The following is a 121,449-nucleotide window of genomic DNA, read 5'->3' on the forward strand; positions in this document are numbered from 1 at the left end:
TGTCCGAGTAGAACATAAACAGGGAGCAGCAGGTGAAGAAAATGAACAGAAAAGTGACGTGATGCATCACAGGGTGCAGTTCCACATGTGACCAATAGAGGAAGGTTTCAAAGTTGACACACTGTCACAAAAAGATTAATTTTTTCTACATTTAAAAATATACCAGTGAAGACAAGAGTCTAGTAACTCCATTATGACTTTTTTAAATATGAACTTTATAAGCAGCATATTTTAACAAAACAAAATTATTACATAAAATCCTACAGCTGCGACTTTATTTTTATTTGTTCAATCGTTTTTCTCTGACATTTAAACATCTGTTGCACCTTGGTATTGAATAAACAAAGGGTGTTTAAATGTTAATATCTTGTTTTTCAGACAATGACTGTTCAGTTTAGACGCTTAATAAAACAATTTTATCCTCATTTTGTTTGCAACTTTTCAAATTAAAATTTAGCAATTAAACACACTTAAATAGATGATTTAACTCTGCATTTTAACTTTGAAAAATCCAGCGGAAGAACTTTGATCAAAGTTTTATGTTAGAATATATTCACAATATTTTTTTAAATAAATAAATGGAAAAAATCAGTCGTCTAAACTGAATTTTTGGGGTTTGAAAATAATGCAGAATGTGAAATGATTGAAGTCAGATTCAGATTATTGAAAACAAATCTGTATTAAATAACGTTTATGACTGTTTGTTCATTTAGACAACAAGCTGAAATGACTGAGCTGCTGTCGTAATTTGCTGATGTTTCATAAAAGTCAAACAAATGATCAAACTGGGATTAAAGTTTTAGATGTGAGGAGAACAAATCTACTAAACACTTTTGTCTAAACATCAGTTTAACACAACCGGGTCCTGAGACACCGAAATCATGTGCTGCAAACATCAAAGTCGGTGCAAAAAAACAAAGATGGGTGCCAAACAAAGGATGAGTGCAAAGAAGGATGCAGAGAAAAAAGTGGAGGATGCTGATAGAAGTTCACAGCAAGAAGAATCAGGCTTGTCCCTAAAGTTGAAGAGCAGAAGGCCTCTGTCTCCCCAAGACTTGACAACGGTGAAGATCTGAAAAAATCTTTGAGTGAGTCAGTTGTAACCCTTGTGCTATCCTAGGCGTTGGGAGTGGGGTCATCTAGACCCACTAGACAGTGCTCTGAACCTTTTTTCTTCAATGATTTGTGATCTTCACTGGTGTCCATGGATTACATGAAATCTTTCCACCTTTATCCACCTTTGTCATGGTAGGAAGAACACGTCAATGGAAGGGTGGGGTCATCTAAGATAGCACGAGGGTTAAAGACGATCTCACTTTTAGTTTCAAAATCTGGATCAAGCCTTCATGACAAAGACATGTATCCTGTAGCAGAGCTGGTTGAAACAATTGTGGAGTTTCTCAAAGATGACAAAGTTCAGATGGATAGTAGAAGGATTGCCACACAGCTTCTCTTGCTTCTTTACAAGGACCTGAAAAAACTGTGGGAAAGCCTGAATTGATAGCTGCGTTCATAGAAATTAATTCTCAAGCAGCCAAAAATGCAGTGGCTTTAACCTCTAAAGAGCAATGAAATCACAGCCTGGTGTGTTTAGGAGGCTTTCTCCATCAGAAATAAATTCAACAGGGTTTTGGTAGGAAAACCGTTAAAGCCAATATCTTTGTTGTAAAAAGTTTTAGTGTTTTTTGTTTATAGGAAAAAAACAAATCTAGTAGGAATTCAAAAAAGGAATACAGGGGCTGGGGGGGGGGGGGGGGGGGGGTATGTTAGATAAAAAAAAAAAAGTAGTAATAAAAGTACAAATGTGGTTATGTTAAATAAAAATAATCTGTTAGGACGTAAAAGTAGGAATAAGTAGCGGGGGGGGGGGGGGGTGTTAATTAAAAAAAAGGATGCAGCATGGCTGCACGGTAGAGGTTAGTGCTCTTGCCTCACAGCAAGAAGGCCCCCGGGTCAGGTCCCAGCTGGGGGACCTGTGTGGAGTTAGTTCCTGCTACTGTCCAAAAACATGCTTCACAGGTTCAGTGGTTACTCTTAACTGTCCATGGGTGTGAATGTGGGAGTGAATGGGTGTGTGATTGTTGTCCTGCAACAGACTAGCGACCTGTCCAGGATGTCCCCTGCCTTCACCCACAGGTGACTGGGATAGGCTCCAGCAGCCTCGTGACCCCGAAAGGGATAAAATGGATTAGATGATGAATGAGTTTTTAAAAAAGGAATAAAAGTGTAAATGGGGTTATGATAACTAAAAAAAATCTGTTAGGACTTAAAAGTAGGACTAAATAGCAGGGGGTTATATTCAATTAGAAAAAACAAGGTAAAAAAATTTAGGAAAAACGTTGGTGGGAATAACAAGGGACTTAGCTTTAATCAAAGTAGGTTTTAAAATGAGATGTTTAGTTTGTTTAGTCTGTGCATCTGTGGGTTTGCGCCGGGTGCTCCGGTTTCCACCCATTCCCAAAAAAAATGTTTATAGAGATGTAGTGACTGTAGGCAAATATAAAAAACAAATAACAGAGATATGATGTAACATCACAAAAATAAATCAGCTAAGCTTTAATCAATGCAATCAGTGGGTTTTTAAAATGAGGACATGTTCAGTTTGTTTAGACCTCCAGGGCAAAATGTGATATAGTACAAGATAGGACAATGTGCCCCAAAACCACTCGCCACAAAGACAGCGTCTTCCCCTGAGCCGTCACTCTGATGAACTCCTGACCACTCCAGAACACGGAACAACCATACAAACTGCCACACCAGAACTACTGCTGCATTCTTAGTCATTTTTATTTAGTTATGTTTATTTGTTCCTATATCTTCCTTATATTACTTTCTTTATTGTTTATCCTTTTTGGTCTTACCCCTTTACACCTTTTTATACCTTGCTAGTTTGCATGAGAGCACAAGACTCCAAAGTCAAATTCCTGGTACGTGCACTGTACTTGGCCAATGAAGCTGATTCTGATTCTGATATGTGACAACAAGCTACAAGCACCCCCATTAATATTTAATAGTTTTGACTCTTTCACAGTGCTTCTCTAGAGGTTATGGTACAAATCTAAATTGAAAGGAAGATATTTAGTAAACATATCAAAAAAGTAATGCAACCACAAGGAAGCACAACAGTGGTTTCATGTGCCGGTCCCAAGTCCGGATAAATGCAGAGGGTAAATTCAGGAAAGGGAGATTGACAGGCGGATTGGTGCGGCATCTGCCGTTATGCAGTTGCTGTACCAGTCTGTTGTTGTGAAGAGAGAGCGGAGAGAGCTCCCGTAGAGATAGTGGGACGGGTTTGGTCACCAGCAGAGAGCTCAGAGCAGTGCCGCTGTTCCTCTACATCCAGGGGAACCAGTTGAGGTGGCTCTGGCATCTGGTTCGGATACCTCCAGGACGCGTCCCGGCATGTCCCACTAAGCGGAAGCCCTGGGGAAGACCCAAGTCATGCTGAGTTGGAGCTTGGTCAGAGGCAGTGCCTTGGGCAACCTACGGGCTAAATTTGTTTATAGATAGGCGCTGGAATGAGCAGGAAAAGCAAGGGATTTAGGTTTTAAGTTTGACAGTCAGCTTATACCACATTTCTCCAGTAGGTCGAGTCCTTTCCTCACTAATGCAGATGTGGAGTGCATGGCCTTTGCTCATCATCAGCCTCCTGTTGGTCTCACCGGGTGGCTCGGACGACGTGACATTTGGGTTGCAGTTTGTAGGGCAAAGCGGACGACAGAAAAACCAGGGGGAAGACTCCAGTGCCTGTCAGACGTCTTGATCTGTGACTAGACATGGAACAGGAAATGTCAATGAAAAAATGAGAAGCGACAGAGGGTAGCGAGCCAAAAAGAAACCACAGGGCAAAGGCTACACCTCTCACAGGAAGTGCAGTCTGGTGAAGTCATCCGTCACTGAAACCCTCTAAAACAGTTTAGAGACAATTGTTTGGGAAAGTTTAAGTTTTGACTAACTTTTCAGCTGTTTCACTTTTGTTGGGACCAACTTTACTTTGAGAAAAAAGCTGGTTCTCCTTGGCTGTCCTCTGTCGTCTCTGTGTCTGCGACCGTTTGTCCAGATATTCTGTTTACTTTTAAGATTGGCCTTATTTCAAATGTCATTGCACATGTTTTTCACTTCTGCAGACATTTTCTGATTGTTCTTTTTTATTGTGCAACCCATTAGAACTGAAAGCCACATTTCATAGAAAAGTTGCGAAACAAGCTGTAAGACAAGAAGAAAAGAGGAGACATGGCATGCTCATAGTCATAATTGTAACTATTGTTTGATGCTCTGGCACTGATTATTTCAAACATCACAAACTGAGCACTACTCTGTCTCTGCTGTGAACAAATTTCTTTTATCTAACAAAGAGCTTTTTTTCATATAGAACTTTACTGCATTATCTGTATCACTGACTCATCTTTGCTCTAAACATTAAAGTAAATTCTTTATACTGCTAAGTTTTTTTAACACCCCAGTAAAATATAGAAAATTTAAAGCACACAGTGATCAGAGAAATGACATGAGTCTCCAGCACTGTCTCTACTTTGGTTGCCATGGTAGCAGCAATGTGTGACAGTCATGTGAAAACGAAGCTGATTGGATTAAAATACTTGGTGTGATCAGAGCTCAGGGCCATTACACACGAACAAGGCGAACCGCTGGCCTCTGAGAGACACTCTCAGGTTTGAAACATGTAGATTGGACCCAAAAGTTGCCAAATCTTTTTTTTTTTTTTCATTTTTAAGGACTTGCTGCATGTAAGTCACGTTAACTTATCTAGAATTTCTTGTGAGAGTTTCTCGCTCCTCCCATGTGATCTTTATTACGGAGGCCGAGAGGAGCAAGACACGCTTACATTTAAGATACAACAAATCCCAGTACAAATGAACTAATACCGAAACACAACAGTGAATCATTGAACATTCATTCATCTTCTTCCATTTTGTCCCTTTCGGGGTCACGGGGCTGCTGGAGCCTATCCCAGCCACTTGTGGGCGAAGGCAGGGGGCACTGTTGACAGGCCGCCAGTCTGTCGCAGGGTAAATCATGGAACAAATGACCAAAAACTGAACCACAAAAAGAAACCACGTTACTTTGCTTTTGGAATGTTTCATGTATTTATAATGTCCACAAAAAGACAACAGTAATAAATAACTTTGAAAAATCACGATTGGTTTTATATTACGTCCCTTTCTGCTAGAAGCCGTGTCTCTGCTTTCGTTGTTATGTTTCTGGACTCAGTGATTTGTTCCGTGATTTGCTTATGTGTTTCAGTTTTTGTTCATTTGTTGGCATTTGTTGTTGTTGTATCTTAAATATAAACGTGTTTTGCACCTCTCGCCCACCGTATTTTATGTGAGATGTATCATCCAAAACGTTGTCTGTGGTTTACGAGAACACGTTCTGTCATATTTACTTTGATGAGGCCCCCACATCCACAGGGGGTAACCAGTGGGGTTGGTGGGTCATTCAGAGCTGAGCGACTTGCATGTCTTTACCAGGGGGGTATTCCAGAAAGCAGGTTATGCTAGTTACCACGGTAAGTTTGAGGCTAAGGAAGTGGATAACCTCAGCTTTCGGTTCCAAAAACAGAGGTACGTTTCAGGATATGCTTAGTTCCCATAGCAACTCATACTCTGAACATAACCTGGTCTGGAGTAGGTTTAGTTGAAGGTTAGTTTGTTTTCAGAGAGGTGAAGCAGCATGACGTGTCCATTTGAAGATGATTTAGTGGATGAATAAGCTCAGATAATACTTTTTCCACCATGAGAGGGTGATAAGACCACGAATGGATGTTGGAAATATAAACTTTTTTATTTTGATCTAACTTGATTATTTGCTTCAGTTAAGATAAATCATTTTTTGACATCAGTCAACCTAAAAATAAAACGTAGTTATAAGACATTTATTTTACTTTCATTTCAAATCAATTCAATTAAGTGGGTGTAACTTCGGTGCTGCTGTTAGATCGGCACCGCAAGGAATTGTGGGATACCATTCCCTTTGCCTGTCTGGACGGATTTGGGTTTAAGTGTTTAGTTGTTTAGCTGTTTTACTGTGTTTTACCCAGTTATTTGTACTGTTATATTGAATTCTGATGATGATGAGTTTATATAGCACCCCTAGTGAAGCTTTGATTAGCAAGAACTGAAGTTGAAGTTAGAGTCATGATAGACAAATTTATCATATTGCAAATCCACATTGAATCATTCATTTTAATGTTATAGAAAAGAGAATATCTGTGCCCTCAAACTCAGGCATATGAAAGTTCAAGAAGTACAATAAATTAATATGGAAAAACATTTAATTGAATTGAATTAATACGAAATTTAGTTAGATAAATATATAAATTTGAGAAATAACAATTATTGAGTTGGATAGACATAAGAAATTAGGTTGACTCAATTACTTGTTACCAACTGAAGTCATTCATTTAAGTTGTATAAGTTATATAAATAAATGCGCGTCACAGGCTGCACGGTGGCGCAGTGGTTAGCGCTCTTGCCTCACAGCAAGAAGGCCTCCAGTTCAAGTCCCGGCTGGGGGACATGTAAAACACAACATTTGGGGACCTTTCTGTGTGGAGTTTGCATGTTCTCCCCGTGCATGCGTGGGTTTTCTCCGGGATCTCCGGCTTCCTCCCACTGTCCAAAAACATGCTTCATAGGTTGATTGGCAACTCTAAATTGTCCATAGGTGTGAGTGTGAGAGTGAATGGATGTGTGATTGAGGATATTCCACCCTGCGGCAGACTGGCGACCTGTCCAGGGCATCCCTTGCCTACGCCCAAGTGGCCGGGATAGGCTCCGGCAACCTCGTGACCCCAAAAGGGAATAAAACGGTTAAGAAGATGAAAAATGAATGAATGCGCGTCACAATGAAAATGGAAATAAGATCAGAAACTCGTGCGTTTACTTCATCCGTTCTTTTTTTCCAAGCAGAAACTATATCTTTTGCTGATGCCGCCGTATTACTTTATTGATGGACGTATAATCTTCATACACTGTCATCAAAATCTCATAGCGCTCTCCTTTTTTCTCCACGTGTTTCCATGGTGACTCCAGAAATTGGCGATCCATGAGAATGTCTTTATGTTCCTGCTGTGCACGTGCGTTAACCCAGGGTTACCAAGTCGAGCGTAATCACGACAACTCATATCCGGTCTTTTGGAACCGACATACCCAGAGTAAGCAAGTTCAGGCGGATTTCAGCCAGAGTTCATGATTAAAGTCAGGGTAGTTTAAACATGCTTTCTGGAATACCCCCCAACTATTCCCACAGTGATGGTACCTGAAAAGATGGAGCGGCACAGTTACACAGAGCCGCTCCCAGCTCTTTGAAGACCATATTTTGCCTCAGCTCTGCTGAAATGTGGCGGGGAGGTGTTTTCTTATGAACAGTTCATCATTTCTGTGACCTCATTAAAATCCTGTTCCATCACGGCAGCTTCTCTCTCATCCCAGCCTCTTCCTCTTTATCCTCTTCTCTCAAACTCCCGTTTCGTCCAATCAGAGGAGCGTGAAGCTGCGGAGACAGCAGCTGTATGGCAGAGAAGAGGGCCATAAATGACAGAAGGCCAAAAGAGGAAGTCCAGAGACCTGGTGAGTTATTGCCCACAAACATACACACCAGGTCCTGGGAACCTAGAGCTTCTCAGAGGGGGGTGGGGGGTAAGGGTCATTCCACAGCTGTGGGTAAAAGAACCTCACCAAAAGTTGAAGACCCGTCAAATCTTTTCATCACAAGAGGAGCCACATTTTGGCCACCGCTTCAGTTTATGCTTAACCTTTGTTGTTTGTCAGTAAGGGTTATTTTGGTGTATAAAGTGTACAAAACACAAATGCACTGTGAAGAAGGAAAACTGACGTGTATACTCTGGGCGGGGCCAGGAGCTCCCTGCTCTGCTCCATTCTGATGCATCTACTGTCAGACAAACAGATCCATGAACGTCTTTGTTTTCTTTGTCAGAGCTGGAATCTGGATCCAAACTGTACGGCTGGAAAGCTACGATACTGCTGCCATTTTTGATGCACCGCTGGGGTGTGAGGGGCTGTAAGCTACATATAAAGAGAAAATACTCCGTTCTGGGTGTTGGGAATGCGGTGTGCGCTTGCTCTGTGCCAGAGGTGTGTTTCTAATAAACTCCATCCGCTCTCCAGAAACTATGTCCTAGAAGACGACACCGGTTTTTGGCTAAAAACGGCATCATCATAATGAAAAGACCACTGGGAAGGCGTTAAAGCAGGGGTGTCAAACTCAAATTCCCAGTGGGGCAAAATAAGTGAAGTGAAGTGAAGTCATGGGCCAAACTCAATATTAATTGAAAAGTTTACTGCAACTGATATGTAATGTTTAACCTTTTCATTCAGTGTCTTCTTATGTTATTCTTTCATTACAGCCACGTTAGCTCCGCACACAAGACAAACATGTCTGTCATTTGTGATATTCATGATCAGATAATATGCCTCCCACCTGTCTTGAAAGCTCCTATAGTCCATCTTTCGTTTGGCCATTTTTGTGGAGGAGGAAATGGATTTGTCCGATGTGACTGGAGTATTTTTGTCAATGACTGCTAACAGAAAAAAGGAGCGCTTGCCGGTATTAGCAGTATATACCATGGGCCAGCTCTAATGCACATTTGATATGATCTTGCGGGCCAATTATAATTACACCCGCGGGCCTGTGTTTGACACGTGTGCTTTAAATAGATCAAAAGATGATTGAAGACTGAAAAAAAGAGAACATTGAAGATTTAGAGCAAAATGAAGAGGAATTCAACAATGAATGCAGGTCGACGGGGTGTCAGACCAAACAAAAGGGTGTTCATCTGAGTCTCCGTCCTTCATGAAAGCCTGCTGGCTGTTTGCAGCATCACATCAAACACACACAGACCGTGCAGCAGCAGCGACTGTGAGAAAGTGAGCACTCCACTGTGAATTCCAGCCATGCCTGTCTTTCAGCAGCTAGTGAATTTACGATACAATTAACCCTGAAGGACGTGTCGAGCACGCTCACATTACACTTTCAGCATCCTTTAGTCCGTGAGTAAATGCGCAAAAATGCAGACGATCGAGGTTCCAACTCATGCAACACGCTCAGAACACAGGAAAACGAGGCTCTCTCCAAGTTCTCACGCAGGTGAAGTTTTCAAATGAGACCTTTGAGAATTTGCTCGAGTTGGAAAAGCTGGAGGCTTTTTCTGGGTTGTGCAATGCTACAATTTTGCATTTTGTTTTTGCATATCTGTCCGCTTTGTTAGCTGTTCTGTCTTCCGAGGTGCACGCATCACAGTCTCATTATTTATGGATCTCCATTTGTATTTTACACAGAAACTTTCTGAAAGCATTTCACAGCCAGCCAGTCCCATGACAGCGGCTGATGTATTTAGACGTGTGGCCATGCTCCAGACTGACTGAAGTTCAAACTGAGCACCAGGTGGGAGAAAATGTGGTTGAAGTGCCTTTATGACAGAAAATGGTACCTTAAATAAAGCATCACTTCTCACAATGAAATGTTTTTGTTGCAGCCTGAGATCAGCGGGGCTTGTGTGAGATAAAACACACCCTCGCCGTAGCTATAAGCTACAGAGGAACACTGCTAAACAAAAAAACACGCAGGTTATGGCAGCAAGACTCACAGCAGAACCCTGACGCCTCCATCCCTCCGTCCTTTCATCAAGAATTGACCCCCTTTTTTAACCAGCTGTTAAAAAAGTATACACAATCTTTACTGTCCTCTGTGAACACGGTGAAGACCCCTCTGATGCCCACCCCCATCAGGATGACAGTTTAGTCAAAATGTTACTCAAAAATCCTCCAAGGTCACCAGATCTCGTCTCCATGAAGCACATTTGGGGGGAAAAGTTTTATTGTGGATCTAGTAACATTAGATCTGACTCACCTGCATCATTTTTGTGTGCAGCAGGATTATTGAAGAACCCTTCCAGAGGTTTCAAAAGATTAAAGTTTGGTCATCATTTGATCTATTTTCAAAGCGTTCCCAGTGGTCTTTTCATTATGATTATGCTGTTTTTAGCCAAAATCCAAAAACCTGGGTCGTTTTCTGGGACATAGTTTGTGCAGAGCACCAGGAGTTCCTAATAGCTCCCTCTTTACACCCTCTCCCACTAGCTTAAAGCACCTCACACCCCAAACATAACATTAGCGGTGCAAAAAACATGGTGAGCAATATCAGAGCTGTCCCTCTTAGTTCCAGATTCCAGCTCAGACGAGGAAAACAAAGACGTTCATGGATCTATTTGTCTGCAGGTGGATGCATCATAATGGGGCGGAGCAGGAAGACTGTGGCTTCACAGTCTATTTTCTACGTCACAAAGACAATCTTTTCAAACGGCTTTTTTTTCATCTGCTCCTGATTCACAAAGATTAGAATAAAATGGATAAGGTGGAGGACCTGGTCAACCAAAACTCAGAGCAGGTTTCTTCTCGAGGGGGGCGTGGCTCCGAAGGTTCTGGATAAACCTGCGAAATCTTTCATTGCTTCACCGAGAAACCATAGTTCTTCATAGATCATTAAACAAATGCTTGTTCTAGAACTATTTTTAACATGGATTGTTAATAAATCGTTCATAACCAGATATTATGAATAAATTGAGTGTTGGTGTGAAGAAAGGTTAGTGTGTTTACTATCAAGTTGGTGATGACAAATTATATTTGTCTGGATCTAACCACACAAATGATTACACCACAAATCTCTACTTTCTTCTGAAAAAGGTCAGATAAGCTCCAGAAGAAATGAGTGACTGTGCATTTACTGCATGCACAACAAAAAAAAGCATTTAAATCACGACCTGCCCCCTCAGTGTAAAGCCTTTTGTAAGGGAAAGGATGTGAGATGACAGCCGCTTCACGCTGAAATAATATTTACAAACCCCAGCAGGAATACTTTTTCAGTCTGGATCAGTTTATGAGTATGCAGTAAAGGAGCTGTAACACACACTGACATGTCAGAGGGGAATAGGAACCTGGCAGGACCCAGATGACACGGCCGGGACCGTTTCTTCCCACAGTGCAATAAAAATAGCCCACTAGCGTGGGGTGATGGTGGGCATGCCGGGGCGCTCAAGGGGAGGATCCCGTCACCACACGCAACGGCACATTGCTGTCAACCTGCTCACTTTACAGGCCTTCCCACCGCACTCACGCCGTGGCTCCGGGTCCTCTCTGTGAGCGTCTGAGGCCTCTGCACATGCGAAAATCATGCCTCTCCAACCTCTGACCTCACAGGAACGCCGTGGCATTCACCAGTCCACACGTCTGCCTGCTTGACATGATCTGCTTTTATTTAACAAAAGGACAAACGTTTTGCTAAAATGTGAAAAATACCTCTCCTCATTTATGGGTACGCAGACAACCTTCCATGTTTAAACTCTGCAATAAAACTTGGCTAATAAAAAAAACTCTCACAGGTTTGTTTACTTTTTTCAGATATCATCTTATGTCCAACAAGGTAAATGATTACATTTACGTATTACTGATCTGTGAACTTTTTGGCTCATGAGTGCATTATTGTACCAGATGTTGACATAGGGGTCATATAACTTGAAGTTCACACAGGAAAGTGATTTAATGTGATCAAATACTTGGTACCCGTTGTGGGAGAGCTCTAGTTTTTTTCACACACCCTGGCTTCTCATCTTGTTGACCCGACCAGCGGCTGCCAAAGATTCAGAGAAGCAATCTGACACAAATCAATCCCTGCCTCCCTCTCCGACTCAGGTCCATCTATTCAAACCTGTTCTCGCTCTTTTCTCATGCTGGGACTGGGGTCTGCAACCTTCAATACCCAAAGAGCCCTTTGGGACAAAATCTGTCTGACCCAGAAAGAGCCGCAAAATCTTGCTTCACCCTTTAACAAATTCTACACTACATGCAGTCATGTTACTTTTATGCCACACATCAATGATTTACTTTTGTCATGAATATTAACAATCATTTTAAGATAAATGGGTTATTTTTCTAAATTTGAAATGTATTTTCACTTTTGACAAAGAGTTACATTGATTCCTTTTAAAGTTAGTCAGCCTGTTCAAACTAGGATCATCCTCCTGCAGCAAAAGGTTTTCTACCATCCTTGAAGGCCCAAAGCGCCTTACAGTCCTACTCACGCACACACACATTCACAGATTGATGGCGGCTCCGCTGCCGAACCTATGACCACCAGTAGCAATGTGGGGTTCCGTGTCTTGGCCAAGAACACTTCAACACATGGGCGGGCAAGGTGGGAACCAAACCTGCAATTTTCTGATCAGAGGTCGACCACTCTACCTCTGCTGGACGAAATGGATTTTTCCATTGTTATTTGTATTGACTGTGAAGGAAAACTGGACTGAAACTGAACAATTGTTACATGAATTTAAACATACAGTATATATATATATATATATTTTTTTTTTTAACTTGTCCTGTCTGTCCTGTCTAACAGCTGAGCAGACAGGTGAGAGCTGAAAGCCTCTTGTGTTGAACATATTTTACTGTTACAATAGGGGTTAAGAATCGTTTGACACACTAGGTGTATATTTAGATAAACCCCTTTTGTAATTTAGGCTAAACTTTATTCATCTTACTCACATTTGTAACATTTTTGTGTTGAACCGGTAAAAAAGAAAAGGATGGAAGAAGAGAGGGATCCTAAATGGGGGGGGGGGGGGGGTGTAGGACGGTGATTATAGAAAGGGGGTAAAACCATGAAGCAGCATAGAGCAACAAGTTGCTAGATGTCTATAATCATTATGGTTAGGTTCAGATGTAATACAAATCTAGAAGGGGTGGAGCCTGTACACACACACACCCAAATGTTACAAACATACCTGTTGGCTCAAAAAATTTTCACCTACAGACAAGTCAACACACAATACAACTCATGTTCCCACACGCATACTTACCTAACACATAATACATAATACATAACATTTCATTCAGTCACGCAAACTTTTCGTGCAAATGTGAGATAGCACCTGTGAGAGTGAGTGTTTATTTTCCTCTGAGGTGGACGATGGAATGTAAAAGGAAAGAAGGAGACCCCTCTGAAAGTTTGTGCATTTAGACCAAAACAATGGATGAACTTCCACAAGGGAGACCCGCTCCATACTCCAGGCAGCCACCCCCCCAGCCCACGGTTGGTCCAGCAGAGAGCGAGACTGGGGCTAGCCACCCCTGCCCAGAAGGCGGACGCCCAAGACTGCTGGGGGTCCACAAGGAGTGTTGTAAACATGGTCCGACCAGGCTCACGCACAGTTGGAATTTTGGAGAAGGCCGTAGCTCGAGGGCAAGGACCAGAACCCACACCAGAGGGACACGGACACCCCCAGGCTCAGATGTGATGTGATCCCCGGCTCCTGGTCTTGTCAGAGAACTCGGGGATCCCTCTCCTTGCATGGAGAGAGGGCCGCCGGGCCCAGGGAGCCATATAAACATAAATTTTTTGGCATATACAAATAAACATTTTTATCAACCTCTAAACCTAGTTTAGCACCACAGAATAGGATAATATGTGCTTCAAACTTTATAAATTAAACTTACAGAAGATCAAACATTTACAAAACTTTTGATTGGTATTAGAAATTTGCTCATTCAGTGGTTGATCATACAGAATCTTTTAATTTAATGTAAGGACAGCAGTGGTTTAAAAAGACATGTCAGTTTAAGCCTTAATCACTCGCACCCATATGGGAGGGTTGAGTCTAACGGGTTCTGGTTTTTTTTGGGTAGTCCCGGTCCATGGAGGGTCGTAGAGAGGACCGGCTGCATCTTAAGGGAAGCGCAGGTGTGTCTTTCAGCTCCAATGAGGCTCGCACGGCCTCCTTAAGGGACGCCAATAAAATGGAACATACCAGTGTGCTGCAAATGTATAGTGAAGTATTTGTATGGCTAATGGAAGTTACACGTACTTAACATACTCATGACGTACGTGTGATGCTGTCGTACGGCGTCCTTACGCCACGCTCTAGTCGTTAGTGAGGTGTGAGTTCTGGCTCCTTGACCACACAAATGCTGCACGCACGGCGTGTGCACGTGATCCATAAGTGCCTTTAGGACGCCATAGGATGTCCACACAATCTACACTCTGATTGGCTGATTTCCTCATTTCTAACAGTCAGGCTGCAGCAAGGACCGCGCACGTATCAGGTAAACAGCACTAACGGGCTCCTTAAACAGTCCGCAGGATTTGAGGGGTTGAAAATATTTAAAATCTTCACAACACGCCTGCGTCTCACCTACCTCTCCCTTACGTGTTGTATGAGTGTTCACTACCTGTCGCCTGCAGTATGAACGTAGAAAAAACATTTTCTGTCTATGGGTTCACTGAGCGGTCTACCACCTTGATATTTTGGGCGGGGCATGCAGGTGCCCTGCACAGGTTTGACCATTTTTCACCCGCAGACAGCCCCTATCCCTCCACAAGTACACCTGGGACTAAGGCTTTAGTTGACTGTCATGGGAGCACCTCAGTCATAAATTTATAAACATGACTAAAATGTAATTATTACTATATGAGTAACCCTTTCTTCTTCGAATGATTGTCTACTTATTTATCCTAACCAGGGAGCCACAGGGGAGGGTAAACTGCAGGTTGGAGACCCGTGGTCTAGGTAAAAGAGGAGGGAACACATTGACTGTATGATGTAAATGAGTGGACACTAGGAGACCCCCCCCCCCTTTTTTTGCTTCTTGTCTGTCGGTTGACTCAAACAGAAGAGGCACAAAGAAATCCAGCAGCGTTCTAACAGTGATAACTGCTCCAGAATTGAAAGTGTGGGAAAATACTTTAATGTAATCAGGGAATAATTGGAACAGAGTGTCTGAAAATAACATAAAAGCAGCTCCACACAACTGCTGATGATAGTAAATAAGAAGCCCCAGCAAAGAAATGCATCTTTTGCTCCTGCTTCAAATTGTAGCAAAGCATCAACACAGATAAATCCAAAGTCAGAGGTTGTGCCTGAATAACAGGGGAGGGCTTGCTTTCCCATGGGTTTCACACTGTGGGAAGATGGCATGTTTATGGTTAAGGAGAGTGCACAAGAACACACACCCTCCCTGGTCTGATGGGTCATTGCTATCTGGCCTGTGAACAGCGTGGTCTGCTGTGTAAATCTACGGCTGACAGCTGGAGTCTGACGGATGAGCTCCATGTCAGAGCGAGGGGCTCCATCGTCCATGAAGGCTGCTCTCTGACTGGCATGGCAGCGGATCGTGGCTCTGATCCAGGACGGCTTTTATTACAACTCTGCGGCATACCTGCAGGAGAAAAAAACAAAACCAAACTCAGAGGGGCTGCAATAAAGCTCACTTTATTTTCTCTTTAGGTGCATTCATTTTTAGGTTTTATTTCCAGCACGTCTTTCCCAGATTATTAAATTGCGTTTATTTATTAACTGCATTTCACTTAGTTTTAATCTTTGGTCGCCTGAAAAGTTTGAAACAAAACAAATGTTTCTTGTAGTCAGTGTTGAAGCTGCACAGCAGCAGAAAAGAGGAACTCATCAGAAGTTTCTATAGTTGTGCTGCAGCACCACACCCTCCCTCAGCCCATAGTTTAGAAACCCACATCTGGAGTGAGTTCATTAAGAAAACAGCACCGCAGACAACGTGCTCCCCTGAACACATGCAACTCTCATTACTCCTGACTTTTAGGACTCTGTCCCGCCCTCACCTCAATAAAAGATTCATGTTTGCATGAAGACAAAAGCATTTGACATGTGAGGAAATGCATCAAACGCCTGAGCAGCATATAGCTGTCATGCCAGCACCCTGAAAGCCAAGGAAAAAAAAAAAGAGTTGAGCATGTGCCACAGCAACAAAAGCTTTGTGTGACCGGACCCCTGAGGAGATCAATTTGCTGTCCCCTGGTTCCAGACCTTTCAGAGGGGTTGAATAGAGGACAAAGGGCCGCTCGCAGCAGCAAGAGGCTCGGCAATGTTTTTCTAATGGGGTGTAAAGACAAACAAATCACTGGCTGAGACGTGGGTTTGTTGTTGGGATGAGCCTGTGATTTACACCTGGATTATTCACCCTGATTAGGTTTAAGGAGTCTGTGTTTTACTGTGATCCTAGGATGCATGGGCCTGTTTGAACCTTTAGACAAAAACAATGGAGGAACTTCCAGAAATAAGCAAGTTTAACTTAAACGGGAAAACAAAAGCAGTTTAGATCATTTACATGAGGAGACGCTTTAGCTTGGGTTTAAAATGAGCTTTTTCTGTTGCAATTTTCTTTGCAATTTCTGTTGCAAAGTCTGTATGTAAAAAAGCTAAGAAATAAAAGGTATTCCTGGTAAAGGATGAGGCCTCTTTTTCATTGAAACAGTAAGAACACACGCAGACACAAGATACCACATATGTATACCTTTCAGAATAACTTACATGTCTGAAGAAAATATATTAATATTGTGTTTTTGTTTGCCTGAACATGCAGGTAAAAATAAAAGTCAACTTCACCAGATCGTGATTTAAGCATCGGTGCAGAGGGACTATTTTTATGCAACCACAGCCCGTTTTCTCAACCCCAAATTTACCTGATAACCGCTGCAGCATCACGGTTAACCTGAAAAACGGCAACACACACGGGCAGAGGTTGTTTTTGGAAAAACAGCTTACAACTTTCACCCCATTTTTAAAATACTAATCGTGAAAACTGGAGAAAATGTGAGAGGAAACTGGAATCGTTGAACGGGTTAATTTGACTCATATCACGCTTTGCGAGAAGTAAAAATGAAGAAAAAATTCCTCCGCCACGACGACACACGTAAACACACACACATACACATCCACAAGAAAAGAAAACTTTGAAAATTGATTTGTAAACAACTAAAACTCCTTTTTGTGTTACTTAGTTAAGATTGTCGTTTTAAATATCTCATATTCAAGTTTTCTTTTTTGGTTACGTTTGTAGAGCGTCTTTTTGGTCATCGACTGACTCCAGTCTGGGCGGAAGGATATGTGTTTGGCTTCTCGCTGTGACTTCAGTGACTGGGGCGCGTGAAGAAGTGCGAGTCGCTTTTTTTGGCCCCGTGCGTGATCAGAGCTAACTTTACTTTTATTTTTTCGTCGTTTCTAATCTACTTCGACATAACAGCTCGCGGGACGGATGTAGAAAAGAGTCGAGATGTTTTAATCCAGCACCGGGGGCGTTTTTTTCTCTCTCCAAATATTTCACTTTTGAGTGAAGAAACTCCGACCAACTTTTTGAGAAGTTCCCGTTCGAGGAGACGGCTGGACGGAGGGCGCGCGGCCGTATGTGGATTTTTACTGAAACATCATGGAGCAGAAACCCGGTTTCTCCGTGGGAACATCTCTTCTCTGTGCTCTCTGCTTCGTCCCGCTGTGCCTAGGTAAGTCCACAGCTCTCTCTCTGTGGGGAAAAAAAACCCCGACTTGTCACGATCACGCCGTGTTGTTGAGGGCAGACCTAGCATCTTCTCTGATTTTTTTTGGGGGGGGGAAATGGCTCGTGAGGAGAACCAGCGCTTAGGGAGAGGCGGCACATTCATCGGAACAAAATTCTAATTTCCCAGTAAAGTTTGAGCGCGCGCCAGGTGAGATGTGCACGTTGATCTGATTTAGGTCTAAGTTTGAGGGGTTGGACGCATTTGGCCCCCCCGAGGGAACTCGAGGCTCGTGCCCTGAAGATGCCTCGGCCCGCGGCTCAGCTGAGCAACAGCTGCCCAGATGCTGAACCCGAGCGGGAGAAGCCGGTTTGGCCGCGAGGACGCGTGACTGCTGCGTGATGGCGGCTCTCCTCCGCCTTGTGGTAGCACGTCAAATGATTTCTGCGCGACGTGAAGGATGAGGAGTTTGAACAGATACAGCTGTGCGGGCAGAGGTTAGCTATTGCCCGCATGGATGCGTGCCGTGCGTGTGCAAACTAACACTGAAGCCTAAATATGAAGTTATTCAGAATTTTTTCTGGTAGAAATGAACTCGTTGGAGTCTGGATCTTCATAGATGTGAAGGCACGCGCGCACTCAACAACACACTTTCCACACTTTATTAATGTATAATGTCAACACCTGTGAATGAATCTGATAGAAAAATGGGTTTCAGTCCACGTGACACCAGATGGGAAGTGGCTCTTAGCTCAAACCAACATGGATGCATTTGCACAGTGTTGTGTTGTTGTTCAACAAAACAACAAATGCTGCTCTTTTGTGTTTTTAACTCAAACTATACATCAACCATTTGATAGTTAGCAGGTACAACTTCACGTTTAACCTACGATTTCTTGTTTCTCTTAAACAATGTTAGGCTTGGGACATGACATCACAGATGAGGAGCCCCCTCCTTAAAGCCGAACTAAAAAATGCTGCAGGATGTGAATTGGATCCCACTAATCAGAAAGCTCTCATTTTCGTTAGTAGTGGTGAGATTCATCAAGGTTTTGATCTCAGCATCCTTTAAGGTTGGGCGTTTGGGACTGCTGTTCTGATTTTAATCCGTTGGACACTAAAAATGGTTTGTGACTTATGTGACAAAAACATGTTGTATCGTTCTACTCCGGTCATCTTTTGATCTATTTTCAAAGAGTTCCCAGTGGTCTTTTCATCATGATGATGCCGTTTTTAGCCAAAATTTAAAAGCCTGAGTCGTTTTCTAAGACATAGATTCCGCAGAGCTGCAGAATATCATTAAAAATTCATATCTGAGTTGTGGGCGGGACCGCTGGCACAGAGCAACCCCTTTGCTCTTCCCCTTTCTATTGCTGAAAACCTTGTATTTACACGCTCCCCCTCTACCTTACAGCCCCCCAAAAATGGCAGCAATATCGTAGCTATCCAGACGTACAGTTTAGATCCAGATTCCAGCTCAGACGAGGAAAACAAAGACGTTCATGGACCTATTTGTCTGCAGGTGGATGCATCAGAATGGGGCGGAGCAGGGAGCTTGTGGCCCCGCCCATTCAATTTTTACATCACAAATATGATCTTTATAAACCGCATTTATTCGTCTGCTTCTGATTTGAATACATTTTAAACTTAATTTGTCCTCCATCATCAGAAAAATTCCTCAAAAAAAACACATTAAAAGCACCATAAACGCCATTTTCAGCAGTGTGGATCTTTAAAGACGACATTTTCTTAGGACATCCACTCTCTCTGTGGTTAGATTTGATTCTGTCAGGGAACCAACAACATTAAATGTATTTCCTGTTGTCTTACCTCAAACACTGCCCACCTCTCCATTCCTGCATTTTCTTTAGGGGGCAGTTGGTAACATACGCTAACCGCAGTTACACAAAAGACCAAAAAACAATGCAACGCACCACAGGCGCTGCAAGGTGAAACACAGGAATGCTGCTGGTGTTTGACATTCCTCACTCCCTCTCTGTTGTCGCGCTGTGTCTCATGCACACACATGCACACAAACACACACACTTTTACATATGCAGACCTCTTGATAAAACACAAGGTTGTTGGTTTTTCTAGCTTAGCTTTTTTTTGTCATAACCTTTGACCCACAATGATGGATCAACACATAGTCTGGTGTCTCACTTCCATGGATGCCTTTATCAGCAGGCCGTGTCTGACCCAGAACCCCCAGCAAAACTTAAATGTTTGTTTGGTGTCAAAAAATGTTCCTTCATTTGATTTTTTTGTCATGTTTAAAGTTCTTGATGTAATTTTTTAGTTTTTTTCTTCATCTCTGCTTTTTACCCATTTTTACAGTGTAATGCATAGATATTAGGGGGAACATCATATGCTACACTCACAGACCACAACATTAAAGACCCACTCCAATGAAAATCCTCTTTTTAACTTGTTTTTGTTGTATTTTTTCTCATGATGGAGAACATATATAAAGAAAATTAAGTTCAAGACTGCGTTTCTTTAATCGAATCGTTGGGAATCAAGAACATATGCCATTTGAAAAAGATTGCAGTTGTTACAAACAAACTACAAGGCCACAAGCCCAGCTCCGCCCCATTCTGATGTGTCCACTTGTAGACAAATAGATCCATGAACGTCTTCGTTTTCCTCGTCTGAGCTGGAGTCTGGATCCAAACTGTACGGCTGGATAGCTCTGATTGTGTTTGCACCCCTAATGTTAAGTTGGGATTGTGAGGGGCTGTAAGCGAGTGGGAGAGCATGTACACAAAGGGATGATGGGAAATGAAGGCAGGCTCACTCAGTGCCATTGGTCCTGCCCACAACTCAGAGGAGAATTTCTAATGATACAGAAATGATATCCTAGAAAACCACACAGGTTTTTGGTTTCTGAATTATATAACCCAAAAAGAATATTTCGTGCTGAACTACCCAGTAACCTGGATTTTAACATAGTTCGGACACATGCTCAGTACTTTTATTTTTTAATGGCAAATATGACGCCATCTATTTTACGAAGTAAAAACCTGATAAATATGAATGTGTTGCACAGCCTGTTTATGAATCCACCGTGTTCTGATGATGAAATTGTGGATAATTTCTAAAAATTACCGGTAAATGTAAATACATTTTTTTTTCACATGATTCATGATTTATGGTCAATTGTGGTCATTATTTGACAATTTAGTGAGCAACAATGCTCACTGCTTTTTGCTGAGACTTCTGGGAAATGAATGTATATTGCATTGAGCAGTGATGGAATTCAGACACAACCTCAGACAGAGTCTTCTGGCAGAGATTTCTGGAAGGACAGGGATGAAGCAACATCAGTCCAAATGTTGGCAGCAGCATAAGTTCTTCTAAACCCCCCATTTCTACTGAGCAATCTTGAAGTTTTCAGCCTGAAGGTCGGTCTTCTAAGGTGTCAAAAATGTTGGAGCAGTGTGACAGGAGACCCACATTAGCACAAGTCGTCCCTGCTAAAGTTTTTGTGTGTGGGGCGGTGAAGTTGGGCCCACAGTGCTCTCATTCTTGGTGAAGCAGAGGTCCTTTTGTTTGCGGCACACGACGTGGGGCGGTCCTCCTGCTCGGGCATGTGGAGGGCTGCAGACTGCCAGCATGCGTTTGCGTATCTATTTGTGTTTGTGGGTAGAAATGCTGCTACACAAACTTCAGCAATTGTGCCACCCTTGTTTATATACTTATGCTGGGGTCTAGTGGGCAGTAATCTGCTTTGGACAGAGATTTTGTTTTTTTACCTACAAACATTGCAGCATCATTCCCTAACCTCCACCTCTCTCTCTCCCTTGGTCCACGGAGTTAACGTGACCTTTCTGACCTTTCTGATGGTAGATGATGCTCTGCAGTTAAATGGGAAACATCCACACCATCAGTTGGTTTTGTTCATATTTTTCACAGAAACACTAAATGTTTTCTGTTTATACAACAGAAAACATTTTTGAAGAGCTTTAATTTTTTCCTTTCGTCTTTGTGCAGCTTCAGTGAAGCAGACACATTCATGCTTTAGCACATTTACACAATCCTGTGTAATCTGAATCTTCAGCTTTGATGTTATGACTGGCTTTGAAAAACTTCACATGCAAATAGAACAAATAGAACTTTTTATTTAAGGAAAAGGATAAATTTTTCCTTCATGAACTAAGATAAACCTGTTTATGTCCTAAAGTTGCTGCAAACAAACTGGATTGGATGAAAGTTTGTTGGATTCAGTCCTGGTTTTAATCCAAGAATCCTTCACAGTAGAGCCAAAGAAATCAAATCTTCAATTTTTTTTTCTTTCTGCTTTTACTTTCTGTAATGAAAATTATAAATGATGGAATATAGTTAACAAAAACTATTTTATTTTAACATCTCCTTTGGAAATTGTCTCTAACACAATTAATGCAGCCGATGTTTTGTGAGCTACTGCTAGCTTGAGCATCTTATAAAGACAAATACTAGAACGGACTCGACAGAGCATTTTTGGTAACAACAGGCTTGAAAAGGATTTTTCTGCGTTTGGTTTGATGCTCCAAGTTTGAAGTTACAACCCCAGAGACCAAAGTCTGATTTCTGACTCACCAAACAAGTTGGTAGAAAAAAAAATCTACCAAGCAAATTATTCCATTATTTTACAAAGATAAACTATAAGTGTTATTTAAAAAAATGATATTATGTTAAATGCAGAGAGGAAGTCACAACATAATGAAAACATCAGATAAAAACAAATGATCTTTGATCTTCCTGTGATGATGTCTAATCAATCTTTGCTCTCTGCTTTGGCGTTTTCCCGCCGTCTATGAAATGTTTGATTTTCAATCACAAATGAGTTGTTTGTGTTTTTTTGCTGAAAAATGGCGACATGAGAAGAGGGGTTTCAGTCAATCGCCTGAAATCTGAACCAATTTAAGTTAAGGAAAATTCTTTCCTTAACTTTTTCAAGAAAATGACATTGCACAAAAGTAATTTATTAATGTATGAAGACGTCTTTAATGTCATCGAACTATAAAATCAAATGAAAACCTGCTGAGAAAACAAGCAGGGGGGATTGTTGACAAAAAATGCACTTTATTCCTATTTCTGCCTCGAGTTGATTCATTTTTACATGAAATCCTAACTAAAACAACTTAAAAACATAACCATGTTTTGGATTCTGGTTATTGACAGTAAAGATGCAGCCCTCTGTCGTGTTACAAAGCCACTATTAATAAAGTTGCACACAAAGTGGGTTCTCTATTGAATTTTGGCTTCTTGGAGCCTGCGGCGGGTACTTCCTGTTAGGAACACTAGGGGGGCGGAGTCACCCAATCCAGTCCTCTATATACAGTCAATGAACGAAACCCAAACTCTTCAACTCTCAAGTGGTCCATCAGTGTCTGTGCTCAGGGATTTTTACTTACTGTTTGACGTAGTAAAAAGACAGAGGTGTCCGAATTCCTTCACTACTCACTACATAGTGCACTATGTAGTGCGTTCGCCATTTCGTAGTGCTGTCCGAATCTACAATTCCAAAAATCGAGTGCCCAAGAAATTTCCCAGAATTCTCTGCGAAAAACCATTGCGCATCGATGCTCACTAGCTCGGCGAATGTAGACCACAATGCATTGCGTTGGATCAATTTTTGCCAAGATAAAGTCTTTCTATGTATTTCTATAATACAACATCAACGTTTTCATCTTCAAAAGACAGTGGATTCATAAATAATTGTCGCAAAATGCTCATATCAATGAGATTTTAACTTTGTGAAATCGATGATGTCATATCCGCCGTTAAAAAAAAAAAGTAGTGAGCATGGTGTCCGAATTGCTTTTAGAATTCGGGGCATTATAGTCCCTCACTGTATAGTTTTATAAGGAATTCGGACAGAGCCAGAGATCCGTCACTTCAGCTGCTTCAGCCGCTGCTATGCAGAGGTCCGTCGATTATGCACACATTAGATTATGCAGGAATTCTTTTAGTTACCATTTTAATAATTAAAACCAGCCATTTTAAAATATACTTTTATGTCATTTTAATTCAATTCTATGTCTTTTTTTATACAGTATTTAAAAATAATATTACATTTGTTTTGTTTCTGTACTTACTTTTTACAGCTTAAAACTTGTGTGTTTATATATGTTAGGGTCACTTTAGCATCAGAAATCACAAACTCTCTGGAGTTTGTGTCTAAAATAGATAAGACCAGACAATACAATAAAGAAAACAGCTGAATTTAACACAACAGACTTGAAGTTCCTACACTCACAGACACCAAGGATTAATAATATAACAATTGTTCTCTTCTGCAAAATCCTTAAAAGAGAATACAGACAATCAATTCCACCTTTTAAAAGTCATTTAAGCCTAATATCTTAAGTAATTTATCTGTAAACAAAAGTAAGCAATGTCTAAAGGATAAAAGGCAAGAATTTAAAAGGATCTTTTGTGAAAAATGCTTATGGAAATAGTATAACTCACAAAAAGTGAATTTATTTGAAACTGTTATTTCAAATTGTTATAAGTCTATCCTGGGGTAGGGTTAGGTTTATAACCTAAAGTTCTAAAGAATAAATAGAGTCAGCTAAACAGTTTAAACCAAAGACAAAAACCATTTGTCACCATTTTTACCAAAATCAAACAATTTTCCAACGACAACACTTTTCTTTTTGTCTAAAGATCAGAAAGAAGGAAACATTTATTGATGTAGAAGAGACGGGGAATTCCCTGAATTTATCAAGTCTGGAGAACTTTTCATGTTTTGGTCTCCTTCTTCCCCCATTGCACTCACCTGCCCCCCCATCACACACACACATACCCAACATGTACACAAACACACAAATACACTTACCTGCCTCCCCATCAAACACACACATTCCCGGACACACACACGAACACACAAATACACTTACCTGCCCCCCCATCAAACACACACATACCCCGACACACACACAGGAACACACAAATACACTTACCTGCCCCCCCATCAAACACACACATACCCCGACACACACAGGAACACACAAATACACTTACCTGCCCCCCCCCCATCACACACACACATACCCCGACACACACAGGAACACACAAATACACTTACCTGCCCCCCATCACACACACACATACCCCTGCACACACAAATACAGTTACCTCCCCCCCGTCACACACACACACATACCCCGACACACACACACGAACACACACAAATACACTCACTTGCCCCCCATCACACACACACATACCCCGACACGCACACGAACACACAAACATACACTGACCTACCCCCCCAACCCCATCACACACACACAAACACACACACACACACACACACAAAAATACACCACTCACCTGCCCCCACCCACATCACACAAACACATACCCCAACACACACACAGACACACAAAAATACACTCAACTGCCCCCCCCCCATCACACACACATACCCTGACACACACGAACACACAAAAATACATACACCTGCCTCTCCCACTCCCCGTTACACACACACACACTCTGACATACACCTGAACACACAAAAATACACTCACCCGCGCCCCCATCACACACACATCCGGAAACACACACATGAACACACAGAAATACATACACTTTCCCCTCCACCATCTCATCACACACACCCCGACACACTCATGAACACACAAAAATACACACCTGCCTCTCCCACCCCCCATCATTAACACACATACCCCGACACACACAAGAACACACACTTGACCCCTCCCAGCCCGACAGACCCAGACACACACATGGACACACACATGTAGACACACAAAAAAAAACACACACACACGTGACACATACAGATGTAGACACACACAGGGACACACCCACACAATCACCCGTGCAGACACACACATGGACACAAACACACAGCCTCAGTTGTTGGCAGCAGAGCAGTTGTATATTGTGAATCTTGTTGGACCTAAATGTTCTCTGTTGAAATTCCTCCGTAAGAATCACACAACGCATTTGAGCGGTAAAAAGGGGAAATTCCAGAATGTTTCCCTGACTGTGTCTAGTCTTTTCAGACTAGTGTCAGAGTTTGGGTTTAGGATTTCTTTAGGTAAAAGACACTCAGAAATCAATTTCAGGAATTGGACAGTCTACTGGATATTTACGACAAACGCTGAGACACATTTTAAGGTAAATTTTTCAAACTAAAAGACCATGTTTGTACTTTTAATCCACAGGTTTTTGTATTTTTTTATTTCTTTGTGCTCTAATCAGACACTAAAGGGGTCTTGAAAGACTTAATCCTTGAACTGCTTGGTGCTTCGTGTCTCCTCTGCCTGTGTGGGCCAGTGAAGCTCCCTTCAGGGTAACGTGTTTAGAGGGAGTTTCATTTCTCCCTCCATGCTGAGCTCAGGGTATTTTATTGCATGTTGCCATGACCACTGTTCAGCCCACTGCTTATAGAGGCTTGTAGAGCAGCTCCAGGAAATGGGGTGGCTTCCTCACTCAGTGCGAACAACTTCCTGGCCTCTTTTTAGTGGAAGTGTGCCAGGAGTCAGAAACTCCAGTTCACGTGCCGTCTTTGTTCTCCATCTTCGCGGCTGTGTTCCTGCCGGATCTTGATGTTGGTTTACATCTTATCACCTCGTCAGTGACGGTGAAGCTGATTGATAAAGTTGTGAAGGAGGTGACAAATCTTCTTTTTGTCTGTGTGTCGGGTGTGATGTCTGTTTTCTTACTGCCATTTCAAAGCGAAGAGATTTTTTAATCTGAACAGCAACTGATTTACTGGCAAAATCTTTTGATGAACTTTTACCCTCCTTCACAAAGACCCATAGCCTACAGCTGCGAGCACGCATTATTGTTTCCGTCCCTCCCATTCTGTTGGAAGGTCTTCTGTTGGGCCATTATATACTGAAGACTTAACTGACCGCATTTATTTAAGATTCTCTGCAAGAAGAAGCTAATTGAGTGGACAGAATTGGATACAACTGACAAAGGATTTGATTTTGATTTATGACTTTGCAGTTTGATTTATCAATGCGCTCTTGTTTTTTCTTTTTAGATCTACAATTAAAGCCAATGTTATTAGTTATGAAAAACCATTTTCACATAACGAGTGGTCTAAGTTAAAGGAATGTGGAAACTTTATTGATAAAATTATAATTTAAATAATGAAAACAGTCGTTTGCCAGAAACATTCTAAAAATGAGTTTTAAGGAAAATGGATTCTTAGATTTGATGGAATAGTTTAGTCAAATTCAAAGTCAGCTTTATTGTCAAATATGCTGCATCCATAAGACATACAGCACAGATGAAATTGCTTTTCTCTCACCCCACAGTGCAAGCAGCATATAAAATAATAAATAAATTACTTAAAAAAATAGATAAAAAGACAGTAATAGTAAGAGGAATAAGTGCTAAAGAACAGTGGCATGGTCAAAGTGGCAGTTTAAAGTGACATCAGTGCTGAGAACACTAAGTGGATGAGTCAGTGATGGCAGTCTTTGGTGATGATGGTGTTCTGAAATGGTGTGAAGTTTTCAATGTGAGCTTGTAGGATGGAGTGGAGGGGCCAGAGGGGATAAAGAAAAGATTTAGATTTCTTTTACCCAGTCTTTTTCTTTATACTAATTATGGTTCATATTGCTCATCAACCAGACATTTTACATGAATAAAAATCCTAATTCCAGACGAATCAAATCTGTTTATGAAAAACAGACCAGCAGACTGACTTCTCAGTTGTGTTGATCCTCTCTACACAGCCAGCAAATTGAACCCTTTAGTACCAAAGCTTTAGCTCTAGTGTCGGCGTGCTTTGAAATTGCTGTAACTCTACAACCGTTTGTACAATTAACATAATTCCAGCAGATTCTAAAGCGGAGGAAAGCAGTATTAAAGTGTTTATGCAATTAATCTGAATCAGCTGAATCTGAAGTGGAGAAAACTTCATAATCGGTTGGAATGACATTCATTGCGTAAAAGGGCTACAGTAGTTCAAAAAGGGTTTTATCTGCTGTTGCCTGACACAGCTACAGTGGTAAGTCCCACTCCGATGAAAATGGTGTCGTCAACCCGTTCTTGTGGCATTTTTCTGATGATGCAGGACACTTATAAAGAAAATAAAGCTCAAAATTGCATTTATGAGTATTTCTTTATTCAAGTCACTGTAAATCAGGAGCAGACAAAAACATGCTGTTTAGAAAAGATCGTATTTGTGGCATTGAAAATACGCCAGGCGGGCCACAAGCTCCCTGTTCAGAGCTCTTAGATATGTTGAGGGGAATTGGGGGCGGGGTTGTTTCTGGTCCCACTCACATTAGAGGGAAAAGTTTTTTTTTAACTTGTCCTGTCCAACAGATGAACAAACAGATCAGAGCCAAAGGCTTCCCGTGTTGAACAGATTTTACAACAGGGGCTTATGAATCTTCTGACACACAAGGTGTACATTTGAATAAACCCCTTTTGGATTTGAGGCTAAACTTATACATTTCTTGTTGGACCGGACAGAAAAGAGGAAAGAGACGAAAAGAGGTGGATGTTAAAGATAGGGAATAAAACACAAGAGAAAGGAGAGAAAAAAGGGTCGAAGAAGTTGGAGGATGAATAAAAAGTAGGACGGGGTAGAATTACAAAAAGAGGTGATTTCTGATAAATTCCTGCGGCTCTGTCCTAAAAAACGACATAGCTTTTATTTTTAGATTTTGTCTAAAAATGGCATCATCCTTATGAAAAACCACCAGGAACACTTTGAAAATAGATTAAAAAGATGATTAAAGTGGAACTTTAAGTTCAGAAAAATGTAGTTTACTATGACATAAATGCTGTATTTGATTTTTTTTTACAGGAAATAAATCATTCATAACTGTTTGTTTTAATGTGACTTTCAAGGCTGTGAGGCAGATGATCGAACCAAATAATCTACATTGTCACTGATGATTTACTAATATGTAAATATAGAATCTTTGGGGGGCTGGGGGGTGTAATCCTTAAATGTCCTCTGGTGGTGTCCAATAGTGTTGGTTAACCTGTTTCCCTGCTCGTTAAAGCCAATAATGTAATGCAGTAGGCAGGCGATGGCTGACAAAAATGCATTTATGACCAGTTTTGATATATTTTGGTTGAACTGTCGAAAGAGCTTAATGCATTTCTACAACACATTTTATACCAGTTGTGCAAAAGGTTAGTCTCGACTTCTTACATCCAACCTTTCTGTTAGGTTCTGGTGACTTTGTGGCTTTTTTAGTCGTGTGTAGCTGTGAAACCATGTAGGTGACAGAGATAAGTTGTAGACAGAAGAACCACATTTAACCTTTTACTTCCTTAAGACACAGTCCAGATAATCCTCCTGTTTCCCCAACACAGCGCCCCCTGTCTGTTCTGACAGTTTGGTTTTATTGAAACATTACATGTTTTTGTCACTGAGTCTGAAGGACGTGCTGGTGAAAAACAAAGCAAAAACAGACGAAAGAAACATGTTACAGATGTCATATGAATATTGAAATAAAGCAGCACTGATGACCATTTTAAAATGTAATTTATAAATGTAGTTAGTGGAGTATTTAGGTGTGTTTTCAGGTCATTGAGAGGTTTAAAAAAATCTCAGCTTTCTGCTCAAAAACAGACGCCTCCAGCATCGATTCCTAGGTGGGAATCAACCTCAGATGTTGGTGGCGTTTGTGTTAGTTCCATGTCTGTGGAAAAGGATGCTCCATCTGACTGCAGTCAGTGTTGACTTTGTGGAGCAGTCTTATCAAGGCTTTTGCTGGTGGGAAACGTTCCTGTGTATGCTTCATTGATAGGAAACTGTGAGAACTTCCAGAGACAAAGAATGCAGTATTGACCGTTACAGTCTGAATTACAATACACCCGTCTGTCCAGTCCGTTTAAAGCAGATGCCTTTTTCTGTCCTTCTGTAATGATCGGAGTCAAAAGACTCAACCTGAAACAACAGCTTTGCAGCAGAAAGGCTTCAGAAAATCCCAACAGACTGAAGTTCCTTTTACCTTTTGTGCTTCAGGAGGGTTTAAAAAAAACGTTAGTACAACACTTCTATGACTAAAAATAGAAGTGTGTATAAATTTCACAGTGGTTATGTTTAGCATCTCCATTTATAAAAGACCACAGTCTTTCACTCTTAACGCATCATTTGCTGTTTGCTGTTTCTAATCAGGCTGAAAGACTTCATGACAAATGCATAAAATGAAAATCTTCAGCAGCACATCTGTCTGAAAAAGATGTGTTTTAAACACTGAGTAGGAGTCTCTAACTTGGGTGACACTGTGATTAATGCTGGTGCAGGAAGTAACGCTACTGCTGAGCACACTTCCTGTAATGCACTGTTTCAAGAAGACTTTGTTGGCGTTTCTTCGAAGTCAGCTGACCTGACTGGAGCTAAGCAGAGACATTTACCACTCACCTCCTTAGATCAAAAGCATCAAATTCAAAACCTACAGCCTGGCATAGAAGGATGTCTGACCCGCTGGAGCATTTCATTTTTTTTTATAAATGTGTTATTCTTGTTATGAATGGTCTGATATTATGAAGCAACAATAAAAAACTGACTGCATATCCCATAATCCAGTACTTTAGCTCCTTTGCCAAACACTTATACCTGGAAACATCAATGATCATTAATGAAGTCAGACTTCAGATTGTAGTAGTTTTGTAGCTGGACGTCAACAATGGCAAGAAGGAAAGGAAATTGATCCTTTTGTAACCAACGGTAGTGCTGAGTTACTGACATCGGCCGGAAAACCGCTCTTATGTGCAGGACTAATGTTGATGAAACCAAGGAGATGGTTTAAGATGGCGCCACAAAGCATCGTCAGTGCTGAAGACCAACCAGGCAAACTTTACTTAAAAGCCCTATTTTTATTTTTATTTTTTTGTTTATTGTTCTTTCATGTATTTATTTTTCAAGGTTTTCTGCAGCATAATTACATTTCTTTTAAACTCAAGGTTCACCTACAGCCTGGCATAGAAGGATATCTGACCCGCGTGAGCATTTCATTTTTTATATGGTTACAATGACAATTATACGATTAATATTTAACGATAATGTATTATGGTATCATATTCCTGTTTTTTTTTATTTATATTTATGTTTAAAAATACATTTAGTTTTGTGTTTCAGTGGTGGTGAAATCATTCATGTGACTTACTTTGGCTTATTAAAATATTTTTAGTTGTTAGACATTTATAATTCAATTTAAGTGAAAACCAGATAAATACATTGACACGTGTGTCTGGCGGGTTGGGCTGATGTGGAACGCGTGAAGACCTCCTGAGTCTTGACGGAACAATGACTAATGTGTCTTCATCTGTGTGGATCACTGAGGAGGAGATAGTTGGGCTTTGTTATATTTGTCAGGGGCTCATTTTTGTGCCCCCCCCCCCCCCCCCCCCCATTGCTGGCTTGGGGCCTCTGGCTTACCATCTGGATTACTAATTATATAGGCGGCTTGCTGGAAAAAAGTTAAAGTTCTGGTTCTTTTGGTGCATTTCCTTCGGTTGTGGAAGAAGACCATGCTTGCTAGCTTGCTAGATCTTCCAGGTCTGTAGGTTTACATTGAAGCGCAAGTTCAAGGTGACCGCGGCTGCAAGAACAGCATCATTTACTGTTAAAAAGGCGTAAATGCATCTTTAAACACAAAACATAAGTTTGCAATGTGTCACATTTAAAATGGCAACTATTGAAAATGCTTTTTTAAAATTTTTAGTGTTTGTAAACACAAACAAATGAGCTCTTCTGTTTAGTAACTTTGAAAGGTAAGAGCATTAGCGGTTTGATATTGCCTAAACATGACAAAGAGATGCAAACGTTGCATAAAAGTGAATTTTCAGGATAGTTCATGAAGACATGATCACATGTCTGTTGGTTGGTTGATAGTTTGACTCCTCTTGATTGTTGCCATTAAAACCCCACCCTTTGCTTTCTTGCAGGGCTGCAATGTGTGGACAATAAGGCGCCCTGCATTAACAACGCCACATGTGTGACCTTTGATAATGGCACCGAATATTGCAGGTAAGTTCTTCGGCACCACGCATGTTCCCGGCAACAGCACTGTGATGCAGATGTGGTTGTAAACCAAACATACCACACACAGACTCAATTTTGAGCCACAAACCTGGAAATAAGGCTGTTTTCTGGGAACAACACCAACACACACACTTTACCATCTAACGTTTTATAGTCTTTCTATGCTTCTGTAGATTATTAGCTGAAGTACAGCGGTATCCAGGGGTTTCTTAAGTCAAGTTTATATCATCCAAACGCCTGGAAAAATGTTAAAAAAGTGTTTCCATTTTTACTGGCGTAATGAGACGGTGGCATAACTTAAACGAACGAAATAGCTTCCAGCTTCTGACAGCTTAGCCAGGCTTGTAATTAGGTCTAAGCTGTCTTTTTAATTGTCTTGCCCCTCCCAAGCCAACCTCCCAACAAAAACACACCATGACTTGTTCCTGAACCTGATCGTGTTTCATCAAAAGTGATGAGAATTCTGTGATGCGTCTGTTCCCAGAGTTTTTGGAATTGTAGCACTTGGCTGTGCAGATAAAGATAAACCAGCATCTTTTATCTGGTTTACAGTTTAATAAACTTCTCTGCAGGTGCTGAAACCCTCTGCCTTTTTACATCTCTGTTTTCTGCATTCTTGCTGGAGTTTTAGGGAAAGTAACATGTTTTAATTAATTGAGAAAATATTTAAGAGTAGTAAATTGAATTGTTGTCGTTTAGGATCAACGTGGAAAAAGACCAAAGACTTGACTAAATTGTCATAGTAAGAACAATAAAATGTCAGAATTATATTAAATTGTGAAATTAAATCTGCAGACAGAGATTATTCTTTGAGGAACTGGAGCTTCACTTTTTACTGAGAAGCTTTTATGAAACATCTCCGCTGATGCGTTTTCTGTGACTTGAATGGGATTCATCGTGTTATTTGCCTCTGCGCTGCAGCATAAACTCAGACTGTTGTTTGAAGAGTCAGGAAATGCCTGGTAGCTTTCTTGCATAGCAGGTTTATAGGAATTACCTTCAGAGTGTAAAGAAAGTGGGAGGGGTTGCTCAGGCGCATTGCATGGCGAGGTGTGAAGAGGCTGCTTAACCAGTGAGTCCGCAGGTCTTTGGTTGTGAGGGTGTTGGACTAGAGTAAGTCTGTGGAGATTTGTGAATGACACTTTGCAACATGTTTGTGTGGCTGACATGGTAGCCAACCGAATCTGTAATCCTGGCCAATTTTCACGTTGATTTATACCGTAGTCTGGATAATAGGGTGTCCATTAAAAAGTATTATACCATGGTCCGGGTGAATACTCGATTCTGACTGGCTGCTGGGTGTGCATTAAAAAGTGATAACGCACAGTGATAACTGCACGGCCCAAAAAGAAGTTCCGGTCACCTATCTAAAATCTTCTGTATCACGGCTTCTTTAAAACAACCTTTAGCTTCATCATCATCAAAAACAACCAGGAAAAGGTGAACTTTCTCTCTGAACTGATGCTTTATTCAACCCATCGGGACCATCAGCATGTATATATATACCGCTTTATATCGCAGAATCTTGGCCGCAGCGGTGGTGCGGCCCCATGTCACGTTACCATGACAAGGCGCTGCACCACGTAACAAATAGTCCGCTTTTTGTAAAACAAAAGCGATCCAATTTGGGGAACAAACAATAATTAAGGACTAAAAACGGGTTAATATGTATTTCTTTTGTAAGTGACCATGGTATAGGCGGGTTAATAGCCTTCAAAGTGTGCATTATCACTTTTTAACGCACTTTGCGGAAGCTTCCGTCCCCCGCCTGAAGTCAGACGGTTCAGGGTTCCACGGCGTGCGTTAAAAAGATAACGCACACTTCGTCGGCCATTAGCCCTTACATAATGGACACCTCGACACATAGCCTGAATGTTCTATTGTATTGCTCTAAACAACAGCTGGTAACCGGAACAACAGAAACTCAGAACATCGGTGGACAGACGTTATTCCACTATACAGTTCTACTTTATGGTGGATATCTCTTCAATCAAAAATGATCTATGGAAACTACTGATGGACTTTGTTTCTTTGAAATGAACTTTTTTTTCATCATCTGGACAAAAGTAAGTGACCATGGTATTGGTACAATAATGCCCCCACAATGCCCAATAATTCCTGATAAATAACAGAAAAGTTAGTTATCCCACCTTCTAAAAGATACCACCCACCCTTTTAGAAAAACTACAATTCACAAAATCAGACAGGTTGGCTAAATATCCTGAATGATCAGCGACTTCCATCAGAGTGCGCTCTTGAAATTTACAGTACTCTGGGATCCTCATCAGTCGTAGATTCAAAGAGCTTGTGCAAAAAGAAATGCAGCTATGTTTAATACGGTATATCATCAGGCCTTTTATTGCATTTATGGAGAGGTTAAAAAAAACCATGAGATGTTCTGTGTGTCTCTGCATCTTTCATCAGTTCTCCACTGTGCTGCTGGAGAGCAAAGTGTTGGAAAAGGTTCACTGGACAGAACGATGACTGTAGCAGATGCCTAATGAAATATAAACTAAGTTTTATTTAGCAAATTTGAGGAAAAGTTGGGATATGTTTTGGCTCATGTTTTCCAGTGAATATAGCAGTTTCTCAATGATTACAGAATGTCTGTACCGTGTTGACATTGTGACGTTGTTTTATGTGGTAATGGATCCTAAGACTCCTACACCAACCTGATTCCAGGGCAAATCTACAGTCAAAAGAAGCCAACAAATGCTGAGAACGTGACCTTTAGGAGTCACATCTCCTGTTTTTGGGTCAGAGGATTCCTGATACTCGCTTCATTCCTGGGCGGTAAAGCAAGAGTGCGACTGCACACTTTATATTGTCCAAACCTCCAGAACAGCATGTCTTTGTCTTCTGCTCTGCTGCGGTGCACAGTGATGAACTCCTCTCCACTCTTAAGGCCCTCCTTTCTCCTCTGCTTTCCCCACATTTACCTGAAAGTTCTTTTTCTAGATGTAAAAAACAACTAGAAGGAGTTTTTGTGTTTTTGTGAACTTGTTTGATCTGACAGGTAGAATTAAGCTGGGGGGCAGAGGAGAGGAAAGAGACCCAAAACAAAAGAGGATGTCTCCTTTCAGGTAATTTGAGGCGGAATACCTTGGAGCAGAACTTCTTCCTAACGTTGAGAGAGCAGTAATAGGGGGGAGGGAGACTGGAGAAGTGTGGAGAGGAATGCAATTTCCCTCTTACTACGCCTCCTTCATCAAGCTGTCACTTATCCATCCGTGGCTCCTCCTCCTCCTGCTGCTTCAGGGATTCAGATCTTTGGGTTTTTATTTAAAAGCTTCATTTCCTGAGTCATTAAAGAGATAAAAACTAGGTCATCGCTCAGTTTTCCGCCCATGTTACTGGTCTGTTGGAGCTTTTTGTCTGTTGTTACTAGATACCCAGTTCCACGTCACATATGTTGGTGAATGTAAAAAATCATGGAATATATGAGCAGACATTGATGCAAAGATCTGATCTGTCTGTAAAACGAACAGTTGAGTTGAAGTTTGTGGGATTTACTAAGATATTGATCCCAAATTTAAACATGACACATTTACATCTAGGGCTGAAACAAGTATCTGAATACTCGGATATTTGGGATCTGTTCCTGAGGTTTTTCTTAAAACAGAGGAGCTTTGCTCTCAGCTGGCAGGACAGGAGGCATCAGGGACGTCCACATGAGTTCGTACATCTGTGTCAGCGCATCAGCGTGGGTTCATGAGGGACAGAGACTGAAGTGTGCTTTACCTCTGTCCTTTGTGGAAGTGAACACACCTGGAAGAGCTTTGCCCATAGGTTTCACCCACAGCTGGTGTGGGACCATGGCTTGCTTGTCAAGGTGTGATTGGTGTTTCAGGCTCAGAACTGGTGGACTTCTCTGTACTCCGTTAGTGTCTGATATAAAAAACACAGTTTATCTTCATGAACGCACAGAAAAAGTGGATCTTCTGGTCATCCATGTTGTATGTAGGTTCTCCTTCTTTAGGAGCTTCCATTGCAGAGCCTCCTGATGTCGAGATGTTTAGGTTTACCCTTTGTTGCATGTAGTTTGGCGTTCTGGCGTGCTTGCATTTGGACGTTGTTTCATTGCATTTCTGCAGAAGATGACAGACTGGATGATCATCATCATATGTAGCTGAGCAGACATGAATTCTGTTGTTCTAAAAATGTGAAGATTTGAACAAGCTTGCCCTGCGACAAACTGGTGACCGGTCCAGGATGTACCACGCCTTTGCCCAACAGTAGCTTGGACGGGCTCTGGTTGCCCGGCGACTAGGGTTGGGCGATGTCCCCTAATTTGGCCGTTGACGATGTTTGCTGTCAACCATCGGGATGGACGATGACATCGTCGGGGGGGGGGGGGGGGGGGGGGTATTTTTACATTTTTCGTTCTTATATAACTGCTATTCGTTATTTTGCTTTTTTCATTTTATTTCCCAACTAATGACTAATCCGCGATGATCCAGTATAAACTGAGGGAAGTGACTTTAACAGAAAAAGTAACAAGCAAGATAGAAAAGAAGTGTAGTCGCTCCCGCACTTAATAAGTGAAGTGGACCGGCGGAGCGCGGACTTAAAGCTTTGTGTTTGATGGGAGGGGGGTACATGAGCGGTATGTGTGGGAGATTTAAGACTGCGATCCGTCCCGCAGCTCTACGGGTACAAGCAACCGAACTCAGAACCGGGTCTAAACATGTGTCTGAGCACAGCTCGGATCGTCAGCAGACACACAGCGGTTTGAGCATCAAAGCAGAAATGTCGCTCAGTCCTTAAAAAACATTCAAACAATCACGTGGATTTGTGTTTCCAGTCGTGTCCCGACTAAATAAAGGCTGATGTTATTCTTACACGTTTACGTGCAGCGCCACCCAAAGCTAATGTTGTTAGCCCGTGTTAGCATACTGCTAATCCTGGCTCCGTACAGAAAAAGCACTGACCACACGGATTAAAATTCAAATGATGAGCGAACAGGTGTTTGATAATAACCGTAACATTATTAAAAGCACGTTTAGAAGATCATCTCGTATTTTACCGAGCTGACATGTCAATATATATAGCCGCTCGGTGCTGTTATCGTTTTGTATTGAATTGTTACATCCAATAAAGTTTGGAAAAAAAGCCGCTCGGCGGAAGTTGTATCCCCTTCCGGTTTTCAAACTGCGCATGTGCGAATACTGCGCATGTGCGAATGATTTATTCCGACCGAAATTGTGACCTTAGTGAACGTTTTTATATTCTGAAAACATTTTTCTGGGCCCATGTACACGGTTGGATTCCAATCCGACCATTGATCCCATCAAGATATTTTGTACATGTAACCGCGGCTTATGGTGTCGACGCGCAACGTGGCGGGGGCGTGGCATCACGATGGTGGTCTCTCCATCGGGATGTCAGTCACCCATCACGATGGACGATGATATCGTCCATCGGCACAACCCTACCGGCGACCCCGTGAGGGATATAGCAGGTTAAGAAAATGGATGGATGGATGGATAAAACAACCTTCTTATCTGGTGGATTTGGCTGAGCGACAGCGTCCTGCATGGGGACTCAAACTGCAGGTAGTTTTCCTGACCAGTGCTAAACATACCCCCCCCCCCCCCACCTCCAGCACCACCACTTTGGTTCCCCAATCCTTTTTTGATGAAGAGGGGTGGGTGAGGGGGTTACATGGAGAAAGGCTTTGCATCCTGAGGAGTAATGCCCCCCCCCCCTCCTTTTCCTCTGCAGTACTGATCTAGAAATGGGTTTATATCTGGTTCTGTGTGCTCACATAAAAGTTTTCCTCTTTTTTACATCAGTGGAGCTGAAACCAGAAACCAGAAGATCCTCCTGGGATTCTCTCCAAGTGACAGCAGTTTGTCTTCAGATTGATCATTTTTCTTCGCGGTGCTGCTACTTAGTGGAGGGGGGGCAGAAATCCATGTTGCTCTCAGAAGCAGACGCCTTTCAGAGTGCTGGGGAATGTGACGACCAAACCATAAAACCAGACGCAGGCGGGCAGCAGGCGTCTCTGTCACACAGGCTGTAAATGAGGGACAGCGAGGTTGTGTGTTTGGTCACAGTCACGCTTTTTCTGCATCTAAACAGGGAGGAAAATCTTTGAGTTCATCTGCTACTTTAGAACCGTCACTGCAGAGAATCAGATTTTAGCAGTTCATGCTTTTATTTTGCTAAAATTCTTCATCCTGGACCTGATCTGAACTCTGTTTTTACCCCCCCCCCCCTTTAGCTGCTTTCCCTCTGCAGACCCCCTGGACCATTTGACCAAAGGCTTTAAACAACTTGAAGGCCCTTTTCCAAACCTTTTCAGCTTTGTTTACATGTTAAAATGATTTCTTTGTAGGACAGTCTTGTTGAAAAACAGCCAAATGTTGAAGTGTCGGATTCTGGCTGAATGTTTCTTTGGTTTATGTTAAAAAAGGTTGTTTTACTGCTAAACTCACTGCTAGAGACTTTCCTTTAAAGACAAACGACGGAGTGGTTCTGGTTCTGTTTGCTCTCATGTTTTTTTTAGGATTTGTTTTAAACACAACCCAAACTTTTACCGCACAGTAATTCAGGACTCCACCCTGCTGCCCACGCCTCCGTCCGCTCAGCATCAGACCTCTGCTTTGAGATCCTGCCTTTTTCTGCGGCATGCATGGCTCTCTTCCCACATTTTACTGTCATACTTTACCTTTTCTCATTATGACATACCATGGTGGTGTTCTGTGCCCCCACAGCTACCCACCAACCCCAGAAGAGAATTTCCACTTTGTCTCTTTCAAAATAAAAGAGAGAAAAAAAAACAATCAAAGTGCCAAAAATCCCCCTCAACATCATGTTTAAAGTTCCTTTCCTGAAAACGCTCCACACAAAAGCTGTGTTCTGCCGTTCCACAGCCGAGGGACAGAACCGCATCATCCTAATGCGTTTGGTAGAAATTCTCTTTTGTAATTGCATTTTTTTTTTCTTTTAATCTTTGTACTTTCTCACATTCATCCTTGCTTCTAGAAAAGCTTTTTTTTATCTGAATGCAAAGCTTTTTAAACTGTACTGCAACACAAGCTATTTCACTAAGCTTGGGAATTTTTCTCCGCCACTCAGAAGTGTGCGCCTAGCGGGTAATGTTCATGCATGCACACACAGGAACAGTGAATGGGCCACCTATGCTCCAGCCAAGTCAGGGAATTATCCGGGGATTGAAATGTGAGCCGGCTGGTGCTCTGCCTCTGTTTCTCTCACACCATGTCTTCATAACAGCCGCGGGGGGGGGACATGTCAGAGTTATTAAGCATAGCTGAGCCTGGAATAGTGACTGAAAGAGGAGTGGGTGGGGAGGGTTGTAGCCGAAGATGAATAGGTCCCCAGGAAGGAGTAATGCCAAAGAAAACAGAATCAGAGACCTGGAGCACCTTGGGACCTGGGAATTTGGAATGAAGGTTGTCTGCAGGAGATAAGGCATGAAACGCTGCAGAGGTCAGCATGAGGTGGAGGAGGTGGAGGATGAAAATGGAGTCCAGAGAGCGAGGAAGGGTGTGCATTGGATAGGGGGGTTAATGGGAACCAGCTGTAGAAACCGAACACCTCGAGTGGGACAGAAACCAGCGGTGGAGCTCTGAGAAAGAAAAGAAAACTGCACGCAGTAAGAAAAAAAAAAAACGACGGGGAAAAGTGGAGGGAAAATAGGACTCATGGAGCTAAACTAGAGCCGAGTCTGGCGGCCGTGTTTCTTATAAAGCAGAACTTACTTCACCTTTGCAAACTCTTTGTTCAGGTTTTTTTTCTGAAGTATCTCTGTGTTGTTTTTAGCCTCAGTCTGGTGACAGTGTAGCAGGTCACAGCTTTCTCAGTAAGACGCCACTCCCTGATCATAATGTGAATCATGCACGGCCTTGCCTGTTTGCCTCGGGCGCGAGTGATGCTCCCGCAGGCTAATAATGAGCTCTCTTTGTGGCTGTGAAACCTGTGGGACGAGCTGCTGGTTCCTGACGTCACCCCAGCCGGTCCCATCCACTCCACTTGTTCTGCAGCCGTTTGACTGTCTGAAGTTTTGTTAGTGTTTAGTGAAACCAGAAAAAAACAGCTTGTGAAGCAGAAATAAAACGTTATTTCCAAGGAAACCTGAGAGAGTAGCAAACATCACATCAATCTGAGGAGAGGAAAAGTCTGCATTAATTCTCCCTCCCAGCTGACAGTCCGTGCTGCTGTGCCGTGAGTGCACGAGTCCTTCCCTGTTATATTTGTACTGTTCTCTCCAGTGGGTTGGGCTGCTTGTACTGAGGCGTGCACGGCTGCACCTGATGGCCGTTACTGTGATGCACAGGTAGACGAGCCGTGATCGGTGGCCGTCCTGTGGTGCGTTTGAGGACAGACAAAGGAGTGTCTTCTAACGTGTGTTGGGAGTCGCTCTGCAGATGTGTCGTGATCATTGATTGTATGTGAGAACTGGAGTGAGTGGGTGACGTCATTCAACAGGAAACTGCTTACTTCTGGTTTCAACCAAATGTAGTCAATTCAGTCGTCCCTTTTTTGGAACTTGGACACCGCCATGTTGGAGCCAGACGTCGTCAGTAAGCAGTGATTTAAGGACGCCGTCGAATAAGCAACTATATAAATTGGGATTGTTGACGCGTCGTTTTGTTTTATTGCCACTTTGGTTTTATGACCGCGCATCCGCCCAGTGGTGCTCACATCAAACCAGTGCCAGACATGCAGTGAGCGCTAGGGAGAAGATTCTTCTTCTTTTGTGTATTCACTGTTTATTGGCGCTCGTCCGCCATCTACAATAGGGAGAGTCAAAGCGGTGCAAATCACGCAAATCTTGCTCCAGGCTTTTTTGGTTTTACAGCTCTGTTCCTATAAATACCCGTCTTGGCGTTGTGTTAATCCGACCGGACAAAAACCACAGTTATTCATGTTTCCTTCGTGATCATGTTTACAACAGTTGGTACTTTCGGCTTTTGAAACAGACGCCACCCACAGGTCACTCCTAAATCCGAGTCCCCGACTGGTCAAAGTGCTACCATTCAGCATAAAAATGTTCAACCGGTTAAACTATCAGCACGCGATCAATGAGCATATCAATGATATGTAGTAGAGTTTGTAACCAGACTTAAAAACTTTCGTAGCAACGCACCATCATAAGCGTTGCGGACGCGGAAGCCCGAAATTCTGGTCTGCTCCATTAACTGTAGATAAGGGAGGAGCCAGTGAACACCAGAGATGGCTGCAACACTTACAGAGCATCTTTAACGTGTTTTTAAAAGGAATGAGACTGATGACTTTTCTGACATCTGATAAATCCCAGAGTTAGATCTGAGGCAGAGATTAGCAAGATAAAGTCTAAACTTTCTACGCATCAAATTGGTTTCATACAGTTATGTAAATCTCATTCAACGAGCTGCTTGTTGCTTTTATGAATCAGAGGGAATTTTTGTTTTCTGTTTTTAGGGTGAGTGTTCGGTGACTCAGGCGTGACGCCCGCTCTTTTTTATGGTTCCTAAACCACAATGCTGTTGTTTTCTGATGTTTTCAATGTTTGGAGTGGAGTGATCTGTGATAAACACAGCTCCGAAGGAAGTGAACGCCGTTCTGATGTCCTTTCAGAGTAAAACTCAGAGGGACAAGGAGTATTTTTATGGATTTGTAATGACACACGTCTGCTATTGTGGGTCACATTTCTGCACACTGTGGTGTCACCTGAGACCCCCAGGGAAGCTCGCTTTCAAAGACTCCAGGGGAGGCGGCGGGCCGCTCTGCTGCTCACACACACACACCTGTTCACGCACACACACTGACACACCCCTATACATGCACACAGACACACAAAGACATATACAAACTCAGATATACAGACACATGCACATATTTATGCAACTTCACACCTTCTTACAGGTGCCCAAACACATGCACACACAAAGACAAATACGTGCACACAGACATGCACATATACACGCATACACACGCATATTCATGCACCTTCACACACCTTACAGCTGCCCACACACACAAACATATACATGCACACAGACACTTTTATGGACACACATATACCTGAAGACACACGCACATGTACACACATATGCACAAACAGAGGCGCAGACACACAAAGGTGTACACGCATACATGTTGAAAGGCAGACACATGAATAACAATTGTCTTCTGGCCAAAAACAGTGTGATATGAGGAAGTGACGAATGAAAGCAGCTCCAACTGAGAAAGAACAGAGGAATAGAAAGTCACAACGACCCATGGTTCCTAATGGGATTCCTGCTGGACACAGTGCAACAGAAGAAATGAAATATTCCCTAGAGTTTGGCGTGAAAATGAAGAACGATACAGAGAATAGACTCATGGAAACTACACAGATCATCTGCTCCTCTTGACTCTTTGATTCTATGTTCTCGTGAGTGAGAACCGAGTTTATTCACAGCTGGTAGGAACATTAGCTGCCATATTCACCTGTTTTTTTGGTCTCTGTCAGAGTTAAGAAAACAACTCCAGAAAACTTTACTTCTTGTCCTTTTGCATCTCAGCTTCCTCTTTGTGAAACGTGACCTCGGCTTCACCTCTCTACCAAGCCAAGCTTCTGTTTTTCTTTCTTAGGAGGGTTTATGGGGCAACAGCTCTGGGTTCAAAGCACTTCCTCTGGTAATCTTAGAGTTATTGGATGAATTCATGTCTGCTCCTGCTGCTTTAGTCCTACAATAAAGCCAGCGATGTGAAAAAGCCTCGGGTTCTGCAAACATTTGGGTGCAGTGAGGTTTAAAGAAATCTTTACATCTCTCTTTGTCTTTGAATTCGAAACATCCATTAATCATTTCATGTTTAAGGTAGTTAAAGAGTCATTCTTACACGTCTCTGACACTCCGACTAAGGGATGTGGTTCCCCACATGCTGCTCTTTAGGTCACTACAAAGCAGTTCAGGCTTAACAATGTGTACTCTCTCATTTAGCCTGTGTGGATTTGTGCGTGTTTGCATTTGTGTGTGCCTGAGGTCTTTGTTAGCACCCGTCTGATGTGGTACATTACATTCACCTCAGTCTTTTCTTTGTCAGGCACATATTTGTCATTTCATTCAATGAAGTCTTCTGATGTTTGTGCGGAGCAATGGGAACCTTTGAACCCTCGTGATTCTGTGTCCAGGTGTGCTGCAGGATTTTTGGGCGAGTACTGTCAACACGAGGACCCATGTCAGCCGGGCCATTGTCTGAATCGGGGCACCTGCTCCGTGTCCATGCCAAATGGTGTACCTGTACCAGGTAGTGCCCTGTGCACCTGCCCTCTGGGGTACACTGGAGAACGCTGCCAAACGCCCCAGAACTCCACATGCTACCCCAACAACCCCTGTGCAAACGGAGGCGTCTGCACCCTGCTGTCGCTGGACAAATACAAGTGTGAATGCGCCAGAGGATGGACAGGTGAGCGGTTTTGGCAAGACAAGGACTCGCTGCTATTTGAGAATCCTTTGCTGCCTGGAAATGTCGCAAATGTTTTGTCTGTTGATACTCAGGAGAGCCTAACCACATGCTGTTTTTTCTGCCAGGTTCACATTGTGAACATGAGGATAGCTGTCTGTCCGGTCCCTGTGCCAATGAAGGAACATGCAGCTCTAAGTCTGGTGGCAAATACACCTGTAGCTGTCGTCCTGGCTACAAAGGTTCCCGCTGCCTCAACGACACAGACGAATGTGCAGAAACACCCTCCCCCTGTCAGAACGACGGCACGTGTGTCAACACCCCCGGCTCCTTCAAGTGAGTCCAAAACATCCAAGGAGACGATGTTCGGAAGCACCAGAGTCCTCGACTGTAACAATCGAGCTTTGCCTTTACCACAGGTGCGTCTGCAAAGCCGGGTTCACGGGCCGACTCTGCGAAAGCTCCTACGTCCCGTGCTCGCCGTCCCCGTGTGTGAACGGAGGCACCTGCCACCAGACCTCCGAAACCAGCTACTCATGTCACTGCCTCCCAGGTGAGATGCTGAAGGTTACCTGGCTGCCTGAGCGCTGACCTACAGTTGTGCTTACAGACCAAAGCTCTGCATGCTTACATCAGGTTGATTAAGATGCCTTAAGTTACTGCGGTGTAACAGCCACGCCGCTGCTGTTCGGACAGCACCACAACGCAGCATCACACTTTAAGCAATACTTTCCAAAATTAATGACACAAATCTGGCTTTGCCTGTTGGCAGGTTTTAACGGAACCAACTGTGAGAACAACATTGACGACTGCCCTGAACATCAGTGCGGCAATGGAGGAACCTGCATGGATGGAGTTAACACCTACAACTGTCAGTGTCCCCCAGAATGGACTGGTAAGTCTTTTTTTATGTGCAGTTCTATAAAAAGGTGTTCTTTTCGGAGCAAGAACACCTAATAAAACACACAATTCTATATATTTAAGTCTCAATTTTCATTTGCAAACTTTTCAGAGTTTACGCACACTGTCAGCTTCTGCAGACGATGTTTTGTTTAGCTGCAGATTGTTGCTCCTCTTCCTAACATAGGAGGGTTTTAAAAATCCATTAACCTTACTACAGCTTTTTCAAAAAAACTAATAGCTTAGAAAGCTTATGCAAAGGCTTTGTTGAAGTCATCGCCATGGTGACCCATCTTCCAGTGGAGTCACAAAACGGGCGTCCGAAGTTTTCGGATGCAAACCAGAGAAGTTTTCAGATTAATGAAGCCAAACTACAGTAAAAACCAAACATGGACTGTTGCTGCCTCTTGAGGAAGACGAGCAAACATTGTTCATACTATGAATATTTCAAAGAGGACATCCTGACTAGAATAAAGAAGCAGAAACGTCAAGAAGATCCTTTATGTTTGTATCTTCATCAGCTGGTAACTTTCCTGCCTCCTCCACAGGTCAGCACTGCACAGAGGATGTAGACGAGTGCCGGCTGCAGCCGAACACCTGCCAGAACGGGGGCACCTGCCACAATGGCTTTGGGAGCTACAATTGCGTGTGCGTGAACGGCTGGAGTGGAGTGGACTGTTCGGAGAACCTCAACGACTGCGCTGAGGCGTCCTGTAGCGAGGGCTCCACCTGCATTGACCGCGTCGCCTCTTTCATCTGTCTATGTCCCCGTGGGAAGACAGGTGAGTCCAGACTCCTTCACCACACCCAGATGCTGTTTGAAGCCGACAAGGAAGTTTGTCCACGGAAAGTGGGAGGAGTTTCTTCATCCTGCAAGACGCTGTTCTGGTGGCTCTCATGATGCGATTTGCGTTGTTCTGTCTTCAGGGTTGCTCTGCCACTTAAAAGATGCCTGCATGAGTAACCCATGCAGAGACGGCTCGCAGTGTGACACCAACCCCATCACCGGCAACTTCAACTGCAACTGCCCGCCTGGATACATTGGCAGCACCTGCAACATCGACCGCGACGAGTGCAGCATCGGTGAGTCGTAACCCACAGAAGAGTCACCCTTCGCTCCGTTCTCCTTTCAATCGTCCCTCCTCATCTTCAGGTTCCAACCCGTGTGAGCATGGCGGCCAGTGCGTGAACACGGACGGCTCCTTCACCTGCAACTGCGCCAAGGGTTACACCGGGCCTCGCTGTGAACAAGATGTCAACGAGTGCGCCTCGAACCCCTGTCAGAACGACGGCACCTGTCTGGATCGCATCGGGGACTACACCTGCATCTGCATGCCAGGTAAATTCACTGACGGGAAAAGGGATTTACACTTTAGAGAGCAGGCAGAGGAACCTGTATGTGTACCGTCATGGCCGTAAACAACCTCTGGGTTGTTCATTGCGTCATAAGTAGTTGTTGGTGGTGGTGGGGGTGGGGGGTATGCTGGTTTTGAATCTTTTCTGGTGGAGGTAAATCCACAGCAGACTGGGGTCACACCTAGGTCTCATGTGGTTGCAGGATTCATGGGAAGTCACTGTGAGATCGAGGTGGATGAGTGCCTCAGCTCCCCCTGTTTGAACCAGGGCAAATGCCTGGACCAGGTCAGCCGCTTCGTCTGCGAGTGTCCAGCAGGTCAGCGGCGTCGTCTTTACAAATTCACCACCAGATTTGACCGCTGGGGCTCATCTATGTGTTGCTCTGTCCGATGTTCTCAGGCTTTAGTGGGGAGGTGTGCCAAATAGACATAGACGAGTGTTCCAGCACGCCATGTTTGAACGGAGCCAAGTGTATCGACAGACCCAATGGATACGATTGCGAATGCGCTGAAGGTAAACACAGTTTTAACCAAACATGCTGGAAGTTTTCTGCAACCCTCACCTGTTTCACCATCCTTTCATTTTTCTATACTTCATTCCAGGGTTCACTGGTCTGCTCTGTGAGAAGAACATAAATGACTGCATCCCCCCACCATGCCACTATGGCGTGTGTCGAGACGGGATCGCCACCTTCTCCTGTGAGTGCAATCCTGGATACACTGGATCCATTTGTAACATTCAGGTCCAGGAGTGCCACAGCAACCCCTGTCAGAACCAAGGACGCTGCGTTGACCTAGTCAATGCCTACCAGTGCAATTGTCTGCCCGGAACCTCAGGTGAGCCCCCCCCGTCTCATAAATGTGGCATGTTTAGACATATTTGGTTTGGTTTGGTCCACACCAGAGTCTCCTTTTAGTAGTCTGTCTGTGAGTAAAAATCTCTGTTTCTTTGCTAGTAAACTCTAGTGCGGATCAGTGAGAATGCTCCAGAGAAACGTGCGACTAAATTAAAGGACGTTTGACTCCAAATAAAACGAACGTGGTATGGTGGGGTTAGACCATGCCCTCTTCCTAATGAGATTCTGCACAAAAAACAGCTCCCAAATAAGGATGGTACTAAAACTCAGTCCCAAGTTGGTACCGTATAGGTTACTGCTGATACTACCGGCAACGAATAAAAAAGCTAATATCGGTACTGAATTTTGATGCTTCGTTTTAAATATGTCAGTCACCTTTATTGTATTCATTTCATATTGTACAAACACATAAGAATGGGTGAAGCTGTGAGGGTGGGCAGAGCTTCTGACAAAATCCTTAAGGTGGAGTGAGCGAAAGTTCGTCTCTACTTTTACAACAAAAGGCTCAAATTCAGCGAGCTGATGGATATAAGTGACATGTGCAATGCTCTGAAAAAGGCCGTCATCGTGGCGATGAGCGGTGAAATACGTGTCTACGTCAGCAGCGCGTGTGAAAACAGAAATGCAGCGCTGCAGTGCAGACTGTCGGCTCCCCAGACTGCTTCCTCTTAAATCTTTTTGGGAAAAATTGGCCTTTAAAAAAAATCTTTGATGCAATGATTCTAGCACCATTTAAGCCCCCAAATCCTCCCCAAAGTATCAGTCCGGCTCCGGCAGCAGATGAAATCCAAACGGGACCCACTCCTCCCCATCAGTGGAAACCCCGTGAGGTTTCCACTGATGGGGAGGAGTGGGTCCTGTTTGGATTTCGTTTGAGGTTTCCAGGTGGTTTGATCCGATCAGTGTGAAAGGAATCCAACCCAACGAAGGTTTACATTTCAATCAAGTTTGAGTGTGAAATTGCCCTCCAAAGGTCAGATCAGAGCATAGATTTGAGGGAGTTCTCTAAGTATTTGTGTTTCCTCCGTTCTGTTGTAAAGTTCATAAGTGTGTGTGCGCGTGTGTGTGCAGGCATGTGTGTGTCACAAGCCAGGAACATGTGGTATTAAGCTCACTTCAGTGTTCTTAGTACCGCCCTGGGGCCTGGTACTGAAATCTGCTTTGCGCTCCCTGTACCTAAGCTGGTGTCGGGTCACCCTGTCCGGTTTACTAGTCAGATACCCCCCTCCCCCATCTACCCCCTCCTTTGCCCCCCACCCCCCGCCACCCCCCCATTGTCTTCTTGTTTCTGGTATTTTCAATCATCTTGGTAGCAGTCCTCTGCCTCAGTGAAGGCTTCTTCTTATTTCTTGTCTTGTCTTCTGGAAGTTGCCTTTGCTTGTAGTGACACGCCCCCTGGTGGCGAACAAACAGACTTCCATGGATTTTTGCGGGGACATCACTAGTTTACTTATCAAGCTTTTGTCTTCCTGTAGAAAGCAGAGTCTTACTTCTGCGTTTCTGCAGCTGTAAGGCTCAGAGCTAAAAGGATCAAACTGTTTCTTCATCACACTTCAGGTGTGAACTGCGAGATCAACGAAGACGACTGCGCCAACAACCCCTGTGAGCACGGGGAGTGCCAGGATGGCATCAGTGAATACAAATGCGTGTGCTCACCTGGATACACAGGTACGCTTCGGCAGACTTTCTCTGCGTCGGGGATTCCTTCAGCGTTCTGAAAGCAGCTCTGTTCCGGAACAGGACCCAAATGTGACGTGCAGATCAATGAGTGTGACTCAAACCCGTGTATGAGCGGAGGGACCTGCATGGACCAGGTGAACGGGTTCCACTGTGTTTGTCCCCCCAACACCCACGGCCCGCTGTGCCTGTCCGGGACAAACCACTGCGCCCGCCAGCCCTGCGTGCATGGAGAATGCATCGAGCAGCAACTGGGGTGAGCGAACGTTTTTGATCTCATCAATCTCAGTTTTAGTTTGAAACATTTCAATCATGTTAATGAAGACTAATGCCAGCCTTCATCGTCCAGTTGCTACCTGCACGTCATCGACGCATGATTCCCTCCTTTCCAGGTATCGCTGTGAGTGTGAAGCGGGGTGGGTGGGTGCTCACTGTGAGCAAGAGAAGGACGAGTGTCAACCGAATCCGTGCCAGAACGCTGGGAACTGCGTGGACAGACACAATGGCTACACCTGTCAGTGCCAGCCAGGTTTCACAGGTAAGAACCACCTGGTTAGGCTTCTTTTAAACCACACCTCCACTTTCACAGTTAAGTATGTTTACAATATTATAGTATTATACAATATTATAATATTATATTATTATATATATATATTATATTATATTTATAAAAGACTTGCTGCCTTTTATATTTGTAATTGTAAGTTTAAAAACCTAAAGTCAAATTTAAAGTCAGCATTTTTGAAAACGTGTTTAATAATTATAATAATACATTTTATTTAGAAAGAAATGCGCTTTACATTTTGAAAACAAATCTTAAAGCTGTTTTGCTCCTAAAGAAGGAAAATCAAGCTGTGGATTTAATGTAGTATTTTCTAATTAAGGTAACTTAATCTAAAATCAATTGGATTGATCTGTTTTTTATTAACCCAGGAATTTGCCTTTGTTATTGCCCCCCTCTCTCTGCAAAATCATACTTCAGTGTGTTTACAACCTGTCCTGCTAGTTCTGACCTAAACAAGCCCTGAGAAATTAGCCAATCAGAGAAGAGAATGTCAGTGTGGCGGGGCATCAGGTTTGAACTAAGGGGAGAAAGAAGGCGTGTCCGACATTAACGCTACGGACACACCAGGCAGGTGTCGCACGTTCAGGGATGCCATAAATGACAGACCTGGTGTCATAGAATTACACACAAACCGCCATGATCAATTTTCAAACTGTTGGCACTTCTGTCACTTAAACGCCATCCCAATCTCACTAACTAACCAAATCGGACTCCCTGATTGGTCAAAGTTAGCCTGAATCGTGCGTTGATGAACATTTACATAGTCTTTTCATTGGAAGAGGCCGCTTGAACGCGCGTTGCTGTGGGCGGCGTGAACGCAGCAGTTTACCGGCTCTTAAACGTGTGGTGGATGTCTTCAGGTAACAACTGTGAGAAGAACAGGGATGAATGTGCTTCTGCTCCCTGCCTGCATCACGGCGTCTGCATCGATGGCGTCAACAGCTACACCTGCCGGTGCAGCCCCCCTTACACCGGTGAGTGGCTTAACCCTCCGACCTTCGCAACGAACGTAGAGCACCTTTTGATGGAAATGTTTACCACACTGTTATGGTCTCTTTAGGTAAACACTGTGAAGTGGAGCAGGTTCCCTGTGCCTCTCATCCGTGCGAGAGCGGCGGAGTCTGCCTTCCGTCTGCAGATTACTCCTCTTTTACCTGTCGGTGTCCGGCTGGTTGGCAAGGTACCAACGAGGGAAGTGGATGACTAATAGGCTGAAAGTATGCAGCGCTGATTTTGGTCTTTTCTACAAAGGTGCTCGCTGCAGCGAGGATGTGGACGAGTGCCTCAGCAGCCCCTGCAGAAATGACGGCCTGTGTGAGAACAGGAGGGGAACCTACGTCTGCAAATGTCAGCGCGGATACAGCGGACACAACTGTCAAACGGATGTCGACGACTGCTCTCCCAGTGAGACGTTTCATGGTTTCTGACGCACTCATCACGCCTTCGTGAATAGGACTGTGGATCGTTGCTTAGGCGCCGATTTGATTCATAAATCATTACGAATATATTTGTCTGGATGTATTTAAACATCATCATTTATACACTTATTTAAAAAAGGCAGATCAGAATCAAAAAACAGATAAAAACACAAAGATTTAGAAAGAAATAATGATATTTATCACTTTAAAAGATGTCACTGTCTTGAGTTTTTCAGTTTTATAAACTGCCTATTTTTTTAAGCTTTACTGGAAATATAAAAAAACTCCCACATTGAACATTTTCCAGCTGTGTTCTTGTACGGCTTCTCCACCATGATAGCAGACATGACATCACATCGTTGATCACATGATTTTCAAAACATTATTAATTGTATATCTATTTTATTCAAATTATCTAAGATAATTAAAATAGGTTAGTAAACTAACCTTTATTCTAAATGTTTTAATCCATGAAAATGGTTTTACTTTGAAAAGGAAAACCTTCACCGACATTTTATTCTGAAGATTTATTAACTTCCTGTGACAGTAACGCAACCAGTTTGTTTAGTATAAATACTTAAAATCCAAAATTATTAGATTATAATAAATGAGAAACTGAACAGTTTAATGTCTGAGAAAAGTGTAGAAAGTGTTTTACAGCCTTAAAGCAACTAAAATCCTGCTTCAGGAAGTTAATCATTGTGGTTAATTTTTAGAGTGTAACAATAAACAGAAACTTATTCCTTTTAACATTATTCTTCGTTGCTTCAGCAGACATTACACACGGCTTACTCTTTAGGGATGAACATCGCACCAAAAGTTGAGATTTTCCGAGTTTAATACCAGTTCCTGAACGCTACTCCAGAAAAATTATTTTTAACTAAATTTGATGATTTCATTATTTTTATCAAATCGCTAATTCTTTTTTATTTCAAAGTTATCAACCAAAATTCACAAAACAAGCATCAAAATATGATGTTTAACTTGTAAAGGTTGGGATTTGCGCATTCAAACTGTAAAGTTTTGACTCAGCGCCGCCCCGCCCCCCTCTCCCCCCCACAGACCCCTGCTTGAACGGAGGCTCGTGTGTGGACAAGGTTGCGGGTTTTTCCTGCAGATGTCGTCCGGGATTTGAAGGGAAGCGCTGTGAGACGGACGTGAACGAATGCGCCAGCGGCCCCTGCAAGAACGGGGCCACCTGCCACGAATACGTGAACAGCTTTGTGTGCACGTGCCCGGAAGGCTTTAAGGGGATTCACTGTGAGCACAACATCCCAGAATGCACTGAGAGGTGAGTCCCACCATCTGACTCACCAGCTCTGGAGCTGGTTCTTACCATTAACTATATGTGAGAACTGGACTGAGTGACCCCGCCCCCCTGGCGTTTCAAACAGGTGATAGCTGCAAAATCCCATAGACTTCTGTTGAGAAATGAACAGCTGTTACACAGTCATCCTGTTGGTCAGAATAAACATCTGATACCTTTTTTAACATCTTATTTCTGTAGTTCAAGTTATTCAAGTTGTAAACTGAGCAATCAGATGCGTAAGAAGTAAAGTAGGTGGTCTCGCTTTGATTGTTTGAAACATTTGATTGACAGATTTCGTGTAGCCCGCTTTTAAGGAGTATGGGTGTGAACTAAGGACATTGACTTAGACCAACTTGGACCAATGAGTTTACTGACTATGTCTGGCTCCATCATGGCTTGATTTGGTTTGGTGGGGGAAGAAACCATTTTCTACGGATGATGTCTCGTGTGCTCACTCCAGTTTTCTGATACAGTCAATGGTTGTTACTGAATAAAAGGACAATCTGCCTTAGTGCCTTTGAGCTGCATGACGTTAAAGTCTTTTCTCTCATTTCTTCTCCTCAGCTCGTGCCTCAACAATGGAACGTGCATCGATGGCATCAACACCTTTTCCTGCCGCTGTCGCCCGGGGTTTCACGGGCGCTTTTGTGAGTACGAGCATAACGAATGTGACTCCCAGCCTTGTAAAAACGGAGGCAGCTGCACCGATGGGCTCGGCACCTACCGCTGCACCTGTCCGGTGGGATACAGCGGCTCCAACTGCCAGGTGAGGCTGCAGGCCGGGCGTGGACCGTGCTCCTGGTCCTGACAGCGTCTGGATCTAACCCTTTCTGTGTGCAGAACTATGTGAACTTCTGCAAGGAGGTGCACTGTCACAACGGCGGCACCTGCTCTCAGACAGCGACCGCCTGGACGTGTCGCTGTCAGATGGGCTGGACTGGACTTTACTGTGACGTTCCAAACATGTCCTGTCAGGACTTTGCTGCCAGAAAAGGCAAGTTGTAGTTTTTACCAAAAAACCTAAAGCATCAGGAAATCATCTCTGAAATGTTGACTTTAGGTCAGGAACAGCCTGGGCTTGAAAGGTGTGGATCCACAGGTCTTATTTTGAAGGAGTGTCTCCTTGACAGGTGTGGAGGTGGAGAATGTGTGTAAGAACGCGGGGCGGTGCCTGAACGTGGGTCATTCCCACCAATGCCAGTGTCAGCCGGGGTACACGGGCAGCTACTGCGAGGACATGGTGGACGAGTGTCTGTCCAACCCCTGCCGGAATGGGGCCACATGCAAGGATTACCAGGGGGCTTACGAGTGCATGGTGAGGCCATTTCTGAGGGAGGGGTGGGATTGGGCTTCACATTTGCACCGAGCCGACACCAGAAGCCTCTGTCTTGTTGCTGCAGTGCAAACCCGGTTTCCAGGGGGTGAACTGCGAGTACGACGTGGATGAGTGCCACTCCAAGCCGTGTCTGAATGGAGGAAGATGCATCAACCTCATCAACCGCTTCACCTGTTCCTGCCCACCTGGAACGCATGGTAAGCAGAGGAGCGCCTTCCACGTCTGCCCGCCATGAGACGGAGACTCAAGAATGCCATTGAAGAGGCTCAGAGATTATCTTGTGGATTTTCAAAATAAAACATTTGTTTGACTGTCTCTCAAATGAAATCTCTGTAAGTCGTCCCGCTGGCAGAAGCTTTTTCTGATGCTTGTCCACCTGCTGCTCCACAGGTGTGCAGTGTGAGGTCAACGAGGATGACTGCGCCCCCCGGCCCGGCTCGTCGGAGCCGCGCTGCCTGAACGGGGGTCAGTGTGTAGACGGCGTGGGCCGTTACACCTGCTCCTGCCCCCCGGGCTTCGTTGGAGAACACTGTGAGGGGGATGTCAACGAATGCCTGTCTGCTCCCTGCCACGCCCCCGGTACCCTCGACTGTGTGGAGCTGGTCAATGACTACAGGTGCCTCTGTCGCCTTGGTTACACAGGTACGGTCTTTAACCAATGAGAATCGAGGTCTTTCCCCTGGTTGTGTTGACTTTGTGCGTTTTTCCTAATGTTCTTCCACCTTTCTCCTCTGGTTGCGGCGTCCCTCCAGGTCGTCATTGTGAGGCTATGGTGAACCTGTGTGTGTCCAAACCGTGTCGTAATGGGGGGGTCTGCTCCATGAACAGCAGCTCAGTGCAAGGATACACCTGTTCATGTCGGCCCGTAAGTTTTAAGATCCCAGTTCATTTTTGGTAGAAATCTCATCTTTTGTTTGTTCCTCATGATGTGAACCGGTTTCTAACTGAAAAAAGTCCCCAGATCCGTGTGTGTGTGTGTGTGTGTGTGTGTGTGTGGGGGGGGGGGGTCATTTACCTGCAAGTACTGGGTGAGGTTAAAGCATTCTTTAAGAACTCATTCATCCTTTTTTTTATTCCTAAAAAGAATTAAATGCCATTCACATTGTAGATGAATTGCCCCACCCACCCTGGGGAGCGGTGGGGGGGCTTTACCTGAGCTCAGTCAGTTTTGTTGGATTAAAACGTAGCGAATCATCGTTTTGTGAAATGGGACATCGAAGTCCTCAGACGCAGATAGAAGTGGACTCATGTCAACTCTGCTGGTTTTTGTTTCTTCTGCATTATAAAAACCTTTTTCATCCACTTTTTAAGTTAGAACTTGACTTCCAGGCTGAGCAGGCCTCAAATTAAGAAGAAGAAAAGGGATGGATGAAAAAAAATAACATCAGGTGAAGATCTCAGTGTTTTCACATCATTTGCTGTAAAGTTTTGGACCTAAAGAAATCCCGCTTCTGAAAGGCTGCGTTTCCCCGGTGAAGAGGTTATGGGATGTGAACACAGAATCGGGTTGGTTCTGGTCAAATTCTGCTTCCTCATGTCAGTTAGGTATGTCCCAATCAGGTTTTCTTTGGCCCAGATAGGATTTTAGAGACCAAATCTTGATCCGATACTTTTGTAAAACATAAAACATTTATTGCTATGATTTTTTTTTTCAGTTACCTTATTTAATCATTTACTTAAACAGAGCACTTCAGTGAGGTAGCTTGAACAATCCAAAAAATAGTGCAGCTATCCATTAATCCCTTTGGGGTTGATGGAGCCTACCCCAGCTACTGCTAGGCGAGGGCGGGGCACACCCTGGACAGCTCGCCAGTCTGTTGCAGCGCCACACAAACACTAACAACTTCACACCTAAGGACAATTTAGACTGCAGAGGTCTCATACCCCGTTCCTGGTGGGCTGCCGCTCTGCTTGTTCAGCAGCTAACCCTGCTTCAGTAGATGCTGATTAGCTGGACTGAATCAGCCCAGTTTCTGATTGACTGAACACACCTGATCCAGGTGAGCAGCAATGACTGAAACTGCAAAACAAGCAGGGCGGCAGCCCACAATGAACAGGGTTGGAGACCCCCGACTTACAGAAACCAATTCACCCATGAAGCATGTTTTTGGAGAACATGCTAACTGCACACAGAAAGAACCCAGCTGGGATTTGAACCTTCTCGCTGTGAAACGAGAGTGCCAACCACTGCACCACCATGCAGCCCTGTGCAACAAACAAACTGGGGACAACTATAAAACAACAAAAAACGGTTAACTGAACGGGAAAAATTGGTGACATTTAGTCGTGTGAGAAAGTTTGGATCTTCAGAACTATTGAACAGTTTCAATCAGATGTGATTCCCATCTCCATTAAAGGTGAAAGATGTTGACTTTCTTTATAAATTGTTGTTGTTGCATAAATATGATGGTGAATATTCAGGACTCGCTCATATCAATTGAACCATTTAATAGTTTTGCTTGTTTTTGAGGCTTTGTTTTTTTAAAATCTTTTTTCTGAGCTTTTCCCTTAGCAGCCATCTCCACCTTTAATTTTCATTAAAAGAAGAAAGAAACCATTTTTTTTTCTGTTGAAATACTTTTGTAGGTCTTTGTTTGCATCAAGACAAACCAATAGAGACACTTGCTGTCAGTTTTAAATATTTATTTCAATAGTTATTAATCCCAGAAGTCTTGTGAACTTTACCGAACTCCTCCTCAAACTGCTGCCGTATTCCACTGAGATTTACGGCTATAAAATGTCAGGATCCGTTTATGATAAGCACACTTCTAGTGGAGTATTTATCTGTAGTAAGAAGATTGAAATATAGCACAAGCAAAGCTCTGATCATAAAAATGAGAATAAAATAAATATCTGATCAGGAAACAACGTCTGATTTCGGTTGAGTATGAAACTACATGATGGGATCGGGACATTCCTAATGTCAGTTCTTGCTGTTCAAACTGTTTTTTCTTTGCTAACCTCTCGCTCCTCACGTTTCTGCACGCTTCAGAGGGCCCCCCCCAGCTCAGGTAGTAACAGGCTGCAGGACCAACCACCCCAGAACCTGCTGGACCTCTGCTCTCTGCACATCTAAACCCAACATCTGCTCTGTTTTCCAGGGTTTCACCGGATTAAGCTGTGCTGAAATTCAGGACTTCAGCTGCGCGGGGCTGCACTGTCGGAACGGGGGGCGCTGCCTCCTGTCCAGCGGCCAGCCGCTCTGCCATTGCCCGCCGGGCTTCAGCGGGCCTCACTGCGAGAACGAACAGAGGTGCTCCGTCGTCTGCCAGAACGGAGGCACCTGCGTGAAAGACCCGGCCAACCCCTTCCAGCACAGCTGCCGCTGCCCGCCCTTCTTCTCTGGCCACTACTGCGAGAAGAGCGCGGCGGTGGCACGCACCCCCTCTTGCCCCCAGTGCGAGCATTTGTCGGGAGACAAAGTGTGCGACAGTCAGTGCAACAACCATGAGTGTCAGTGGGACGGGGGGGACTGCTCGCTCACCTGCCCGCAGCCATGGGTCAACTGTACCGCCAGCGTCCAATGCTGGGACCTCTTCCAAAATGGGAAATGCGATCAAGAATGCAACAACGCTTTGTGCCTCTTTGACAGCTTTGAGTGCCAGGAGACGCCCCCCAGCATCTGCAAGTATGTGACCCTCCGCCGTCTGCGAGCGCCGCTGCGTGTCGGGGAGCAGATCTAACCCTCCTCTGTTGCAGGTATGACAAATACTGCAAAGACCACTATGGAGATGGCATCTGCGACAAGAGCTGCAACCACGAGGCCTGCGGCTGGGACGGCCTGGACTGTTCCAGCCACATCCCCGCAAATTTGGCCATGGGAACCTTGGTCATTGTGGTTCGGCTTCAGCCCGAGGAGCTTCTTGGAGATTTGAGGGGCTTCCTGCGGTCTCTTGGGGCCCTGGTGCACTCCAACCTTCAGGTGAAGCGGGATGACAACAATCAGCCGATGGTGTTCCCTTACTACGGCGTGGACGACAAGCACGGACAACGATCACAGGAGAGACGAGGGAAGCGAGAGCTGGAGAAGGAGGTCATTGGGTAAGTTCATACCGGGACACTTCTTACATTCGTTTGTTAAGCGCTGGTTTTAACTTCCGTTACCTTCCAGCTCAGTGGTTTACCTGGAGATTGATAACCGCGAATGTTCACGGACCTCCTCGCACTGTTTCTCCCACACCGAGAACGTGGCGTTCTTCATCGCAGCAACTCACATCAAGAAACCTGAGCTCCCGTACCCTCTGGTGTCCGTCGATAGTAAGTCTGCCTGACATTCAGATGACATGAGTGTGGCTGGTGCTGACCTCTGCATCCTGCAGGCATAGGCCCAGGCCCTCCCAAACCCTCAATGCTGATGTATCTGGTGGGGGCGGGCGTGGTGGTCATTCTGCTCATTCTGGTGCTGGGGGTGCTGGCCGTCAAACGGAAGCACAAACACGGCGCCCTGTGGCTTCCCGAAGGCTTTGTGGTCTCCAACAACGATAAGAGGAGGGAGCCTGTTGGACAAGACGACTTTGACATGAAGTGAGTCTATGAAGAAGCTGAACTTCTGGAGGTTTTCTTTGTGTTCAGCTGGAAACTGAGGAGCATTAACCCTTAGTATTAGAAGGATTTTTCTATTTTATGATCAGCTCCAATAATTTACCTTTAAAACAGTGTTTTATCCTTTAATTAGCACAACCTCATTATTCCTTTTTTTTCATTAACCTACACAAACATTCAACAATAGAACCTAAAACTCAACAAAAACCCCACATAATTCCAAGTAATAAATGATGCATTTCGACCTCAACCATTAACTGTATATTTCATACTGGACTGAGTGGCCCCGCCCCCCTGGCGTTCCAAACAAGAAGTACCCTCAAAATCCCATAGACTTCTACAGAGAAAGCTGTTCCTCAGTCATTTTGAGTCTGATACCTTTTTTTTTTATTCTTTTTTTTTATTCCTTTTTGCAACAAATTCAAGTTATAAACTGACCAATCAGATGCCTCAGTAAATGTAGGTGGAGCCCGCTGGCCCCCACGGTCAGCGTTCAAAATGTTTGATTGACAGATTTCACGTAACTCGCTTTCAAGGGTAGGGGTGTGGCCTTCCAACAAGCTCACTCCTGATTGGTGAGAGTGCTAGGAGTAGCAATGAACCATGTTTATACAGTATATTTATTATTTTATAAATAGAAATAGATATTTACTCCTATGTTACCTGTAATGGACACTCCTCCTCCAGCGTCCGGTGTTTCCTCTTCAACCCGGTAAGAAGGATCTACCTCATCATCCATTTCAAGATCCGACTTAGAATCATTGTCTTAATCCTGTCATTCATCAAAGGACATTTAAATAGGAAGGGCTTCATCTATTATGTGTTATAAGTCTGATCTTAAGACCAAAAATGTTTAGGCTAAAAACCTTTTTGAAACCTTAAGTTAAAGTCTGAACTAACCCACAGTAATGTGTTTGGTAGACGCATTCCGCTGCGTTTGTCGACTTCCAAGGGTTAAACAATAAAAACCTTCCTTCTTCGTCTTTTCAGGAACTTTAAGACGCAGGATGGAGGCTTGATGGACGGAGGCCAAAGTCAGAGATGGCATGAAGACGAAGCCCCGCCCAAGAAGAGCAGAGTAAATCCATCTCCATGGTTTCAATGAACATAGCCGACCGATGCTGTTTGTTAATCTGCGTTTGTCCTTGTTAAAGACGGAGGACAAACCTTTGCTGCCCATCACTATGGATGGAGGTGTGGATCAGAGGGAATGGACCCTGCAGCATCGCAAAGCGGCTGATATTAGCCACACCCCTCCACAGGACGACCTGGATGCTGGCTGTCTGGACGTTAATGTCAAAGGACCTGGTGAGAAAAAGCTCTCTTTATGTTTAAAAAGAAATTTTTTAACCCCCCTGGAGTCCTCAGAAATGCCTCTGCCCTCCCGCAGATGGGTTCACCCCCCTGATGGTAGCCTCCCTGCGTAACGGCGGGGGCCTGGACTGCGGCGTGCACGTAGAAGAAGAGGAAGAGAGTGGAGACGAACCCGGGCCCAGCATCATTTCGGACCTGATTGCTCAGGGGGCGTCTCTGATGGCCCAGACGGATCGGACGGGAGAAACCGCCTTGCACCTGGCTGCCCGCTACGCCAGAGCCGACGCCGCCAAGAGGCTGCTGGATGCTGGAGCCGACCCCAACGCTCACGACAACATGGGCAGGACCCCGCTGCATGCCGCGGTGGCCGCTGATGCTCAGGGAGTCTTCCAGGTAAGGCCCAGAGGAGGAGGAGGAGGAGGAGGTAGCCCCCTTCCCCTTCAGTCAGACTGAAGCTGTTCTCCCTGCAGATTCTCATCCGGAATCGAGCAACAGAACTGGACGCCCGGATGAACGACGGCACGACGCCTCTCATCCTGGCAGCCAGGTTAGCAGTGGAGGGCATGGTGGAGGAGCTCATCCACTGCCACGCCGACATCAACGCCGTGGACGACCACGGTGAGAGAAGCGTCACAGCGTGGACGGGCAGACCACGAGATTTGTGGCTGTGAACCGTCAGTGTTCTGGAGCGAGGTAAAGGTTGTTTGGTTAACATGGATGTCTTTGCGGGTGTAGGTAAGTCTGCTCTGCACTGGGCAGCTGCCGTCAACAACGTGGAGGCCACTCTGGTGCTGCTGAAGAACGGAGCCAACCGGGACATGCAGGACAACAAGGTGCTTCTGAACGCCATAGTTGTCTGTCTGCAGAACCCAGTTTCCTGTCCTGGTGTTCAGGTTTCTGTCAGATGCTGTGGAGTTTGGTCTGAGAATTATTTCCTGTCTCTTTCATAACGTGGAGGCTTGACCTCTAAATGCTGAAGCCAGCCGGGCGACAGGGAAAAACGCGCTCTTCAAGCTAGCGCGACGCTGCGACAGTTTACGCGATTAACGTAATTCCAAAGGATTCTGAAGCTGCTTTTGAGTCGTAACTCCAACAGATATCAACGCCAAGCCTCTTTTCTCAGCTTCAGAAGTACCTTAATGTCGGTAACTCAGAGAATGTCAACGCCAGAGCTAAAACTCGGGTGTTAAACATATTAAATTAAGTTTAACACAAAAGAAGCAATACAAGAAATAAATCATGACGTTCTGGATCTTCTCAGTGTCCCTAAAAACCTGATGGTCTCTGAGGGACAGATGGCGTTTCAGAGACTGACCTTCTGCCTCCTCTGTGTCCCTCAGGAGGAGACGCCGTTGTTCCTCGCAGCTCGAGAGGGCAGCTTTGAGGCGGCGCAGGTTCTTCTGGACCACTACTCCAATCGGGACATCACTGATCACATGGACCGCCTCCCCCGTGACACCGCCCAGGAGCGCATGCATCATGACATCGTCCGCCTGCTGGACCAGTACAATCTGGTCCACAGCCCACACGGCGGGCCCAACCACATGGCTGGCGGGGGAAACTCCTCTGTGATGTGTGGGGCCAACGGAGGGGGCTACATCGGCATACGTCCCGGACCTCAGGGCAAGAAGAGCCGGAGGGGCGGGGGAGGAGCCAAGGCGGGAGGCGTCGGAGGAGGGGCTAAAGAGCTGAAAGACATGAAGTCAAAAAGAAGAAAGAAACCAGCAGGTGGAGAGGCTTCCAGTTCAGGAACTGGAGGGGGAGCAGGAAATGGGGGAGGGGCGGGGGCCACAAACGGCCTGAAGTCTGCGGGAGGGCTTCCAGAGAGCTCCGTCACCATGTCGCCCGTGGACTCCTTGGAGTCCCCGCACTCCTACACGGGCGATGCCTCCACCACGGTCACCACCACCGCAAACTCGCCGACCCTTCTGAGCAGCCCCGCCTCCAGGCAGATGCTCCCCCCCGTCAGTCACATGCTGGGACAACAGCCCGGCTGGGGGGGCATGAACAAGCACGGCTACAACAGCCACATCTTCGGCCTGGTGTCGCACCAGATGGGAGGATCCCACCACGGCATGGGCCAACACCACAGCCAGCCCCCCATGATGACGCCCATGAACGTCACCATGAGCCGGGAGCAGCTGCCCCCCATAGTCACGTTCCAGATGATGGCCCCCGGAGCTGGCCAGCCCATGCTGAAGCAGCCCCAGGTGCAGGTCACTCAGTCCCACGGGCAGAGCCAGGTCCACGGTCAGCGGGGACCGGGCCCCATGCACTGCGGCCCCGGCCTCATGTACCAGATGTCTGATCAAATGGGCGTGGCTCATGGGCTGTCCCACCCCCTGCAGCACCACTCTGCCCACGGCCACGCCAGCCACGCTGGGATAGATGCTCAGTCTCGACCCCTGCCTTCCTACCCAACCATGCAGAGCCCCGTGGATAAATACCCCACTCCCCCCTCCCAGCACAGCTACACCACCGCGGGGTCAGAGGGCACAACCCCGGGACAGTCGGCCCACCCGCCGAGTGAGCACCCGTACCTCACTCCTTCCCCGGATTCTCCCGAAGCTTGGTCCTCCTCGTCTCCGCACTCCAACTCAGACTGGTCTGACGTCACCACCAGCCCCACCCCGCTGGGAAACTCCCATCATGCACGGCCCCCCTCCCAGCACACGCACATTCCAGAGCAGAGGCAGGCGCAGCCGGCCTCTCAGCAGCCGCAGATGGGGAACATGCAGGTGTTTGCGTAGACCCAAAGCCCGCCGGTCTTTAAGCACCTGGACATTTCTGATTCTTTGTTTACGATAATCAGCCCCGCCCCATGAAATCGTGTCCTTGCACTTAAACTGTGTAACGTTTCTACGTTTTTTTGACGGTTGTCGACTAAAATCCTGACTTTAGAACTTCTTTGGACAGAATTTCTCTCCCCGAAACAAGCAATTTTCCTGGATCAACCCGACTTCTGGAGACTTTCACGACCTAGTCTTTGGATTGTTCTAGGATAACTGTGGAACGTCACCACAAAGAGAGCGGCCTTGGATACGGGCGCTGAGGCGGGCCTTAAGATGTCAGACGATGCCATCATGGAAATTCTAGTTGTTCCAGTTTACTCTCTGTGTTTTTGTCGCCTCTACTGATGCCAACTTGCATTTTCCACCGTTGCTATGACGACCACGCTGCTCCCGTTTGTGATGGAGGATCCTGATGCTGTTTGTTTGATGATGTTTCTACACACAGAGTTTACGAAATGCAGGTTGTGCAGGAGGTGTGAAGCCAGGGGCGGCAACTCAAACACCCACACCTGAGCGACACCTGCCTCTGTGAAACCACTATTCCTGACTGGAGGCTGAAGGTTCACACAGTCACGCCAAAAACCCTGATATTGATGCTAGCAGATGGAACTGAGCTGTCGTGTCATTAAATGTACATAAACGTAAAGCACACTCTGCTTGTTGTAGCCGAGCTCAACCTGTGATGGGCTCCTGAGGCTGGAGGATGGAGTTGCTCGTTTTTAGCTGTCCGCCGCCGCTTTGACGTCATATTAACATCTCTGCTTATCTGCAATCATATCTGCACTTTTCATGCTGAACGCGCCCGAGGAGGGGCTCCTGTTGTTCTGTGTGTGGGTGGGCGGGGCCTCGGCTCGTTAAACACGGACAATCGTTTACCGTTTAAGTGTTGGAAGCTTTAAAAAGAGCAGAACATGTGAGAACGAGTGGGCTTCCAGATGTTTGCTCATTCTTCTGGAAAAATGTTGTCAAAGTTCTGATCCAGATCTCCCATCATGCACCAGCCAAACGTCACGTTCACGATGATGTGGGTCACCTGGGAGAACACCTCAGCCACGTCACCTGTGGGACTGAAGCCACACCCGCCTCCGTCATGTGTAAAATGTACTTCCTGTCTGCCAGATGTTCTTCTGTTAATCATTTTTTTATCAAGCTAGTCGCCATGTTTGTAGAAAGTAGAACTAAGAACCAGTAGACGTTTTAATAATAAAAAACAAATCTTTGTAGTTTCTCAGCTCCACTTTCCTTTCTCAGGAAGTCACAGGTGAACATTTCCTGGCGTCAAAATAAGATTTCGAACACCTGAATGAAGAATAAAGGGTTTATTTAGACGATGGGAGTTCAGGAGTGGTGGGGGGGGGGGTTCTTCTATCCATCATGTAAAGAAAGGCAACACCCATCAGAGGGGCACGTTCTGGCAGCCACGCCTCTGTCCGTCTGCCCCAGGGCAACTGTGGCTACATCAGTCGTTTACCATCACCCTGTATGAATGAACAATGGACACACATTACTATCATTATTATCAAGACTTCATTATGTGGACTGAAGCAGCCAAACTGCTTTATTTCATCTTTGTCCTCGTGTTCGACACGAAGCTTTGATTCCATCCCATAATTTTCATTCAGTTTGCTTTCAAAAGAAAACCTCTCCTCTACGTTTGCTTTTCTTTTTACACTGAAAAACTGCTGAGTGTGAAGAACAGTTCTAAATGGGTGGGGGGGGGGGGGGGGCATTAAATTATTCTGGGGGGGCAGTTTAGTAAACTGTTTTGAATGGGAAAAGGTGGAAATGAGTGCAACAGAAGCTCCGCACATTTCCTTGCTTTTGTCAAAGCGCTGATGAAGAATTATTTCCAAAAAAAAAAATCAAGAAAAAAATTAAAATAGACTTTGTTTTGGCCACAGAGAAAAGCTGCAAAGATGAGGGAAAATATGAGACTTTATACAGTAATTAATTAAAAGTAGCTTGGATTAAGCAAAAACCTTAGAGAAAAACATGAACTCCAAATCCCAGTACGTTCACAAAAATGTCAAAATAAAGATTAAAGAAGAAAAAGCAAACTTATGCTGTAAAAAGCTGAGGAACAAAAAAAACACAAATAAATAGAAAACATACCGCGTAATTTAATAAATATTAAATGACCAACAATGTTGAAAAAAAGATTAAAGTTGGCCTTTAAAGCCTGCAGGGCGAGGAACAACAACAAACCCCGAATCACTTCCGCTTTTTTCCCTGTGCGTCACCGGACCAGCAGAGGGCGCTCGTTTCCACAGACAACCGCTTCTGAAAGTTGAGGAAGAGCCTCGAACGCGGAAGTCCAACAGGATTTAACTTCTCCTCAGTGACTTTTTTTCCTCGTCGAACTTCTGTCCTGTTGGTTTCTTTTTTAACGCGTTCGTCAGTCTGGAGTTTTGTTGAACATTAACATGCGGACGGTTCGGGTCAATGGACGTCCGGACTCTTGAGCTGCTCTTTTGACAACTGGATCGACCACCTGAACCTGCCGCGGTACCAGAGAGACACAGTGCGTTCATGCAAAGACGAGGCGCCGTTAAGGTTAAAGGTGAGGACCGGATCTGCCGCCGTTTTCTCCGGTTCCGCGCTCACGGTGTTCTCTCGACTGCCAGCTTCTAAACGGGCGGCGGACATGGCTTCATCCCAGCTGAAGTACCTTTCCCTGGGGGTCCTGGTGTTCCAGACCACCTCCCTGGTCCTCACCATGCGGTACTCCCGAACTCTGCAGGGCGATGGCCCACGGTACCTGGCCTCCTCCGCCGTGGTGGTGGCGGAGCTCATGAAGATCGTCGCCTGCGTGCTGCTGGTCTTCAAGGAGCATAGTGAGTTCACTCTGACAGCAAAGGTTTGTACAGGGTTCCTCTGGTGAGCCTGGCAGAGAACCTTCAGGTTCCTCTGATGAACCTGGCAGAGAACCTTCAGGTTCCCCCGATGAACCTGGCAGAGAACCTTCAGGTTCCCCTGATGAACCTGGCAGAGAACCTTCAGGTTCCCCTGATGAACCTGGCAGAGAACCTTCAGGTTCCCCTGATGAACCTGGCAGAGAACCTTCAGGTTCCTCTGATGAACCTGGCAGAGAACCTTCAGGTTCCCCTGATGAGCCTGGCAGAGAACCTTCAGGTTCCTCTGATGAGCCTGGCAGAGAACCTTCAGGTTCCTCTGATGAACCTGGCAGAGAACCTTCTGGTTCCTCTGATGAGCCTGGCAGAGAACCTTCTGGTTCCTCTGATGAGCCTGGCAGAGAACCTTCAGGTTCCTCTGTGTCAAAGTGTCCACTTTTCGGAACGGTTTCCTGGATGTCTGTTCTCGGTTATTTTCTGACTGGATTTCTGTTCTTCAGAGGACTCAAAAGGCAAGTTATTATGCTTCTCACTTAAACAAGAAAATGTAAAGAAGCTGATGAGCCTCAAACATCTTCTAAATCAGTGTTTTTCAACCAGTGTGCCGCGGCACACTAGTGTGCCGTGGGAAATTGCCCTCATTAACTGATCTAAAAACATTTCCCATCTCCAGGATTTTTGCTCTCTGTTCATCCAAACAGGCCCTGATAAAACACTGAGGAGTTAGGAATATAAAAGATCGTAAAATACCTTTTCTTTGCGTTTATTTTATTTTATTAAAGACATTTTGATAAGAATGACGTACCGCGATTCAGCTGCACCTTCGGCTGTATTTTGGAAAAGTCCCGTGTTGGGGGGGTTAATCACATGTCATCAGTCTGACCAATCAGAAGTGCTTAAAGTCTTCACTTCCTTGTCCCGATTTAGCTCGTAAAGTCGCTCAGTTCTAACAGAAATACCAGCTAAAGCTCGTCTTTAGCGGTGTAGCTTTCCACAGAATCCGGTATCAGACCGTGGAACAAGTGAACAAAACAATGAAGCTCCGAAAAGCGATATTCGGCCGTTTTATGCACTACATTTCCCATGATGCATTGGGTTGTGAGAGTGACAGCGCAAAAGGAGATCTGTTGTTAAACGTCTTGAAACTAACGAACACACAAACTGTTTTTAAATCTTCTAACTTAACTTTTATTGCATCTTTTAGAAAAAAACAGCTGCAGTTTCCAGCTTTTTCTGTAACAATTATCTCAAAAATGTACGTGAGATTGTGCAGGGGCTGTAGATCAATACAGACCATGAGTTTCTCCTTTTTTTTTAATTTTTGGATGCTGGTGTGCCGCGGGATTTTTTTTAAGGTTAAAGTGTGCCGTGGCTCAGAAAAGGTTGAAAAACACTGTTCTAGAATATTGAGAACCTTGCAGTTGCTCTAAAGAACAATCCAGTGGTGTTTCCTGAAATGTGTGGGTTGGACTGTGGTGGTTCTATCTGTACTTGCATGCGGAACCAGCGTTGATGGATCGTTGACGTTATAATTCCGACCATTTTCTATCTTTAGGTTACAGCGTCAGAGCTCTGAATAGCATCCTGCGTCAGGAGATCCTCCAGAAACCCGTGGAAACGCTGAAGCTGGCCATCCCCTCGGGGATCTACACGCTGCAGAACAACCTGCTGTACGTCGCTCTGTCCAACCTGGATGCAGCGACCTACCAGGTATGGCAGCTGAGCAGCAGGGGGACACTGTGTGGGAAGGAGAAGTCCTCTGGTTCCTGGGTTGAATGTTTTCCCATCTTGGTTCCCTCCAGGTGACGTACCAGCTGAAGATCCTGACCACAGCTCTGTTCTCTGTCTCAATGTTGGGACGTAAGCTGGGCATCTACCAGTGGCTATCACTGCTGATCCTGATGGGCGGAGTGGCTCTTGTGCAGGTGCGTCTTAAATACCAAGCACACCTGTTCATCCTGTCTTCAGAACAAGTTTTTTCCTCTTTACCTGACAATGATTTGTGTCCCCCTGAGAGTTAGTGTGTCCCCCTCAAAGTGGGCGTGTCCCCCTCAGAGTGGGGGGTCTCCCTCATGGTTGGTTGCATCACCCTGGGGTGGGTGCATCCCCCCCAGAGTGGCCGTGTCCCCCTTAGAGTTCGTGTGTCCCCCTCAGAGTGGGTGTGTCCCCCTTAAAATTAGTGTTTCCCCACTCAGAGTGGGCGTGTCCCCCTTAGAGTTCGTGTGTCCCCCTCAGAGTGGGTGTGTCCCCCTTAGAGTTCGTGTGTCCCCCTCAGAGTGGGTGTGTCCCCCTTAAAATTAGTGTTTCCCCACTCAGAGTGGGCGTGTCCCCCTTAGAGTTCGTGTGTCCCCCTCAGAGTGGGTGTGTCCCCCTTAAAATTAGTGTTTCCCCCCTCAGAGAGGGCGTGTCCCCCTTAGAGTTCGTGTGTCCCCCCTCAGAGTGGGTGTGTCCCCCTTAGAGTTCGTGTGTCCCCCTCAGAGTGGGCGTGTCCCCCTTAAAATTAGTGTTTCCCCCCTCAGAGTGGGTGTGTCCCCCTTAAAATTAGTGTTTCCCCCCTCAGAGTGGGTGTGTCCCCTTTAGAGTTGGTGTGTCCCCCTCAGAGTGGGTGTGTCTCCCTTAAAATTAGTGTTTCCCCCCTCAGAGTGGGTGTGTCCCCCTTAGAGTTCGTGTGTCCCCCTCAGAGTGGGTGTGTCCCCCTTAAATTTCGTGTGTCCCCCTCAGAGTGGGTGTGTCCCTTTAAAAATTTGTTTTTCCCCCCTCAGAGTGGGGGTGTCCCCCTCAAAGTAAGTGTGTCCCACCCCAGAGCGGGGGTATCCCCCTTAGAGTTCGTGTGTCCCCCTCAGAGTGGGTGGGTCCCCCTTAGAGTTCGTGTGTCCCCCTCAGAGTGGGTGTATCCCCTTTAAAATTAGTTTTTCCCCCCTCAGAGTGGGTGTGTCCCCTTTAAAATGAGTTTTTCCCCCCTCAGAGTGGGTGTGTCCCCCTTAGAGGTAGTGTGTCCTCAGAGTGGGCGTGTCCATGTGTGCTGCACGTCACTTACATTTTCAGCTTTATTTCCACGATCTGAATGAACCTCCTTCTTGTTCTTCCCGCGGTTGTCAGATTGTCCTCTGGTGTTTTTAACGTTTAAAAATCGTCTTTTTACTTTTCCAGTTTGAAGAAACGTTTGGAAACTCCGGAAGTTTCTATTTTTTCTGAGTCTGCAGTAACCAGGTGACTGTAGTGAAAATCCCGGCATTTGTCTTTGCTCCCACAGTGGCCGTCGGATTCCGCCGTGTCCTCGGAGAAGGAGCCCGCCTCTGCTGGGTCGCAGTTTGTGGGCGTGGCAGCAGTGCTGGTGGCGTGCTGCTCCAGCGGCTTTGCCGGCGTCTACTTTGAGAAGATCCTGAAGGAAAGCAAACAGAGCGTCTGGATCCGTAACATCCAGCTGGGTCAGTAAGGAGACGCCGTTTTCAAACAGACCGATGAAGGTTCCCATCTGAGGCGGAGCTTCAGTCCTCCAGAAATCATGTCAAAGTCCAAAACCAAGCTGATAAGAAAAAATATTATTTTCTTTGTTTATTAAAAATGCATTTTAGAATAGACGACTAGTCAACAGTTTTAATGTAAAATAGAAGCTGTGGGCACTAAATGGGCACGACCTGCCCCCTCCCTCAGCTTAAACCAACGGTTCATGTATTACATCTTCAAAATATACCAGTTAAAAAAAAATATGTACTGATTTGTCTGTCTGCCCCCCTCCCCCTGCGTCTGTCTGCAGGGATGTTTGGTTTGGTGTTTGGGCTCTTTGGGATGCTGGCCTACGATGGGGAGAGGGTCCGAGAGGCGGGTATGTTCCAGGGCTACAGCACGGTCACCTGGACGGTGGTGGCTCTGCAGGTAACCCTCCACAGCAGGCGTGCATGTCCTCGCCTCACCCCGCTGGCTCAGACCTGCAGGTCACGCCCGCGTCCGTCTGTGTTTGTTTTCCAGGCGCTGGGGGGTTTGGTCATAGCAGCGGTCATAAAATATGCAGACAACATCCTGAAAGGCTTTGCTACGTCTCTGTCCATCATTCTGTCCACGCTGATCTCCTACTTCCTGCTGCAGGACTTTGAGCCCACCAGGTGAGACGTTGCTCCAGCGTGGGTCCGTGGTCTCGGCCTTTGTCTTCATGGTGGTGTCTCCTCCTCTCTGCAGCGTCTTCTTCCTTGGAGCCATCCTGGTCATCATGGCCACATTCCTGTACGGCTACGAAGGCAAGTCGTCTCCCAACCCCAGCAGGGCGTAGGCTGACCCCGACCAGCAGCAGGAGGCCGTGTGGAGAGGTCAAAACGAGAAGGAGGACCAAGAGACTAGTGAAAGAAAAGGGGGGAAAGGTCATCTGTGGTCTTTATGTGGAGGAGAGGTGAAGCTCCAGGTGGTGGTGGGTCTCAAAGCAAAGCTGTCCGCTATGAAGGGCTGAGAAAGAAATAGGCAATTATGTCTTTGAGAGTCTGAGCTCAGGCAGCCACGTCTACCCTCCCTCCGGGGGTACGCCCCCTATCTGCTGTGCATCTGAGTCAATCAGCACTGATAGTTGAAGTAGTTTGTCCCACAGACACAAATCGAAGAGACTTGTCTGCCTGGAAGGCACAACTCAGGGCAAAAAGCTTAAGACTGCAGGCAATTCCTGAACATCTGCTGATGACGCCTGGGGGTCTCCGACCTCCGACGTCTGCCGGAGTCTGATGAAGGTTCATCCGATGTGGGTAGAAGCTACTCTGACATTCTCACTTTTAACTTATTCATGTAGTTTGGGTTCAGTTTACACGTTGGTTCATGCCTCCTGATGGTCACTGGTCACACCTGAAGGTCTTTGGTCACACCTGTGACACCTGATGGTTTTTGGAGATGCTCTTTGGAAAAAGCGGGTATGATTATGAATTCTTGTTACTTTAATGATGGATGTGTGAATCTTCTGTGTAAAAGAAACGTTTGGGAACGTGGTGTTTTGATCTTCATCCAAACTTATTTTCAGACGGGAAACTTCTGCTCTAGTAAAAAATTAATTCAATCTTCTGGTGTCCGTATTATTAAATCCAACAGACGGCATTTAAAAGCAGGAAAATGAACGTCAATTAGGTGAAAAATGGAAATGATTCAAGCTTTGTAGCTACATTTACTTTTTTTACAGCAAGCCCTTGTGGGAATTTTTCTTAGATAAAATGGAATAAAACTTAAATGATCCAAGCAGGGATATTCATAATAATAACGATAAAGAAATCCTCATTAATCATCAACATAGGACTGAAATGATGAATTATTCTGATTGTTCTGACAAAGTTGAAGTTTAACGAACAAATGATGGTTTTAAAAGATATTAAAGAACATAAAAACCTGCTGGAACAAATGCTGTTCAGCGTGAAGGAGGAAGAGTGGCGGATCTTCATCCTGAAACCACTCAGGAATGCTGCTGTAAAACTACTTTTTTTAAACGTTACTTCAGAAAAGTAACTAGTTACCTGTATACGAACTCTAAGGTTAGAATTATTTTGATGGGTTTAAAAGCAGCAGCGGGAGAAAAACAAGAATATCAGAACCAATGAGTTATATCGCTAGAGGAGACACGCCCGCTTGGGAAGCCTGGCCAACGGTGGCGGAGCGCGACGCCATCTTGGTGAGGTCGACAGTGCCCACATGTCAGTAGCTTTTATATTTATATATATATATATATATATATATATTTATATATATATATATATATACACACACACATATATATACACACACACACATCCTTAACTTATTCATTCATTTTCTATTCCGTTTTTCCCTTTCTGGGTCACAGGGCTGCTGGAGCCTATCCCGGCCACTTGTGGGCTAAGGCAGGGGCCTCTGGACTGGTCGCCACTCTGTCGCAGGGTAGAATGTCCTCAATCACACATCCAATCACTCTCACACTCAGGGACAATTTAGATTGACCAATTAACCTATGAAGCATGTTTTTGGACGGTGGGAGGAAGCCGGAGACCCGGAGAGAACCCACGCATGCACTGGGAGAACATGCAAACTCCACACAGAAAGGCCCCCCCATTGATGTTCTGTTTCAGGTCCCCCAGCCAGGACTTGAACCAGGGGGCTTCTTGCTGTGAGGCAAGAGCGCTAACCACTGTGCCACCGTGCAGCCTAGTCCTTAACTGTAAAATGTTATGCCTTCCTCCTTCTTTTGACCTCACCAAGATGGCAGTGCTCTCCTCCCATGAGGAATCATGTGATGTATCCTCTAGCGATATAACTCATTGATCAGAACTGCAGTCCAGATTGGACTGACATCACTGCTGAAGCTCCACCCTCCAGTCCACAGGCGTAGCTGGTAATGGAAAACACTCCCAGCATGCTCTGCAGCCTTTTCTTGTTCAAGTCAAGACAAACTGGAATTTCTGTTCAGACCCACAGGTGTGTCAGTCCATCACCTGAGCTGCTCTGGAGCTGCAGACGGTGTGGAGGTGGAGGCGTGTTGGTGGACCCGCCTCCACCGCTGCTGCAGATATGAAGATGTGAGGGAAAGCTTCACTGGCTGCTGAGACAGAAAGAAGCACCTTCTCCCACCAGGATGTGAGAAGGTCTGCCGGGAAAACAACGAGCTGTTCCTCTGATCAACCAGATCCTCTGATCCAGACTTTTTTTTTATCATGAACATTAGGAAAAGGTCAGACATTTGCAGGACTCAATCAAATTTTTCCAAAAAGATGCTTAACCCTTTCATGCCTGAATTTATTTCCAGTTATTGAAGAAATGGCCTTCAATAGTTTTTTTCCCGTTCAATTTAATGATAAATTATTAGAGTCCTGGATTTAATGGTAAGTTATCAACATGCGGCAGGAAGGGGTTAAACTGCTCAGCTGGACTTACAGTTCCTGTTGGCATTAACACTTTGTCAAGGTTAGCATAGAAAACAGAGGTTTTTCCAGATGTTTGAACTCATAGTTTGGTAGCTTGAGGAACTTATTTGAAACTTTTCTCACTGAAATGTGTGACTCGTGAGAAGGAACAGGTTCGGAAGTAGGATTTATTTCACTTGATCTGAGAAAGCGTGAAGCCAACTGAGAAGGGAAAGAAAAAAAAACACTTTGAAGTTTTTGATAAAGTCCATTTATTTGAAGCCAAAAACAGAAACTGATTCAGGTGAGAGACGTGTCCTTCGTTAGCAGGTTAATATGTAACCACAGATAAGTGACACAATATGACAAACACAGACTGACCTCTTTGAGAGTCCATTAAAGGTCATCCCTCACCTGTCAAAGACTGTTCTGGAACTTCAAACCATGCTGAGGGCCTTGATCCATGCACCAGTTCAACCATCTTGCTCTAAATAGAAGCAGAACAATGGTCCAGTACCAAGAGCTGGTTCTGATGATTTGTTTCATTCATTTTTCATTTATCCATGATCATGGATAAATATGTGCAAATACAAAAAAATACAGAATGTCAGCATTTATAAATCTGCATACTTTGACAATACTTTTTGTTATTCATTTGTATGTTGTTTGGAAATGAAAATTACATGTATATATGTACATATACACTTGGGTAGGGCACTGGACTCTGATGGTGGGAAAGTAAGGGCTTAGGGTAAAGGGGGGTGAGAGTTTATAAGATTTTTCTTCTTATCACTCCCTTTTGAACTGGTGTTTATATCGTTTTGTTTTGTTTTGTATAATTTACTTGTCTTTTTATTGTTTTTGTAAGTTTTGTCTCGTTCTTGTCTTATTCTGTTATTTTACATTTGTTTCACTAGTTCAAAATAAAAAAGACTACTACTACTACTACTACTATTTTTAGGACAAATCAGGCATTTAAAGACCCACTCTGAATGAAAAAAAAATATGTTTTTGGTTTTGGGATGATGGAGGACATGTATAAAGGAAATTAAGCTTAAAACTGCATTATTGAGTTTTTCTTTATTTAAATTGTTGTGAATCAGGAGCAGACGAAAAAATGTTGTTTGGCTAAGATCATATTTGTGATGTAGAGAAAGCGCCGGGTGGGGCTCAGCTTCGCCTCATTCTGATGCATCCACCTGCAGATAAATGGATCCATGAACGTCTTTGTTTTCTTCATCTGAGCTGCAGTCTGGATCCAAACTGTACGACTGGATAGCTACGATATTGCAACGTTTTTGTTGCACCGCTAATCTTAGGATGTGGGTGTGGGGGGCTGTAAGCTAGTAGGGGAGATTGTAAACAAAGGGATGATGGGAAGTCGGGGCAGGCTTAGTCCCCGCCAACAACAGTCCCACTCACAACTCAGAGGGGAGTTTCTAATGAACTCCTGCCGCTGAGCAGAAACTATGTTCTAGAAAATGACAGGTTTTTTTTTCCATTTATTTAGGTTAAAAACGGAATCATCGTAATTAAAAGATCACTGGCAACTGTGAAAACTGATCAGAAGAAGATCAGAGTGGGACTTTAAATGGGGCCAAACTAACAAATGATCTGCTGAGGAACATCAATGTACACAAAAAAGTTCAAAAAATCTCTTAGGATACAAAAAAATCTGCTCTTCTTAGATCTCAAATACTCTTTTATTGTCAAACGCCTTTGTTCCAAATGAACTACAAAGGCTGATTATCGTCGTTTCTTTCGTTTTTACCTTTATGTCTCGGTTTTGTGTAAACCGTTTAGACTGTTTGGCATCTTTTTCAGTCTTTAAGGCTCCAGCAGCGGAGACGGTCCCGCTGCTGGACTGTTTTCTACACTGCTACAGATACTCTAATACTGCTCTGATGGCAACATACACCTGTTTGCCCCGCCTCCCCCGGTCATGAAAGCATCACGGCTGTCCTCCTCTCTGGGCAAAAGACACCTTCAGGTTTTACAGTCGCAGGCTGTCATCAACAGGCAACTCTGGCTTTTTAAAGGCAGAACCGGAAAAGCTCTGCGGCGTGGAAACGTCCGTCTGCATGGCTTCATTTGAGGACGACAGCATCGCTGTGACGCGGGGCTGAAACCACCAAACCGTGTGAGATCAAATCAAATGAGGCTCGGATGTGTGTGAGGCAGTCTGGTGTGAGGCAGCAGCAAGCCTGGATCCACATGAAAGAAAAGACACAAACCCAGCACCCTCCTCCTGCAGCTGATTCTCTGATAGGAACAAACGCCGCCATGATGGCGCTGCTCTCCTGGGAGCTGAAACACTAACCTCTTTTCTTGGAGACGCTTACTCAGCGGTTTGTCAGATGTGAATGTCTCCATTCAGGCTGAAACAACCTGCATGTGTGAAGACTTCATGTCTCCTGTTGGAGAAGCTACAGTGCAGGTTTCCATCCACCTGCAGTTTCTTCCCGTTTGGCAAAGGCGCGGACGCTTCACCACAGCTCATCAGCACCAAAGCAAAGAAACATGTCTGAGTCTTCAAAGGCAGCAGTGGGGAGTTAAGGCAGGGTTCCCTTCAGAACGTTCACTCGGATGTGTGCCGTCAAACTCTCAGCATGAAGGGGACATCTCTACGGGCTCCTGAAGGTCTAAGACTCCAAAACTGTAAAGACAAATCCAAACCTGGAAATATTCAGGGAGCCGCTCAGACTTTACTCTGTCTGTGAGCTCCTCCTCATTTCAGATCTCCAAAGTCAAGATGTTTGTTTTCTCTGTTGATGTGTGGTCTCACCCAGGTTGTGTCTGAATTCCCGCCATAAGCCCTGTAGGACTATGTAGGGTGCCATGGATTTGAATGCGATTCGGAGACATGAGAACTACTTTTTTTTCAACACAAAATGTGATGTCACCCGTTTTCAGAAGTAAAAACCTAGAAAAGATGACGATTGTTGATAAATCCACTGAATGATTTATCACATCCAAGTAAAACAAAAAAAGAAAACTTCTGATTGCTCGAGCGTACCAGTCGCTATCTAGTGCGCACGAGAAAATACTTCAGTGTCTCTTTAGGGGCTCCATAAATTATACAAAAATAAGTTTAAATCATTTTTATCAAACTACGAATTGTTGAAACGCAATGCGTAGTGGTCTATATTTAGCAATCTATTGAGCATGGATGCAAACTATTTTTTTGCAGAGACTTCTGGGAAATTTGGGACTGGATTTTGGAACTGTAGATTTGGACACCCTTAAGAAAACACCCTATATGGCGCTTTAAGTGGTGAGGGAATTGGGACACAACCCCAGAGTTGGGAGCACCTGGAAACATGGCTGCCGTTTGCTTGCAGGTGAACTCTGGTGCGCTTCACCGCAGTGGGAGGGCAGCCAGGTGGCTCAGCGAACAGAAGGCGGGGGTTTCCAACTCTGCATTTCTGTCTTACAGAACAAGGATCATACTGTGTAACAATACATGATGAGGATTTTTACATGTTTAGTCAAAGCAGCCTAAAAAGTTGCTCCACCACTATTACTGGGAGGTTTTTATCCTCCGCCTGAGGAGTTTTTTTTTAACGTTCTGTCATCGGTGAGCGTCGTTTGCAATTCTGTGTTTCTGTGACTCACGAGAAGGTTTCAACTGCAAGCGGCGTTTTCACTGCTGAACCCTCAGACCAAAGACCTCAGGTTTTCCTGGACCATGGAACTCGGGCATTTGTGTCCACGGGTCAAAGCTGTTGAGCATCTCTAGAAAGAGGCTTGCCCCCGGGGGCGGAGGGAACTCCAGCCATGACCTGTGATGGAAACAAAGACGTGGCGTTTTGTTTCTGTGTAATTTCTGACGCATGTCAGGGAAACTGCATTAAGGCAATAAGTCCCCTTCAAGCCATCATTTGCCCTCATCATCGTCTCCACTGGAATACTGCATATCTCAGTGATTTACACTGAAGACCTGTCAATCATATTCTTCTACTTGGGGGGGATGACAACAATAGGAGGGCCCCTCCTTGGTCTCCACATTAAGACTTGAGCGTCGTTGGCGTTTGGCTTTCCCATGGCGTTGGAGGGGACCGGCTCCATGCGGGCCAGCACCCGCGGCTGGTCCTGGTACAGCCGGCCCACCAGCCTGGCCCTTGAGCCCAGAGGCTGGGAGGGGTCCACCATGACGTCGACCCTCATCCTCCACTTGATGGTGTGGAGCAGGATCTTTTCCCTGGATGTGGTGTTGAGCGCCACCAGCCAGGTGGTGAAGCTCTGGTCCCGTTTGATGTTAGTCAGTAAGGGTGTGTTGGATTCGCTGACTGGCACAGCCCAAGTGACACTGGGGTAAAAGTTGTCGTTCATGCTCACGGTGAAGCGGGACGGCTTGGAGGTGGGGCCGACGATGGTGACGGTCTCTGTGGTGTTTCCGTACCAAGGATAGCTGACCCCGTCAGAGTCACTGATGGCCCTCACCAAACCTTCTCGCAGCTGAGGCAGCTCCCAGCTTGACCTGAAAGAAGAGAGGAAATGACCTTAAGAGACCTTAAGGGTGATTCTGGAAAATGCAGGGTCGCATCTCTGAAGTAAACACTTAACTATAAAAGAAACTAATCTTCACAATTTTATAAGAAATCACATCTGAAACACTTAACTTTACATGAAATCACAAAATCTGTGGATACTGATTTTCTCTTAACCCTTGTGCTATCTTAGATGACCCCACCCTTTCATTGACGTGTTCTCCCTACCATGACAAAGGTGGATAAAGGTGGAAAGATTTCATGTAATCCATGGACACCAGTGAAGATCACAAATCATTGAAGAAAAAAGGTTCAGCGCACTGTCTAGTGCAGGGGTGTCAAACATATGGCCCGCGGTTAGTGTGGCCCACACATGAATGAATCCAAACCATTCTCTGATGGTGAACTTATGAAAAAATGCTGAAGGCTGCAGAAGTCTTGTTCCCAAAAAGCAGTCGACTTTTGCCAACATGAGTCTATCAAGGATTACAATTACAGATCCAACATCTCTGAGGAGACTTGGGTGCCAAATGAAGGAATCCAGTCATTTATTGTATTTTCAGTCACTATTGATGAAAGCACCAACATCACAGAATATGTACAGTTGTACATATTTATTAGAGGTGTTGAACAGACCGGTCAGGAAGAAGGCAGGTGTTATCAGATAATTCAGGCAGCAAACCAGGAAAAGACTCTTGGACATTTCATCTTGTTTTGCTCACTTGAATGACAGCAAATGTGTTTTTGCACAGGTTCTGAATCCTGATATTGATGGCAGGGTGAAGTTTCAGGGGAGAAAGAAGGTTAGCTCCACATTCTTATGTTCAATGTTTGCAAGTTTAACTTAGTTCAATTTTTCATTGATTTGCACATTTACATTCTAGGTAGGGTGTTTCATTTTTTTCCGCAGCCCCTCTTGAGTTTATTATTGCGATTTCTTCAGCATTCGATGTAAAATATTCAGTCTGTGAAAAATTGAGTAGACCTTTTTTTAAGTGAAATTAATTTTATTTAAGATATATTCGCTCTCCATGAATGAATGTGTAATAATAAATGATTAGGCTACCATGGTTGAGGCATTTTTACCAATTGAGTAAATTAACAAAAACAAAGCTGCTTTATTTTGCTATAATGTTACTGGTCTGGCCCACTTGAGATCAGACGGGTTGAAAGTGGCCCCGAGGCAAAATGAGTTTGACACCCCTGGTCTAGTGGGTCTAGATGACCCAACTCCCAATGTTAAAGTGCCTAGGATAACACAAGGGTTGAACTTCTGACACGTTAAGAGGCCAGAACTAAAATGCTGAGTATGCTGAACGCTGAAACTGTTGCCAGATTTTACAAACAGATGTTTACTAGTGCAGCAGAGCCTTCACAGTCATCACTGCCCTCTTTAACGTGATCTAACCTTCTGATACTTAGGATGAAATGAAACTTATAGACAAAATGTGTTTCCATGGTGTCAAAGGATGAATAACGTAAAAAGAAATTCTACATTGTTCATGGATGGATGGATGGAAGAATGGATGGATAGATAAGTAGATGAATGAATGAATGAATGAATGAATGAATGAATGAATGAATGAATGAATGAATGAATGAATGAATAATGGATGGATGCATGTCAGGATGGATGGACGGATGGATGGATGGATGGATGGATGGATGGATAAGTAAATAAATGAATGAATGGGTAGATAGATGGATGGATGGATGTAAGAACGGATGGATGGATGATTGGATGGATGGATGATTGGATGGATAAGTAGATGAATGAATGAATGAATGAATGAATGAATGAGTGAATGAATGAATGAATGAATAATGGATGGATGGATGGATGGATGGATAAAAAGAGGAATGAACAAATGAATAAATGAAGGAATAATGGATGGATGAATAGATGGTGTGGGCGCGTGGCCAGAAGTGGACCCCGACAAGGCGAGGGCCACATCCAGCAAACGGTTTGAAGTTTAAAAAGTGCAGAGAATTCTGATCCTCATCACTTTGTCGTTCGGTCATCTGGTGCGGCCCCTAATACTTCAACGGGCCCCTCATCCCCTCACCCCCCCCCCCCTTTAGCTAGATCACGCTGTGTAATGGGGAGCGTGGATGTTGTTCAGCTCCTCTAATAGAGGAGTCGCAGGAACAGACTGTGTTGGTGGGCGTCTGAATGAAGAAGGCGCACGAGCTCATTGAACCTGCTGCGCGCACAAATGCGTGCGTGTTATGCTCAGGCAGAGCCCCCGCTGAGTGATGGAGCCCGCAGCCATGCGTGGACAGAGGCGGGACTCACATGCCGATGTCTCCATAGGTGTTGTAGAATTCCATCTGGGTGCACGCCTGGATCCAACCAACTACCCATGTGTCTTGGCGCGGGATGGGGGGCATGACAACCCGCGCGGACGCTTTGAAGTAGGGCGTCTTGTACCGCAGCACTATGGGGGAGTTCTCCTCGATGACGGTCGGGCAGTGGTCGATGGTGGCCGACAGGTCCTGCACCAGGATGTTCTCGCGCTTAATTCGCGATTTGTTGCAGGCGATGCTCTGAATGCAGCCCATGGCTGCGCGTGTCCGCGGCTGCGACCACAGCGAGGCCGCGCATCCGCCGTGGATGAGAGGCGGAGGAAGCCCCGACTCAGACCCGCACCGAGGCTTGGGGATCAGATGCCAGGAGGACCTGGATTGGTCTGCTTTCTACTGACTCTCTGGATGTTCCGACCCAGAGGAGACCCGTAACCAGGCTGTTCTCCGAACACATCGGTGTTTGGATCCTCTGCGCTCAGAAAGTCCCGACCCCCGGTTTCTGGGCTCTCTCTGCTCCAGGATCTGATCCGTTTCCGCTCGTGTCGTGACCCCTGCCTGCTACCCTCGATCCTCGTCTTTCTGCCCCGAGCTGTCATGTCACAAGAGGCGTTCTGGGCCCGTCGCCGGGAGGGGAGCTCGCTGCTCGGGCGGCGGCAGTAGCAATCCGGTGCATGAGCCGCCGCCGCCGCCGGATGTGATCTGCTGCGCGGCGTGAGGGGAATCCGTCATGCCTGCGCATCCGCGGAGGAAAACCCAAACAGCGTCAGCGTTGAAGGGGAGCGCTCATCTTCACCAAACCAGCAGATAACGGCGGCGTGCTCCCGGTCACAGCCGCGGGAGCTGCTGGCATTCCCGCCGCGCTCGTGGACACATCAAACACTGCCGGATACAGCTTCAGGTTGATGGCGTCATGGTAACGGCGGCGGCAGCATCCTCGACGTGTCGCTGTTCAGCTGCTTGGTGCTGAAAATGCGGAACGGACCAATGAGCGACGGAAGCGGGGGAGGACCCGCGCGCACTTTGTGACTCCTGGACTTTATTTACATAATTTTTTGTTATTTCTGTCACATGGAGGGATGGGAGTGAGGGTGGAGACACATCCATTAAGATGCTGTTGCAGGTTATAAAACCGAACTAGTTTCAAATGCTTGGAATTACCCCAACTATTTGTCCCGGTGGTGTTTCAGGAAACACAAAAGGTTTCAGCCCAGATTTTTGTCAACATTTATATCACTAAAGCTGACAAATGGAAGATAGTTTGATTGAAGGCTGCTCTCATTAGTCTCCGTCAGTTGCCAATGTGGCCAAACAGTTTTTCAAAATAAAACGCCGCTTGGTTCTGTCATTTGGTTCTGTTAAATACAGCTTTACATTAGTGATGGGATTCATGGCTTCCTTTAGGGAGCCTAATCTTTTGGATCCATTAATTTCAAAAAGCTGTTGAAAAGACTGCCTCTTTTGTCTTTTTCCAGATTTGTTCATTTTTAAGAAGCCAGCCTGGAGTTTGTTCATATAATCCTGGAAATAATCACCGGGAGGACGGATGAGCTGAAATCTGGATCAGAATAGTTATAATTCAGATTTTCCAACTCTAATTTAGTTCAAGTTATAAATATTTAAATACCAACCATAGCTTCATTTGACATGTGTGGACAAGATGTTAAAGTCTGATCTGGATTCATAGTTAATATTATATTGTGAGCATATGCAGGCATGAGGAGTGTGTATGAGTACTTTGAATGATCCTATTAATGCAACAGCTATACCAGGGGTCTGCAACCTCTAAAAAAACCATTTGGTCCAGTTTCTTACTGACAAAACTGAGTTTGGGCTGCAAAATTTGTATGTATGTAAAAACACACTTTTTTGCGGCCTTTGGGCCATTTATATATGACATGTAGCTTGTAAATTATTATAATATAACAGTGTTATATTTTTCAATAGGCTATATAACAATTTTGATTTATTTTACCCAGCACATTCAAGTTCTTTTCCAAATAAAAATGTGTCCAAGATCCTCCTAAAGCACTAAATTTACTTGCACTTATTATAAAGCAGTTCTGTCATTTGAGAACTTCTGAACAGAAACCAGGTGCTATGCAGCAGAAGATAAGAACACCAGCTTTAAACTTAATCTAAATTTAAACCATTTTGACAATAGATTTAATCATCATTAATAATCTGACGTGTACATTTTGGAGGATTGACTAAACACAGACGGCCTCTTATTTTAGTGTCATGTCAGGAGTGATTAAAAACAAGTTTAATTAAATATTATAAGATCATCTCAATAAAAAAATACAGTAACAAAATGTAACAAACTCATTATTGATACACAAGATATTGATATACAAGAAATTAATCTGGATACTTTGAAGCTCCATGCAAAATCTTCTGGTGAAAAGTCTTAGCAAAAGAACATTTATAACAAACAACAACTTAAACTCACGACTACAACCCCAGAGCAACGACTGAGTGCCGCTCTTTTCTTTTTTCACAGAGGTTGTCGCCTGAATCGGTTTTCACAACTCATGTGATATTTGCATCTGAAGTTAGAAGGATGAGCTTGTCTGAGCATTTATGTGAACGTATAAAACTTAGGGGACGGAGGAATAAAGAATAGAATAAAAAACGGTTCCCAGCCGACGGCAAGTCGATTTCCACCACGTCAATGAGCCGTTCAAAAGCTTTGATTCCTCACATCACTGCTTGACATTACAACGTTGGAAGAAGCACTTACATGAAATGTCAAAGAGGGGATCAGTAAAGTTAAAAATACAAGACAGTTAAACAGAATTTAATTTAAAGTGAGCTTGAACAAATCAAAGGCAGCTGAGAACAGCAGGTGGGTCTTTAACCTGGATTTAAATCCACTGACGGTTTTAGAGGATCCAAGGCTTCTAAATCAGTGGAGCATAGATGCAGCGTCTCTACACATTTGGTTTGAACTCTAGGAACTGACAAAAGACTGAATCCAGATGACCAGAGAGGTCCAGCTGGTACATACTGGCCCAGGAGGTCAGTGTCACCAAAATAAAATATTTTCACGATACAAAAGGGTTTTTTATATAAATTCTTTATATTTTGATTTTTTTTTTGTCTTACCTCATCGGTCTTGGTCAAACCTGAACTTTTCTCGGCAAAGTGTCTTTACTTTATTTGAGAGATGGACCATTATTATTTATACAAAATTACATTTTTATGTTCATCTAAATTTTAAAATGCAATCATATTTAAATATTTCCCCTTTTTCAACTTAACAATTCACATGTAAATGACATGTAAAAAAATATTCACTTACTCATCCAAATAGTTGAGTTCATGATCCAACTTTGGGGGGTGTTTTACTTTGAAGGCCAAACTTGTTCACGACATGTTGTTGTCACTTCCGGGTAAAGTAGCATTGAGCTAATCCGGAACTGAAGTGAATAAAAGTGTAGATCATAAACCTGTTATGCCACTACTGTAGAAAGTAGACGGCGGTGTTGATCTCTGGGGGAGAATCATGGTAAGTTTTATTTTTAAACTTTACTAATAATATAAAACTAAATGTCACGTGGTATTGTGAAGCTGCTAGCTGTATGCTAAGCTAAGTCTGAAGAGAGAAAGATGGAAGTCTGAAACATCCTTTCTGTTTGTTTCTTTGTTGAACTGGAAACATACAGAGAGAGCACATTTCAATATTTACTAATTACCAGTTAAATAATCAACCTTTCACAAACAAATTCTCCTCTCCTAGAAAAAAATGTACGTTCCCTACATACTCTGTACTTTTTGTGGAACTCCAGAAAAAACGACTTTTTCTTAGTGAATATATAGATGATGAAAAGAACATTTGTTTCATATTTCAGGTAGCAAGGGGATTTTTTTTCCAGCTGTGAGCAGTTTAGTGTGAAATATAATTTTGTGGAAGACAAACTGGTTTATACAAAAATCCTCCAAGCTATTCCATTGGAATATATTGATCTAATAAAAGGTACACTGTCACATCAACCAATTATTATCACAAGAAACATCAATATTAGATTAAAAAAAGAGTTAAAATCAATGAATAAGAGGGACCTTTAACTGCATATATAATCTTAATAAAATAATCTTTAAGATATATTTAATCCAGATATAGTAAATAAATTAAGAACTTTATATTTAAAATCCCGTATTTTTTCCTATTATTTAAGAAACTCATTTTAAAATACTAAATTACATCTACATATCTACAGAACCTTTAAGATTAGTATATAATATCAATTATATAATGTGTATGTTTTGTGAAAAACCAAAACAAAACATTGAAACCACGCAACATTTGTGTTCCTTTTGGCCCCAAATACAAATAGTTCAGAACTACAAAATTGGCTAAAAATATGTCTCCCAAACTACCAACATTTTTATTAAACAACAACATAGTTGGCATCGTGTTAGAAAATAAAATAGAAGAAACTTGCATACAAAATTAGGATTTTTGTTGTCACTCAAAGATTTTGTCGTATTTGTGATGTCACGCTATGTCTTGTTCAGTTTAGTTCCATGTTTTGTAATCTTATTATTCAAGAAAAAAGACCCCAACAGGAAATGTATATAAATGTATATAAAATCCTTAAAGTATCACATATGCAAAAAATGTACACAATATGTTAAAAAAAATCCAAATGGATGGGACTTTATATGTTTGGGGAAATTTATAAGGATTTGTATATTAAAATGTTGTAAATAGTTTGACCCTTAAACATATAACAACATTTGTTTTGTTTATCTTTTTTTTTAAATTTTGTTTTCAATATAACCTTAAAAAAGCCTTGCATTAAGAAATCTGTCATTATTTTGTTTTTTTCATGATCTGTTGCTCTGTCACTGTTTTTTTCTGGCTGCAGTGACCAACTTTTTGTTCCTTTTCTGCATGTTAAGCCCCGTTCTGTCATGTTCAATCGTTCAATAATATCAAAACAGAGTCTGCAGATCAGCTGAGAGGATGTGCGTCACTCTTGCAGGTCTCCACAGATTTTCCTGCAGTGATCCAGAGGTTCTACCATCTTCAGTCTGAGAGGGTGGAGACATACCGTCTCTTTGAGGAGTAAGTTCAGCTTCACGAGGCGCCAACACTTTCTGCCGCTTCCGATGTTTTCTGAAATAAAAGTCAACTTTTCCTCTTTTAGATCAATTACAATTAACAAAATTATTCCTAATTGCTTAATGTCAGAATAATCAGACTGGGAGTTCTTTTTGACAAGTTTTAATTACTTTTATCCATGTCATAAATGTACATACATTTCATTAGTATTTGGTACTATTACCTTTAAACTGCAGTACTTGGGTCAAGCGTCTTGGATTTCCTTCCACAAGCTTCTGGCAAGATTTGGTTGGAATTTTGGTCCACTCCTCCTGACAGAACATACCAGTACTGGTATGAAGCGCATTGAGACGACTATTGTTATAATGTTGGGCTATAGAAATAAAACTGAATTGAATAGAACTGGTGTAACTGAGCCAAGTTTGTAGGTCACCTTGCATGTACGCACCTTTTCAGCTCTGACCTTAAATGTTCAATTGGATTTAGATCTGGGCTCCGTGATGGCCACTCCAGCAGAACATTGACTTTGTTGTCCTGAAGCCACTTTGTAACCAGTTTGGCGGTCAGCATGCTTCAGGTCGTTGTCTATTTGGAAGATCCAAGCTTCAACTTTCTGGCTGATGTCTTCAGTTGTTGCTTCAATATTTCCACATACTGTTTTTTCCCTTATGATGCCATCTATTTTGGGAAGTGCATCAGTCCCTCCAGCAGCAAAACAACCCCACAACATGACACTACCACCCCCATGCTTTACAATTGGGATGACGGCTTTTTCCTCCAAACATAACGATGGTCAAGTCTTTTTCCTTGTGTGCATTAGCAAACTTAAATCTGGCTATTCTTTGTTTCTTTTGGAGTGATGGTTTCTTCCTGGCAGGTTAGCCTTTCAGTCCATGTCTGTACAGTTCTCGTTTCACTGTTGATAATGACACATTCTTACCATCTTCACAACATCTTTTGCCTTCGTCCTTGCGTTGTTCTGGACATGTTGGACCAAAGTACGTTCATCGGGGACACAGAACCCGGCTCCTTCTTGAGCGATGCGATGGTGTTTATACTTGTCTGAACAGATGAACGTGGCGCCTTCAGGCATCTGGAACTTCCATCCAAGGATGAGCCAGACTTGAGCAAATCCACAATTGTCATCCTAACATCTTGACTGATTTCTTTTGACTGTCCCATGATGTTTGACAAACAAGCAAGTGTGTTTGAAATGCGCCCTAATTAATACATATCCACAGGTGTGTTTCTAATTGACTCAAATGCTGTCAATAAACGTATCAGAAGCTTCCCACCAAGAGATGACATCATCATCTGGGGTTTCCCAAATTGTTTAAAGGCATAGTGATCTTAGCGCATTGAACCTTTTGACTTTGATAAAAGTGATTAAAAAAATCCCCCCCCCCCCCCCCCCCCGTCTCATTCTTCGGACATCTAGCATAAATAATTTTGTTAATTGTAATTGACCTAAAACAGGAAAAGTTGACTTTCTAGACGGTGAGAAAAAAAAGCACGTGTGTTTTTATGTGGTGCGTGTAAATTTCTAGTTTCACCTGTAAACATTGACAGTCAGTAGAGAGTTGCTCTCCATTTTTTTGCTGTGTTATTTCAGTTGTTTTGTTATTTTTCCTCCCAGGGGACACGAGGCCTACCTTAAGACGGGGCCCCATTATGACTTTGAGCACTACAAGCAGCTGGTCCATGAGATCACACAGGCCTTCAGCGGCATTTCCAAGGAGCTTCTGGAGATCAAGGACCGGCTACTCCACCAGTTTGACCGAGCAGATCTTTCTGAGCACATAGAGAGGCTACAGAGCAAAGAGAAGGAGAAACTTCAGCTGGTAGGTGAACGCCCAGAAAACGGGACGTATGAACAACGCTGACAGCTCTTTGAACATTTTCATCCATTTTGATGAGAACGTGGAGGAATTAAGAAAAGATTTTTTTACTTACCTGTAATTCAGGAAAAACTGAATGTTTTTGTCTAAATGAGTAATTAGTTAATTACTAATCTTCATGTTTGTTGTTATGTTTGCCAAATCTTTGTGAAAAACTCTCGCGGGATCACCATCACGTGACTTTAAAAGATGTTTGTTTTCTCAAAACTGTTTTGATCACTTTATTCAATGTCGATGTTTAACCACAAGAGGGCAGTGTCCTCTAAGATATTAAAAAGGATGCACGTCTGAATGCGCAGTCCCCTACACAAACAGCCTTTTAAAAAGAACTCAAAATGCTTGAAAAGGTCTCCAGACTTTGCAGAAACAGCAGTTTGGAGCTGAAAAGGCTGACTGGGAACCAACATTTTCTTTCTTTGACCTGACAGCTTTTATTTTTCTAAATATCTGTTAGACTTTTTAAATTTGAAAGGAAGGGTTGTTTTCTGTTTTTCTACAAAAAAAACCCCAAAACCTTCTCATTCGTACATTTTTAGGGTTTTTTTTCTCAGCTGTTTCACAACAGTTAATGCATATTTTCTTGCTTTTTACATTTCCATCATATAAAACTATAGTTTCATTTTTGAAGCTCCTGATCTTATCTTCTGATATTATATTGAATATGAATATAAACTGTTCTGTAAAAATACAGTTATTTACATAAAACACAAGTTTAGTTTTCGTTTGGTTTGTGCCAAAATATCTCAGACTTTCTGGTTTGTTGAAGCTCAGACATTTTGAAAATCGTTTCTAAGCTTCGTGTCGAAACATCAACATTTTTCTGATAAAATTCCATGTTTAAATGTTCCAAAGCTCCGCTCTGCTGACGGCCTTCACTGCATTGTCGCACATGCAGAACATTTTCGGAGGCATTTTTATGCTCTCAATTTCATGCACTATTTTAAAGGGCCAGACTTTGGACATGCCCTTCAGATCATCTTCTGTTTCTTTCTGGGTTGTGTTGCGTCTCGAGCCGTCAGCTGGAGGTTGTTTTTTTCCACATAAAGTTCTTCTTCTTCAGTTTTATTTTGTCGGCTTTTGAGTCAATAGAACAAAATGATTTTCATTGTGTTGATTTATTTGCCGAGTCAGCCGCCCATCGATTGTTTTTTTTAAATCTCCAATCTTAACCGGAAAAGCTTTGCCCGTCTTTTTGAGTCCAGATGTTTTTTTGCCTTTGACCTCCAAACTGTAAAAGGAGGCGGAGCTTAATGCTGGTTTGTGTGCTAAACGTTCTCCCACCCCGCTGTAAATCTTCTCTGAAAGACCGCCGAGCTGCAGCTCCTGAGGCAGCGCGCCCAGGATCACCCGGAGGACGACGGCTGTCAGGACCAGATCCAGGAGATCAAGCACAGGTGAGAACAGCGGGTTTCCCATGGTAGCGCCCTGGACCGCGCAGCACCAACCTGTTCACGCAGAAGATCGCCTGTGTCTTTCCTTCATTCTGTGAGCAGGATCATCAAGAACAGAGAAGCTCTGAGTGACATCATGCAGGACTTTAAGTACGATTCAGAGGAGAGCGGATGACGACCGACCGACCAGAAACCTGCAGGAGGCTCCCCATCCCTACACCTGATGATCTGCTGAAGCTCCTCCCCCTCCCTGCTTCTCTACACATAGCTCCTCCCTCTCTCTGCAAATCTATAAGAGCTCCTCCTACTGTCACTGAAACTATGAAAAAAAAAAAACACCAGACATGTTTGTTCTCTTATGACATGAACAGTTTGTAACTTAAAATATTTTTTTGGTTTACTTTAATTGTATTTTAAAATAGAAAAAAATCTTTGTTTTTTTTCAGAATAAAAGCCTGATAAACAACTCAATACTTTGAGGTTTATCAAAATACTAAGCAAACTGTTGATGCTTAAAACAACTAAATCCATTACAAAAATTAAGTTCTATTATAATTCTAGTAAATCTCCAGAAGACCATGAAAAAAGTGTCTTTTCTGTGGCTGCAGTCGTGCTGGACTGAAGGAGCATATCTCAATTTCCGCCACATTCCCAGAAACTCAACATTTCAACACAATATCTGAATTTTAGACATCATGAAATAGTAAATCCAGATTTTCTAAAGGCGGCGGCTGGATTCGGATTTTCATAACCACTGAAACCATCTTTGAACGAGACAACAGCACAGATCATCGTTTGTTTCCAAATAAATTTATTTTTGACTTCATCCACTATACAAAGAAAGGAACCCTCTCTCAGAGGCGGTCGACTTTCACAATCCCTCAGAAAGATGACCTGAAAAAAAGACCAGAAGATGTCCTGAGAGGTCAGAAATCCACACGTTCTGTCGCAGTAAACCAGCGCTGGTACCAACTCTGCCGGCCGGCCACACGGTGAGGTCGTAGCGCAGCTCTACTCCAGAGCTTTGACGATGGCCTCGTTGGCCTCGATGTTGATCTGGACTTCAGCCCTCGCAGCCTCGTCGCTCGTCCCAGCCAGGTCAGCTTGGGCCTTCTCCAGATTGGCTTTGGCCGCCTTCAAAGAAAAAATACAAAGGTCATGAAAGGGTCCATCCCCTCATTGAAACTTTATTTTGAAGTTTGCAGTAATCCTCAGCTAAACTCAAAACCCCAGAAGGAGAACAAATACATGAAGGTTGAAATAGAATTCACTGTCACAGGCTGATTTAAAGGTGCTGGAGCCTCTTCCTCCTTATTAACAGGGTGGGGTTAGACGTCCTTTCTTACTATAGATGATAGAAAGACGCAGTTGGAAGAAGAAAAGAGTTATTTGTTGATTTAAGGTCGTTTTCAGAGACGCAGAAGTGCATTTCTGCAGAGCTGACCTCACCAGGATCTCAGCTGCAGATCAGACGATCATCAGTGGAGAAGATCGGTCCAGACTAACACCTCTCTACAGTCACTACAGTGTTTAAGTGGACGGATGAGTGACTGTTTGACTGAGGAGAGGATGGAAAGGACCATAAAAATGTCTAGATAATTGTGAGGAAAACACTAGAAAAAGGTTGAGAGGACTGTCAAATGTATACAGAACTGCACGATTCATTGGTGTCACTATCAGACCAGAGAGGAGCTTCATGATGATTTGAAGGAGCACATGAGGAGGAGGCAGATTAGGGCAGCTGAAAGGCAAAGAAGTAATCAGACTACAGCCCCCTCCCCAGAATGAGGTTTCTGCTGACAGAGGAAGGGGCTCCACAGGTGTGGTTCTCTTCAGAGTCCAGGTTCGGTCTCACGGCTTGAACCGCTGTGATGCACATGATGCATGCATGATACCCACTAAGGCTGCACCATCAATGTTGCTATGACGATGAGAGTTACCCGTAAACGAAAAGCACCCAAACGCATCATTTCCACCCAATGAGCACCGTTGTATTGAAATAAAAGTCAACAAAAACTCTCCTGCGGGTCAAGTCAAGAGGAGGCGGCTAAGAACCTGAACGTCAGGGAAACGGCGACCTGCCTTTTTGTCCAAAACGAAAATGGAAGTCAGTTCAGAACAGTGTGGGCTGTTAGTGTTTGGGCTTTTATTAAAACATGTTTCCTCTCTCTCCGCCCTGAGTGAGGGGCGGAGGCATAGAGGACCACCAGGTGTCACAGTAACCATTTACCGCAGTTTATCCCAGCCTACACGCATCCCACAGGCTGATGTCGCCATGAAGATCAAATCTGGGTTTATTGTGAGGGTCGGATGCTCACCGCAACGTCCAGCTGGTCCAGAGGGACAGCTTCCTCTGCCAGCAGCTGTACTGAAGAATCAACGTTGACCGTTACAGAGCCGCTGCTGACTGCAAGCATAATACACACACAAAACAACACACATTTGGGTCAGTCTGAATGCAAACTGTCACCGCAAGCGTTTTTCATTATCCCAAAAACATGACACCGATTGTAATGAAGTCTATTTTCATACAAATCTGCAGAATGGGAGTAAAAAAGCACCAACTTGCTTTCCTTTTACACTCAAAGACCACTGGAATCTCGTTTGATCTGAGAGAATTCTTACCAAAGTATTTAGCCGAGGTGCCGTCCTCATTGAAGACCGTGACAACACCGGGCCGGAGCACCTGCAGGGTGGGAACGTGGGCAGGAAGGATGCCAAACGCACCTGTGAGCGTTGGGACGTCTACCTGTTTCACACTGGCTTCTTTGAAGAACACCTGCAGCACCAGACGAAAACCACACGTTTTCACGTTGAACTGAATCTACCACACGTTGCCTTGGTAACACACGGCTTTTCCAAATAAAAGGTCACTCAGCTGATGATGTTTAGCTGTGCTAAACTCAAATAAAATAAAACACTATTTTTGTCAGGTTTCTCACTGACATAAGCAAACATGTGAGACTCCAGAGAGTTTAACACTGTTGTGCAGTGATTAGTCAAAGAAGATTTTTGAAAATTAAGTTCAATGAATGAAATAAATCCATGAACCTCAAGGTTACACTTCTGTGGTGCTGCAGAGAAACCAGTTCTTTTTAAGTTTTCTGTTGAGGTTATAAAATTTGCGCCAGAATTCAGAGCATAACGTAATGCAAAGATCAACCACCGTCAGGACGCGAGACTAAAGAAAACTGTTTTGCTCCTCAAAGGCAGAGCAGATGCTAGGCTAACAGCTAAGCTAACGGCTAACATCCTCTCATTGATCTGCACGTGAGCTAACAACGTTTATGCACTAAACAACAAAGCAGCTTCTGGTTCCAAACTGCGCGTTGTGGGTCATTTAGCGCAAACATTTGGCACAGCCTCTGCAGTCCGCTGGTTAGCTAGCCGGGCCTGCGAAAGCCTCCGCGGCGGTCCCAGCAGTACCTGTGAAGGGGAAGCGAACGTGAAGGACATCTGCGGCGCACCGGAGGAGGCGACCTCTGCGTAGGAGCGGACCGACCGCAGAAGCGGAGCGGTCCGGCGGAGGAACCTTGCTGCCATCATGTCTGAAAAAAGAGGATTCCGATGTGAAAGTCAACGACAGACAAACCGCCGGCGTCAACTCAGCCCGTGTGCCAGACAGGACAAGGACGATGTCAGGCTACCCATGAGGCTTTGCGCCAACGCAAAGCAAACAGGGAAGCGTAGTTTACTGGATGACTTAGTGAGTTAGTTAGTTAGTTTTAAGTCTTCATGAGTATTTTTCATAAATATTAGACTTTTTACATGTTCTGTGTTTCTTGTATTACAGACGTACAGCCCAATTTTTTGTCTTAAGCAGGAAAAAGAAAATTCTCTGCCTGTCATTTCGACATTTTTAATAATAAAATGATTTAAATCGTAATTCTTAAGCTTTACAGATTCACTACTACATTTTCTTGGTATATTAAAATTTTGCCCTATTTTTTCTAGTTTATGCCCGGAATTAAACATCATCATTATTATTATCACTACACTTGCTTTAACCATTTTAACATTCTTTTTAAATTGTATATTCTTTTAAATAGTTGAAATTTCCTGACTAAATAATGGCCTTTTAGCTTATTAGTGCTAAAGTAACTAACTGTAAGTTCTTCTTTTTTAATGAATGATGCACTGACCTGAGAACACTTTAATTTGGTTGTATATGTGACAATGATAAATAAAAGTGTCTGTTTTCTATCAGACACAATATTCAACTGTCTTGCTGCTTGTAGCCTGGCTTGATTCTTGTTCTTCAAGACGATTCATAGTCTCTTGAGATGTTGAATTCTTGATTTGATTTATGTTTTCTCTCTTTTTTTTAATTCTACAAAGGGCATGCTTAGCCTATTAAGTATTCAGTTTGATTGAGGGTTGGCCATTACTCATATGAAAGCATTCTGAGATATAATGTTCACCCTGTGGATGATAACTTTGTATTTTCATCAGTTTCAGTTCAAATAGAATAAAAGTCATAAAAGTCTAATTTTGTTCTGGTCTTTGGGTTTACATACACAGTAGCAGTCTGCAACAGAGACCTTTTTGTCATCATAAAAACCACATCCATTTTCTTTTTTCACTTATTCTATTGCAGGGTTGCTGGTGCCTATCCCAGCTACTCCTAGGCAGAGGCAGAGTTCATCCGGACAGTCCACTGCAGGGCAACACTCACCTAAGGTAAGGTTAACAATCACCAACCAACCTGTGAAGCATGTTTAGAGGAAGCTGGAGAAAAACCACTGAGAACATTTAAACTCTTCACAAAAAAGACCCAGCTGGCAATTGAACCAGGCCATCTCACTGTGAGGTGAGGTTGCTAACCACTACACCACCGTGCAGCCCATTTATAGTAATACAATTTTATAATAATTTATATTGTTTTTTACTTGTTATGGGGATTGAAGCAGTTTGTGGTTCTTCATGCTTTGAAGTTTATTGGATAAGAATCATGACACTTCATTGCCACAGGATGGCGACAGAAGGCCTACCGCTGCTATTGAGCAAAAAGATTTAAAACCGGCCGTTTATTAAAAAAACAAAAAAAACAAGTAAAACTAAAATAAGATTTCTAATGGAACACTCTTCGAACGTTTCCCCTTCTGTCATCTGGGCCTCAGTGAAGTTCTCTTTATCCCGTCTGTTATATCCATGAAAAGATGAATTATGAACTGATCACATGGGGACTATGGAAGTGATTCTGTAGCATAATTAAAAATAAAAGTCAAACCCAGAAATGCTTTTTCATTTTCAAAATGAAGCTGCATTTTTTGACTCAAAATTAAAATAAAAAAGCAATCCGCCAAAATGCTTTTTCATTTCCTTCCTCAACACAGCTTATTCTGTCACTTAATAAAAAATGATAAAGAAAATCGTATTTGACATTTAATTTTCAAAAGGTTCTCTGGTAAACGTGTAACAAAATTCATTTAGAAATGTCTAATTTGACAGTTAAAATGGATTAACAGAAATGCTTTTTCATTTTCAAAATGTAACTGCATCAAATGACTCAACATTAAAACGACAAATCAACACTTCAAAATGATTTTTCATTTCTACTTAAAAACCGCTTATTCTGTGTCATAATTAAAATGGAAATGCAAAGAGGGGATTGAATTTTCATTTTAACATCCAGCCTGCAAACATTGTCGCATTATTCAATTCGAATAAGCATTTCCAGGGGGGAGGCAGGGGCGATGACGTCAGTGGTTTCTCCGTGTGTCCGTCTGCTAAGAGACACAGACATGCTAGGAGCAGTGTAGCTTTGTGTTAATGGCAGAGGAGAGGGCTTTGTGATGGTTGTGAACTTCTGATGATTTTACACAGCTTCTCAGGACCACGTAGCAGCATTTGCATCCTCCTTCGGACGCACCGCGGACAAGCTTTTTTGCTTTTTTCTGTTTTCAGTGGTATCCAGAACAAAATAAAGGATGATGTAATTCCCACATATTTACGTCCACGATGCTCATTGCCCGTTCAGAGTTTTAAGTACCTCCACGGCTAATGTTTGAAGCACATATTAGCCTAATGCTAACCCGTCTTCTTTCGGATCCTCCTTGCAGCGAAGAAAAAAGCACTGACCGCACGGATTAAAAAAATATGAGCGAACAGGCCCTTGATAATAATCGTAACAGTAATAAAAGCACATTTAGAAGATAGTCTCCTGCAGCTTCGCCGTTGGTCCAACCAGCAAACGTTAGCACGGTGAAATCTGCCATAGCTGTTGTTGCGGCTCCAGCTGTCATTGAACAGCAAAATCAGCGCGAAGCTGCAAATAAATATGTGGGAATTTTATCATCCTTAATTTTGTTCTGGACACCACTGGAAACACAAATTCATATGATGGTTTCTCAGATCGTAGCAGCATTTCCGGCGTCGGCGATCGGGAGCTTCATGCTCCGCTATGCGAAGGCAGCTGCCGGTCCGAGGAAGAAAAGCTTGTCCGAAGGAGGACCGCAGGAGGCCGAAATGCTGCTACGTAGTCCTGAGAAGCTGTGTACAATCATCAGAAGTTCACAGCCAACACAAAGCCCTCTCCTCTGCCGCTAACACAAAGCTACACTGCTCCTAGCATGTCTGTATCTCTTAGCACAGGGATGTCAAACTCATTTTGGTTCGGGGGCCACATTTAACCCGTCTGATCTCAAGTGGGCCGGACCAGTAACATAAAAGCAAAATACTCAGTTGGAAAAAATGCCTCAACCAACATAGTAGCCTAATCACTTGGGGCCAATGGATATAAAAAAAAACTAATTTCAATTTAAGAAAAGTTTGTTTATTCAAATTCATACAGACTGAATATTTTACATCTGACACTGAAGCAATCCAGAAACTTTTCTTTATGGTAAGTCTCTTAGTGGTGCTGAATGTCATATTCTTTGAGCACTGCGATGTTGATGACATACAAAGCATATGGGTTTTGCATTCAGCTTCGTGAAAGAAAGAAAAAAAAAACTGTCCATTTTTCCTGGAAGGCTCTTCACTCCACTTCACGTTTGACAACATTCATTAGGGTGTCGCTAATGATCATCCTTATTGCAAGATAACAGCCTAAAGGCCCGTACACACCGGGACGAATATTCGCCAGCGTTTTTCGCCACGTTTTTTGTGTTCACACCCAGGCGATTTTCGCTGACGATGAGCCGAGCGAACATGCAATTTCATTCCCTGACATTAGATGGCGCTTAATGTAAACAGAAATACTCCTGTACACAAGGTGGCGCTGCGCAACTTTACGCTTCTTAAAGTCGCTTTTCACTCAGAAGAAGAGAGCAAGTATTTACGCGATTGTCAGTATCATACAAAGAAAAAATGAATATTTCAAGCACCAGTAGCTCCAACTGGTACTTGGTTCGGGGATATTTTAGAATGTCCGTCATTATTTCTTCGCGGCAGTGTAGACGCTACTTGGCGTCTATCTTCTTCGCTGGTATGTGTGCTCAGCAAGGCAGTTTTGTGTTTGAACGCCCCCAAGTTGTGTTTTACTGTAACTTTAGAAGCTCCAGACACGTGTGCAAAAGCGGCATTCTCATTGGTCGAATAGATTTCGACGCGACGCGTCGAAAAAAAAACGAACCCGAGGCGGGTTTTTTTTTGACGCTTTGACGCGTGGCGTTTTTTCACGTCGGTGTGCAAACTCACATTGGTGCCCTTTGTTTAATCACGAGGCGTTAAACGTCTGCGAAAATCGCCGGCGAAATTCGTCCCGGTGTGAACGGGCCTTAAGACTCAAAAGGAACAAAGGTGCATCCTACCCAGACGCAGAGCTGTTGTGTTTCACTTTTGGCACGTGCAGAGATATGCTGTTTCAACTGTTTTTCCTGTCCTATGCTTCCCCTAGTGGCGGAATTGCACATTTAGGTTATTTCTTTAAAAAATCATAACTTGCCACAGGAATGGACTAGAAAATTGCTTTCTTTTTTAAATCATCCTTATGATTTTTACTCTTCATGTGTGGGCCGGAGTAAACCACCTGGCGGGCCGGATAAGGCCCGCGGGCCGTATGTTTGACATCCCTGTCTTAGCAGATTGACACACGGAGAAAGAAGTGACGTCATCGCCCCGCCTCCCCTCTGGAAATGCTTATTCGAATTGAATGATGTGCCAATGTTTGCAGGGTGGATGTTAAAATGCAAATGCAATCCCCTCTTTGCATTTTCATTTTAATTATGACACAGGAAAAGCGGTTTTTAAGTACAAATGAAAAAGCATTTTGAAGTATAATTTTTCATTTTAATTTTAAGTCATTTGATGCAGTTACATTAAGAAAAGTAAAAAGCATTTCTGCTTTTTACTTTTATTTTTAATTATGGAAAAGAATCGCTTCCATAGGGGGCTTCCCCACCTGTACTGCAGCTACGAACCCCCCTTCCCCCGCCTTACCTCACTCTGTGCGTCACGTGGCTCGCCTCAGAAGGGGTGGTGGGCGTGTCGTGAGCGGCGGGGCTTCATTCATAAATCCTTTTATCTTTAAAGCCCGTTTCCAGCGCGCACGGACCCGTTCGGTCAGTCCGGTCCCGTGTGGTTCTGGTCCCGGGGAGTTGAGCGCTGCTGCCCGCTTTTTGCCCCCCCCCCCAACCCTCAGGGTGAGTCGTGCCGCAGATCGGTCCGATCAAACCGTGACTGCCGGGAAATAATCACGATTCTCTGACCGGAACGGCTGTTTGCGTGACTTTGCGTGAATGTTGATGCGTTTTCCTTTGAAAAATCGTAGCCTGTAGGAACAGATTCGTGAGGAAACCGCCGTCATCCTCCAGCCGAGCGGCTGGAAGGCGGCTGTTTTACTTTTGCTTTGAGAACAGAACCGCACGTTTGTGCGGTGCTCCACGGCGGCAGGTCTGAAGCAACAATTTAAGGCGGGAAGCTGCGCTGTGAGGAAGCAGATTTAGGCGTGAGGGGATCGAACATGCGGGGGACGCCCGCGTCTGGCCATCTGCTCTGGAGATTATTCAGCACAGACTGAGGAAATGAGCAGCTCCTCACCCCTCTGCTCTGCTCCTCTGGGGGGTTGCACTGGTTTCCATCAGGAAGTTTGCTTTAAAAAAATGATGCTCAGAGGAAGATTTTAGGGAGGAAGCAGGATTTCTTCTGATTGACAGTCCAACCTCACAACCAAAAACATGTCTGTGTTGCAGCGCTGCTGCTCTGCTCCTCCAAGGCCTCCAGGAGCAGGAGTCTGCTCATGTGGCTCACAGGGCTGAGGATGCAGCAGAGGAGCTGAAGGAGGCCGTCTACACGATCCAGAGTTCCTGCTGCCCCTGCTCCTCCTGCTGCTCCTGAGCACTGCCCTCCATCAGGGTAAGATCAGCAGGATGTGGAGCTGCAGTCCACGCAAAGAAAAGCTCTCCAGCCTGGTTCCTGCGGCCGTTCTCATGCTTGGCAGTAGGTTTACATGCTTGTGTTGCTTAAGCTGAGCGCTGCAGTCTGTGGAAAGCAAACCCAGTCCAGAATGCTGCTGGCATGTTGCTTCTCTCTGCTGGGTGAGTAGATCTGGCCGTGCATGCGTGGGTGTTGGAGGCCGTGGCTGCAGTGTTTACAGCTGTGAACAGTAGAAGCAAAGAGGCCAGTAGAAGCTAATGCTCATTATGTGCTGCTGTTTCTCTGCTTTCTTTCGTTTGTGTGTGTGCCTGCATACGTAATGCTATGGTTGATGATTGACCATCAATTCTCAGTTAACCACAGCAGACTTTACAGTTTCTGAAATCACTGCATGCATTGATTTATGAATCGACTGCTGTTTGAATCTGTTATCGGTGCATTCAGAATTTATTTCTGCCCATACATTGCAAATACTCAATCCAAGGAAAGTAAAAAGACTTTTGTTTTTCCAAAATGGTCTTAATTTCTGTCATGCAAGAAATAGAATCTTATTAAGAAAGATTTTCAATAGAAAATTAATTTAAATAAAGACTGTCTGATGAAAATGGTGTTTTTGCTGTTTCTAACATGTTCTGATGATGATGGACATGTAAAAAGAATTTTAGAAAAGTTCAAAATTGCATTTCTGAGTAGTTCCTTATTCAAATCGTTGTGAATCAGGAGCAGATTAAAAGATGCAGTTTGAAAAAGAAGATTTGTGGTGTAGAAAACCCGCTGGGCGGGGCCACAGTCTCCCAGCTCCGCCCCATTCTGATGCATCCACCTGCAGACAAATAGATCTTTGTTTTCTTCGTCTGACATAGAATCTGGATCCAAACTGTACAGCTGGATTGCTCTGATCTTGCTCACCATTTTTGATGCACTGCTAATGTTAGGTTGGGGTTGTGAGGGGCTGTAAGCTAGGGGGAGAGAGCATAAACGAAGGGATGATGGGAAGTGAGGGAAAGCTTACTCTGCGCCAACAGTTGGAGGTGAATTTCTGATGAACTCCTGCTGCTCTGTAGAAACGATCTCTTAGAAAACGATTTTTCGATTGTGGCTAAAAACATCATCTTCATTAAAAGACAGGTTGAAAATAGATCAGAAGAGGATCAGAGTGGGTCTTTCGGAGGGTTTTTCCATAGAAAAATAATCTTTGATTCAAGAAAACACGATGAGAATTTTGTCTTTAAATAAGAATTCCTGGTAAGACAGTTTTTCTAACTTCATTGGCAGATTTCTTCCCTTTAAATAGGAAATATTTCAAAATGTTTTTTGAGCTTGTTTTGCAGTGTAAAATGTCTAGAACTTTGTAATGGGGTTACCCTCCATGTTTGCATGTTTCCGTTTTCAGGCGGACTCTCTCGTTGGCTTGGACCATGAGCAATGATTCTGTCGTCTGGAACGTCGTACCAGAAAACTCCACGGTGATTCACAGCAGCTCGCCACCAGACCCATGTTCTCTCTCGTGTTTTGGGCAATTGACTGGTTAATAGAGAACATCCTGACCTGGACCTGAAATAATCCAATATCTGATCTAATTTGGACGTTAATTTCCCCAAACAGAGAGTTTTCAGTATGACGCCTTCCCCAGCCTTGGAAAAATAATCTAAATATAGTTTAAATCACATCTGAAGCCTTTTGTATTTTCATTACTAAAATAAAATCTTATTTTTGAGCTTGAAACATTTCCAACTTCACACCAAATGAGAAGGGGTCGGGGCTCTAGGAGTTGTAGTTTATGGAGGACTTAAATGAATTCTGACAACAATTTTATTTTTGTTTTGAGGACTTCTGGAGGTTCCAAACCAAACTGACCTGAAGACACATCAGGAAGCTGATATAATGGCTGTTCAGACCATTCCCGCAAATGGGGGGTCTGTAAGACATGTAAGACATGTACGCAACACATGACTTACATAAATCTAAAATGTAATTAGTCCAACAAAGCTAATGCTTACGCAGAATAAATATAACAAATGATTTCTTAAAGTTTATGAACAAAACCCTAAGATGAAGAGTCCCAGCTCCCCCTCTTCCTCTTTATATGGTGGTTGGGTCCTCCCAGTGAGCTTCCACAGAAAAAGCAGCTCCACCCTCTGCCACCTTTTTGGACCTGGAGGAGCTCCATAGATAACTATACGTACATGAAGAGAATCTGATTGCGATTAATGAACAAACTAGAACAAAAAGAGAGTGTATTTATGTAACTGCATTCATTTGGGAGAATGAGCTTTGCTCCTCAGCAGAATTCAGATGACGAACCTCAGAAGTTCAGACTTAAGAAGGTTTCACTGTTCACCGCTTTTGCATCCTTAATTCTCTCAGAAGACACTTGAACAGCTCTGGACCCCCAAAGTGCTGAAAGCTTTTTGAAAGCAGACGTTCGGCTGAGTAAAAGCAGCAATTATATTCCTGTAGAAAGACCTACAAACATTTGAAATTAAAAAGCCTTTTTTTAATTGTAAAAGAATCATGTAAAGATCATGTATTGGAGAATCAGCGATTTAAAGAATCCAAACTACGTATGTGTCTGTTAACGTTTTCCTGTTTTTCAGGAAATTCCCCTTCAGACTGAGGAGCATGAAGACGGCTATCTGCTCCTGCTGGTGATCCTCTCCATCTTCCTGGTGGGATCTCTGATCATCGTCTCCTTCCTCGTCATCGCCTGCCGATACCGCAGCCGTGGAGGCTGCAGCAGGTGAGATCCACAGAGGATGTAGCATCATCATCATCTTGTCCTGAGGGATGCGGCCCACAGTCAGGACTGATGAGGAGGGGCGGGCGTCATGAAATAAGAAGATGGATGAACTCTTAAAGCGACAGATGGAGGCTTTTGTTGAGCTCGTTCATCAAATGGTTAAATCGCATTAATTGGTGCTTCTAAGCTTGTTGTTCAATACGATTTTCTTGGGTATTTATGCTTGAAACGTTTTCATAAATAGCAGATGCCTGTCACTGCAGTGATTCTACCAACACAAAAAAATCCTTTAAAAAGAGAAATCTGAAAATCATGCTCTTGGCAGAATAAATGTTAGCCTTCAGGGAAGTGAAAGCATGTTCAGGCATGACTCTGCGTTTGCCGCCTCTGCACAGCTTCTACTCAGGTGTTGGAGGCTTTTTTTTTTCACTTAAAAAAACAAGCATTTGGGAAGCTGTTATAATATCCTCTGAGTTTTTTTTGTCTGATGAGAGCTCTGCATCTGGATGCAGATAAAAACCCACCGCCGGGCCTGAAAAGCAGAACCGGCCAGACCGGTGCAAATGAGTGTAATGAGATTTCAGGGCAGCCATACGCTGTGATTAATGCTGCGTCTCGGCCCGGCACTTCTCCTCCACAAACCCGAGTCACGGAGGAAATAAAAAAGAAGAGAAGCAAAGCACAGATCTGGGAGGGTGGAGACGTCGCTACAGTCGAACATCAGGCAGAAATATTGCCTTGTTTTTCTGCCACATTCAATCCTTTTTGTAGAATTTAAAACACATTTTAGAGGACGATAAAGTTTTTATTTAAATCCAATTATTCACTCAGGGTTGACAATGCCTAGATCCTTATAATAACTCCTCCTTTGTAAATTCATGTTCATGCCATTCTTGTAGCTGCCGTGCATCTGAAGCTTTTCAGAAGGAGCCTCCTCCTGACTGAACAGAAAAGCGTCTGAGCGACGTCCTGCTTCACAGATGAAGGACAGAACTTGGGGTCAATCATGTCACAGAACTGAACTCTTTGTTTGCCCTGCAGGGCCAGCGATGACCCGGAGAAAACCACCACCTACACGGAGTCTCAGCCCACGCACGGTGAGTGGAGAACACACCAGGAACTGAGCATGCTCAGAAAAATGGAGGAAGGTTGTCTGGATGTGTGAGAAAGAGATGAAGAACAGTAGTCTCTCTTTGACACGCCATCCACATGTTGTTGAGGGTTTTCCTGCTGCACAGTTTGACCGTCGAGGACTTTTACTCCCAAAAAAACGTCAGTTTTAACCCTAAAGTACCAAGAACAATTTACTTTGAGCTTTTAAAGGTAATTTGACAACATTTTTTCATTGGTTTGTTCATTTTGGGTAGCAGCAAGAAACATCAGCCAAAAAATGTAAAATAAAAACCAAAAATCAAAAAGATTAAAATAAATTACTTAATAAAAATAAAAAGATCAAAATTAGGAAAGCATTTTTGGTAGCAGTAATTAACAATGGCCAAAAAATAAAGAAAATAAAAAGATTTTAAGCTGAAAAAGCATAGCAGCAACAAATATCAGCCAAAACATTTAAAACAAAAACTAAAAGAAAAAAAATGTTGATAAAATAAAAATAACACTCCTCCCCACTGTACCCAGCTTGGACAATTGGATAGACATTGTAAATGGAATCTGCCCAAGTTCTTGAAGATATGGTCACAGTGGATATTCGATGTTAATCATTTACAACAAATGGAGGTAATGAATATGTCTGGCTTGTGTTTTTTTGTTTTTTAAAATTTCCTTCCCTCCCTAGTAATGCATCTGCTGTTCCCTGTTTTGTGTGTTATTAGATACTAGGTTATGTTATTAAAAAAAGAAAAGAATTGTTGAGAATGGAGATATAAGTCATGGGTCCAAAAGTGGCCCTAAGTGAATTTAAATTTAATGTTTTATAACTTCATGCTCATAAATAAAATTTGAAATAAATAAATAAAAATAAAACAACTGAAAAAAAAACATTTTGGGTAGCAGAACATAAAAAATATAAGAATTAATTTCTTTCATAAAATGAAGACAAATAAAAACAACTAAAATTACATTTTGGGTAGCGGCAACAAATAATGGGCAAAAAAAAACAAACCCAAACAATAATGGATTTTAAAAAAAACATTTTTTAAACTGAAGAAACATTTGGGCTAGAAGCAATACAATCAGCCGAAATATATAAAATAAAAATAGAAATATAAAATACAATAATTAAAAAAAATACAACTTTAAAAACTTAAAAATACATTTTCTGGTATCAGGAATTGACATTAACATTGATCAAAAAATGTTAAATAAAAACATAAAAACAAAACATTTAAAAAACTGTGACCTAGTTTGACCCTGTGGGTTCTCCAGGGTTAAATAGTTTTATTACTGTTATTTTGTTAAAAAATATGCTGCCTTTCCTCTGTCTCTCCTCTTCCTCTCATCCTTTCCACTGTGTCCTCTACCTTCTGTGTTTGAGTAGAGATCACCATCCAGGTGGATGAGTCGGAGTGCCTGTCCATGGTTAGCTCTCATGATCAGGAGACGGAGCGCTTCCTGTCCACAGGCCCCACCGGCCGCCGTGTCTCTTTCAATGAGGCGGCGCTCTTTGATCATAGCAAGAAAGCCCAGGAGAAAGGCCGCAGGTCAGCCCGACAAGCCCACATCAGAAACGGTTTTCCTCTTTTCATCTGAAGCTCGAGTTGTGCATGAAACCCTTTCATGGATGGAAGGATGTAAACATGTCAGCGTCAGAATGTCCTCTGCATTAGTTCCGTCAGAAAACGTCATTATTTTACTAAAAGGGTTTCTTCTTCTTTCATTCATTAATGTAAACTAAAACGCTGCTGAAGGTTCAGCTTTTGTTCTCTAATAATCTCCCTTATTTGAAGCTGTTTCATGCGTTCTCTTCACGTGGTCATCAGGTACACTCTGACTGAGGGTGACTTCCACCACCTGAAGAACGCGCGGCTCACAAACCTCCACATCCCTGCTCCCGCTCTCAAGATTGTCACCATCCACGAGTGTGACTCTGCAGAAAACACCATCACCGTGACAACCCGCCCTGCTGCCAAGTCAGCACTTTCCATCTTTCAGGTGAGAAACCTGATTCCATTGATGGAGAACCGGCGTGTCCAAAGACCGGCTCATGGGCCAAATGCAGCCCGAGATCTCAATCTGAACTTGAGATTTTTGACTTTTTTTTTGACGGCAATAGAAAACAATCCACAGACCCGAGTGTCTCTGCTTCCCTGCAGCCGATGCTGTGCGCCCTGCCCCAAACGGCTCTGACCGGCTTGAGTGGCAGTCCCAGTCGTGCTCTGCCTGGAGACACTCTTAACTCCATGATGGACACCAGCTTCTGTGAGGGCACTCCAGCGTCAGGCGCCAAGGAGGCGGGCGTCAGCTCTGTACGTAAACTCACACTCATGGAAGATGGACTCAGAGCTAAAATGTATACAAGTGCTTATAAGCAAATCTTGTAACACGTACATGCTGGACTTCTGCTTTTAGGTAGATTTCAGTTTCTTAATGCTGCATTCAATGATTGTTCAATGATCATTCATTGATCATTTTTCCAATAGCACATCTCCTCAGTCGGGGGGTGGGGTGGGGGGGGTCCTTCAAAGCAACCAGCCAGTAAAACGGGTGCATCCTGAGCAAAGGAGGGCTTTGGAATGTGACCTGTTAGAATGAGCGTGGATGTGTGAGCGTGGAGGACGGCGTACAGCCCGTCACAGCAGAATTTGTCTGAAGGCTTCCTGTCTGACCGTGTCTGGCTTTGCTCAGGGTGAGGTGATGGCAGCCGGGCCCTGGGGCAGAGGCAGCAGCGGAGGAGAAGGGACCATGGTGGGGAACGGAGCATCTCCTGCAGCCAGCGGCGGTGCAGACAGCCAGAGGCCTGTGCTGCAGCTCCTCAGTAAACTGCGGCGTCATGCCAGTCTGGAGGGGGCCAGTCCTTACTTTAAAATCAAGAAGTGGAAGCTGGACAGCAGCCAGAGGGCCTCCAGTCTGGACACCAGAGGTAATGCTCTTATTCCCAACTGTCTGCTGGTGAAAAATGGTCAAACCTGTGGGGGTCACGCAGGTGACCTACAGTAAATATGAACGTCATAGACAGCCCAGTGAACCCGTAGAGAGAAAATGTTCATGCACATTTTTACGGGCTGCTGTGGGCGACAGGGCGTAGTGAACACTTCTACAACACGTAAGGGTGATTAAGGGGGAAGTAGGTGAGACAGGCGTGTCGTACAGATTTTTTTGTTTTTTTAACCCCCCCCTGCAGACTGTTCACGTGATACGTGCGCTCTCCTTGCTGCAGCCTGACGGATCACGTGCAAAAATGTGTGTGCCATATTCATGCACGGTCCCACCTAAAGGTCGTGTGAAACAGCCATTTTATACATTTTGCAAACATTGCATGGAGGAAAATTGTTCATCCATGAGTATAGGTGGAAAAAGTGAGAAAAGCTGTGGTCTGTAGTTGAAATGTTTACAGATGTATCCGGAATGAACCATGTTAAAACCACAGAAGAAGTACGAATAAACCACACAAAGAACACATAAATCAACGTAGAACATGAACCGTGCTGTTAATATGCAAATCATTAGTGATTAATGCGTCAAATATGTAATATGAACGTAATATGCGCGCCGCATACGCAAAAAGTTATACATCGGTGGTACATGTGTGAAAAGTAAGATAGACAAACATTGAACTGTCATGCAAAGCTACTAATTTGTGTAGGCATCCCTCAAAAATCACACACAATTGCATAAGATTTACGTAATAATTGCATATAAACTACGTCAAATACGCACTAACTGCGTAATTCTCAACTGACCAAAATTTTGAACAGCTCAAAACTAAATTCACTTAAGGAATTTAGTCCGTTGAAACTCTCGACAACATCTGCGCACATCAACAAATGACGAACACAAAAACACTTATAAATTACCGGTACGTATATCACGCATGTATCACCAGAGGCCGAAATCTATTGCGTAAAAAATTGTGCAAATGTTCAAAATGGGGTTGCCTTTACTGACATTAGTGAGAAAAACGTCATATTTACTAGTGTGGCTTAAGGAAACCATACGACAATATCACCTGCACCCCATAAGTGCGTAGAACTTCCATTAGCCCTACAGATAATCTAAAATGTACTTACCACATGCACAACAATGGTACCTTCCATTTTCATGACGTTCCCTGAGATGGCCATACGAGCTCTATGACCCTCTATGGGTCTGGACAACCCAAAAACCCACAGCACCTGTGCCCCCATGGGTGCATATAACTAAGGCTTTAACTCATTTCATTTTTTAATATTATTTAAAAAGGATAAAACAAGTAATAGTGCAGAAAGGACCTTCAGCTTTTGCTTTACTTTCTGCTGTATCTGTTTAAGATCATCTTCTTGTTTCATGTTGGACTGCCGGAAGTTAAACGGAGAGCTCCACAGGTGGAGGCCAGACGGATGGTTCAGTGATGCACTTTTGGTCCTTTAGTTCTTCACCATCCTGGACTCACACAGTCCTGCCTTCTGTCCCAGCAGGAAACCAAAGCAGACCACTAATTCCTCTGCAGAAATGCTAAAAGCAGCTTTCTCCAGCTCTCCCGCTCCTGCTGTCTCACTACTTGCAGCTCATTGCTCTTTTTTTTTCTTCACGTGTGGCGTGAGCCAGGCTCCCCGAAGAGGCGGCACTTTCAGCGTCAGCGAGCCGCCAGCGAGAGCATGGACCACGAAGACCACGAAGCTCACCGCATCGACCTCATCCAGTACATCGCCCACACCAAGGAGGCCACCCTCCTTCCAAGCCAGCCCAGCACACGCCTCCTCTCACCTCCCTCCACGCCACCCCCTTCCCTTGGCAGGTATCTTTAATTCCCTTGCCATTCATCCCGTCCACTGCTTTTCTCATTTGCACTCATTTTCCTGCAGATTACAAGACAAATGAGATGAAACATTGAGGTTCGGATTCTTCCTTTCGTCCTGAAATTTCAAATCTAGAAATACATCTGTTAATCTATAATAAATCTATTATTTTCTGTGTTTAAAATCTGTACATTCGAATCAAAATCCTGACTAGATTTAAGGTAAACTTTCAACACAGTAGACCACTTTCTTCCTTTCTCTGACTGAGCTTTCTCCAAGTCTGCAGAAGCTCTCCTCATTCGAATAATAGTACTGAAGAGGAAAGTAAAGTTGAACTTTGATCTGACTAAAATTTATAATAATAACCATTGTCCTCTCCAAAGAGCATCCAGGAGCGTGAAGTTCATGCTCCTCAGAAGATCCAGACTGGAGTGAAATCTCTTCAGGTCTGTTTGCTGCAAAGAAAAGTTATTAAGGTTTAATTTTTTTGCAGCTTCAGATCACAGAGGCAAGTGCTTCAAAGCAGACAAGCATCAACAGCAAGGCTAAAGAGTTTCATTGTACATCAAGGTTCATTTTTTCACTAAAGGATTCAAAATCTCTCCATTCTGCAAGCCACTGTGATTTTTTGTTTTTTTATGCACCTCAAATGCAAAGATGTGAAGGTGAGGAGAGGCTCAGAGAGGAGGAAGGTGTGATGGTGAATGTTGTCAGTGGTGTGCCCCCCACGTAGGATGTGACCTGGAGGAGAAGGAGAAATCCTGGAGGCAGGTGTATGATGAGGACATACACATGGAGATCCAAGGGCAGGGTGGTTGTTGGAGCAGATTTTTACAATCATGTATTGTGTAGGAAACAGAGATGATGGATAGGGTTCAGGACAGGGAAGGAGAAGGACAGAAAGTGGTGCTAAAAAACTGGAGATGTCAGAATTTCTGGACGGCTGAAAGCAGCTTTGGAAGATCAGGAGGTTTTCCAGACGACCTGACTGCCCCAGCTATCGAGGGGACTGAAAGGGAGGAGCTCTGGGTTTCTTCTGGAATGAGGAGAGCAGTTTAGAAGACTTGGTGGTGGAATGAAGAGGTTCAGGAGGGTGTTAGGAGAAAAAGGTTGGCTAAGAAAAAGTGTGACACGGAGAAAACAGAAGACAGGAGTACAGGGAGATGCTAGAAAGGGGCGTATGACGACATCAACTACCCTCATGTCCTCCTCTTCTACATCCACGAGCCTCCTCTGGTCCTCCTCTTTCCTCGTAGCTCAAACCTCATCACCCTTTTACAAACATCATCACTGTTCCTCCTCCCATTGTGTCCAAACATCTCCATCTGCTTCCCTGCATTTGATTGATCTGTAGAACATCTACCATGGTCTGTTCCTCTGATGATGGTAAAGGGGCGTGTCTTTGGTCCAGTACCCATTGCTATACCCATCAGTAGACTCAAAAGACCTCCAACTTTACCATCTTATGCCTAGTCGATCATTCTAAAAAAGTTTTTGGGTTGGTGTCCAGAATCTTAGGGGGGATGTCAGCGATTAGAAGTCCAGTGTAATATATGCCTATAAATCCAACCCATAATCTCCTACCAAATAGCCACTGAGCTGAAAGTCTTATTCTTGTTTGATAGTTTAAGCCAGTCAGATTTCTAAGAAGTCTCTGAGGTCTTTGGAAGATTAAGATGGTTTGGTTGTCAGAAAGTTCGGATTACGTCTTAAGGCCTGATCATGGCACGCCAGTTGGACCACAGGGGCGTTGACTGCTCGCTGTTCTTGGCTCTTTCAGAAACTCCTGTGCTATTGAAGTAAGGGTGAGGCTTCTTACTCCTTCAATTGGCTGCAAGATTAATCAGATCTGGGGCCTCATTTATAAACGTTGCGTATGCACAAAAGAAGGCGTACGCCACTCTCTACGCAATAATTGATATTTATAAAAAGCAAACTTGACGGGAAAATGTGCGGTCCTTCACGCAAGCTCTGACCAGGCGTACGCACAAAAACAGGTGAAATGAAAAACGGCGACGCCGTCGGCAGATGGAAGAAACACGTTAAAGTGAAAATGACAATACTGCCTCTCATAAATAACATGAAGACTTCACAGAGCAAGTCTTACAATTAACAGCCTACACGAACACCCGTTTGATCGATCAGCAGTGAAACAAACAAAACAATCTAACGAAAATTACAACAGAAATTCAAATAAACACTTATTTGCAAAAAGAAAAGTTAAATAGGTTCTGCAATATTGGCATGTTGTGCAATTCATCCTCATAAATAATATAGTTAACAGAACGAAATAATGTACAAAACTCATATTCTCGTCAATGTGTCCGTCTGGCGGAGCAGATATAGGTGCAATCAGACAGACAGATGGATAGATAGATGTATTAATTGTCCACTGGGGAAAGTTGTTTTCATAGTAAAACATTTCTTCATAAGCTACAGAATTATGGTATTCATGCATATGCCTTTAGTTTGTTTTATTTTTGATAAAACAATGTATGGCGTATGTCTCAACCATTCAGAAAGCAACAAGAAGTTACATTTGTGCTAGGCCTGCACAATTAATCGCAAATTTATCGTTATCGCGATTTCAAGCTGTGCAATATCCATATCGCAAAAAGTTGGTGAAAATCGCAATAAATGGTAAACCTTAAATGTTAAAAACAATCTTATGGCAACTTGAACTATTTAATACATTTTAAAAAATCCCTTTATGCATTTGACCAATCAGATGGAGCCCTTCACGTTGTTGACCAATCGGATGTTAGATGTTGCCCTCCTGATTAGACGAGAGTCATTTGGAGACTAATTTAACGTATTTTGCCTATTATCTAAATTAAACTTTTCCAGTGAAATGGAAATGTTTGTGTTGTTTTTGCTATTTGTTCATTTATCACAAGTTATATCGTCATCGCAATATTGATCACTGATATCGCATATCGCATGTTTTCCTCATATCGTGCAGCCCTAATTTGCGCTGAACAATTTCCCATTTCCACGTCGATTATTCCCGACATCTGTAGCTTGTCAGATGTAATTAAATGGATGGAAATAAAATGCCCCATCACAATGCGTAATGACGCACAATGGCTGATCTTGCGCTCTTAGAAGATGTGGCAAATGGAAGAATTCGGAGTGAACGCATCTTTAGACAGCAAGAAGACTTGCTGGCAAACGAGGACGAGTGGCTTATGAGCCGGTTCCGACTTCCTCGAGCTGTCCTGTTGGACCTCTGCGGGCTTTTGGGCCCTGCGTTACACACTGTGCCCTCCAAACAACACTTTTCTCCTCTTTTCCACCTCGCCAACGATAACTTCTACTTCACATTGAGTGAAGTTACGTTTTTTTCATTTCCTCTCTGTGTTTGCCATGATTTCGCAATCAATGAATATTAACTTGTGGGCGTTTCACGGACTATTTATGGGCAACTAAAGGCGTGTCATGAAGCCGCAAAAGCTGCGCTACATTTAGAATTGATTGTGATTTATTAAGGGAAAAATCCGTAGGATGTGTGTGTGCACGGTTTTATAAATCTGAATATTTCTGTGCGTACGCACGTCCTATGTTTCATCCATACGCCACTTCTGACGCAAAGTTTTATAAATGAGGCCCCTGGTGCGTACAAGCACCAATACCTAGTTCCTAATACGTGAGGCTGGTGCCTCTGCAAAGCCGGTCAGGGCCCCGAACAGAACCAGAGCAATCACTGCTACAAAAAGAGCAGCACTTCGGGGCCAGATGGTTTCTTGCTTACCCAACTAGCTGTTAGGAGACCCTTACACCATGCTATCAGGATGGAATTGCAAAACCCGGAGCTGCAGCTCTCATTTTCCATGGAAGGTTTGGTCCATGTTGTGTAACTGTAGACTATAGCTGCAGAGCAGGACTTCTCTGAAGCAAAAATCCATAAATGCATACAGATTTCAACACCAACATCTGGAATTCCCAAACTCCGTTATTTCAATTGTTTCTATAAAGACTGGATTTACAGAGTCAGAGTATAAGTCACTGATTCTGAGTTTAGTCTGTGATGTTTATCATAAAAAACACTTTAACTGTGAGACAAAATGTACAACATTAATCTGGGAAATCTTATAGTTTGATTTTTAAAGAATTTATTTCTTTAATGGAGCAGAAAATAAGTATTTATCTCCAAAAACAAGAATTCTGTTCCTCACATACCCGTTTCTTCTTCTTTAAGGAGCTCTTCTCTCCTCCACCTGTATTAATGTCACCTGTTTGGACTGGTTATTTGTATAAAGACACCTGTCCACACCTGTAAACAGTCAGACTGGAAGCCCTCCGCTATGACCAAGACCAAAGAGCTGTCGAATGACATCAGGGACATGATGGTAGACTTGAACCAGACTGGGATGAACCAGTCTACGATAAAACTAACAGTTTGGAGAGAAGAGATCAATTTTTGGAGCAATTTTTAGAAAATGGAAGAAGATCTCTGACAATCTCCCTCCACCTCCATGAAAGATCTCACCTGCTGGAACAAATGATCTGGAGAACAGTGAGAAAACTGCCCAGAACAACACAGAGGAACTGGTCAGTGACCTGAAGAGAGCCGGCACCACAGTAACACAGGTTACTATGATATCACACGATGTCATGGATTCAAATCCTGCAGAGTTCCAAAGATTCCCCTTCTTGAACCAGCACATGTCCAGGTCTGTCTAAAGCTCTCCAGAGACCATCTGGATGATCCAGAAGAGGATCAGAAGAAGGTCATGTGGTCAGATGAAACCAGAATGGAACTCTTTGGTAAAAACACCCTGTTAGGAGCTGCATCTCAAGGACACCATAACCACTGTAAAGCACGGAGGAGGTCACATCATGGTTTGGGGTGCTTCTTTCCAAAGGAACCAGAACGACTGATCCGCATGCTGGAAAGGACGAATGGATCTATGTTTGGTGAGACTTTGATCTAAGACCTCCGTCTATCAGTGAGGATAAAATGGGGTTGGATCTTGCAGCATGACAAAAATCTCAAACACATCTCCACGGCAACCAGAGTGACCTCGTAAAAGGCCTTTCAAGGTTCTGGATTGTTCTAGCCAGTCAATCCAACACAGAACCTTTGGAGGGAGTTGAAAGTCTGTGTTACCTAGCAACAGCCCCAAAACAGCAAAGCTGTGAAGAAAATCTGCATGGAGGAATGGACCAAACCTTTGACCTCTGTCACTGAAACCAGGGTCACATTATGAAGTGCAGAAGTGAACTTTTGGTATTGAACGAATCCTTGCTTTCTGCTCCTTTGTATCTAAAATCAAGCTCTGTGATTTTCTAGATTTGTTTTTTTTCTTCAGTCCTTTTTCTCCATGCATTGATGCTGTTCTTGTCCTGGGATGAATGCATGTCTTTCTCACCTCACATGGCTTTTGTGGTACATACAGCAGCAGCCATCACAACTCATAGAAGCCATTTGGTGCATTGTGAAAATGTTCTGGTGAATTTGTAATTTCACTGACCGCTCTGACACTTGTGTCGTTTCTCTCTTTGTTTCTCCCATCTCTTGTTTTACGTTTTCTTTCATCCCTTCATCTCTGTGTGCATACAGGCTAGAGGTGAAGGTGATGGTGGAGGCCGGTTGCAGCGCCTGCGGACCCGAGGATGTTGGCCTGTCCTTTCATCCACAGGAGATGCCTTCGGGGGCGAGAAGGGAATGTGCCGGCTCCCCAAATCCTCCCCAAACACAAGATCCGCAGTCACTTTACCGAGACATCTGGACATTACGCGCATCGCTTGAGCAGTATGCAGCCTCCGACCAAAGCAGCAACAACGACCGCAACTCTGTCTGCAGTGATGCCGACAGCGTGTGCTCAGTGGGCGGACGCACAGACACAGAGCGAGAGAGGTTCCTGAGTTACTCATCCCAGGATTTGGGAGATGAGGTGGAGATGTTGGAGGATGACAACGTCACGTGCATAAAGGACAAGTCTGAGGTGCAGAAGAGTAAACGGGGAAGCACAGAATCAGAGCGAAGCGGAAGCGATGCAGAATCCGGGACTCGTAAACTGTTGCAGATGGACAGTGGGTACACATCAATCGAGGCTCCATTTCGAGGTCCAGAGGACCTGCGACTCTTTGGAAGCAGCAGCGTAACCGGGAGTCCCAAAGACAGAACAGCCCACGAGAAACGACACCATTTTACGAAAGCGGGGCGAACAGGAACAATCGGTGAGAGTTTTGAGCTCCATCTCTTTGAGGAGGATCCAGAAGATGACCTGCTGCTCGGTGCCGGTAATGCAGTTTCTCCTGCAGCCGATGCTGGTTCTTTAAGCTGGCTAGCATACGGCCAGATGATCACGCCTCAAGGCGCTGTTGAGCCTCCAGTGCAGCCGCTTACTCTTCACCAGCGGGACTATAGCATAGACGAGAAGACGGACGCTCTCTTCCACGAATTTCTGCGCCATGACCCCCAGTTTGACCAGCAGGAGTCTCCTAGAAAGTACCGCTCACGTATCCATCTGCGGAAGCAATGGCAACGCCATAAACAGTGGAGCGACCCTGGTATTCGACACTTCCAGTCCTCCTTTGAGAGACACCGGACCCCGTTGCGAAGAGGGGAAAGCGTGAACTACCCTCTGGAGACAAGCTACCACAGCCCGCTGCCTCGCATTGTCAGTGCTCCTGACGAGGAGGCCGGAGACGGAGCTGGCTGCTCTCCTGAGACTCCAAAGATGGAGCTGACGATGCAGAACAGAGGAAAGAACAAGACACAGACTGTCCCTCTTACAGACTCTGAGCTCCACATGTCCTCTCTGCCACTGATTTATCCCTCTGTTTCTGAAAAAGGAGGACCTCAAGGGCGCTCTAACTCTCAGGAGGACAGGAAACAATCTGGACGACTGCCCGAGACCCCAGAAGAATGCTCACCTCCTCAGCTGCCTGATTTCTTGGGCTTTGGTCCACAAACTATTACAGCAGAAGTCACTGACAAGCTGACTGCTAACCTAAACGAGACGCTGTTCAGAAGCCCTTACAGAACCAAGGACCCCGCCACCGAGGGCGTAATCCTGACAGCCACACATGCCTCTCCAGACCACAGCCCAGTGTAGCAGGGCTTCATTCATCCTCCTCTTCTGCTATTTTACACTTGTCCTTTGTTGTTTCCAACTCAAGCTGTCCTTTTTAGCTCCAAATATGACGTCCAAACTTATGAGAAACTATAAAATGTCGTTTTTTTGCACATATTTTCATCAGTTCTAGAACCGTGACGCAAGCTCCGTTCTCAAACTAGAGTGAGAAATGTGAAGAAAAGCTAAAGTGTAACACAGCTTACAACACAGACAGATGTGACACACTTTTGTGCTTTTGTGTGACAATTTTCCTCACCGGTTATCAGTCATTAGTCATGGAACGAGTGCAGACGCTTTCTATCGGGAAATAATCCATCAGTTACATGACAATCACTGAGCTCGGAGTGATGGAACGACATTCTTCCAAAGGATTCACAGGAAGGAGCGGCTGGGATGGAATGACAACATTCTCAACTTTTGGGTTGTGAATATGATGTTTCAGCACTGCCCCCCCCCCCCCCCCCCCCCTCATGGTTGTCAGCAGCCATCCATATGGAGCTGAAGGATGCTAGACAAAGAAAAGCCCAATATTGCTAGAGAAAAAAAATAGTTTCCTAGGGTTTCTAGTTTCGTGATAACTTACAGCGTCTTTGTTAGCCTCCATCTTTAGAGGATGGACCCCCCCAGAGAGCCTTTTGTTGCCAGGAATTTGAAATCTGCCCCCTTTGTAACTTCTGCAGCTCTTGTTAGTGTAGAACTGATGTTGTTGGTCTTCTGCTGCAACAAGCTGCATCTCAGGTAGTTTTTATGAGAAGTTTCTGAACAATTTTTACAAATGAGAGTCCTGGATGATCCCGTCCACAACGCCGACCACAGTAATGGCAGCCTGCATGGTCAATGGCTAGCATTAGCAGTTGGCTGGATAGAACTGAGATTTCTTCCTCTTTACTTAGCAGATTACAGCTGGTTGACCAGTCTTGATCCAGGACAAATCAAATTGTCCATATTTTTGTGTATTCCATTTAGTCTGGAGTACACCCCCACGATCTTGGACTGCTGTTTTGCACTCCAGGTCTGCGTGCACATTATGTGACTGAAGACTATCAGTTGTACATAATCGAAACAACTCTTTTGATATTTTAAGGATAACTAATGACAAAAATCCAAATTAAAGTGGTAGTTTGATGGTTTTAACAATCGTTTATTTCTGTTTGTATTTCCATTGAAGACAGTCCAAGTGAAGCTGGGAGCAGAAACCTCCCAGCACAAGGATCCACTGTGAAACCAGGTGCTAACGGAGAGGTGGAACCCGACCGATCTGGAAAAACCTGTTAGCAGCAGGTTCTGTGATCCAGCAGGGTCTATGTTCCTGAGGGGTTCTGCGTTCCTGCTTCGTTGAAAACAAGAACACATTTGAGCAAAAGATTGGTTTAAATTGGAATCTCCTCCCCAGATCTATGGGAGGCAAAATGCTGATTAAGCCTTCCAGAGAACAGATCCGTGTGGATCCAGCTGGTCCCTACAGAAAGAACCTGAAGAAAGATGTCCCAGTGGCTTCATTTGCTGTAGGAAATAGGGTTCAATTCCTTAAATTTGTGTGTCAACTTGATGACAGAATTCTTGTAAAAGAAGCAGTGGTTGATTTGTTTTTGTTTTTCACTGCATTGGGGACAATGAAAACTGTCAAAAAGGCAGAACCTGCACCAACAGATCCAATAATCAAGTTTCAGCACTTTCTCACGAATTTTAAAACACTTTGCATCTCTATCTTAATGCATCTTTTGGTTTGTTTGTTTTAGAAAGAACAAACATCAGTTTATGTACAGGTTTACACCCATTCTAACTGCATTTAAGCTTCTGGACATGCAGGTTCTTTGGTTAAACTTAGACATGTTTCCAGAAAAACAGATTTGATGTATTTATTGGTGAATGCGGAACACTAAATGCTTGTTTTTCTTTATTTATTTATCTACTTTGTTTTTACTTATTTATATAAATACATTTGTTTAAACGCCACCACTGCCGGAACCACCCCATTGCATTTAGCGGCAAATAGACCACGCAATTCTCCGTCATCCTGTCCTCGTTGACTGTGTGCTGGCCGACTAAAATCCAGCTTCAAACATTTTTCAGCTGGGCTCCCTGTCTTCCCATTCAGAGTTGTGATGAATATTAATCATGACAGCCAACTCCTCTGTGCCCTCCCCTCTACTGTTCATCATTGTTCGAGCCTGTTGCCGCACAGAGGAAATAAAATGATCCTCCTCCGTTCGGGTGGATGATGAGGCTCTTTTCCTGCATGCCTAGATTAGATCTGTCTCTTGTGCATGAAAAGATTCTCCTCTTTTGGCAGAAGCTCAGCTGCTCGCATTGCTGAGATGAAAGGAGCAAAATGTTAATAAAGAGTGGAGAGCATCGCCTCCTTTCATTCACACTTATGTCATCAGCCATTATTTTGAACCACCAAATGACCACGCTAATCAGCAGGAAGGGAATTAAACAGCAGTGGGGTTTGCTTCCGTTGATTTTTGAAAAACCGTCCCTGTTCAGGTGAAGGAAAAGTGTCAGATGACTCTCTCAGGTATGAGACTTCAGTCAGAGAAAAACTATTCTAACTGGAATAATAGCAGTGTATCTGTACAAACAGTTTTCTTTGAGGAAAAGCACATCAGGCTCAAACTAAAGGTCTTTGTTTGACTTAGAAACAGTAAAAAATGGACAGTGTGGCGTTTGTTTTAAATTTGTCCATAGCCATGCATGGAAACTGATGTTTTAGTCTAAAGCCACAGCCACTACGTACAATTTCCGCATATTACACAGATAAAAATTGGTCATGCGTGAATCTATGTGGTAAAAGTGAGAAAAGTTGTGGTCCTTATGTGAAATTTTCTCAGATGTCTCAGGAATGAACCATGTTAAAACCACTGAAGAAGTACGAATAAACCACGCAAAGAACACGTAAACCATTGTAGAACCACGCGTGATTATTGTGCTGTTTATTTGCAATTCCTTCATGTTTAATGCACCGGATACGGGATATAAAAGTTATAGTGGTACATGCGTGAAAAGCCCTTTAGACATACGTGGAACGTTCGTAGAAAGACACAAATTTGTGTAGGCATTTCGCAAAAATCACACACAATTGCGTAAGATTTACTTAATAATTGCATATAAACAAGATAAAATACGAACCAAAAGTTTTGAACAGCTCAAAACCGAATTCACAGAAAGACCCGTAGACGAACATCTGCACACATCGACGAATGACCAACGCCAAAAAACATGCGTATGTCACCCAACTATCTGTTCTAAATTTTATAAGTGGAAAATGCTCAAAATGTACGTATTGGCTGTTTTACACGGCCTCAAGATTACAGATGTAGGAACAAGCTGACGAGGTCAATAGAATGTGCTCGCGTGTTAAAAGCACAGATAAAAATATTGGTGTGACGACATTTTTATTGTATTTTATGGTTTTCAGTTTGAATTGCTTGGGTGATGAAATGAGATTTCCTTGATTTATCTCTTAGAATATCCAAATGTCTTAGTATTCTTTGCCAATTGAAAGCTTGATTTTTCTTAGCAGTTTTACTTTTTCTGATCCAAATCTTTTGGGCCTTAAGGAACCAAGTTATTTAAAAATGTTTTGGTTTGTTTCTCAGTCTGTGAATAAAAGACGTAAGCACAACCGTCCAGAGTGGGCCTTTTTCATGAGAACTCCTGTCAATTAGGTGTAGAAAAGGAGTTGAGGACTTGAGTCACATGACTCAAACTTGAGTCACATGACTCAGACTTGAGTCATGAATTTGATGGCTTAAGACTTGACTTGACAAAGTGTGACCTGCAACTCAAGTAGGACATTAACCCTTCACACCTGAGGTGTTGCCGGTGATGCCTAAATAACACATGGTCTATGACATACCACAGGGGTGGGCAATTCCAGGCCTCGAGGGCCGGTGTGTCTGCATGATTTCTAGATAGTCTTGCTCTACTCATGGCTGATTACCTGGTTCAGGTGTGTCCAGCCAATCAGAACATGCCAGAGCAGGGTATGCTGGAAAACATGCAGGAATGCGGCCCTCAGTGCCCACCTCTGACATACCATAACTCTTTGACCGTTTACGCAATCGATGTGAATCAGCTGATTCTGGTGGGAGAAAAGCGGCTTTGCTCCGATATGCAACACATTTCAATAAGGACAGATCTTAGGAATGCGAATAATAAATATTTGTGATATAAAAGTTTGCGTAAAATAGTCCATAGTCTTTTGGCGGTTAGGCTCTGGGCTGTGAGATGAGCTCAGACCATAGATGGATAAACCCTGGAGCCTAGACAGTGATGGAGGTTGAGGCCAGTCCACGACTTAGTATTGGGGGGGCAGCAAAACCGTCTAGAATGTAGAGAGATAAACGTCCATGAATTCAAAAGCAGAAAAACGAGTGTGATTGGCTGAGAAAAAAATGTGGAGAAGTTAGCGATTAGTTTAGATTGAAGACTTAAATGATGAGTGGCGTGTAGAGTGGTGCAAAAACCCAGCTTTTCTGTAAGTAAGGCAGATGTTCTTGCACCAAAGCTTCATTACTTACAGAAAGTGTTGCATAACGGTGAAAAACCCTACGGAATTACATTAAATGCAGAAGCCGGGGTAGCAGAACATCCCTGGCAATGAAGAGTATCATTAAGGATCACATCACAAAGCTAACCAGACCAATGATAGACTGACTTCAGTTTGGTTACCAGTCTGGCAGAGGGGTTGATGATGCAAAGATCTTGAATAACACCATCATCGGCATTCAGCTCCATGCAGCCACACATCCTTGTTGAGAAGCTAATCACATGTTTCAACATCGACCACCAGCTCAGTGACTTTTTTCTTTTGTGTCTTCTTTGTAAAAAAGAAAAAAAAAGGGTAGCAGCTGGTTTTTGTTCGTTTTCATTTTGACGTTCATTCAACCAGGAGGTTTCTTTTTCTTTTCCTATAACATTTATTTATGTTATAGGAAACACTCAGCTGTTCTTTTTTATTTATTGGTTGATGATAAGCCAATGGAAAGAGTCAGGGAAATGTTTTTATTGCTTTAATATCACAGTTGCGAAGTTGAAAGAACAACAGCAGCCAAACATTTATGTGAATAATCAGATCATCTTTGGCTGGTAATCTGATTCAATATTTTCATCCACAAACAAAAGCTACAGTGACTAATCTGGAAATGACTGGAGGCGAGTCTGAGTGTGAAGCTGTGAGTTGGAGCTCTGGGTTGCTGCAGTGAACTGACACAATGATGGAGCTGGGCTGAATCAGTTTAATAGAAAGCCTTTTCCTGCTGTGGGGTTGGCTTGTTGCACAGTGAGCCATAAAGAACCTCATCAAAATTTGGGATACAGCCAAGCCAGCAGTCAGATCCATCCACCAGAGAGGAGGAGATGCTGTTGGCTGTGACTGCGGCTACTGCAGGGAAAACCTTCAGACTGCTTCTCCTGATGTCGCCCAAAGGTTTACTGCATCATCAGGGAAAAGTTCATGACTGAGCAATAGCAATGTAGTTTATAGAGAGTTTTCATTTTTTAGCTTCATCCATTCATTTCCTTAACCTGCTTAAAGACCCACTCGCATGAAAATGGTGTTTTTGCTGTTTTTCATGTGTTCTTGTGGTATCTTTCTCATGATGGGGGGCAGACAATTAAGCTTAAAATTACTGAGTCTTTCTTCATTCAAATCATTGTGAATCAGGAGCAGACAAAAAAACGCACTCGAAAAAAAAAGATTGAATTTGTGACGTAGAAAATACGCTGGGCGGGGCCACAAGCTCCATGCTCTGCCCCATTGTAATGCATCCGACAAATAGGCAAATAAAATGTATAAATCCTTGAAGAAAGCAAACATAAAGAAAAAACAATGTGAAAAATATCTAACAAACCTGGTCCACTAAAGTATGAACTACATTACAATGATTTATTCCATCACAGTTATCTATTCTACTCCACTTATGTTTGTTTTAGACCAAACATTTCGCATGTCTTCAACCATGTTAAACTTTAAATTAAAAACTGTTGTAATGTAATTTCATTGTAAACTAGTGATGTGATTGCCAAAAGGACCAGTCAGTGCAAATAAACTGAAGCCTCTGCTGAAAATGTGGAAACGAAGCAAGATCCTGTTTCTAGAGACAAAGTAAACGTTAAACTCTTTCACTTTTCCACAAATATCTTTGACGATCTCAGAATATTTCTATATCTCAGAATATAAAATTTCATTCTATTCTGTTCTGTTCTGTTCTATTCTACTCTAAATTAATCAGACCAGCCACCAATGCCAATCAAGACATTTTCTGTTCTGTGTTGGAGGTTTCTTCAGGATTCTCCATTCACAAGAATCCAGTCAGAGAGCTCCGACTCTGAAAAGTGATAATGATGCCTTTCTCTGTTTTCCTCCTGGGAATCACACCCTCGTCCAGCTTCTGCACGTCTCACACTCGTGGCTGAGCACCTTTCTCCCTCCGCCTTCTGCTTCTCCTCCATCTACTTCACCTCAACTGCCATGAACTCGCTCAGTACTCAGGGGATGTTTCTGATAGGAAAACCCATTCAACACCCCCCCACCTCCTCAACACCACCACCCTGCCCCCTCCACCCACTCATTCCCCCGCCTTTCTCCAGCCCGACGTAGCCTTTTAGAGAAACAGCAGCAGTGGCTGCGTATTAGAGATGACTCATCCAGTTACTCTTTGCTCACAGTCAAACAACTCCCACATTTCTCACTTGTTATGTGAAGAGAAGTAAAAGTGATGCCAGGAGATGTTAAATGTGAAATAATGTTAACTAAGGAGACCTGATTTTGTTGCTTTTCTGTGACAAACGACAGAAATCCCACTGAGATGCATTCATCTTTATTCTTTCCATTTCTATCCACTGCAACACTGTACCAAAACACTGTGTGAATAGTGTTAATACTACATTTTCTGGTTATTTTCCTTCACATTTCAAGAAGAGCGCTAAAAGGTTCCCCCCGAGAGACATAACAGGTGGAGAATCCCCGAGATGCAGAGCAGAATGAGTCATTCCGAGAAAAACTTGGAAACAGGCCGGAGTTACAATGAAGCTTTTTTCAAAAGCTGTTTTCAAAAAACTGAATGAAAAGATGAATAAAAGAGAGGCACACATAGGGGGACGGACATAGGTGAGAAAAGAGGAGCAGAGAGTCCGAGAAAGTCTTCATGAGCAGATCCTCCCTCCAGTCTTCTGCCTACGCAACCTGCTCTTCATCCTCCCTTTTCACCCCTCCATTTTGGAATATTTTCCTCTTTCATGTCTGAGCTGTGTCATCTCATTTACACCAGCCCCCCCCCCTTTTTAGTCATTTGATATTTTTTTTATAAATTAAAAGGCCTTATAACCCCGCTCAACTGTAATTCTCATCTCTAGTCTCCCTCAGAAGTCCCACCCCCACCTCCCACCCCAGTCCATCACAAACTCCACTCCAGTCCCAATCACACAATGATGCTGAACCTGGCGCCAACCTCTAACCATCAGGAGCAATGTGGGGTTCAGGGGATTGCCCAAGGACACTCCAGCACAAGTCGGGAACTGAACCTGTGATCTGATTACGGCAGTAATAATTGAGGCAGAAAAAGCTGGAAGTTGCAGCTGTTTTTCCTAAATGTTGTAATAAAAGTTGTGATAGTTTTCAATAATGATTTTCAACTAAATTAGTTGAAAATTTGTCCAGGTAGTTGCTTTTCCTCCCAGTTTTTTCACAAGGAATTTTGTGTAACCTCACAAAAACCAAAAGAGAATAATAATATGTTCTTTCAAAACAGTTCTTTATTGTTTTTAAATGTTATATGATCACAACATGGGTAATACATTTCACACAGAAAAGACAAAAATGTATGCATGTTTGGGTTCAATTGTAACTACACAAAAAGGGAACATGTTGAACTTTTATTAGTTTTTCTTTAGTCTTAATTACAAATGTGACTTTACCAAAAATGTTTTATTTCTTTATGACACCCACATGTATACGCCAGTGAGAATGTGTTTATTAAAAAGTATCATGACGTTTTTACGTAGAGAAGTAAACCCCCCACACCACCAGCATGGTGGTCAACACAGAAGCCAGGGTCTCTCACCCCCTGCATGGGTGGTCCTCTGCCCATGTGTGTGTGCACTCGTGCGCGTGTGTTCGTGTTAGGGATAATGTGAGAGCAGAAGGTGATATAACAGAAAAGCATAAATCCTACAGTCACACTGAGATGGACTGAAGTGACTCTAGCAGCATGACTTTCCCTGTTACCATGGCAACACAAATATAGGCTTTCCCTTTAGTGTGAGCATTCAACAAATGTGCAAACAGCACCTAAGGGGGAAAAAGATTCACATTTGTGAAAATCTATGAGAGAAGGGATAAAGAAGGAATTTCACTCTGTAAAAAAAAACAACCTGGAGGTAAACATTAGTAGTAGTAGTAGTCTTTTTTTATTTTGGACTAGTGAAACAAATGTAAAATAACAGAATAAGACAAGAACGAGACAAAACTTACAAAAACAAGAAAAAGACAAGTAAATTATACAAAACAAAACAAAACAAAATGATATAAACACCAGTCCAAAAGGGAGTGAGAAGAAGAAAAATCTTATAAACTCTCACCCCCCTTTACCCTAAGCCCTTACTTTCCCACCATCAGAGTCCAGTGCCCTACCCAAGTGTATATGTACATATATACATGTAATTTTCATTTCCAAACAACATACAAATGAATAACAAAACGTATTGTCAAAGTATGCAGATTTATAAATGCTGACATTCTGTATTTTTTTGTATTTGCACATATTTATCCATGATCATCTTCCTGTATCTATATTTAAATTCTTTTATGTTTGGACATTGTTTCAAGCATTTACTGGTTCTGTTCCACAACTTCACTCCACAAATTGAAACACAGAATCTCTTTTTATTTGTACGTGCTTTATGTATGACAAATGTATCTTTTTCCCTAAAATTGTATTTTTCCTCTTTTGTAATAAATAACCTTTGGATATTTGTGGGTAATAAGTTGTTTTTGGCCTTGAATATTATTTGAGCGGTACAATACTCTACTAGATCGTAAAATTTGAGTAATTTTGATTCTATGAATAATTTATTTGTGTGCTCAAGGTAACTGACTTTGTGTATGATTCGTATTGCTCTCTTCTGAAGTATTGAAAGTGAATGTAACGTTGTTTTATAGTTGTTCCCCCAAACCTCTACACAATAAGAAAAATATGGTAAAACTAATGTACAGTATAACATGTGGAGTGATTTGTGGTCCAGAACCAGTTTAGCTTTATTTAAGACAGAAATACTTCTGGATAGTTTAGCTTGTATGTAGCTAATATGTGCTTTCCAGGTTAGTTTGTCATCAATTATGACCCCAAGAAATTTATTTTCATAAATTCTTTCAAGTTTCACCCCATTTATGTGCATGTCAATGTCAATATTTTTACCCTTATGGTGACCAAATAACATCATTTTTGTTTTACTTAAATTTAGTGAAAGCTTATTTACATCAAACCACAGCTTCAGTTTTTCCATCTCCTTCTTAACAATTTCAATGAGTTGCTGCAAATCATCCCCATCACAAAACACATTAGTATCATCAGCAAATAGAACTAGCCGTAATTTGTTAGAAACCTGAAATAAATCATTTATATATATAATAAACAATATTGGTCCCAGAACCGACCCCTGAGGGACACCACAAACAATGTCCAAACATTGGGAACAAGCACCATCAACCTTTACAAACTGCTTTCTATTGCTCAAATAGCTTCTGATCCAGTCTAGCACTAACCCCCTAATGCCATACCGATCCAATTTATGAATTAATATACAGTGGTTAATTGTGTCGAAAGCTTTTTTTAAGTCAATAAATACCCCGATTACATGTTTTTTATTATCAATAGCATTTGTTATATTTTCTATTACATTCATCAGGGCCAGTGATGTTGATCGATTTGACCTGAACCCATACTGTCCTTCGTCCAGTATCTTGTGCTTTTCGATGAAAGAGTTTAATCGGGTTATGAAAATTTTTTCCAAAATCTTTGATAACTGCGGTAACATAGAAACTGGCCTATAGTTTGTGAAGTGATGCTTGTTCCCGGTTTTGTACAATGGTATAACTTTTGCAATTTTCATTTGATTAGGAAATGAACCTGTTTGGAATGATAAATTGAAGATATATTCTAACGGTTTCAGAATTCCACTGATTACTGTTTTCACCAAGGCCATATCAATGCCATTAACATCAGTAGAGAGTTTACCCTTCATTCCTCTCACGGTCTTTAATATTTCATTTTCAGTTACTGGGTTAAGAAACATGCTACTGGGATTTCTGTCAATTAACATTTGCACATCCTTTCTAAATGTTCCTGGATCCGGGATTTGCTTTTCTAACTCAGGTCCCACGTTTACAAAGAAATCATTAAATCTTTTAGCAATCTCTTCCCTTTGATCTATTTCTTCACTCTTACTAATAAAATACTTTGGATAGGAGTCTTCCTTGTTACCCTTTCTTAGAATAGTATTAAGTATGCCCCATGTTTTTTTGATATTACTTTTGTTTTCCTCTAAAAGTTTTCCATAATATTCCTTCTTGCATGTTCTTATGATCTGCGTTAGCTTATTTTTGTATTTTTTATATTTAATTTCGGCCTCTTTTGTTCTCTTTTTTAAGTAGTTTTTATAAAGAGTATTCTTTTTCTTACATGCATTCTGCAGTCCTTTTGTAATCCATGGACAATGGAAATACTTAATTTTTTCCTTGAACTTTTTAACTGGACAATGTTTATCATACATCGAACCAAATA

General features: G+C 43.5%; 6 protein-coding genes and 1 long non-coding RNA gene across 13 annotated transcripts; 4 read left to right on the forward strand and 3 right to left on the reverse strand.

The window, feature by feature from the left end:
- Window positions 1-14,761: 14,761 nt before the first annotated feature.
- On the reverse strand, window positions 14,762-16,866 carry LOC111947348. The gene is made up of 2 exons (XR_002873163.1): window positions 16,525-16,866; window positions 14,762-15,248 (listed from the first exon to the last, which is right to left on the reverse strand). It is a non-coding gene; the product is annotated as an uncharacterized LOC111947348 (long non-coding RNA).
- Window positions 16,867-17,003: 137 nt separating this feature from the next.
- LOC101162275 (neurogenic locus notch homolog protein 2) lies at window positions 17,004-62,006 on the forward strand. Its single transcript, XM_023954090.1, has 35 exons — window positions 17,004-17,340; window positions 31,225-31,306; window positions 42,447-42,721; window positions 42,847-43,054; window positions 43,138-43,271; window positions 43,491-43,613; window positions 44,167-44,400; window positions 44,546-44,701; window positions 44,772-44,957; window positions 45,177-45,290; window positions 45,374-45,487; window positions 45,577-45,810; window positions 47,388-47,498; window positions 47,571-47,763; window positions 47,900-48,045; window positions 48,933-49,046; window positions 49,133-49,252; window positions 49,324-49,476; window positions 50,553-50,781; window positions 51,364-51,565; window positions 51,640-51,793; window positions 51,930-52,114; window positions 52,200-52,332; window positions 52,526-52,777; window positions 52,888-53,000; window positions 55,237-55,763; window positions 55,835-56,176; window positions 56,247-56,392; window positions 56,455-56,659; window positions 57,668-57,755; window positions 57,832-57,985; window positions 58,068-58,384; window positions 58,462-58,609; window positions 58,727-58,824; window positions 59,332-62,006. Exons 1-35 carry the CDS (start codon window positions 17,268-17,270, stop codon window positions 60,739-60,741), a joined length of 7,473 nt encoding a protein of 2,490 aa, XP_023809858.1. The 5' UTR covers window positions 17,004-17,267; the 3' UTR covers window positions 60,742-62,006.
- Window positions 62,007-62,942: 936 nt separating this feature from the next.
- Window positions 62,943-68,667, forward strand: slc35a3 (solute carrier family 35 member A3). The gene is made up of 8 exons (XM_004067684.4): window positions 62,943-63,343; window positions 63,408-63,617; window positions 65,191-65,345; window positions 65,438-65,560; window positions 66,889-67,063; window positions 67,393-67,511; window positions 67,605-67,738; window positions 67,812-68,667. The coding sequence occupies exons 1-8, from the start codon at window positions 63,313-63,315 to the stop codon at window positions 67,900-67,902; spliced, it is 1,038 nt and encodes a 345-aa protein (XP_004067732.1). The 5' UTR covers window positions 62,943-63,312; the 3' UTR covers window positions 67,903-68,667.
- Window positions 68,668-71,756: 3,089 nt separating this feature from the next.
- Window positions 71,757-78,134, reverse strand: LOC101168936 (protein FAM78B). The gene is made up of 2 exons (XM_004067685.3): window positions 77,261-78,134; window positions 71,757-74,954 (listed from the first exon to the last, which is right to left on the reverse strand). Exons 1-2 carry the CDS (start codon window positions 77,524-77,526, stop codon window positions 74,432-74,434), a joined length of 789 nt encoding a protein of 262 aa, XP_004067733.1. The 5' UTR covers window positions 77,527-78,134; the 3' UTR covers window positions 71,757-74,431.
- A 2,503-nt stretch (window positions 78,135-80,637) lies between these two features.
- On the forward strand, window positions 80,638-86,125 carry rex1bd (required for excision 1-B domain containing). The gene is made up of 5 exons (XM_023954101.1): window positions 80,638-80,779; window positions 82,260-82,342; window positions 83,976-84,180; window positions 85,543-85,631; window positions 85,731-86,125. The coding sequence occupies exons 1-5, from the start codon at window positions 80,777-80,779 to the stop codon at window positions 85,801-85,803; spliced, it is 453 nt and encodes a 150-aa protein (XP_023809869.1). The 5' UTR covers window positions 80,638-80,776; the 3' UTR covers window positions 85,804-86,125.
- Window positions 86,126-86,419: 294 nt separating this feature from the next.
- Window positions 86,420-89,323, reverse strand: atp5f1d (ATP synthase F1 subunit delta). 2 transcript variants are annotated; one of them, XM_023954100.1, is made up of 5 exons: window positions 89,055-89,323; window positions 88,254-88,407; window positions 87,947-88,035; window positions 86,602-86,762; window positions 86,420-86,522 (listed from the first exon to the last, which is right to left on the reverse strand). In XM_023954100.1, the coding sequence occupies exons 1-4, from the start codon at window positions 89,172-89,174 to the stop codon at window positions 86,640-86,642; spliced, it is 486 nt and encodes a 161-aa protein (XP_023809868.1). In that variant the 5' UTR covers window positions 89,175-89,323; the 3' UTR covers window positions 86,420-86,522; window positions 86,602-86,639. The 2 variants fall into 2 exon arrangements, with proteins under 2 accessions (XP_023809868.1, XP_023809867.1); XM_023954099.1 differs by having other exon boundaries at window positions 86,598-86,762; window positions 89,055-89,319.
- Window positions 89,324-90,208: 885 nt separating this feature from the next.
- Window positions 90,209-114,291, forward strand: LOC111947345 (voltage-dependent calcium channel beta subunit-associated regulatory protein-like). Of its 6 annotated transcripts, none has more exons than XM_023954093.1 (11): window positions 90,209-90,308; window positions 94,763-95,107; window positions 96,340-96,412; window positions 97,544-97,686; window positions 98,728-98,783; window positions 100,181-100,343; window positions 100,623-100,794; window positions 100,956-101,108; window positions 101,488-101,722; window positions 103,387-103,576; window positions 109,141-114,291. In XM_023954093.1, exons 2-11 carry the CDS (start codon window positions 95,088-95,090, stop codon window positions 110,639-110,641), a joined length of 2,706 nt encoding a protein of 901 aa, XP_023809861.1. In that variant the 5' UTR covers window positions 90,209-90,308; window positions 94,763-95,087; the 3' UTR covers window positions 110,642-114,291. The 6 variants fall into 6 exon arrangements, with proteins under 6 accessions (XP_023809861.1, XP_023809860.1, XP_023809862.1 ...); XM_023954092.1 differs by lacking the exon at window positions 90,209-90,308 and adding an exon at window positions 94,005-94,213; XM_023954094.1 differs by lacking the exon at window positions 90,209-90,308 and adding an exon at window positions 94,005-94,213 and having other exon boundaries at window positions 97,559-97,686.
- Window positions 114,292-121,449: the final 7,158 nt, after the last annotated feature.

The sequence above is a fragment of the Oryzias latipes genome, chromosome 4 (assembly GCF_002234675.1).
Source record: "Oryzias latipes chromosome 4, ASM223467v1".
In the NCBI taxonomy this organism is placed as follows: Eukaryota; Metazoa; Chordata; class Actinopteri; order Beloniformes; family Adrianichthyidae; genus Oryzias; species Oryzias latipes.

Coding starts and splice junctions, on each gene's coding strand:
- LOC101162275 (XM_023954090.1), top strand. CDS start 17,268: ATGGAGCAGAAACCCGGTTTCTCCGTGGGAACATCTCTTCTCTGTGCT. Junction 47,764..47,899: donor TGCATCGAGCAGCAACTGGG/GTGAGCGAACGT, acceptor CCTCCTTTCCAG/GTATCGCTGTGAGTGTGAAG. Junction 50,782..51,363: donor ATCCCAGAATGCACTGAGAG/GTGAGTCCCACC, acceptor TCTTCTCCTCAG/CTCGTGCCTCAACAATGGAA.
- LOC111947345 (XM_023954093.1), top strand. CDS start 95,088: ATGTTGCTTCTCTCTGCTGG. Junction 96,413..97,543: donor TCGTACCAGAAAACTCCACG/GTGATTCACAGC, acceptor CCTGTTTTTCAG/GAAATTCCCCTTCAGACTGA. Junction 100,344..100,622: donor GCCCAGGAGAAAGGCCGCAG/GTCAGCCCGACA, acceptor CGTGGTCATCAG/GTACACTCTGACTGAGGGTG.
- rex1bd (XM_023954101.1), top strand. Junction 82,343..83,975: donor ACATACCGTCTCTTTGAGGA/GTAAGTTCAGCT, acceptor TTTTCCTCCCAG/GGGACACGAGGCCTACCTTA. Junction 85,632..85,730: donor ATCCAGGAGATCAAGCACAG/GTGAGAACAGCG, acceptor TTCTGTGAGCAG/GATCATCAAGAACAGAGAAG.
- atp5f1d (XM_023954100.1), bottom strand. CDS start 89,174: ATGATGGCAGCAAGGTTCCTCCGCCGGACCGCTCCGCTTCTGCGGTCG. Junction 88,036..88,253: donor CACCTCGGCTAAATACTTTG/GTAAGAATTCTC, acceptor TTATGCTTGCAG/TCAGCAGCGGCTCTGTAACG. Junction 86,763..87,946: donor TGGACCAGCTGGACGTTGCG/GTGAGCATCCGA, acceptor TTTTCTTTGAAG/GCGGCCAAAGCCAATCTGGA.
- slc35a3 (XM_004067684.4), top strand. CDS start 63,313: ATGCAAAGACGAGGCGCCGTTAAGGTTAAAG. Junction 67,064..67,392: donor GATCCGTAACATCCAGCTGG/GTCAGTAAGGAG, acceptor GTCTGTCTGCAG/GGATGTTTGGTTTGGTGTTT. Junction 67,739..67,811: donor CAGGACTTTGAGCCCACCAG/GTGAGACGTTGC, acceptor TCCTCTCTGCAG/CGTCTTCTTCCTTGGAGCCA.
- LOC101168936 (XM_004067685.3), bottom strand. CDS start 77,526: ATGGGCTGCATTCAGAGCATCGCCTGCAACAAATCGCGAATTAAGCGC. Junction 74,955..77,260: donor ACCTATGGAGACATCGGCAT/GTGAGTCCCGCC, acceptor CTCTTCTTTCAG/GTCAAGCTGGGAGCTGCCTC.